This window comes from Eutrigla gurnardus (genome assembly GCF_963514095.1).
Source record: "Eutrigla gurnardus genome assembly, chromosome: 3".
In the NCBI taxonomy this organism is placed as follows: Eukaryota; Metazoa; Chordata; class Actinopteri; order Perciformes; family Triglidae; genus Eutrigla; species Eutrigla gurnardus.
The window spans coordinates 353,038-497,216 of record NC_139917.1 but is presented as its reverse complement, the minus strand read 5'-3'; the positions used below and the strand labels follow the sequence as shown (position 1 = coordinate 497,216).

Below are 144,179 nucleotides of genomic sequence, written 5' to 3'. Positions count from 1 at the left end.
GGAATAATGGTCCTGGCTAGAAAACCCAGAAAGAGGCCCCCTGGGCAACGTGTTTCAACGGTCGGTAAAAAACGCAGACGCGTGGGGAAAAAAAAATCAGTCGGCAGAAGGCTTACTAAGAGAAGCACCGTCGTCGAGACCTCGGTGATATATTTTAAAAGATGGCTCTTTTACATCAAAATTCGGCCGAATGCACGATGGTTGAGCTGGATTTATTTTCAGCTCCTATGACTCAAATGTCTATCGAAGATAAAACGTACACAGAAGTCCTGCCACTGTCCGCCATCACCGACGGGGGTCCTCTATAGACTCTATAGTATCCGTGAACGGGCCCAACAGAGGACTTAACGCCAGAGCCGCTTACACAGCCGAATCTAAAGAGGTTCACCTACTGGGACCACTCCACGCCGACATTCTTTTTAGCGAGAGACTCCTTCTTAACTCGGTGGATGTGAGAATCAAACTCACGCGCGCCAGCGACGCCTTCTGTCTCATGGGGGCTGCGGACGGCACTTTTCGTCTGAAAGTGCTGGGTGCCTCTCTATTCACAAAAAAAGTCGCCGTTTCTCCGGCTGTGCGGTTGGGGCACGCCTCGGCCTTACTCAAAGGAAATGCGCTCTACCCTTTGTCACGGGTCAGCGTGAAAAAACGTACTCTCTCCCTGAAAATTCCAGAGTATGCATCCAAGAAAATCTGTTTTTGGGGACGATGCCTAAATACATTGTTTTGGGCATGGTGAATCACGAAGCTTTCACAGGAAGAAGAGATCTCTCCCCCTTTAATTTCCAGCATTTTGATGCAAAATACGTCACTCTCTGTCAAGCGGGAAAACAAATTCCCTCCAAAGCTTTCCAACCCAATCCAAATGATGTAGTAAAAAATTACCTTGAAGCATATACCTTGGTGAAAAAATGTCTACATTGTACTAGCTCTAATATGAATAATACTAGTTACGGTGTACAAGACGCCTGTTGTTTAGAAACTTTTTTGAACCAATGTTAAAAAAAATGAAATGAAAATGCTGTACACACTGCGTGTTTTTGTTTCAATTTTTTATTGAAACAAAAAGTTTTGTCATGTCATGTCATTCAAGGTTTAGCCAACGTGGGGACAATGTAACTTTTTTATCCCTTCTTCTTTTCCCCTCACTCCCCAACTCTTCCTCGGGACGAATCCAAAGCTTGGGGGTTAGAAATGTTTCTTTTTCCACCGTTCCACCTAGCCTGGGGGTAGAGACTGACTCACCCCGTTTCCCTTTTTCCTCTCCCTCCTCCTACTCCCATTCTGGTTCAAACTCCCCCTCTGCTTTTAGACGCGTGTATTGATCCTGTGCTCTGGGGTTATGAATGGTCGATGTGGGTACGTTTAGCTCTGTCAACGCGGATACAAATTTTCTCCATCCGTTGGGTGTGCGGTTCTGCGGTTTTTTGGTCCACTGCATCAGGTGTTTCAGTAAATCAACCATATGAGATCCTTGCACCGGTGCTCCATCATGAACAAACTCTCCTTTAGTGGTCCATCCCTTATCATTCTCGGATAATTTTTTCATAATGTACTCTGCATTTTTACGATCGCGTTGGGGGAGGTTTTTCATAACCTACATCATCGTGACATCCTCCGACTCCCTGCCAGAGACCCTGGCTGTCCCTGGGTCAATGTTCCCTGGGGTAATGTTCCCCGGCTCATCCCCCGGGTCGTTCTACGGGTCATCCCTCGAATCCTTGTGTAAAGTCACCGTCATCCTTTTCTCCTCCTTTTGCCCCTGCTTAACCAGGCTAAGATATCTCTGCAGCAGGGTATCGTATCTTTTGATTCTTTCATGAGGATTCAATCCGGGTTCGTTGAAGACGGCTCTCATTTTAGCGTCCAGATCATCCTCCGCCGAGTGTCTGATGGTTTGCTCCGACCGAGTCAGACGATTCAATTGTTGGGGGGATAGGAGAAACATTTTTTGAGCCTTTTTCATCTACAATCTTTTCTGACCAATCCTCCGATAAGATTCCCTATAAACGGTACAATCGTAGAGAGCAAGGGTAAAAGAAAACCACCCGACTGTTTCATCAGAGTCTGGCGTTTGCGTTTCAGTCCGGTCCTTTTATCAACCAGCAGTCTGATGATTTTCTTTTGTTTTTTAAGTTTATTGAATTGAGACTGAGATAAGGGCACATTACCCTTCAGAATGTTTAAAGCAATTTCACACAGCGTCTGGATAAAGTCTGGGGAGCCGTACCTCAGAATGTCTCTGCGTTTTTGAGGCGTGGCATGGTACAGAGCTTTTAACATAGGACCGTTCCTTTTTATCCGCTTTGACATTTTTTTTCATATTATGTTTTTGGCAGGTTCAAGACGGGCCACTGCTGCGGAAGCACACCCGACCTCAGTCTGTATTGTTCTGGACAGAAAGGCGTCAGGTCGAACTTTTTTGCGTGGGGAACATTTGCTGAGCTAATACATTAATCTGCAATCTGTCCCGTGGGTTCTTAAACAGGATAATATAATTGCAATTTAAGCTGATTGTGCGTGAAAATTGACCCTGATGAAAAACATTCTGGGTCAGCATCATAACGCTCATGTTTCTATGATGTCTATACTGCGTGAAAATTTTAACCACTTCGGGATGATTGGAGGCCTGAAAAATAACATCGTCCAGAATGACCAAATGAGTCTGATCGGATGGAAACAAGTTTTCATCTTCAAAAGAATCAGGCAGTCCTTCAACAAATTAAATTTTTTTATTCATCTTTTTTAGTTCAGCATACATGGGTTTAAACGATATATAAATCCATACAATGTTGTCGGGTACAGAATTCATGACGTGTTCACAATTTTCCAATATACATTTTACAAAAAAAGTCTTTCCACACCCGCTAGGCCCTACAATCAGGCATGAAAAAGGTGTATAAAATCTAGGATCAAAGTCTACTTTTTCCATTTTTTTTCTCTCTCTCTCTCTCTCTCTCTCTCTCTCTCTAATACCCAAAAGGTAAAGTTTTGCAGAAGAAGAGTTTTTTAAAAGGAAGCCCCTTTTATCATGAACAATTTTGTGATGAGGTGTGTATATCTCCATCGTTTTCTCTCCCTCCAGATATCCCTCCACCAAATCTTTAACGCTGTCAAAATTGACCCTCTCACAACACTCGCGAGTTTGAGTGATTCCCTTGGCACGCAGCACAGTTTTTTTACCCTAACGGGTTTGGTAGGCGTTACTCTTTGGACCGGCGGAGGCAAATTCATGAATGCTGTCTCCCCCCCAACTCATCCGTCAACTCGCCTAGATAGGACCCTGTCTCCAGAGGAGCTTCTCCCTCGCTCACCGTGTAGATTAAACTATCGGTGTCTGTGTAAAGAACTCTCTCTTGCAGCCTCTCTAGGTAGCCGTACATTTTCAAGCGTGCGTAAGTGGTGGTAAAAGCGGCGATAAATACATTATTTGTGCTACCGGGAAGCACCACACTGCTTTTGCCGTATTTCCACTGTACCATAGCAATTTGCTCGCTGAGAAAGGAGAAATATTCAACCTGGTATTTTCCTGATAATACAAAGTCAAACAATTCTTCACTTTTTCTCACCAAGGTGGTCTGAGTTCTATTGTGCTTCTCTACAATCTTTCCCCAAAGGCTGTTTAAACAGAGTTTTGACATTTGTCTCTTGGCTGGGTTGACCTCAATTTTTGCAGCATCCAGCTGTATTCCCTGATTTTCACGATAGTCACGAATGTACTTTTCCCTGCTTTCTGCATCTACAGCTTCTTTAGGATACCTTGAAGCTTCTTGCTTCCCCTTTAGAAAAGTTTGAACGTAACCCGTAAAGATGGTACTGCTCTGCTTTTCAAAGTGCCACACCTCCGTAATCTCGCCGACTCTGTACCCCAGCTGCAGAGCTTTGTTGAATTCAACCGTAACCCAGACCCCCGTCAGTGCACTGGCTTCCTCATCATGCTCGCAAGGTCCCTGCTGGTTATTGTTTTCGGCGCATGTGCGACAAAGTGTAAACACTAGTTTACCCTTAGCTGTTCTGTAGGGTAGCGTGGGGAAGTAGAGACCTCGAGGAGGGTGAACGATGGCCCTGACCAGACCGAAATAGTTTTGAACGTCGTCAAAATCCGTGTGGATGATGACGGGGTGACCCAACGGATAAGGAAATGCGCTGTTGACATACGGGTAGAGAGATGTGACATCCTCATATAATACGCACTGCCCTTCCCCCGCCGTGTGCCTCAAGCTGAAGGTGCTCATCCTACCCCCAAAAAGAGCGTGTCGTGGGATAAGAGGTTCGGGAAAATTGCGAGTTTTGAGAAAGTCCATTACCCCAGGGTGTGATTTTCTCATCTCATTCCACTCATGCTCTCTTATGACGATCGTGTTGACTTTGTGATCGCGCTTTAACGGCTCTATTTTTTCCTCGGTAGCCCTGTGCAACTCCCCGTAAGGAGTTTTTGTCAAAGGACATATGGCGCTGGGTTCGAAACACGTTGGGCACCCGTGATAAAAACACCCCTGAAATTCCCAGACGTACGGTTTGTTGTCAATTAGACCAAATCCGTCTACAAAGTATGACCCCATCTGTTTTTCTCCTTTGTTTAAAGCGTGCTGAATGAAAATTCCACGATGACGCGACTCCCATTCTAACCATTGGATGCTGGCGTGGGAGTATTTTTTACACTGTAGTTATCCGGTGAAGGTATGGCTAGAGAGTGTGGCTCGAGGAACACCTTCATGCAGGCTAAACTCTGCTCTAAATTTGATACATCCTGTGCGGAGAATGTCGACGTCGTTTTTGCAGTAATGTACCGCTTGTTTTCGGAAATCAAAGACCCCTCGGCTCTCTTTATGATACCACGCCTCAAACTTGTCCCGCTCGACGGCTGTCATGCGTTCTACACAGAATTGTTGGTCGGGGGGTATTTTCCAACATAGTTTAAATGTTCCTCCGAACTAAATTTGTGAGGAAAATACCCCTTGGACCAATCGTTGAATCCCAGCGCTTTAGGCATCGCGCTGAGTGGCATGGTAAGGAAGGACAGTGAGTCAATGTATTTTAGCCTAAAATCAGGGTCTTCAAAACAGAGAACTTTACTCCCCTGCATGATGATGGAGGGTGCTATGCCCAACTGCACCATACCTCTCAGAATCAAGTAGCCGTCAAATCCTCTCGAATTGTGGGCTATAAATGTAGATTGCCGATAACGAGGTTTCCTAAAATGTGTGAGGAAAACTGTAACGCAGTCCGGACCAAAAGCACACCACTCTTCTCCTTGTATCGTCTTTGTACAGACTAGAAAGGGAATGTGTGTGTGTTTGTCATCAACAAACGTCTTGTTGTGGAAAAATGAATCTGCCCAATAAAGATCAACAACCAGGATCAGCTTTTTCTCCGAGGTTTATTCCACTAAGTATTCTCATCTGCAGAAGAAAGTACTGTTCACCCCTGCCTTCTGATGCAAAGGTTCAGAATCAGCAGGAACGACCCTGAGTCTAACAACAATCTCCCTTTTAAGGAGGAGGAACCATGGACAATGGACGGATCATGTCCTATCTTACAAAGACAAGATGTACAGGCAAGGTCAAGATTTACAGAACCCAGGCGTCATAGTCCTGAAATGATCTTATGTCAATGTGGCACTCATGTTCATATCATCTACAAACAGGCATTCATTTTCGTCATAGCATAACAGTCAGATAAGGAGATGCGGATCGACGTCTGGCCTGACAAATATTCTGATTATAAATTACAAACATCCAAAATTCCCATTACAGTCTCAAAATCATAGAATATGATTTTATCATCCTGCTCTACCTCGCGTGCAAGGGGTTGGATGTAGCAAAGATGCCCCGTTTCGGTTGCCTCTGTGGTGCAGGGTAACGCCTCTCTACATATTTGACATTTTAACGTAGGGCACTTGTGTTTATCGATACCTGTAGCCACAGGTATATTGTAAAATAGTTTGCATTTAAGGCATTTTTTCCGCCGATCGCAAATGCTGACGAGATTGCCCATTATTAATCGTTTTTCCCTATGTCTGAGGAGACATGTGGGAGACTGACACCACGTTTCAATCCTGGCAAAAGACCGTTTTTTTCGTTATTTTTACACAGTCAGGATTTGTACAGACCATGCAATGCCCGCTGCAGCTGTGTCTGACGGGTTTGTCGTACCCTCTGTAGCAGTAGTGGCAAACGTACGACTTCCTTTAACGTCGGTGATGCCGCTGTAATGATTCTGAGATAAATACAGATACAACGGATTGTCTGATTTGGGGGAATCTGTCTTGAACCGTGAGAAGGGACATGGCCCTCTTCTCTGTACAGGATGACAATTTTACGTTGGATATGACTGAAAGTGACGGAGGTCTGGTCGTCTAAGCCCGCTTTTTTCTGTATTTTTACGGCCTCCAGCACAGCCTGGCTATCTGTAAATTCAGGATGGGATCAGGTGGGCTAGGCTGATGGCGAAACAGAGTTGATTATTTGAGTTGTATGGTTTATACAGATAGCGAGCTTTCTTTCTGTGGAGTTCGTGTTCCAAAAGGCTTTCCACTTTTCTTCTGACACCCCCTCTAGGGTTATGTACCACTTGAACCACTACTGTCATCGTCCATAATTGCCGCATTTGATTGTACCAGTTGGTCTAGCACGGCTTGAAAAGCATTCATCACAGCCCCGGCATCGTTTTGAAAAGTAAAGGAAGTGTGTTGTCGTGCGCTGTCACCGATTAACTCTAATTGAACGATATCGTCGGGTCTAGCCTCTGCCGTTACCCTTTCTGACAGGTTTTCAAGGTTCCCCATGACTCGGCGGTAAAATGTGGCATAATCTGTTACACCATTGTTTTGAGGAAAAGTTAAAACACTTTTCATCTCTACATTGTTGAATGTATCACGCCTCAAGTCTTCAGCATTTGACCCCCCACCCCCCTGCTGCAGCTGTGTCTGTGTGTGTGACCGTTGGGTCTCATTTGAATTTGAATGGTTAAGAGCCGGCTGCTGCTGCTGCTGCTGCTGCTCCCCCTGTGTCTGCTGCTGCTGCTCCGTCTGTATCTGTATGTGCGAGTTTTGGGTCTCGTTTGAATTTAAATGATTAAGAGCATCTTGCAAAGGTTGGAAATAGTCTAATTCACAATCTGAGTGGTTATTTGAATCTAAATTATCAAGAGCATCTTGTAAAGGTTGGAAATAGTCGTTTTCATAATCTGCCTGGTTACTTGATTCTAAATTAAATACGTTTTCTGTGAATAAAACAGGTTTATTACAAACTCTGAGTAGTTTGTCCCATGCACCAGGTTGAGGGGGGCACGGCTGAGACTGTGTGAGGCTTCATACTAATTAGATATCCAACACTTACAAAGACCCCCCCTTTTTCTACATCCTCCTCCACACCTCCCTCTCCTCTTCCCCCTCCACAACCCCTCCCCATTTTCTCATGCTTTTAAGGAATATAAAGGTATACCTTCACCTATTGTACGTATGTGTGTCAGAAGACACAACGCACACCCCCTCTTCCCACGCAGAGACGATGACTCATTAAATATTCAAACCACGTTCTCAACCCGCCATCTTCCCACGCAGGGACGATGACGTCATACTCATTAAGTATTCAACCCATGTTCCCCCCATGTACCCCCTAGCCCCTCCCTTCATCCATCAAATATTGACATATGGTAGGGCTTTAATCTCTCTGGCGTCCGCAGGAGGCGGAAAAGGGAAAAGTAACTCGCGAAATAAAGGGAATCATAGTCGAGCTGAAGACTATGTCTTGGCGGATGAGCATGACTGTTCTGTGAATGGGTCAGATAAAAGCAGTTTGGCGGGGATGGATAATGAAGAAGGTAGAGAGGATGACTTTGAAGGGGGCGCGAGTGGATGGGGTAATATGATTTGATTTGATTTGAAAAGAAAGATAGGGATGAGAGGTCTGGCAGTGAGGAAGATGAACCTGAATGGGAAGAGAGGGAAAGATTTGAGAATCATATTGTCATCATAAGGTTTAATGAAAAGAAGCCTACTGGCAAATGGCCAGGAATTTAAGCATTTCATAAAAGAGATGAAAGAAAAACCAGATATAATATGTGTGCAGGAAACGTGGCTAAAGCCAGACCTAGAGTTTGTGGTGCAGGGATATATAATGATAAGGAGAGATAGAACCCAGGGGGGAGGAGGTGGTTGTGCCACATTGGTAAAGCAAAGCATACCATATAGGTTACTGGAAAGGGGTGTAGACCAGGAGTATGTAGTGGTGGAAATATGGGAAAAAGGAGAGGGGGTGGTGATAATAAACTTTTACAATCCATGTAAAAGGTTAGAGTTGGACAGCCTGCTAAGGATAAGGGGCCAAGACAGAAAGAAAGTAATTTGGTGTGCGGATTTCAATGTTCATAGCACGGTGTGGGGGGATCTCAAACAGACCTAAATGGACAGGTAATTGAATAGTTGATGGATGAAAGGGGACTAGTGTGTATGAACGATGGCAAAGGGACAAGTGTAAACTTAGCAGCAGTAACGGAATCAATACTGGACATAACATTGGTCTCTAACACTCTGGCAGGAATCAGTAACTGGAAGGTATGGGCAGCATCAACAGCAGGCAGCGATCATTACCCAGTTCTGTGCACGGTGGGTCAAAGAGTAGAAGTGAGAGCAAGTGGAGGGGTAGCAAAGTGGGTGTTTGGGAAAGCAGATTGGGATAAGTTCCAGAGGCTGAATGAGGAAAAGGTGAATGAGATAGACATGGGTGAAGGCATTGAGGAAATAAACAAACAGGTCACGTCAGCAATCATTATGGCAGCAGAAGGAGCAATCAAGAACAAGAAGAACAGTAGGCTAGTACCATGGTGGACGGAGGAGTGTAGACAGGCTGTAAAAAACAGAAATAGAGCATTTAGAGAAGTGAAAAGAACTCATAATTTACACAGTTTGATGCAGTACAAAAGGGCACAGGCGGAGGTCAAAAGAACAGTGCGACAGGCAAAGAGGGCGAGCTGGAGGAATTTCTGCAACCAGATAGGAAGAACAACACCGGTTGGGGAGGGGAATGATTAGGATGGGAGGAGACAGAAGGGAGTGGGACTACCCAGTCATAACATCGGAAGATGAGGTAGCAGTGACTGAGCTCATGGCTAAATCCTTTGCAAAGATCCACAGCTCAGAAAATTTGTCTGAAGAAGAGAATAAAAGAAGGGAAAGAACAATGAGCCAGCACCCAGGTGTGCTAGGTAGGAGGGAGGGTACAGGTGAAATCATAGATGAGCCATTTACGTTAGCAGAGATGATAAGAGCAATAAGGAGATCACAACCAACGTCTCTGGGGAAAGATCAGGTGAGTTGAAGCAGGTAGGGAAAGGAGCGTTATTGAAAATACTGGATCTGTACAACAGAGTGTGGGAGGAGGGAAGACTGCCAGGTGCCTGGAAAGAAGCAGTGGTGATCCCCATTAGGAAACCTGGTAAAGATCCGTCTAAACCCACAAGTTATAGACCAATAGCGTTGACATCAAATTTGTGCAAAATAATGGAAAGAATGGTATCAGAAAGATTATTGTATCAACTTGAGAAGAAGGGGTTGCTGGCAAATTACCAGAGTGGTTTAAGAAGGGGCAGGAACACCATGGACCCAGTGATAAGGTTAGAAACGGAAATAAGAAAGGCCCAGGCAAATAAAGAAGCAGTAATTGCAGTGTTTTTTGATATTGAAAAAGCCTATGACATGATGTGGAAAGAGGGGTTGCTAATTAAATTACATAAGATGGGTATAGGTGGCAGAGTTTTTAACTGGGTAAAGGATTTTCTATTTGGGAGTAACGCGTTACAAAAGTAATGCATTACTGTAATGCATTACTTTAAAAAACTGGTAATATTTTACTCGGTACAAATCTCAGTAACGCGCGTTACAATGCATTTTAAACCCGAAATCAATTGACTCTACATTCGCGATCGCGAGATGGGCATACGCTCCACTTTTGGAAAAGTGTGAAAGCCGGTCCGTGTGACTCTCCACTATGTTAATTAAGCGCTGTTGTTAGCAGGCTCCATGAGCTGGACACCGACTCACGGAGCGGCTCCCGGTCGGTCAGAGCGCAGCCGACCCGGCACACCGAGGATTGTGGAGAAAAATGTAAATACATAAGCTAATCACACATGTTTTAAATTACTACACACACATACACACCCACAGGCACAGGCGAGAGAGCAGCGGGGGTAGGGGCCAAACAATATACATAGGACACATTCCTTAGCGGAATCCGCACAGGGGGGGAGTATATGATATATGTGCATCTCGACAACATACATACACATACATAGAAGACAGCACCCGGAGGGATGGACCGTATGAGCCAGTGTGGGTGGAGATACCCAGCGCTCCAACCAGGCCGCGGCATGCTAAAATTACGCTCCGCCTGCATCTATAGAATGAGCCAATCAGACTCATGCGGAGTCTCAATGAAATAAGCTGCGCATTCTGTTGTAAGCGCCTTTTGAGTGAATTCAACCCTATGTTGAGTTGACTACTAGGTCCGTGCACGTATAACTGCCGGAATATGTTTTCCTGATATTTGTGCTAATAAAGCGCTGTTATTGATACAACCCATAGACTCTCCTCCTATATTCAAGCTTACTATTTTTTTCACAACAAATCTGGTAGCAGAGGATGGTTGGGAGAAAAGCTTGAGGAGGAAAGAATTTTAACGACTACCTCCTGTCTTGCAGAAGGAGGGGGGCTTCCTGAAAGAAAGTGGAGGCCAGAAGGATTCATCCACTCTCGGGAAAGTTGATCACATGAGCGCTCAACCGAAAAGGTAAGCAGAAACCTATTTAATTGAATTCTGTATATTGAAAAATATAAATTAGGTGATCAACAACTACCGAGTGTGAGTATGAATACTTTAGACAAAATTTAACTAAAGGATAAAATGTTAAAAAATAGAAGGAAAACATATTCTGCAAAAGTGATAAAATAAACCTGCCATAGTGTGTACACATGTGTGACTGAACCTAACAGAAAACACGAGATGAAGGACGAATAGAAGGGCTTTTATGTGTACAGTATCATGAAGTAGCGGACCCACCACACCCCGTGAAACATGAGAATTCTTGCACATAATTAAGTCACTCTATTAACGAACATAGCGTGTTTTGGGTTAACCAACAGACTGCATAAATAGTACTTTGTAATTTGGAAACGATACAACTCCTCCGGGACCTCGCTGTCGAGCAGAGAAGCGTAGGCAGTGGTTGTAATACAGGAAAACTTATAGTAATTTGGAAACGATACAACTCCTCCGGGACCTCGCTGTCGAGCAGAGAAGCGTAGGCAGTGGTTGTAATACAGGAAAACTTATAGTAATTTGGAAACGATACAATTTCTCCGGAACCGCGCTGTCGAGCAGAGAAGCGTAGGCAGTGGTTGTAATACAAGAAAATTTAGACATGGCATGGAGTTTTATGACATAGACATAGAAGAGTTCAGAGAGATAGATAACAAAGAAGAAGAGGAAGCAGCCGACACCCTGTTGCACGCTCTAGGAAGTGACACTCTCCACTCAGCAGCAACAGCAGAGATACACATACCAACGATAACGGTAGTGAGTAGACAGATACTAGAACTTGAAAAACTTATTAAGACGAGTCTGTTAAATAAACCTAGTGGGATTGGGGCTGGTCTGGGTAACGTTAGGAGCGATTCTTTTGATTATATTGAGGGATTGAACGAGGGGGAAATGGAAGACTTCGTAGAGACCTTGAAGGCTAGAGTTATGACTGAGGATAGAAGTAAAAAGGGAGATGGGAAGATAGTTAAATCAGTAGCGAAAAGGTGGGAGATAAAGGGATGGATCACCAAGGACGGGCTGCCATCAAGAGAAGCTATGAATATAATGGTGAATGATGTTAAACAAAGATTAGAGAGAGCTCGACAGAACATGGAGGCTGAAAAGGACAAGCGATCATTTTTCAAACCACTCAAAAAGATCTTTGAAGAACAAGAAGAAGAGACAAGAGTAACAAATCTAATGCTAAAAGACCTGTTTCAGCAGAGAAGAATGGAGAGGGGAGACAAACATGAAGAGACACAGGGAGGGGGAGGGGGCATATATCCAGTCCTGCCAGAGAAGTTAACAACTGGGCCTCCAGAAACGATACCTCCCCCAACAGCCCCACCTCCCTACACCCACCAAAGATTTATGCCTGCACAGACCACAGACACAGCAGTACAAGCACCAGTACTAACATTGGCCGGCATGGAAGTCCTAGTACAAGACCAAGACAGAGAGGAAATGAAGAGAGAAGTGGAAAGACTGCAACAGCGAATAACGGCACTGGAGCCCCCTGGAGGATCAAGGAGTCAAGGCGGCTCAGAAAAAACCTGGTCAGAAAGTGAACCAGAAGGACCCCTCACAAAAAATCCCTCGAAGCCACCTAGTGGCAGGAACCATACCGACCCAAGGAAGAAGGGGTCAACCAGAGCAAAGTCACCTGCCGCTGCCAAGACAACATGGACTCCCATGTACGGACCACCCAGGAGCCGCAGCGGTTTTGAATGCGGTGAACTCACGATTTTGGACTATAACCCCCCATGACGTAGGAGCCCTGGAAACACAACCAGTTATTGTCACCCTGAAAGACCCAGATGCACCTCCTATTTATCGACGGCAGTATCCTCTAACCCAAGATCAAATGAAGGGAATTGCCCCCACGATACAGGGCCTTCTGGACGTCGGGGTAATATACGAGTGCCACTCCCCATGGAATACTCCCATATTACCGGTACAGAAAGCAGGGGGAAAGGGCTGGAGAATGGTACAAGATTTCCGCCCTATAAATGATGCAACGACTCCAGATGATCATCCAGTACCAGACCCACACGTAGCACTCACGAGTTTAAGCCCAGCATTTCGATACTTCACTGTCATAGATTTGGCAAACGCTTTCTTCAGTGTTCCACTGGCACAAACATCACAAGCCATGTTTGCTTTCACGTTTGGGGGCAAACAGTACACCTACAATCGGTTGCCACAGGGGTTCAGGGACTCGCCAGGTCTCTTTAATCAGGTACTAAAAGCACACCTACTAGAACTCCAATGGCCACCAGGGGTTGTGCTCATCCAATATGTAGATGATCTTCTCTTGGCAGCAGAAACATCTACCCTCTGCCTGGAGGCCACTGCCCTACTGTTCTCAGTTCTGCACAAAAAGGGCTACAAAGTCAAGAGAGAAAAAGTGCAGCTATGCAGAGAAGAAGTCCTATTCCTAGGCCGACAAATCTCGGCATCAGGATTGGGAGTATCTACGGCCCACAGGGAATCAATCCTACACCATCCAAAGCCCACCACGGTGGCAGACATGCTGTCATTTCTGGGACTAACGGGCTACAGCCGATCCCACATACCTGATTACTCCAATCGGACACAACCTTTGCGGACAATGATCAACGAGGTAGGGGCTCGAAACCTCACAGAAAGACTACCCTGGACTTCTGAAGCTGAACAAGCATTCACTGACATGAAACAAGTACTCTCCCAAGCTGCTGCACTCACCTCACCGGACTACACAGAAGTGTTCCATTTGGATGTTTCTGAACAAAATGCATTTTTAAATGCTGTTTTGTATCAGAAAAAAGGGGGAGAGAGGAATGTGTTGATATACTACTCTTCAAAACTCGACGCAGTGGAAACCGGACAGTCAATGTGCGCCAGATATGTTGCAGCGGTAGCAAAAGCTCTCCAAAAAACAGCACATGTAGTGATGTGTCACCCATTACAGGTCCACACTGAACATGGAGTTGCAGCGTTTTTGGCAAGTAAGGAGTTTACTTTCAGCATGGCCAGAAAAACCAAGATTCAAAGAGAATGCACCAGGCCACATATAACCTTTATCGCAGCCGAAAGGAACATGGCCGGAAACTTTGGGAAAGGAACCCCACATTCATGTGAAGAACTTGCGGTCAAGGAAAGTAAGCTCAGACAAGACCTGAAAAATGACATAGATCCCAAAGCAGAACTCTGGTTCTACACTGACGGATGCTGCTATCGAGGAGAAAACGGACTGAACCAGGCATCATATGCAGTGGTTCAGCAACACTCCAATGGAAGACATGAGACGCTCAAAGCAGAAGTAATACCACAACCCGCTTCAGCGCAAATGGCAGAAGTCAAGGCGCTCACCGAAGCCTTGAAACTGGCCAAAGGAAAGACGGTGAACATCTTTACAGATTCGTAACATCCAGCAACGCCCCAATCAAACACCAAAGAGAAATACAAGAGCTGGTGGAAGCAATCACCCTACCAAGAGGAGTATCCATAATGAAGTGCAAAGGACATGAGAAAACAGGCACCAGGATCAGTCAAGGAAACGAGGCTGCAGATCAGGCCGCCAAAAAGGCAGGAGGATATCAGCCAAAGCAAATGGTACTCAGGCTGACGCCCCCCCAACCTAAACTCACCGAAGAAGACCTAAAAAAGATACAAGAACAAGCAGGCCCGTACGAATGGTCGACATGGACACAAAAGGGGGCCACAAAGAAAGAAGGTCTCTGGAGATCACATGATGGAAGGATAGTGGCACCAGCAAAATTAGTAGCGACCCTACTAAAAGAAGCCCATGGACCAACCCATGAAGGACAAAGACAAACACTGTTGAACATTTCAGCACTCTGGTGGCACCCACACCTAGACAGCATGGCAAAACTATACTGCGAAGAATGCGTCGTCTGTGGAAACCACAACCCAAGAAAACCATTCAAAACGCCCATGGGATCCTACCCCGTACCTCTCGCACCATTCCAAGATATTAGTATAGATTATACAGATATGGGACAGGAGAACGTAGTACAGGGAAAGAGGTACATCTTGGTAATGGTAGACAGATTTTCAAGATGGGTAGAAGCAATCCCCACAAATAGAGAAGACGGGAAGACAGTAATAAAGTGGTTGCAAACAGAGCTAATACCCAGATATGGGGTACCGAAACGTATCAGATCAGACAACGGGACACATTTTAATAATCAGATGCTGAGTGTAGTGGAGGCATTCCTGGGGATTGCACACAGTTTTGGTTCGGTCTACCATCCACAGTCCCAGGGACTGGTGGAACGCGCGAATCAAACGTTGAAGGCTAAAATAGCCAAGGTATGTGCGGGCAGTAAGATGACATGGTTGGAGGCCCTCCCTTTGGCTCTCATGGCCATGAGAACCTCAAAAGGGGGAGGCACGCACCTGTCGCCCCATGAGTTGTTGACGGGAAGGCCAATGCCTGGCCCGCCACGTGATGGAGGACATATACCTCCTTTAGATGTGTGTCAGATAGAGAAATCCGACTACATGAGAGAACTAATATCTCTTGTCTCAGCCCTCTCAATACAGGTGCAGAAGGCACAGGAGAAGGATCCCGAAGAGCAGGGGACGATAGTCAAAGTAGGAGACTGGGTCAGGGTCAAGGTTCACAAAAGAAAGTGGACAGACCCCAGGTGGACTGGTCCGTACGAAGTGAAGGAGGTTACTTCACACTCGGTCCAGGTCAAGGGAAAAGCAGGAGCTCCCTGGCACCACCTGACACATTGTGCCCCAGCATCACCACCTACTCGCTCACTCCAGGAAGTGAGAACAGATTTGGCCCAAAATGACGACTCCGAGGAGTTTTAGGAGACTCTCCGGAGATCCGTCTGTTGCACCGGAGGAAAGACAGAGGTGGAGATATGCAGACTATCTCCCATGGGGGAAAACGATGTGCACCGTGATCATGGGTGTAACCGGGGTGGCGGTAATACTCCTTCTACTAGGACTCGAACTAATAAACAAAGAGCGAGACAATTCCACCAACATTTACCTAACCCGTCCCAAAAGGGAACAAACGAAAACTTTCCAGATCCCCGAAGTCGTGTGCGGTGCTAAAATAGTTTTAAATTATACTGCCGGGGATACCACAATGTTCACATTCGACCTGTGCTCCGTGATAGACTGCGGGGAATCCCAAGCAAGTTGGCGGGGCTACGATGTCTATCTGTGTCATAGTCCACAAATAGTGGAGAGCTGCGAGGCCACTGGGAATGCTTACCAACGTGGGTTTGGGTTCTCGGTGGATTCACAGCCATTTTGTCCCGAGTGGTATCTAGTAACAAAGTTCACTGGGACTTGGTCCGGTTTTACCCGATTCCCACACAGCGAGTTTTGGGACCACATTTCGTTCCAAAGAGATTTCAGTCCAACCGGCAATCCGCTCACTCTCTCTATCAATAACATTAAGGCAAGCTACACGGGAGAAAATCGCATATGGATCGCATTAGGAGTAGACGTCACCGGAAAAGACCAGATACGAGGAATACAAGTAAACATATACCCGCCCAAATACGCCCCCACTAGTAAAGGTAGTGCAACGAATACGACCACAGCTAATTCCACTGCCCTAAAGCCGCCCACTACCAGTCCGATAGTGATGACCCAGGATTACACAGAATTAACTCCTTTAGACGTCGTAAAAATGGCTACAGGCTTCGGAGAAAGTAACATTTGGTTAAGGTGGATTACGGATAATGCTAAGCGCCAGAACATGACGGGATGTGTAGCATGCGCGGCTGCGCGTCCTGCCATGTTCGTCGAACCTGCCCCCTTATATCCAGACAAAGACAAAGTAGGTTATGAATGTATGATGAACTTAACCAGAAAAGCCACACCCTCAGGATGCCAATCCCTGGCATCAGTCTTCCCACCCATTGATAATAAAACTAGGGCCGGCTATTTTACCGCCATAAAAGGAAAAGATCCCAGGTATCAGTGTTTCAACTTCGCCAGCAGCAAACCAAAAGTCAATGTAGGAAACATACCCTCAGATTGGTGTACTAGGACAACATCTGGGGATGTGATAGGACCATGGGCCCGAGCGGGACTGTTTTACTATTGTGGAGGGTTGCGTCTCTATTCTCGAGTAGAGGCCGACACCACCATAGGCACCTGCGCCATGGTCAGACTAGGGATGCCCCTTACGTTAATAGGCAGTCGAGTGATAAAAAACCCCTCAGGACCTAACGCCCTCGTCCGGCGAAGAAGAAGACATATACTTGCTAAAAGGGACACAAGCTTGCAAGACCCATTTGGAGGGACCACATACGTGGACGCCATAGGTATCCCTCGAGGCGTGCCAGACGAGTATAAATTGGCCAATCAAGTAGGGGCAGGGTTCGAATCGATCTTTCTCTGGATACTCCCCAATAAAAACGTAGACCGCATTAACTATATCCACTATAATATTTTGCGCCTCGCTAATGCCACTAGGGATGCAGTGGAAGGGCTGGCGGAGCAGCTCGCACCCACATCGATCATCGCTATGCAAAATAGAATGGCGCTAGACATGCTCCTAGCTGAAAAAGGGGGTGTCTGTGCCATGTTCGGAAAACTTTGCTGTACCATAATCCCCAATAACACGGCCCCAGATGGCTCAGTCACTCGAGCATTAGAAAACCTAAGAGCACTCTCCAAAGAAATGCACGAAGCATCAGGGGTCGATGACTCGTTCACCAAATGGATGGAACTAGTGTTTGGAAAATGGAAAGCGGTAATAATATCTTTAGCAGCCTCAATAGCCATCTTCCTGGCCATACTAGTCACCTGTGGGTGCTGCTGCATTCCATGTCTGAGAACCATGGTTTCCAGGATAGTGCAAACTGCACTGACTAAAGAAAAAGACCCACCAAAATATATGATGCCCCTACTAGCTAATGAGGAACTTGAGGATGGGAGCCTGGACATGGAAGACGAGGAAGGAGAAGAGTACCTTTAAACAAAATGTTCACACCTAGTTGGTGTGAAAAGGGGGATTTGTGGAGAAAAATGTAAATACATAAGCTAATCACACATGTTTTAAATTACTACACACACATACACACCCACAGGCACAGGCGAGAGAGCAGCGGGGGTAGGGGCCAAACAATATACATAGGACACATTCCTTAGCGGAATCCGCACAGGGGGGGAGTATATGATATATGTGCATCTCGACAACATACATACACATACATAGAAGACAGCACCCGGAGGGATGGACCGTATGAGCCAGTGTGGGTGGAGATACCCAGCGCCCCAACCAGGCCGCGGCATGCTAAAATTACGCTCCGCCTGCATCTATAGAATGAGCCAATCAGACTCATGCGGAGTCTCAATGAAATAAGCTGCGCATTCTGTTGTAAGCGCCTTTTGAGTGAATTCAACCCTATGTTGAGTTGACTACTAGGTCCGTGCACGTATAACTGCCGGAATATGTTTTCCTGATATTTGTGCTAATAAAGCGCTGTTATTGATACAACCCATAGACTCTCCTCCTATATTCAAGCTTACTATTTTTTTCACAACAGGATCAACAGCTGAGGGGCGGCGAAAAGGCAGAGGCTCCGATTCTCCCCGTCGGTTTTGAACCGCTTTTATGTCCGCGTCATAACGCTTTTGGTGCGAGTTTAAATCAGTAGGTTTATTTCAAAACGCGATCGTCAGACGCTGTCAGAGCGTTTATGAACAGTGTTTTAGAGCTCCCCTAAATGTCTCAGGTAGGCTTTCAGGTAATTTCGCAGCATAACACAGCGCCTTCAAGGTCATTAAAAAATACGAACGGCAAATCTGGAATGAAAAATGGCCCTGTTATTTCATCCCCGAATCCCATTCATGAACACAATATCTAATATCAGTTAACGAGTCGTTTTCCGTTTCTCGTTTTCCGTTTTTTAAACGAATAACGGGATACGAGTCATTTTCCGTTTTTCGTTCTTTTATTTTGAAGCGAAAAACATCACATCCTGCTGTGTAATGAGCTGCATTGAACACAAGAAGATCTAATGACAACACAGAATCCATATTTCCTTTTATTTTGTCGAAAAGTAATGCAAAAGTAATGTAAAGGTAGTGTAATGCCTTACAATTCAAAGACAGTAATATTGTAATGTAACTAATTACTTTGAAATGACAGTAACAAGTAATAAATAATGCATTACACATTTGAAGTAACTTGCCCAACACTGTTGAGTCCGAATGGTCTTGCCAGTGTATAGTAGGAAACGGTACACCCCAAGGGAGCGTGATAAGTCCGCTACTCTAGCATCATGATAAATGATGTATTTTCAAACGTGTCAGGAGATATAGGCAGATCGCTTTTTGCGGATGATGGGGCATTATGGAAAAGAGGAAGGAACATGGAGCACGCAATCAGGAAAGTTCAAGGGGCTATTGATGAGGTAGTGGAGTGGGAATATGATTGGGGATGCAGGTTCTCAGTGGACAAAACACAGTCTATATTTTTTACAAGGAAAATAATTCAGGAAGGGATGAAGCTGAGTATGTACGGGAAAGAATTAAAACGAGTGAGTACATTTAAGTTTTTTGGGGTGATATTTGATACTCGGTTAACATGGGCAGAGCATATCAAAAGAGTGGAAGGAAAATGTAAAAAAGTGCTAAATGTGATGAGGTGTTTGACCGGTAGGGAATGGGGGGCAAGCTGGTCTGCGTTGAAGAGGCTATACGTAGCTCTGGTAAGGTCGGTGATGGACTATGGCAGTATAGCGTATGGGTCAGCAGCGAAATCCCTTTTAAAGAAGCTGGATGTGGTTCAGGCTCAGGCTTTGAGAGTGTGTAGTGGAGCTATGAGAACATCGCCAGTATCTGCCCTACAGGTAGAGCTGGGAGAAATGCCCCTGGATCTAAGAAGGAAGCAGCTGATGACAAATTACTGGGCTAACCTGCAGGGGCACAGCAACTCTCACCCTACAAGAGGGGTGCTGCAGGAGTGTTGGGAGAATGGGAGGAGACAGAGGAACAACTTTGCGCAAAGGGGGAATGAGGTTGCACAAGTGTTTGGTCTGATGGTAAGCCCAACAGTAGTGCTGTCAGCGATGGCACCATGGACGCTTGTGTGGCCTGATGTCGACTGGTACTTGTTGGAAGTTAAAAGAAAGGAAAATGGGAGAGTAGATTTAGTAAGTGCGTTTAGGTATCGGGTAATGAGCGAATATGGTAACCTAATACAGATATTCACAGATGGTGCTAAGCAACCGGAGACGGGAGTGACAGGTTTTGGGGTGTCAGTGCCAGAGAAAGGAATAGGAATAAATAGAAGAACATCTGATAAGTTAGGAGTATACACAGTGGAAATGGTGGCAGTGCTGGTGGCGTTAAGGTGGGTGGAAGAAACAAGGCAGAGCAAGGTATTAATCTGTTCAGATTCTTCGTCAGTATTAGCAAGCCTGAGGTCGTTCTACTCGAATAGTCGTCAGGATGTTTTATGTGAGGTGTTACAGACAGTCACGAACAGTAGCGGTCCTAGGTTTCATGACATGACGGGCGAACCTCACCTCCAGCGCCCCCCCCACATACACACAAATGGACCCCCCCCCCCCCCCTGTTCAGACCAGACAGTAATTCTCTGCGACGGTCGACAAGCGCTTCTGCTCAGAGAGAGAGAGAGAGAGAGAGAGAGAGAGAAAGACACACACACAGACAGAGAGAGTGTGTATGGTAGTAGACAGTGTAGATATACAGGTGAAATACACATATTTGTTTATCACATCACATTTATTAAATGTATTTTCTCTTCCTGTTTCCCAGTGCGAGTTTAGATACACAAATATCGCATTCGTCAATTGGGGTATTTTATTTTGAAAATTGCTTTAATTTTGAAAATTGACCGGATTGTCTCGTGTTTCTTTGTGTGAATTCCTGCCAGAATTTACACGATCGCTCGCGGCATGCGCAAAAAATAGAGCAAACGCCGAAACGATTGCAGTTTGGCAGTTTGGTGGATCGCCTGCGCCAAGATGGGTGTGGCGGCGCAGCAGGGGGAGGCGTCACAGATTCAGCTTGGCGTAGCGGAAGTTTCGTGGCAAAAAGCCTCGCCGAGACTGCGCTGAAAGCTCGCCAGCTCCTACCTGGTCTACTTTCGGCGCAAGGCGTAAATAAAGTCCATTCATTCAAGGCGAATCACAGCTGGCGGAGTGGAAGTTTGGCTGACGGCGCGCAGTGCGCACACGTCACCGAGACCTCACAGGCAGGTTTCCACAGTTCCAGGCACATTTAAATGCAATAAATAATCACAACAAACACTATTTCATTCAACTAATTGAATCAACACGTGAATTTATATCTATATAGATTGTCCCGTCACATCTGACGTCAGATCAAAGGCGGCTGGCACGCGTAACGGAAACTCAGCCTCTCGGACCAAAACATCTCCCTCTCTCTCTCCTGTTTTTTATAATATGGGCATTGTTATTATTATGATACGCACGCACAGCGCATGATGAGCGTGGTGGGAGCGGCGGCGCTGCTTCTGTCATCGGCTTGTCAAGTGACGGAACTTGCACTGAACCTCCCCTAACGCATTAAAGGAGAGGAGAGGAGCTCATTTGATTGGTGAAGATCTGAATCGGCTGTATTAATCCCAGTCCACGCCTCGTCTCCTCCTCGTCTCCCACTCACGCCTTCTTCTCCTCCCTCTTACCCACTTGCGCCGGTGGGCGAGACGGGAGGTGTGCCTGCGCGAGCTGCGCGAGCCTGCGCGAGCCTGCGCGAGCCTGCGCGGTGCACGAAACTTGCAACGTCCAGGCGGACACACCCCGTCGGCGCGGCGCAGGTGCGCTGAAAGCTGACTGCGCCTGGTCTACGAAACTAGGGCCCTGAAAGTAATGGGAAAACACCAAACAGGTTTATGTGAAGGGTGTCAGGAGGAGGAGTCAGTGGAACACGTGGTACTGAGGTGTAGAAGGTATGGGAGGCAGAGGGAGGAGATGAGGAGCAGGAAGAGGGAGTTAGGGGTGCAGGAAATCACACTAAAGGGGATACTGAATGAGAAAGCACAGATCAGAGTTTTGCTAGGTTATCTGAAGGAAACAGGGGTGTTCTATAGCATTTGATGGATAGGCAGGATTAGAAGGTAGGATATTGAAGACAGAAATAGGGAGTGCGGGGTGAGGGAATCACTATAGGGTTTTTTTTGTTTTGTTTTGTTTTGTTTGGTTGTTTTTTTTGCTGTTGTTCGGTTTTGTACTGTTTTTCTTTTCTTTTGTTTGCGGTTTTGTTTATTTGTCTCCTTTTGGAGGAAGTACCCATAGGTAGGTAGGATATGGGGTAGACTGTAGCTGTGTCCCAATTCAGGGTCTGCAGCCTTCGGAGGCTGCATTCGAAGGCCGATTACGTCACAGAGCTGCGCGAAGACTGTCCCAATTAGTCCAAATTCAAAGGCTCCTCCAAATGCAGCCAACAAATGTGTCCTCCTTTTCCCTGTATTCGGAGGATGCACCGCTACTATCCTTCGCGGCCTCCCATATCCCAAGATGCTTTGCGCGCCGCTGTTCAACCAACTATGGCGGCCAACAACGGCAGCAGCACCGGCACCAGCAGCAGTGCCGAGTACCATATTTAAATGTAAGTAACGGGTTTTTGCTTATAGCCGGACGTTCAAGGGGCGTTAAAACATATTTGACTGTTAAAATGCGTGAAGTTAATAATGCTAATACGTGTAGCCACCGGAATGTAGGGCCAGCTACGTGATGTAGCTTAAGGCTGTTGATACGAGGAGCTCAGTTAACGTTAGCCTTTAAACGTAACGTAAGCCTAAAACCCTTCACTTTTAAATGTTACAAGCTCCGATGGTAACTTATATCTTATTGTAACCGTGGAGATGTTGGGCCCTAGTTTCGTAGACTAGGCGTAGTCAGCGCGCAGCGCACCTGCACCACGCCCACCCCCACCCGCGCAAGTGGGAAAGAGGGAGGAGAAGAAGGCGTGAGTGGGAGACGAGGAGGAGACGAGGTGTGGACTGGGATTAATACAGCCGATTCAGATCTTCACCAATCAAATTAGCTCCTCTCCTCACCTTTAATGCGTTAGGGGAGGTTCAGTGCAAGTTCCGTCACTTGACAACCCGATGACAGAAGCAGCGCCGCCGCTCCCACCACGCGCATCACGTGCGCGTGGTGGGTGCGTATCATAAGACCAAAACAAAAAAACGATGACCTGCTGTGGCACGAAGTCTTCCTCGTATGAGTGAGCGTCTCGCTGCCTGTGAGGCGGCCTCGGGGCTCGATAATAAATATGATTTCTTATCTCCTGCGTGACCAGTCCTCGTATGGCTTTCAGTCTCGTTGCCAGTTCGCTCTGTGAAGAGTTTCCGTTACGCGTGCCATCCGCCTTTGATCTGACGTCAGATGTCAGGACAATCTATATAGATATAAATTCACGTGCTGATTCAATTAGTTGCATTAAATAGTGTTTGTTGTGATTATTTATTGCATTTAAATGTGCCTGGAACTGTGGAAACCTGCCTGTGAGGTCTCGTGACGTGTGCGCACTGCGCACCGGTCAGCCAAACTTCCACTCCGCCAGCAGTGATTCGCCTTGAATGAATGGACTTTATTTGCGCCTTGCGCCGAGAGTAGACCAGGTTGGAGCTGGCGGGCTTTCAGCGCAGTCTCGGCGAGGCTTTTTGCCACGAAACTTCCGCTACGCCAAGCTGAATCTGTGACGCCTCCCACTGCTGCGCCGCCACACCCATCTTGGCGCAGGCGATCCACCAAACTGCCAAACTGACCTTGCGCAAGGCTGCGCGGGTCAAAACTTGCTTTAAGCCGGCTCCGCCACCCTGCGCAGCCCTGCGCTGCGCCACGAAACTAGGGCCCGTTAAGTTAATTTGTTCTCGTTGTAAGTTGTGTAGGCTACAGTTCGCTCCTCTCGCAGCTGAATATATAACGTTAATCGATGGGTTGTGAGCCCCGCTGTATTTCTAGGCTGTTTGGATTGAATACAGAGCTAACCTTAGGAGCATTATTACTGTTAATATCGTTATTATATTGTACAATCATTTTGCATGTTGACATAACAGGAAATGTGCTTTACATGTCGTTTTGTTATAGAGAGCAAGGAGCAGACTGAGGATTTGATCAAACTCCGGGACCGGGATGAGAACGACCACCTGTTGAGGCGAAGAACACAGGCCCACCGACAGCAGCAAGAAAGAGGAAAACAGATGAATTGCTGGATTTGATCAGGGAGGACATGAAGTTACAGAGGGAGAGCGAGGAAACGAGAGAAAGAGAGAGCAGAGAGAGCAGAGAGAGGATGGAGAGACTTTTTAGTTTATTGGAGAGAATGGTTGAGGGGCGTTGATTTTTTTGGGGGTGGTAGATGTTTTTTTTTCTGTTCGATTAAGTTCTGTGTTGATTTGTATTGTTCCATTTTCTTTTCCAAATATTGTATATAGTCAAATTAAAATCCACAATAAGGACCCTGGACTTTTCTGGCTCTGAGTGGGACATCATCTGGGAGGTGGGGGGTGTGGGATGCATGTCTCCACTGTCCACCACATTGTCCATCATCGGGGTTTGCAGGGCTGATGCAATCGACGGATGCCATGTCACTAAAATGTTTAAAAGAGGCAAGAATAAAATATTGAATTACTTACTTGAGAGGGAAATCCAAATTCCATGTGCATGTGAATAATGTAGCTAGCTCCTCCGACGGGCAGATTGCCTCCGTCGTCTCCGCGGTGAAGGTTGCTGGTGTTCCGTGGTCAGAGGAATAATACGATCTATGAACGGACGAATAATGATCGATAAAAGCTGCTTAATAGTCGCGATCGATGGCGAGTGAAGCAGCTACTCAGGTAAAAGGAAGAAAGAGGGAAAGCGTGGGAGCGCGCATATATAATAAACTGTAGAAAACATTTGACAATTGTAATTTGACTTAAAACATATTTAGAAATATTTAATTAACTGTAATAATAATCATGCTTTATATTTTGATAAGTACTTTCCATTAAATCGATTCGGTTACGTGAGAGAAGATGAGGACGAGATGTCAATAAAGTTAAAAAAAACAAAAAAATGTAGTATGAGATGTGTATACTTCGGTGTGAACAGTCTTGAGGGTAACAGCATACTCAAACGTTCATTTAGTAGGGAGTATGCAGTACATACACGTTGAGTATGTAGTAGGCAGTACGTTAGTATGGCATTTAATACCACGGTCGATCCTTTCTTCCGGGGGGAGAAACAGAAAAAAGGACGGGCTTCTCAGCAAAGTCTGCATTCATGCACAATCACGTTCCCAGTTACGGAAAGAAAGGGGCCCGACAATAAACAACTTTATTGACAAGAGTATACACAGGATTGAATACAGTTAGATGAGATAAGTTTATACAACATTAATGTCCCCTCGTTTACTCTGTTGTCCATTCCCGTTGTATTAGCGTCACAATGGCGTAATATCATGTGTTCCGACTACACACCATGCAAAGTTTATCAATGGTTCTCCAGGCTGTATCAACAGGTGGCTCCGTGGCGCAATGGATAGCGCATTGGACTTCTAGTGTTAACTTGAGCAGTAATTCAAAGGTTGTGGGTTCGAGTCCCACCGGAGTCGCACTTTTTAATCTGTCTGCACTGCAGACATTTGCGGTCTTTGTTATAAACATATGTATTTCGTGAATTTCTTGATTTAATTTATACACAAATAAAATAAATACATATTTATTCACGCTTAATTCATGGATTTGCGTTCATGTAATTGTTGCTGAGTAAGTCGTTTTTGGTTCTCCTGAATAGATGTAGGCTAATTCATATGTGTATTATTAAACGGACTAGATTATTGTATTAAATAAAATAAAGGGTATTACGAACATTTTATTATAATTTTTAGTGACCATAGATCTGGAATCTTATTTATGTTCATGTGTATCCTGCCTTAGCTTGGTAAATACTGCCACCCTGCGGTCAAATTGTGGTACTGGCGCCAGTGTAAACAACTGCAAGTTTACTTCCTGATTCACTCGACAAAGAAAGACCACGTTTGAACTTTGGAAATGATTTGTCTGTAGCTTAAGTAAATGTCATATGATTTCTTAGTCTTTGTTAAGATTGACAAGAATTACGTCAAATACGCACAGAGCCGATTCAGACCTCCATGGGGCCCTAGGCAAAATTCTGCTAAGAGGCCCTCCTAACTGAACTCCAAAAATGTTCAACAGTAGCACCTGACACCCATGGCTTCCACTCATCCCCCCTTTAAACATATTGCACTGTCGCCACCTGTTGGTCTAACTGAGAATAAATTCAGACCAAATCGGAACAAATCAAATCAAACTAAATGTGTAAACAAACAATCATACAGTCTTAAATGTTGGGCATGTAAACATGTTAATGTTTGAAATAACTCACCATTAAAAAGTGTCCCTTTCTGCACTTTATGGATGCAAAATCATCAATAATGTCGTCATATGATATTTGCTTCCCCACATCATGGTCGATGCTCATGAGAACACTACAACTACAATTATAGAAGCCAGCAAGACGCACACGTCAGTGGTGGATCTAGAAAATTCTACATGGGGTGGCAAACGGTGGCAAGAGGTCTTGGCAAGGTGGCATGGGAGGACGGAACGCAAGAATCCCCAAATGTAAATGGATTTAACAAAACAAACACAAAAATACTTGTAGTATAGTAATAGTAAATCTTTTTAATATCTAACCCTATAACATATGCTACAGAAAATAGCCACTAACTGAAAACATGTTATTTTACTGCAATTTATATGGAAGGAGAATAAAAACATACCTTGTGGTCCAGGTGGAATTGCTGTAGGCCTAGGACCTTCCCTGTCATCTTCATCTGCCTGGTGGTCACTCCCTGCCTCTTTCCCACTTTCTGAATCTACAGCAGCCTCCTCTTCATCTCTCACATCCTCTTCTCCTTCACTTATTTCTTCATCTCCTTCTGTGGCCATATCCTGCTCTGACCCTCCTGGTCTCTCCAGTTCTCTACCTTCTCCTTCATCTTTCCAAAAAACCTGTCAATATCCCCACTTTTGCTTTCCTTTTCATCATTCTGCTCTCTCCAGCTACTCTTACCTGCAATAGTCAAGATGGGAAAAGCTCTGGTTATCCTTATATTATGTTACACTGTAGGGCCATGTAGCTAATAAGTATAACAAATACACCTCTCAAATCTGGACTGTAGGGTTAGGGCTAACCCTAACCCTAACCCTACAGTCCAGATTTGAGAGGTGTAGGCACAGTGGTTTTGGATCTGGACCTGGTCTAATGTGGTCTACATGCTGGACAAACAGTATAATGTGCCTTTATTGCATTTTCACAAATAGAATAAAGGTTTCACAAATCAGAGACTGTGTTTTTATGAATCTTCAGGGTCTGTATATTAATCCAGTCCAGATATGAGAGGTCTAGGCACACTGGTTTTGGATCTGGACCTGGTCTAATGAGGTCTTGGTATAAAACAAAAACGGCAAAATCTCCCCTTTAGCATTTTCACAAATAAAATAAAAGTTGTACAGATACAATAGAAGGGGTAAGGCAAAGCTGATGTCTTACCTAAAATGTCTAAAAAGTTTTCACATCAAGAAGTGTCACAAAAAACAGTCAATCAGTGGACAAACAGTCGCACTGCACAATGAGTTAATTTCCCCTTAACTTTCCCCTTAAGTGCCGAATCGGAGGCTGGCGAATCGGAAGCCAACTTCAGCGTCGTCTGTGTGAGACGGACTGTGAACGCCGCTCAGCACGTTTGATGCAGGGCCGTAGCCAAGTGGGGCAGGGGCCTAAGATTATATTTACAATTATTCACTTTTGGCCAATAAATTCTTTGTTTCAATGCTTTGAAAAGCTTGTGGACATAGTGGCGGTTTGTTTTTACAAGTACAGTTTTAAGAACCCAAAATTTAGGGGGGCAGCTGGGGGGCAGTCTCTCCCACTCTCCCACCCGGAGAGGAGAGTTACTTGACTTCTGTTCCCGCAGTTCATTGTCATGCTATTTCTTCCTCCTTTTACCATTCCCCGATGGATAACTCCGCTTCATTGTGGTTGTCTTGGCGTATGCTCAACGGCGTGTGCTAAACGCTGTCTTGCTAGGCTGAAGCGCCGGGAATCTGGGAGACGTGATGTGAGGTCACGTCGTCACGTTTTGTTTTTCAGGGGGCCTTTATTAGTTTGCGTATTTTGTGAACCGGTACTGAATACAATGCTAGCTCTCGTGATTCCGTGTGTAAGCAATGAACAAAACATGTAAACACACGTACGTTTTTATTTCTGTATTTGTTACAGTATTACAACAAAACTTAAGAGGAAAAGAACCTTCAGTAAAGAAACAAGAAAAGAAACCCTTGTCTATTGGATTCCACTTCTTTTTAAAGTTGTTAGCTAGCCGTCTAGTTTTTTAAGACTGGAACTCACTTTGAGGGCAGCACAACATTAACAAAAACACAACGACATTAACAAAAACACAACGACATTAAAGCTATGGTCTATGATTTGAAAAGCATCCCCCCCACACACACCCCTCCCCTCTGTGCTCCTCCGAGCTCATATCGTACTCCCCTCGCAGCCTCCCACCTTCCCTTTTATTTTACGAAAATATTTCACTGAAATGTGTTTCTGAAGACATTTTATGCAAGAAATAAGCTATGCAGTTGCTGAATCTGTCTTTATTTTAGATCGACTGCCATTTAACTGTGTGCCCAAGGTGGCACTGTGGGAGGGCCTATAGCCACCGGAACTTATTTAAGTGTGCCAATAGCGAGGCCAGGTGCGCACACTGAGGTATATTGTTTTTGACCGTGAGACTGGAGAGATGGTTTTTATTTGGTTTTGAGAAAAGTTCTTTGTTTCTTTTTGAATTAATGGATTGGAATATCCAACATGAGTTACTGCCGTTTTGTTGCATTATTTTCAATAAGACGGAGGAACAAAGACAAGATGGAAGCAAGCCATCTAGCCGCACTCATGCGTGCATTAACGCCTAAACAGAAAAGGTGCGTCAATATCGACAATGGTTTATTATGGCCATGAATGATGAAACATTATCGGTGTAAATGCAGCGGGTGCGGGTCGGATTTCTCTCTCACTGCAGTTCGTCCCTGATCCCAAACTGCTCGGTGATCACTCGCCACAATCCCGAGGCCCCCCCCCCAAGCCAACATCTCATCGTCTTGTCCGCTCGTAGTTTCAAATGTGGAAGTGGGTCAGGACGAGACGTGAGCAGGAGAAGGAGAGTTAGCAAGGATCGGAAAATTTAGCCAATATTGGCTCAATTTTGGCTCAATTGACAAATCTTTCAAATCGTAGACCACAGCTTTAACAAAAACACAACGACAAAAAGAAAAACACAACATTAACAAAAACACAATGACATTACAGTTTTTTCCAATTGCTAACACACTAAAATGACATGCAGAGCACAAATATTTAAACTGACACACAGAGAGCAAAACCTCTTCTCAAGTCTCCAAAACTTTAAACACATTTTCTGCTTTACACACATTTTGCAATTCAAAATGCACTGGACATGGTTCTCTGCACAAGACACAACAATCTGACTTATAGTTTTTTTCAATTGCTTAGCCTGATTTTGAATAGAGGGCCCGGTTTTTCAAAACACTACACACAATTAGCACAACCATACACACAATTACCAGAACACCTCACATCCTTTGCAAAATGAAACACTCTTGTAAAAACTATACACTACTTTATAAAAATGATATTTTTTTACCATATGAAAACACACACGTTTCATATGACTTAATTCTGTCTGAACCAGTTACACACTGCTGCGCTTAACCTAAAACACTTTTAGCAATTCTACTCCTCAGTTATTTGAGTAATGTAAGTGAAGTACACAGAGAAAGTGCAAATATACAATACTAAAAATTCACCAAATACAACACAAGACCAATGCTGAAGAGTGATGAAAATATAATTTATTTATCTAAATCAGTCAAAATTTCAGCAAAAGATGTCCATGCTACAACAGTACTGTCCATAACACCAAAAAAAAAAAAAAAATACACAAAAAGAAAAGAAAAAAAGAAAGATACTATAAAAAAAATATGGGGGGGAAAAGAAAAGAAAATCCAGCAGGGAAAATATTAGGGATTATCTCTTCGCCAAGCTGGATCAGGCCAGAGAATTTCATCGACATCACAGGCGATATCTTACAGTTTTTGCCTAATGCTTAAACACTAAAAGTGGTTGCTATGCCCAAATCATCACAACCTCTAGCTTTGGTGACCATGCCCTAAACAAAAGCACCAAACCTGCAAACACAATATATGCTTTGCACTGTGTTTGATATTCTCCAACACACTTCTTGCAAAATACTACACACTGTTTTTTTTACATAAGACACATTGTTCAAAAAGGAAGACTCGTGCAATCATTGGGAAAACACATCGATTTAAAATACAAAACACAACTAAAATTGGAAAAGCACACTGACTCACACACATGAAAACATTTAACATCTAATTGTAGACCAATCAGTCTAAGCCATAGCACTACAAATACACCTGATGTGAGCTCAGCTCCTTTGTGCCAACTTTGGAAACAGGAAGAGGGAGAGGAAGAGCAGCAGCAAGACGAGGAAGAGGACAAAGAAGGGGAGCAGGCAACAGAAGACAAATATCCGATGACATGAGGGCCACTTTGGTGGACCATGTTATAAATCATGGCCTTACAATGAGGGAGGCTGGGCAGAGAGTCCATCCAAACCTGAGTCGCTATACTCAGTAGCCTCAATTATTAGAACGTTCAGACTGGAAAACAGGTATGTTTTAAAGTTTCCGCACTAAAATGTACCAAAGAAATTACAGTATTGCACATTGTTCAAATGCACAGTACAATACATTGCTGTATTACTGTAGGTCTATGGGTTTAAAGTATGATGTTTCATTTTCTACAGAACTGCCAGACGACCTGCACAGGGTGGAAGGCAGGCTATGCTCAGTGATGAACAGGAGGTGGCCATCGTCAATATTGTTTTGGCAAATAATGAAATCCGGCTTCGTGATTTGAGAGAGCAGATCCTTGCAGATCAAATAACCTTCACTGGCATCAACACTGTCAGCATATCTACACTCTCCCGCATCCTCAAAAAGCACAACATCTCACTGAAGCAGCTATATCGAGTTCCATTCGAGAGGAACAGTGCGAGAGTCAAAGACCTCCGTCATGACTATGTGCAAGTAAGCCACACACACACACACACACACACAGTATTGTGTGTAAATGTATATGTGATAGTCCTGTGTTTTCAATCACACTATATTCAGTGTACATTATCTACATTTTTCTGTTTTAGAGATTCCTGGAACTTGATGCAGCTCCACAGCAGCATGAGTTTATTTTTGTAGATGAGGCTGGGTTCAACCTGGCGAAAACCAGACGTCGGGGCCGAAACATTATTGGGCAAAGGGCCATAGTGCATGTCCCTGGTCAGCGCGGGGGAAATATCACCTTGTGTGCCGCCATCAGTGTACAGGGAGTCCTGCATCACCACTCCATCCTCGGTCCCTACAACACAGCCCTCATTATTCGCTTTCTGGACACACTTCATGAAACAGTAGTCCAGGACGGGCCAGAGCAGCCCCAGTTTGTTGTCGTCTGGGATAATGTCAGTTTCCATCGGGTGGCTCTGGTTCACCAACCATAATAGATTCATTACACTCAACTTGCCACTGTACAGCCCATTTCTGAATCCAATTGAGGAGTTCTTTTCAGCATGGCGCTGGAAGGTTTATGACCGTCAACCACATGCCCGCATGCCTCTTCTACAAGCCATGGAAGAGGCATGCGGCGACATTGAGGTGAGGTCCATACAGGGTTGGATTCGGCATGCAAGGAGATATTTCCCCCGTTGCTTGGCAAGGGAGGACATTGCCTGTGATGTGGATGAGGTGATGTGGCCAAATGCCAACAGGAGACGGGATCCATAGCCTAAATGTCTTCCAATCGTTTTCTTACAACTCTGTTTTGTAGAACATTTTAGTTACCATGTCTTTGTGTTTTGTTTTTTTTTACTTTTGCAAAAACCTGAAAAAAAATAAAAATACATTCTGAAGCGTTTCCATTTTGTTTTCATGTGTCTAGATCAACTGTAGTGGAGCAATCTTTCACAAAAAAAATCTATATGAGACTTTTAAAGTCAAAAACCATCCAAAGTACTAAATACAGCTGTGTTTTGCATAAAGCACATCTGTGTGTTGTTGCTGCTAGGAAAGAGCGCAAACAAAGGTGAATGTGTTTAATGTTTTGATGCTAAAAACTGTTTTGAAATGGGATTGTTAGGTTTTGTTTCAAGAGTTTAATTTTGCCGTATAAGTTAAGACTTTATCTCCATGTGCTGTGTCTTACTCGACCTGTGTGTTAAGTTATGACACAGTGAGCCAAAGTCTGCAACATGTGTGTAAGCATTCGACAAAAACTGTAATTCGCAAGACAACGAGGGAAGAACCGCCGTGCATGTCGAATCCATCCTTGAATGGCTATGGCATCAATTTGGTCACAGGCCTCCTCCATGGCCTCAATGAGGGGCACTTGAGCCTGGGGTTGCAGATCATACACCTTCCACCGCCACGTTGAGAAGAACTCCTCGATTGGATTGAGAAATGGAGAGTATAGGTATAGCACAGAAAATTGAGGATTGTGCTGAAACCAGTTGTGGACCTGTGCAGAGCGGTGGAATCATACATTGTCCGAGATGACAATGTATTGCATCTGTTGTATTTGGTTCACTGTAGTGATGTTATGGTTTGCGTCGAGGCTTCGAGGCATGTGTCGAGAATTTCGGCTCCTCCCCCAACAAAGCTCCGTGTCGAGATCTGATTCACCTCGGCAAAATGACGTAGCATATGACGAGCGAGGCTTCGTTTCGGGATACTTTTTCGCGATACAGGTACCGCGGTGATACAGGTTTACAATTGGCGGGACATTATGACTATAAAAATGCCTCATACACGAATACTAACTCGTGGGCATATCAGTATTCTTATTAATTATTCTTATATATTCTTATACATCATTATTATAAAAATGGGCACATTATCAAAGCATTGTAGGTTCAAATCCAAGGTGGAATTGCAGTGTAGGCCTACCACTTTGACTAATATATCACTTTATCATTATTATTATTATTATTATTATTATTATTATTATACATCATTATTGTAATTATTACTACTGCTGGCCATATTACAAAGAGGCAGTGGTGTAGTGGTTAAGAAGTTGGACTTGTTGTCAAAGAGTTGCAGGTTCGAATCTAGGATAGAGCTGCAACGATCCACCCCCATGCATCTATTACAAATTATTATCATTATAAGAATTACTCCTATCTCATGTTTCGGGTGGTGTAGTGTCTAAGGACTGAGACACATTATCAAAGTGTTGTAGGTTCAAATCCAAGTCTGTGGTTTACCAAATGACTTATTTTCTATCTTGAGTTCAGAACTATTTATGAAAGGCACACTCACACACATGTATCACCAAGGAAAGATGACTTTAATTCTCAAATGATTTGATGTTGGATCGGCACATATAGCAAACATCTTATGTTAGGTTGACTGGAAACTCTTTTACTTTCTTCATAATTTCATTCACCACTAGGTGTCCCTAGCGTACATATTTGAAGCTTTGGGGTCGAACCACTTTGGTGGTTCATCTGGCTGAGAGGCTTTGATGTTTCATGAGTCTTCATCTCACCATCACTACCCACCACTAACAGAATGCCTAAACCCAAATCTACAATTAGTTTCTGACTTACCAACAAGAGACAAAGCAGCTTCCTTCCTTTCTCCAGACAAAATGTGGCTTGAAGGAGTTTCACTGGCAGTCCTTTATGTTCTGACTGGGGCCCCTCCCTCCAATCAAGTCTATTGACTACAGCTGAGCTGGCTGAAACTAGCTAATTGCCCACTCAGTATAGACAGCTTCACAAGAATTTCAACAACAAGCTATCAACACAAGACTAAATGTTACAACTAGCTTTACTCACAGAATGCCTGAACCCAAATCTACAATTCGTTTCTGACTTACCAACAAGAGACAAAGCAGCTTCCTTCCTTTCTCCAGACTTTGGGTGCAGTCGAATAGTCTATTTTGCTTAGGAAGATTCCTAACTGAAGAAGTGACTCGGAAGTAAACAAGTGGCTGCCATGATAAGAGCCATTCGAATTCTCTAAATGCAAAGGAAAGGAGCTCCAATGCTTCCTTTCAGAGCTCCTTTAGCATAGGATGCAACGGACCTTCCTATGCGAAAGGAAAGGAGATTACGCCGCCCCACAATTCTTTGCGAGAGCAACATTTAAAGTGCCGCACACCTCGGCCGTTCCAGAAAACAAACGATATGCCTATTTGCATATTTAACAATTACTTTCATGCAGACATATAGTAATTGGAATAGTGATTATAAATGTGTGTGGACAGTGATAATAATTTAATGATATTTTTGTTTCATATTCATGTTACAAATGTTTGACAAAAACGAAACTAAAACCACAAATGAAATGTAAATAGCAAACGGTCATACAGGAAGGAGGAGCTGCTGGACCTGAAGCCGGTCAGTGTACCAGCTGTTGATAAAACCAACATGGGGAGAAGTGGACGACGCGTTTTTTTGTAGTCCATTATTGTAGTTTATCCAGCGCAGACCCACGTCAATCGCCGGTACCGATCATCAGCTGTTAATCATCAGCCACTGCAGCCAAAATGTGGTTTCCATTTTGTTTCCATTTTGTTTTCATGTGTCTAGATCAACTGTAGTGGATCAGTCTTTCAGGAAAAAAAATCTGTATGAGTCCTTTAAAGGTCCCATATTATACAAATTTTCATCAATAGCTTGGTTTCAGTCACGTGATTGTGATGACACATTAAGTAAAAATGCCGACTACGTCTATGGAGGAAACCGTTCCAGAGAGTCTGTATTGTAGTGATTTAGAGCCAGTTTCTAGAATATGATACAAACAATTAGTAAATATGTTGGGCGTGACTAGGGTTGCCAACTGTCCCGTATTAGCCGGGACGTCCCATATATTTGGCCTAATTTATTTGTCCCGTACGTGATCTCTTTTGTCCCGCTTATTGACTGCTACGCTGATCTGACCACTGACTGATACAACTGCAGCAGCGCTGATCACGACACTTGAGGATCATCAACGACACCTGTCATCATCCAATCACAGCCCCACCTCCCGTATCAGTATACGTTCAGTAAATGCACCAATTCCTCAAAAAAAAAACAAGAGAAAATCACAGCAATGTGTGACGTTGCTGAGTCGACTGTGAATACGGATTGAACTACAATGGATAAACCTGCAAAAAAGAAAAGACTGTGCAGCTACAACAAACTATGGGAAGTTACAAAGACGTGAGTTGAGCCTGTCAGCGGGGACTCAACGAAAGCCTTCTGTACTTTATGTCGCCGGGAATTTTCAGTTGGCCATGGAGGTGAGAATGACTTGACCCAACATGCTTCCACAGAAATGCACAAGAAGGCCACACTCGCTAAAGGTGCAAGCAATATCGGTGCATTCTTCGGGGCGGCTACTGTGGAAACGGACAAAATAGCGGCAAGTGAAGCCTCGTACGTCTATCACACTGTCAAACATGGACTTAGCTACAACAGCGCCGACTGCCTTGTTAAGCTAAACGGAGCGTTGTTTCATGACTCAAATGTTGTGAAGAAGATGCACTTGGAAAGAACGAAAGCTGAGATGATCACAATGAATGATGTATTAGGACCAAAGACTGTACAGGATATCCTGAATGATCTATCCCCGACTGAAGGTGAGCCTGTGTTTTACTCGGTTGCCTCCGATGCCTCAAACAAGGGAAATAGAAAAATGTTTCCAGTGTGTGTGAGATATTTTTCTGTGTCTGATGGAGTGCGGTGCAAGCTACTTGACTTTTATGAAGATAGTGATGAAACAGCAAATGGTATTCATCAAGCTCTGATGAACTGCCTGAAAAAGTATGAACTGGATATAAAACACATCACGGCCTATGCGGCAGATAATGCCAATGTAAACTTCGGAAAACACCACTCCGTTTACCAGTTATTGAGCAGTGACAACAGTCGCATTTTGAAAGCTAACTGCCCGGCTCACATAGCTCATAACACCTGCAAGCACGCCTGTGATCAGCTGTCAGTGGATATTGAGTCACTGGTTTTAAAGATCTGCAGCCACTTCTCAGTATCTGCTTCCAGAAGAGAGGAACTGCGTGCATTTTTTGTTTTTGTTGACATTGAGTGGCGTGAAATTCTGCGTCATGTTTGCACGCGATGGCTGTCTTTCCATCCAGCTGTTGATCGTCTCCTGCAGAGCTGGCCAGCTCTCACCTCATACTTCAGGTCCCTTGGGGAGACCTGTCCTGTGTTTCTGAGGAGGATTTTTGAGGATGAAGAAAAAACTGCAGCTGCTGAGATTTATCTGTGCTTTTTCCACAACGTGGGGTGTGTTTTTGACACACTCGTTAAAAAGCTGGAGGAAACAAAGCTCTGCATCACAGAAGTGTACGGGGAGGTGGGAAAATTCAAAGCGAAGATGCTTCAGCGGAAAGAAGACAGCTTTTTTGGATACCAGACCAAGCAGCTGATGGACAAACAACTGCCAGCACAGAGATCACAGCAGCAGAAGGACTTTCTGAAGTTCTATGACTCTGTCATTGCATACATTGACAAATGGTTTGATTTCTCATCAGAAAATGTGATGATGAAACTGAAACCGATCGGCCTACAGGAGGAGCTCTCCTTCACTGACCTGGAGCAGGTGGTCGATGCCCTCAAAATGACAGAGACAGTGAGTATGGACCAACTCTATGAAGAGTTTTGTGCTAGCAGGGAGGAAATAAAGAAAGCCACACAGGATACCACAAAATCTACCAGTGAGAAGTGGGTTGCAGTTTTCCAAAACCTAGGGAAAGCCAACTTGATCAACATGTTCAGGATTGTCTCATTTGTCCTCAGCGTGCCAGGCTCAAATGCCTTTGTAGAGAGGATTTTCTCTCTGATGACCATTAAATGGTCAGACTCAAGAAACAGATTCAGCACAGAGCTGATCAAAAATGAACTTCAAATATCTGTGAACTGTGACTTGTCATGTAAGGACTTTTCTCTGGCTGCACAAAAGGACAAAAGACTTCTTGAATCCGTCAAGAGCAGCCAAAAATATCCATGGAAAAAGTAGAGTTGGTGAGCAGAGGTAAGAGGTAAGAATGTTAAGCATTTATTCCCCACCACTGTTTGTGTACACAGAGGGTGTACGTTCTGAGTGTCTGCTATTTTATTCCTCTGCAAAACTGCTATTATTATAACAAATGCCTTAAAACAATACTCTGTATATTCACACAAAACCATACTCGCATTCCTACTGCAGGCCACGTTTTGTCCCTTATTTCATAGTGACAAAGCTGGCAACCCTAGGCGTGACCCATACCTCATGAAGATGAGTGAGTTTTCTGGAGCGAGGGACGTGGCTCCCGGTGGGGGGAGGCTCACGGACTGAGGCATCGGGTACATCGAGGCAGAGGAGGAGGGTCCGCCGACGCGACGCCCATAGAACTGCCATGTGAAAAAGTCAAGATGCCCATGTTTTGTGTACCAAAGGTTATCGTCCATAAAGGTGAGAAATGTAAAAAGCTCACAGAACAACGCTTAAAACGCGGATTTTAAACCTTCGTCTGCGGGTCTGAGGGTCGCTTTGCCATCAATCGGGAACGCTCGCGTTCTCCGCTGCTGGGGCAGTCGCAGGCACCATGTTGCCTTCGTCCCACTAAGTTCAGACTTCGGGATGCCCGGTGCGGTGCGTGGGCCCGTCTCGGGCTTGCCTGCCTCTCCGTTCGGCGCGCTTCCCCCTCCTTCCCTCCGCCGCCCGCATGAGTTGGGCGCGGCTGCCGGTGGACTACCCGTCTCCGTGCTGACCGTGTTACGCGTACGCAAGTCCGACGGTGCCGCTCTAGCAGGGGAAACTAGGGCAGCGACGACGGTTGTATAATATAACATTTTATAATACTTTCTACTGCTCCTCCACTACATCTCAGAGGGAAAGTACTTTTACTGCACTTGATTTATCTGACATTTAGCCTACTTTACAGATTCATATTATTGAAACAAATATTATCAATCAACAGTAGTAAATTATATATTATAATTATATAGATTAAACTACCAGCAGTAAATAAAGCAGTTAGAATGAGCTCCACTTTTCCTGATAGCAGTATCACTGCTGAACCCCCTGCCTTGCTATTTTGAGTGCATTTCCTTGTCGACCTTAGAGGATACCATACCGCACATGAAATCCTCTGCATGGCCCTTAGATATCGTCCCTACTAGGTTTCTAAAAGAAATACTTGAGAAAGTCGGACCTGACATTCTAGCTATTGTCAAAAGCTCACTGTCTAAAGGCTCGTTTTACCTCCAGCCTTAAGCAAGCAATTGTTCAACCTTTACTTAAGAAACCTAATCTAGATCCTCTTGTTTTACATTATTTTAGACCAATTTATAAATTAACATTTTTATCAATTTTTTTTTAGAAAAGAGCATTTCCTCACAACTAATCTCACATTTTTGAGGAATTCCAATCAGGTTTTCGTGCTCTACACAGTACCGAAACAGCTCTTGTCAAGGTTGTAAATGATCTACTGCTTGCTGATGATTCTGGTAACTATTCGATTTGAATCATCCTTGATTTAAATTCTGCATTTGACACGGTTCATCATACCACTTTACTAAAACGTCTTGAAAAATGGGTTGGCATCAGGGGCTCGGCTCTTGGACTGGATTCATTCCTATCTTACAGATAGAAGTTTTTCTGTTGCTATAGGTAAAGCCTCTTCCTCTCGGCCCATCTCCCTTGTGGTGTTCCTCAGGGGTCGATCTTAGGTCCCTTGCTCTTTTCAATTTATTTGCTTCCTTTGGGGGATATCATTCGTAAACACAATGTCCAGTTCCAATGTTATGCGGACGACACCCAGCTCTATGTCCCTCTTAAACCTGATGAGACAGGTAATTTGACCCGTGTCATGTCATGCCTCGCTGACATAAAGTACTGGATGTCTCAGAACTTTCTCCATCTTAATGAAGCCAAATCCGAGATCCTGCTATTTGGCCCCCCTAATGCTATCAGCTCCATGCAGTCTAATCTGTCCACCAATGTTAAATCTGATGCCCGTAATCTGGGGAGGATTTTTTACCCTAATCTCTCTTTTAATGGCCAAATAACGAGTGTTGTTCAATCATGTTTTTTTTCCAGTTGAGTAACATCACTAAAATCAGGTCCTTCATATTTTGGCCTCTGGGCGGAGTCAGAAAGCCACATCCCGCCTCCAGCTGGTACAAAATGCTGCTGCTAGGCTTTTAACTAATTCTAGGAGGTGAGACCATATTACTCCCGTCCTTGCCTCTCTTCACTGGTTGCCTGTAGTTTTTAGAGTTGACTTTAAGATTTTAATGATAACTCTTAAAGCTCTGCATGGTCTGGCTCCAAGTTATATCTCAGACATGTTAGTCCCCTATGAGCCAGAGCGTAGCCTGAGATCCTTGGGTAGGGGTATCCTGGTCATTCCCACATCACGCCTTGTCACCAAAGGTGACTGGGCTTTTGCTGTAGGGGCACCTCAGTTGTGGAACTCCCTGCCTGAGAATCTCAGACAAGCTAAATCAGTTTCATCGTTTAAGTCTCTTCTCAAAACTAATTTTATGTAAAAGCTTTCTTATAGTGATTTTATTATTTTTAACACATTGTTCTCTTCCGTTTGCTCTATTTTATGGTGTTTTGGTTCGTACTTATTGTACTGTCTTCAATGTTTTTTGTCTGTAATTCTTTAATTATGTTTTATTCTGTTCTGAGAAGCAATTTGTCCTCCTGTTTCGAAAAGTGCTATATTATTATAATTTTTTTATTATTACTAGCTGCTACTTTAAAGTGGCATTACAGACGGTGCAAAAGTGAGATTCTGACATGCTCACTGCTGTGTCATTAAATCAGTGAAACTACAGTGAAATGACTGGAGCAGTGTGGCTGTCGGTTCAGTATGAGGACTTGGTCTATCGACTCCAACCACTAGATGGAGGCTGTTTTACAGAGCAGTCGAATAAACTCCAGCCACACCGAGTGGTGGTGAGAGAGAGGAGCAGAGACCATCAAACAGGACAGAGGACGGAGCAGCTCCGTGAGACAGAACGACAAAGTGAGACCAGAGAGTGAGGCTCTTTGATTCAGTCACCAATCAGATCAGTGATTGTGAGAATGATGGGGATATCGGGGGCCTTTCTTCTTCTTTTTCTTCTTCACATGGCTGCTTCACAGGGGGTAAGAAGCTCTTTTTCAGTTTATCCTACTATATTATTCTTATATGGTCATTCAGTATGCAACGTCCTTCCTGTCCTTGTGACCCTGGAGAATCCACTAGCCCTCACTATATAAAATTTTTTACTATTTGTTTGCTACATTTGTGGATCCAATGCAAAATGCTCATGGTGGTGTATGTGGATTATTCAAAGTACCATTGTTTCTGGAAACATTGGCCTCTGTTCATGTTTTTCAGGTAATTGTTTTTAACATTAAAACAATAGCTGAAGAGGTAGTCAGTACTTGACGTTGGTTTTGGATTCAGGGTGATCATTCATGTCTGCTCTCGATGGTTTGGCTGCTTGTATTGATGATTACAGTTGAAAACATTTTGGGGAATTGAATATTAAAAAACTGTATCTTCTGAGGCCAACTTAACTCAGCCTGCCTTTGTGCCCTTTTACCTGTTTGGTTTGTGCTTGTTTGACTGCAGAGATAATAGATTTTTTCTCTCAATTCTCATATTTTTGTTCATCACTTAACTGTCAAGAACTTATTTTCTCTGACAATAAATTCTTTGAATAAGGGTTGTTCACTGGTTGGGACTGTAACCCTAGATGTACCTGTATGGGATCTGGTCTTTCTTTTTCTGTCCAGGTCGTTGTGCCATGTGAGGTGAAGGTGGTCCATCTGGAAGCTGAGATCCAGGGCCTGATGAAGGTGATTGATGACCAACATCGCTACATCCAGGAGCTCCACAAAAGCAAGGCCCAGCAGCTGGAGCACCTCCCCAAATCCCACCTGGGCCCTAGGAACCACTATAGAGGTATGGTTTACCTGCCTTCACTTCAACACTTCAACACTACATTCTGTCCATCTGTCTGTTGGCTGTCTACCTGCCCTGCTGCCTTCACACCATACTAGCTACGCACCTAAATATATCGAAAAATATCATTCAAATCAATGCAGCAGCATAGAGGCTTTTATGTGTACTTACACCATTTTCTATTGGACGTCACGTTTACGTCACTGCAGTTCTATCTGCGATGTGACATTTACTTAAGAGTATGATTATAACTAAACTTAGTCAAGCTTTTGGACACAATATTATTGGTGTAACAATGTGATGACTGAGGACGTCGTCAGGACATCGGGCCGTAATACTAAAATCGGAAAGTTTCCCAGGTTCTACAGAGGCCATCAGCTCCTTTTAGCTCATTGTTTTGGTTTTCTGTCCTGCAAACTCTGCACCAAACAACTAGCTAGACCAGACTAGGGACTAGTTAGACCAGACTAGGAACTAGCTAGACCAGACTATGGACTAGTTAGAACAGACTAGGGACTAGTTTGACCAGACTGGAAACTAGCTAAACCAGACTAGGGACTAGTTAGACCAGACTAGGAACTAGCTAGACCAGACTAGGGACTAGTTAGACCAGACTAGGGACTAGTTAGAACAGACTAGGAACTAGCTAGCAAACATAGTGAAGCATTTTGCAGCTAAATTTGACAAAGAAACAAGCAAAGCTCAAGAGAGTTAATATTGAAGACTGTTGACCTAAAACAGCACTCTGAATGAATGCTTATCTTACTTTTATTAAGCAACCAATCAGCAACTAGCATTTTTAAGTCAATCGTACCATGCCTGTCATGACCCTGCTGCAGGAAACAAAATGTAGGTATGTCTGTTTGGATTTATTGTAGACAAACAAATTCTTTATCTAATTGCTTGGAATATTTGATCGTGTGCATCTTTGTGTGTTCAGACTGCACGGAGGTGTTTGCCGATGGTAACGTGGCCAACGGGCTGTATGTGATTCGTCCAGACGGCTCTCCCACTGCACTGAGCGTCTACTGTGACATGAGCAACGGAGGAGGATGGACCGTCTTCCAGAGGAGGAGAGACGGCACAGAGAACTTTGACAGGTGTGTGTGTGTGTGTGTGTCTTTGACATGAAATTTGACATCACATACAGGCGGCAACCTACAGTTCTGTAAAGTGAAGCCGAAGCAGTTTTTCTTAAATTTGCATTCTCTCTGCTGGCCATCAGGGGGCGACTCCTCTGGTTGCAAAGAGAAGTCTGGTTGTACCTATAGAAGTCTATGACAAAATGTCTCAGTAAACATTGTAAACGTGAGTTTATGGTCTCAATCTCTGGTTTCAAGTCTTCTTCAATCCAGCATGATGTTCATTTAGTACATTAGGGTCCATTTAGAGTCCAACAGACCAGAAAGCAGGGGATGCTTTAGGGCGGGGCTTACCTGCTGATTGACAGGTCACTATGTCCACTTCTTATATATTCAGTCTATGATTGCAAGTGAATGCATGTTTATAAAGTACAATCAGTATAATATATAAGGTAAAATCAGTATGTGCCCTGCGTGTGCAGAGCGTGGGTGGAGTACAAGCATGGATTTGGAGACCTCTACTCCCCTGAGGGAGAATTCTGGCTGGGCAATGAACCTCTGCACGATCTCACTTCACAAGGTGAGTGCATGTATGTGTGTGCGTTCACACCATTTGTTGGATTTACAGGAGCGTCGCTCTGTTTAACTCAGTGTCTTCCAGGAAACTACGACCTGCTGATCAACATGGAGGACTTTGAGGGTAATCAGCGCTATGCACAGTACAAGAACTTCAAAGTGGATGAGGAAAAGGTAAAACAGAGACACTGCAAAAAATAAACAACAAAAAACCCACCCATCCATCGTCTACCACTTGGGGGGTGGGCTAGAGCCGATCCCAGCTGTCATTGGGCGAAGGCAGGGTTCACCCTGGACAGGTCGCCAGTCTATCACAGGGCTAACTATAGAGACAGACAACCATTCACACTCATCAATGAACAGTCATCAATGAACCTATCCCCATCCTGCTAACACGGGGAGAACATGCAAACTCCACACAGAAGGAACCCAAATCCAAACCCAACCCGGGAATCGAAACCAGGATTCCCGGGGTTGGCATTGTGAGGCGACAGTGCTACCCACTACACCACCGTGTAGCCCAACAAAAAAAACCAACATAATAATATAAACTGTATATATAGATAGATTGGATTAAATCTATGAATATGATCTCATTTCTCTGGTGTAAAAACAGCTCCTTCTGTTTTTTTGCATTCTGTCTTTAACCTCGCACTCTTCATTTCCCATAACAGCTTGGGGTCTTATTTAGACTATGTGTGGAAACAACAGTCTGGCTCCTGCCAGGTGTTCTCCATCTCCTCCCCTTCATTCCTCCTCCTGTCTCACCCCTCATACTTTCTCTCCTTACTGCTCCCCACCCTTTCTCCTGTTCTCACCCTGTTTGACTCCCTCCATGTATCCCGTTGGCCCCTTTTCTCTTCTCTCCAGGATTTCATTTACAATCACGTAGCTCTATTCAGAAAAGGGACAGGACCCTTTTATCGCAGATCGCGATAAAACATACACAATAAGTTGATTGTGGTGAATCTCCATTATTGGGATAATTGGAGATATAGTCATGAGTGATTTAAAAAAGCTGTCTAGATGCTATCATGATAGAGGAGTGACAAATATAGCCAGACTTTAAAATACAGGAAACAAGAATACATTTCAATTGTTTGACCTTATGACTTATGACGATCATTTCTGATCATCTTATTTAAGATCATTTGATTGTTTTTAATTAAAAAGGATGTTCACAGTTTCATATCTGTGACGCAATAAAATCTGTTTGTTAACCAAATTTAAAGTGATACCAGTATACTTAAGTACCTTTTTAAGAGTTTGGCATATTTTGATGGTTATTGGCACAATTATTTTGGCGCTGATCATTGTGACATGACATTTTCATATCGTGCTTAATTCAGAACAAAATCAGCTCCACCACAGATCAATAAATAAAAATAATATGCAACATTTCTCGCAGTTGATGTTTTCTGTTTGTAAATGAATTGCATCGATGCAAGAATAACCAACTACTTTCTGACTATAATAGAATAACTCTTTTCTCTGTCCCTGCTGTTCACTTAAAGGACCTGTACCAGTTACATGTGGGAGATTACACTGGGAATGCAGGGGACGCCCTGGCTGATGCTCGCGGCCCCCCTTCTGCTGGGCAGAAATGGACCGGTCCAGGCATGGGGCCAAGTGGGGTCAAGTTCAGCACCTACGATCAGCTGAATGATGGCGACGGGGCCAACGAGGCCACGTGTATCAGACACACCAGGTCGGGCTGGTGGTTCAGCAGGTAACACACGGACACTTTAGGCTCTGCTGTGAAGAAAGTGTGCTAAATGAGTGGCAAACCTAACAACCTCTCGTCCTCATCACAGGTGTGATTCGGGCAACTTGAACGGTCACTACTACAACGGGCCATACAAAGCCATGACCGACGATGGGGTGGTGTGGTACACGTGGCACGGTTGGTGGTACTCCATCAAATCCGTGGTCATGATGGTGCGAGCCGCCGACCTTGGGCATCCGCCGCCGATCATGGCGCCGTTACCGAGGCAACACGACCCCAACAAAGTGGCGTTCATGGAAGGTCCTCGTGGCCGATAGGCTGGAAGAAAGTGTGTAAGCAACATATATCTCCTTACTAGAGCTGAACACATATCTCACTTAATTCACATCCATGACGGAGCAGAAGGTGAAATAAGTGCCGCCTCACTCAAAGCTTTCCTGTACTCTCCTCTTTCATATCAAATACGTAATACTGCATGTATTTTAATATTGAAAATAAAACAACACTGCTTTAATCTCATAATGTATTTATTCCGTCTCCAAAATAATACAGAACATGGATGAACTGAGGGAAAATGGAGGTTTTTCAGGACAAAACCCAGATAGACAAGGTGATGCAGTAAAGTCAGTTATCGCCCAGAATAGGAGTTTTCTCTGTGGGAATGATCACAGGTGGGGTTTCCTGGGTTGTTTGCTTTTGTTCATGAGAAACAGCACACTTCTTCATATTTGGCTCTGAGATAGTGTTTGTGTCTCTGAACTGGCCTGCTCAGATTAACATCCGAAGGTGATTACATTCCACATAGTTGATTAAGGTAGAGGTTGTGAGGAGCTTACATGGAGGAACAGAAACCCATCGGAACAAAAGATCGAAGGACATCAAGTTCATCCACTTCTTCCGAAGCAGATAAGTGATTGAGCGTCGCTGTTTGGGGAAAAAAAACTGTCATCTTGAAAAAGACGGGAAACGGCGATATAATCCGTGCGAATCCACCGAGAAGTACCCGTCATTTCAGGAAATCCAAACAACACCGAGTCTGTTCCCACAAACCTATACGTGCCAACCGATCCAAGGTTTTTCTTACCCACCTCTCTCTAGGAAGAGCGGCATACAAAAAAACAGGTCAGACAGTCATAACAAGAGAACTATGTGCAGACCCTGAGGTGTGCCTGTTATTTATATTTTTCTTCAGAAAAGGTAGAAAGGTTTCGTTGGAGGAACAGGCGTTTTGGTAGAGAGCAAGGCCAGTCTCCCTCTCAGCCATAAGTGCATCGGTGCCACTGCAATGTCGCTTTCCAGAGAAGCGTCTCTAATATGCGATTCATTCCAAATGTACACGTTCATCATTAATATCGACAACACTGCTGTGACCGAAGCCGTTCTCTGTGCGAGGCTTGAAGGAGATGCAGGAGGTCGGACGGGAGGATGGGTTAGTTCTTGGGGTTATCTGGGCGATAAGGGTGCAGTTGTGGGGAAGGAGGCGGAGTTTCGGGGCGAACCGAAGGGCGAGGTGGGTGAGAGGCGGCGGGGACTTGCCAGCAGGTCACCGTTGTGCAACTTCCACAGCAGCTCCTCGTTCTCCATGGACAGACGCTTGTTGACCTTGGACTCTTTCTGCAGCGTCTGCTGGAGTTTGGCCTGTTCACTGGACAGCTGCCTGCAGGGGGAGACAGACAGACTTAATGTGGACTGAAGGGAGACACACTGAGTCCAGGTTCATTGGGACAAACCAATCAGCTCTCATCAGTCCTTAAAACAGATCATGCATCATTGTAGGGGATTTTAAATATTCATGTGGGCGTTGATCATAATAGACTAAACCCACTCGTTGTTTTAACCCACCCCCAACCATGTTGGAACATTTAATAGTCTTCCCACAGAATCCTCTTTTAATCGGACCAATATTTCATTTCTTTTGAATGAACTAAGCAAGAGTTTCTACACTAGATGTCTGTATGAGAGTGCTGCAACCTTCGTCCCCTCAAACACTCAATCCCATGGCCCCTCTGAAAAACAGAGGCAGTGAAACAAAGGAAGTTGGCTCGTGGTATAACCCTAAAACCCACAAATTAAAGCAAACATCAGGAAAACTTCAAACGACATGGCGTTCCACTAACCTAGAAGAAAGCAAACTAAAGTCAAAATGTGTTTGAAGCAGAGATGGGGGACTCGAGTCTAGTGACTTGACTCGAGTCAGACTTTAGTCGCCAGATTGAGGACTTGTGACTTGCTTGATCAACAGTGAGAAAAGACTTGACTTGACTTGGACTTGCTATCCATGATTTGAGACTTGACTTAGGCTTGCATGAAATGACTCGACAAGTCATTGCTGTCTTGGTTATTTGGTGAATAATAATTAAAAAAATATTTTAGATTTGATGTTTCCTGTTGCATGTGGGCGAACCTGGCAACCGGTAATCTATCTACTATGTGATGCACCCGCCCATCTAACAGCAGAGCGCCGGGGTTTGAAGGATGGAAGGAGGCGGTGCTACCAGTTCTGCTGCTGTCACAGCAGGCGCGCCGGAAGCACCGGTGCCGCTTTTCACAGGAATCCGGCCCGCGAAGGAATATTTACTGGCCCTTTCAGTGGAGAAAACATTAAAACATGCTGGCCTGATAGTGGCCGATATGAGTTCCCCTTTTCATCTCCGCGCCGAAGTGTAGACTTGCTCCGCAAGACGTGAGGCCACAACAATCCTCACCGCGCGCCTATACGTTCTTCTTTGTGTACTTTACTTGATGTTGTTCTGATGACCGTTCCGCCTCCTTGAACCACCACAATGTCGCTTTCTACTTTGAAACGTTTACACTGTATTTTGATAAGCTGTTGCTCTCGTCAGACTCGTGGTGTGAGCGGAACCGGAACGGTACCGGATCGGTAAAATGCGGCTGTGTGTCTCCGTCCAAAATCCGCTGCGCTCGTGCTCACATGCGCTGATGCAGGTCGAGTGTTTACTTGCAGAGACGGCGCTCCTTCAAAACAACATCAAATAAGGATTGTTTCTGATAAGTTGTGGAACTCTGAGTTAACCTATTTCTACCTGAATTTCTATGAACTGTTGAGTAAACCTTTAACTTATATTTTATTTGATCAAATAAGACAATATATGCACTCATATGTCGTAGTGTTTTACAGTATCTGTAGCAATTAATGTGATGCTCATCATTTTCCAGCCATATTTTTCATTTTCATCAACCGGCCCTCATTCAAAACTAATTGAATAGCCCTGCTATAGGCCATCTTATCTTATCTAGTTAGGCTATCAGGTGTGAGGGTTTTTTTTTTTTGCACCCCCACTTTTAAACTCGTTCCGGTGCCACTGTGTCACAGCCAGTGTTCCCAAAATTATAAAATTTCGATTTAAAGATATTCAACTCGTCAAAAGAAACGATTTGCCGTGTGCAGCGTAAAAATATCCGACACATCCAGCACCACGTCAAATTTCGGACTACACAAATAAAATTAAGAAATGTCTCTAGCTAACTTCACCATTCTTTTTAATCTAACTCTCTGCTCGTCACCAACATCAGAGTAGCCACCGTGTTTCCGTCCTCAGTAGTAGTGACCTCAGAGCTTCTTTAATGAGAACTATTCCAGACAAGTTAATCACCTCATGTCCTATCCTGAGACAACCTTAGAAAGAGCTGAACCACAGATACATATTTAGACTGCATTTCTGCCATCAACTCTCAAACAAACTAAATATACTCCCTCTATCAACACATGTTCATGTTTCCACAATATTCACATAATACAGATGCTGATTCACATGCTTGTGATTCGAAGTGTTTTTTTTTAATCATCTGACCTAAAAACCAACCGATAAAGTGACTTCTGGAGCTTGCACTGCTGTTTACTTACATCAGAGAAGAGTGAGCTGTATTTTTCAGTTAGATGATTTTTATCTTCCTGGTTTTTCCAAGGTTACAAACCCAACCAAGCTTTTAGATTATTGTTAGCATTAACTCCTTCTGTGGACGATGTTGAGATGAGCAAATTACCTATTTTACAGATAATGAGTTCAAAGAAAGGCCAATGTGAGACCAAACCCGAGGACCTTTTGTTCAGTCTGTCCAGCGTCAGTGAGTTGAACTCCACATACATACAGATATGAGGCAATTACTTCACACGGGTGTGTCTGTTAAAGGTTTAGTGAGTAAACACTTCCAAGGCAGGTTAAATGGACTGTTACTGGTCTAATGGAGTGACGAAGCGGAAGTATCTGGAGGAAGGTCAGGAGGCAGAGAGACTGAAAATGCTGCTGTAAGAGCAGAAGGTAAAAGTGATGAGTCCCCATGTGGCTGACATTCACAGAGGCCCTGGAGTACGTACTTGGAGAGAGCCGCGTGTTTGTCCATCCTGGCCTTGTAGTCCTCATTCTCCTGTTGCACCTTGTTCAGACACTCCTCCAGTTTCACGTTCGTCTCCAACTGTGGCACACACAGCCAAACAATCAATCAGTCGCTCTCCTAAAAATGACCTTCCCACACAAAGAAAACTGCATTGTTGACTACATTTCGAGGGAAACTACAACTCCCATGGAACTGAGAGTTTAGCTGTACGGGAGTGTACTTTTGTAGGAGATGGGGTCGGCATTAAAAGGCCTCTGAAACAGCATTTAGACCAAAGCGGGGCAACCGACTCTCCGAGCAGATAATATCAGACAGATGCCTACCAGTTTGCCCATCTCCATGAGCTTCTTCTCCTTCTGGTGCAGCTGGTTGTTCTTGATGTCCAGCACCACCTTCAGACTCTCCAGCTCCTGCTCCAGGTACACTGTGTGGGAGTCCTTCTGCACAGACAAACAGGCCACATGAAGCTTTAATGCCCTCAGTGAGGAAAGGCACAGACAAAGACAGTCTGTTTACGAGTCCCCATGTTTTGGGAACTAATGGTTGGAGAGAAGTCAGTTCATGGGTGACTGTTCTGAACCAGCAGGGGGAAGCAGAGAAACAGACGTAGTCTCTAGCAGCCTCCACCGTCCAAAGAGGCGAGTCACAAGGACCGGAAGTCATCATCACAGATGTAACAACTTTACCAGGTTCTTTTCTGTGAGTATCAGCTTCCTCCTCTCCTCCTCTGCTTTCAGCTTGTCATTCAGAGCCCCGTTGTCGGCCGACAGCTCACATATCTTCTCCTGGTGAGAGGTTGAGAGGAGACAGAAGATGGATGGACACTGAGCTTTAGTTCTTTCACAGTTGGAGGAAACTTCAGAGTGAACTTTTGCTGTTTTGTCACTGTGAACCTGAGAGGGACACTCCTGCCAACATGAAGAATTCAAAGCCTGATGTCACACATTAGAACTTTTATTACTTTCCTGCAGAAATCTGCCCTCTACATTTACTTGTATTCATACATGTTTGCAACTCAAACCTGGAATTTTACTAACTATTAAAGGGGCCATATTATGAAAAACAGGTTTTCTCTGGTCTCGACACCTATAAACTGGTCCTCCCTGAGCCTGCCAACTCCCAGGATGAGGAAAACAAGCAATTCCTGCATGGTCTCTGCAGCCCACCCTCTGGTAAAACTGTGGTCCTACAGGCTGTTCAGATTCAGCTCCTTTCGTTACGTAACAAAATGAGTCATTTGCATAAGCCTTAACTCCTCTGCACGATGATAGGAGATCCTAAAGGGGGACGTTTCGCAACGCAGCGCTGAGAGCCGACAGCGCGGACGGAGAAAGCGGACAGACAGCGCCAACCAGAGAGACCCACGGAGAGCGCTGACGGAGAGTAGGGACAGACCGACAGCAGGACTGACAGCATGCACGGACGACCTACAGCACACAGACCCACAGCAACACGGACCCACAGCGCACACGGAGAATGTGGACGCACGGACAGACGCACGGACAGACAGTGAGAGGGAGCGCGACCGACAGACCCATAGCGTGCACTGAGAGCACGCACGGAGAGCGCGCACGGAGAGCACGGGCAGACAGCGCGCACGGACCCACAGCTTGCATGGAGAGTGCAGCCCAATTTACCGGTCATGGCGCTGGGTGATCTGGCTGGTGCTCCGTGAATAAATCCCTGTGCAGGTGAAGCTGGAGACAATCCTCCCTCTGTCTCACGTGCTCTGGTGCATCTTCTGCTGCCTCCGGTCGGACGGAGCCCGGGGGCGTGTGTCCGACAGAGCGCCGTGCACGGCGGTCCGGGTCTGGTCTCTTGCGTTTCATTTTTATGGCTACGGTCCGTGTTATGCCCAAGTTATGCTTCCACGTTGGTACAACGCAAGGGGGCTTACGTCCTTGCGGACCCCCCTTACGTCCACCGCAAGGGCCTGACATGCACCTCTCAAAAATCCTAGACGTGCGTCGAGGCGACGCAGCACCAACGCAGCCGCAATAGGCGCGTTTCGAATAATGAATGCGCATGCATTTGCCTCGCAAAACCAGGCATTCTGGGAAAAAAACGTCACAAATGCTGGTGATAACTTCCCTTTGCGACATGTCACATGACTTTAAAAACTTGCGGTATCTCCAGGGTACCTCCCTCCGCATGATTTTCTGTGCAGATGGTCTCAAATAAGTGCGGACATAAGACATTCCCCTCAACGTTGCCCTAGTTGGTTAGAATTACCACGTGAGAAAATTCCTCAGCCTCCGTCAACAAGGTGAGTTCAAATGCCTCGGCTCGAATTCGTCAGCGACGAAGAAAGCCAGCGCCACTGGGCAGGCCATATTCTTTGTGCAAAGTCTGTGAAATTTCCCCTGGCTCTACAGTTTTTGTTATGTATATCATTGTTAATAAAGTTAAAAAAAAAAAAAAAAAGTCCGTGAAGTGCACCTGTGTCCGACTTGACTTGGTGGGAACTTGACGTGTTTATGACTAGTTCCGGCGGATCCTCTCAAGTCTCGTGCATGCAGGCGCAAATGCATGCGATCCGAAACGCAGCCATTGGCTGTGATTGGTCCGCTAACTACATCCGCTGAAGACCGCTTTTCCGGTTTCCACTCATAAACACCACCATTTTTAAAAGTCTTAGAGTCAGTTTGAGTTGGTTGGTTGAGTGAGAGTTTTGAGAGTTTTGAGAATGAACATGATCATCGTTCACTGTGACTAGGAGAAAGCCGGAAGGTAAACAAAAAGGGAATAATGAGGCTATATACGTCACAAGAGTCTCAGTCGGTCAGTCAGTCTTTACAAAAAAAACATAGCGCCCTCTACCGGTGTGGCATTGAATTGCATTTCGACACGTAAACCCCACGCAGAACCATCACGGTCTCACGACTGCGTCCAAGCAACTGTGTGGCCATTGCGTGATCACTACGCGGAAGCATAACCAAGGCTTTAGCTTGTATGTGTGTGCTAACCACTTCACATCGGGCTGCTTCAGTAACGAGGGTCAGTACTGTAATGGGAATTTTGGATGTTTGTACTTTATAATCAGAATATTTGTCAGGCCAGACGTCGATCCGCATCTCCTCATCTGACTGTTATGCTATGACGAAAATGAATGCCTGTTTGTAGATGATATGAACATGAGTGCCACATTGACATAAGATAATTTCAGGACTATGACGCCTGTGTTCTGTAAATCTTGACCTTGCCTGTACATCTTGTCTTTGTAAGATAGGACATGATCCGTCCTTTGGTTCCTCCTCCTTAAAAGGGAGATTGTTGTTGGACTCGTCGTTGAATTCTGAACCTTTGCATCAGAAGGCAGGGGTGATCAGTACTTTCTTCTGCAGATGAGAATACTTAGTGGAATAAACCTCGGAGAAAAAGCTGATCCTGGTTGTTGATCTTTATTGGGCAGATTCATTTTTCCACAACAGTACAAAGCTGGCTTTGCCTCGACACTGACCCTCGTAAAAGGATCTGTTCCCACAATACGGGCCCCAGCAACTTCACCTGAGCCACATAGGCGAGCCATAGCAATACATCCACGTAAACATTGCCGCATGCTGCCGCGTAGTGCAAGCCGTCCTGTCTCTCTCCGAGTAGGCGATGACAGACGGAGCTCATTAGCATTTAAAGGTACAGACACAGAAGCAGCATGTTCTCAGTAGAGCTCATTTGAGCAACTTTTAGACAGCTGAAATTCAGGACTGAAGATGGGTTTGGGGCAATGCATATCGAAAACAGTGTTGTTGGACCTCTGACAGCTGTGTGGAATTGATGAAAACAGTATAATATGGGAACTTTAAACTGAAGTGAGTGTGGCAGGCAGCAAAAAATACTAATACATGAATGTCTTACAGAGAGCGAAGTTTCAGTCTCCTTCAGGGTTTGATTCAGGTTCTCCAGGTCTGTCTGCTGCATCAGCTTCAGCTCTGAAACGCACAATCAAATGTTAGCATGAAGTGATGGAGCTGTGAGCGGCATAGTCGGTATTTGTCCTGCACACACCTTGTACGGACGTCTCGTACTGCAGTTTGAGAGACTCCATGTTCTGGCTGTGACTCACTTCCTGGATCTTCCTCTCTGCTTCCTGTCGGCTCCTCAGCTCCTCCACCTGAAGAAAGCAGGCACAAATCTGGGCGGTGTGCAAATGAACCGTGGGATCCAATCCTTCACTTTTACTGCTGCTTCATTTGAGCTTCTGTCCTTCTCAGTATGTGGTTATTATATTTATATATATTAGATAAGTATATAAGTATTGGATGACATCTTTATATTAGACAGAAACTTGAAAGTGTCTGTGGGGCATATTCAATTTAAATATTCAACGGACTCAATCAGTCGGCTCCCGTCTCCCTGACACGGTCAGAAAGGTGCCTCGCACACAAAACGACTACTGACTTGAGCGTACGTTCTGCGCTTGCGTATGACGTAATGTCTCAATAACAGCAGGCGGCGCTAATCTGTACTGTCGCCCCCCAAAAAAAGAAAACCGGAAATGACGGAACATCTCTAGACCAAAACACAGAGCATGCATGCGCATGTGTTGCCAACGTCTGCGCTTTATCTGGTTTGTTTACTGTAGTATCCTGAGACTTTAGTAGTAGCTAGAGGGAGCTCTAGGCTCCAGGTGTGGTTACCTGGCAGGTAGTCTACATATAGAAGAAGCATGTCAAGTGATTCTCTCTCTGTGTGTGCTGCATACCATGTGCCAGTTAAAAGCCAAGCAACCTATTTGTTGGTGTCCTGTGTCCTCTTTGAGTTTTTTGGAGTCACAATGTTATATTTACCATCGTCACATCCGGTCCTCTCGTTCACTGATTCGCTAGTCAAGGCTAGAACTCCACCAATCAGATCAATCAGACTGAACGACTTAGTCGTGGTCGACTCATGTGGCTGAAAAGAATGGTGACGGCTTTGACGACGGCCGATGGCACAGAACACACAGAACGCTGAACGGCCGATGATGGTGTTGGTGTGTCAGCGCCTCAGAGGGTCACAGTGAGGCCCTGGACGGGGAGAATGACCTGGCCTACAGGGCATCATATTGGACTGGCGGGACGGGGAGGGGGATTTCTAAAGCTTGGAACACCAGTAGCTGCCTGTCAGGCTCATAAAATGTTCTTCAGAGTTGATCATGATGGTGACATCACTCACACGATGCAACATGACGTATAGTTTGATGTGTGATCATCTATCTAGAATGTTATTCTCTGAAACATCATCCCACCATCCTCAGACTGCCACAGTCACAAAGCACACCACACAACTGCTCATAAAACAATAAGTCTCTGCCAGAGATTTATGACCGTCGCCATGGTAACATCTCTGATACAGTTTTTTTTGGCAGCTATCGGTAAACATACTGCACTGAGGCTCAAATTACTTCATGGTCAGCAGAATGGTACACAAATTGATCAGAGAGGAGCCTTTAAAAAATGTATGAGAGAAGTGACTGTCACAACGTTTGACTCTCTCTCTCTCTCTCTCTCTCTCTCTCTCTCTCTCTCTCTCTCTCTGTGTGTGTGTGTGCGTGTGTGTGTGTGTGTTGCATGCTCTGACCTGCTGTTCCATCAACATGCGGCATTTGTCAGCCTCCTCCTGGTACGTCTGGTGGACTTTGTCCCACTCTGTTTGGTAAAAACTCCTCAATCTGACACACACACACACACACACACACACACACACACACACACACACACACACACACACACACACACACACACACACAGGACTATGTGATTAGGGACCCAACCATTTTTAGTCTGGTGGGGGGTGGGGGGATTGCAGGGTTATGCATAAAGTACGAAAATCCCTGTGGTGGGTCTTAAAGTAAATAGACCCTTGGAGGAAAAATTGCCATTGACAGTAGCATCAGTGCAGGATTTTGTTTCCGATTCAACACTGAGCAGCCCAAAAATGACGAGACACACTTTTCAAGGGTAATGTATATTGTTGTGCATTCCTTTTGCTCTTGACGTATCACAAATGAGTTTAACCGCAGATGTTGGGAGGAGGTCTGGTTGGTGGACTTCCACTAGGAGACTGCTGTTAGTGGATGAACTGTTGTTGCATTTGTGTTCTGTTTCAGTTTCATAGCCATTTTAAGCCAAACCATGATGGTTTTTACCAAAGCTAACCTAGTATGGTTGCCAGTAGAGTTTGTATGGGAAGGTCATTTTTCAGGAGACAGGGTTGCACTGAGGAGTCCCATGTACTGTGTGTGAGGCTGAGTGTCCTCCTGTGAGCACATCAGCAGAGGGGAATGCCACACCTGTCCTCCAGCTGCACTAGCTCCTCCTTGTGCTGCTCCTCCAGCCTGTTCAAGGCCTCCTCTAAGCTGACGCGCACCTCCTCCTTCCCCTTCTGCAGACGCTCACAGTACTGCGACGAAACGACTGGAAGGAGACAAGAAGAACAGGAGGACACGTTACGTTTGGGCTCCTGACTGGTTGTTTGTGGATCAATGTGCATAAAAGGATAAACTAAACTAGAATTAAACATTTTGCAAAACAATATCCACAAGACAAAAGTATCAAAAAGACAAAGCGTTAAGAAACAAAAACAAAACAGAATAATGGTACTAGAGTACAGGGCTATACAAAGCAAACCTCTCTTTTTAAATAGTTATGTGATTCAATGACATGAGAAAATGTTATGGGGCCGTTATTGTAGCAAAACTATTAGCAAATGCGTCTGTTTTGTGTCTGCTGTGTGTGCATAATCAGATCTGTAAAGGTGTAAAAGAATCTCTGCAATGCGTACTGAGATTTGGGATTGTGCACAGGAATCTGCAATTGTGTATTCACAATCTTTGTATGTATAATCAGATCTGAAAATGTGTAAACAAATCCACAAATATGTATTCAGGTGTATTGAGATCTGTAAATGCATCACAAATCTGTAAATGGCTGCATAGATATTAATAGCTGAAAATGTGTATTGTTGCTCCAAAAGCTAAAAAATAGAGACAAAGCATCAGTTACAACCAGAGCTTGTGACATCACCCATTGGTTTGTGCACTAGGGTTCAGAATCAAGACTTGTTTTGTCCAACTCCTCTAAAAATGTGGGGTTGAGCCTGCTGGCTGGATAACAAAGCTGTTTATTCCACAGAAATCCTTTTTAAGTGGAGATGTGAGGGGAGTGGAGGACACACGTGGACTCAGCCATCATTGAGCTCCCAGTTTGACATTAACCACGTATCATATCGTCACCTCACACTCAGTCAGTGTGCTGAGCCGGGACATGCCTGGAGCAGCCAGCGTCTCAACAGGTCATGTATAACAGTTTTCTGTGTGCGTTTATTCCTCAGCATTCCCTGACAACCACATTCCAGTTTAATGACTCTGACAGCAGACAACCCTGAAACATCTGCAAGTCAGCTCAGAAGTATGCAGCAGGACTCATTCCTCCCTCACGCACACGCACGCTCCCCGTCTTTACCTCAACGTTGTCACACGCCATCGTGACTCCAGTCTGTTTCCAATCTGAAACATTCGGATACATATCTGCAGAAATAATAGAGCCAAAGATATCATGCCATCATTTTCTGGGCACTCACACAGTTGACAGCATGTGGATGCAACGACTTGAACGGTACGTTTGATCAAAAAACAAGACATAAATGTATGCTAACAACTGGCTGCAGCCGGGACAGTTGTTTCCCTCTGAATGTCGCCCCTATAGTGCAAGTCGTCACCATGGTGATGGAGAGTCTCCATTGGAGACAAAAAGCCAGCGACAGCTGAGATACAAGCGTGCTCTCTATCGCAGAGTGGACAACACAAACTGTGTGTGTAACAGCAGGTGGTTGGCAGGTGGTGTAATATTATGACATCAGTTCAGACCAGACCCGTTTTCTTCTCCCAGTCAAACTGACTTTCATATTTATTATCTCACGACCAGTTTATGGTCCCAATCGCTGGTTTCAAGTCTTTGACTCTTCTTCCTGAGCATAAAGCTCTCTGAGCTTCTAAATCATTTACTGACTCTGACGACACTGTTTGTCATTTCAGGATGAGTGAGAGCTAGGTGTTACAGAGGAGACAGGAATGTGGCTCCAACCGGATCCTAAACAGTTATGTAGTCCACACACACACACACACCGTTCTGGTGTTGGACGGGGAATCCGGTGCAGCTGTGGAGCGCGGATGATGAAGACGATGGTGATGATGAAGATGACGAATGGCCCGGCGGCTCGTGCAGGCACCGGGTTCTCACCACCATTATGTCTACTGCTGTGCAATACGCACAGCGCGTGATGCGCGTGGTGCTAGCGGCGGCGCTGCACACACACACACATACACACACACACACACCTTGCGTTTCTTCTTGTTCACACACTGATGTTGGAGGGAAGGCCTGGCTCTCAGTCTCCACTCTAAATTCGTCCCAAAGGTGTTCTATCTGGTTGAGGTCAGGACTCTGTGCAGGCCAGTCAAGTTCATCCACACCAAACTCTCTCATCCATGTCTTTATGGACCTTGCTTTGTCCCTCCGAGTTCCTCCTCCCTCCCCACGAGCATTTTCACAATCACAATTTTCAGTGGATATATAGGGAATTGCACTTCTGTTTATTGAATCCGAGTTCTGCTTTGAAAACTGGCGAATCTTGGAGGTGGTTGAATCACTTGCAAGTGCCTGCATTCTCAACACAACACATTGGGCCCCAGTACACCTGCACTTCCTGCAGCGCTCCGATAACGCCACATTGTAAAAGTTCACAGGCAAACTATTAAAACCACCTCACATGAACCAATGAGACAGGGAAAGGTTGTTCCCATTCAGTGTGACACTGTGTGTGTGTGTGTGTGTGTGTGTGTGCGTGTCTGTGTGTTTTGGGGGGGGACAACAGAGGTCTATACATGGCTGATATTCCTCAGCTCCGTGTGTAAAGAGATGAGCCACAGGTCAAACACACACTGAGAGTGATGGTGAAAGGCTTCCAGGATGTGCTTCTCTGGCTGTGTATGAAATCACTCACTACTCACTATATGCTTATTACCTCCACATCGACAATGGCAGCTCTGGCTCTGTTCTTACCTTTCACAATAAAAGCCCTACACCTATATGCATCACTGCTTACCAGATGAACTCAAATTCAATCACAGCATTCCTTAGGTAAGAGGCAGCTCAACATAATTGCTCACAATATGTATTTATTGCAAAAAAAATCTGTTTTATGAAACATCAGTGACCTAATTAACAGAGCAGAGAAAATGACCCAAGTAGTACCCAACGTGTTTTTCATATTGCAGACGAGTTCACTAGTCCTCTCCATAGTCCTGTACATAGTCCTCTCCATAGTCCTGTATCTAGTCCTCTACATAGTCCTGTATCTAGTCCTCTCCATAGTCCTGTACATGGTCCTCTACATAGTCCTGTATCTAGTCATCTCCATAGTCCTGTACATAGTCCTCTCCATAGTCCTGTACATAGTTCTGTACATAGTCCTCTACATAGTCCTGTATCTAGTCCTCTCCATAGTCCTGTACATAGTCCTCTCCATAGTCCTGTACATAGTCCTCTACATAGTCCTTTATCTAGTCCTCTCCATAGTCCTGTACATAGTCGTCTCCATAGTCCTGTACATAGTCCTCTACATAGAACTCACTGGATAGTGAGTAGGTAGGAGTGAATGAGATTTTGGACACAACCAGTATGTGTATGTGTGTGTGTGTGTGTGTGTGTGTGTGTGTGTGTGTGTGTACATAGTCTTCTACATAGTCCTGTACATGGTCCTCTACATAGTCCTGTATCTAGTCCTCTCCATAGTCCTGTAAATAGTCTTTTATCTTGCCCTCTACATAGTCCTGTATCTGCTCCTCTCCATAGTCCTGTACATATTCCTCTCCATAGTCCTGTACATAGTCCTCTCCATAGTCTTGTACATAGTCCTCTCTGTAGTCCTGTAAATACTCCTCTACATAGGACTCGCTGGATATAGTGAGTAGGTAGGACTGAATGAGATTTTGGACACAACCAGTATGTGTGTGTGTGGTGCCTGGCATGTGCAGCAGTGTGAGAGTGTATATATGGAAGGTAAATTTAACATGGCATTCAAAGCAAATGTGTGTGCTCTCAAATACTTAAACTTAACTTCAAGTCATGGTTATTTTTAATATTGTGATGTGTGTGTGTGTGTGTGTGTGTGTGTGTGTGTGTGTGTGTGTGTGTGTGTGTGTCCATGTTTCGTGCAGAATACATGCCTTCACATTGCACTGCATGTGTGTCACTGTGGTGTGCTAGCTTTACTGTAGGTGTGTGTGATCTTTTTAATCCTGTTGTATCAGCCAAACAGGCAGCGCTGCTATTGACATGATACACACTCCTAGCTATATGAGTACATACATAGTATACATAGTATTTAGCACACAAAGCGGAATTATTCCCAGGGAATGCAAGTTAATATGTTCAGATTATTAGATCACTATTAAATATTTTCACTTGTACTTGCTCTATCTCCCCTGCCGGCTTCACCTTCTTCTCTCTGTAAACACATTATTTGGAACCGTCACGGTTGAATTAATGTATCGTCTCGATGACAGACTGCCAAACTACTGAGTAACACGCACACACACACACGCACACACACAGACACACACACACTACTGATACTACGTCCACTACTTGTAATAGTACTATTACTACTACTAGCCTACTACTGATACTACCTCCACTACTTGTAGTAGTAGTACTACTACTACTTCTTCTACTACTGATACTACGTCCACTACTTGAATTTGTACTAGTACTATTACTCCTTTGCTACTAGCCTACTACTGATACCATGTCCACTACTTGTACTTGTACTAGTACTAGTACTACTAGTACTTCTACTTCTACTACTACTAATACTACAAATACTTGTACTAATATTACTAGTACTACTGCTAATACTGCTACTACTAATACTACTTCTACTAATACTACTAGTACTACTGCTACTACTACTACTACTGCTACTACTTCTATTAGTACCCTACTAATACTACAAACAAAAAGAACATTCAAATATTAAAATGTTCAGCTCTTTAAGGACATTTCAACTTGTCTTCAAAATGTTTTGCCTTTCATATTATTTTCAAATATTCAGGTTTTTCATATTTGTTCAGCTATTTAGCTTATTTCATACGTTTGCAGATATTAAGCTTTCTTAATATTATTTTCAAATATTTAGCTTTTTTCATAATTTTGCACATATTCAGCTTTTTCATACTTTTCACATATTCATCTTTTTGAATATTCTCTTCAGCTATTCAGCTTTTTCATACTTTTCACATATTCAGCTTTTTGAATATTCTCTTCAGGTATTCAGCTTTTTCCATACTTTTGCATATATTCAGCTTTTTGAATATTCTCTTCAGCTATTCAGCTTTTTCATTATTTTGCACATATTCAGGTTTTTCAATATTCTCTTCAAATATTCAGCTTTTTCATACTTTTGCACATATTCAGCTTTTTTATATTCTCTTTTTTAATATTTTCTTCAAATATTCTGCTTTTTTGATATTTTCTTGATATATTTCAGTGTTGCTTCAGCATTAAAGCATTTCCACGCATTTTCCGCGGGAAATGCATTTTCTAGTTCATCAAAATAACGTAAATCCTTCTGAAAGAGGTTACTGCCGTTCAAAAGTCAGTAACCTCCTGCCACAAAGCTTGATTGCATCCAATCAGACTACTCTTCTATCTTTCATGCTTTTAGGTTGTAGAAAGTCTTCTTTACCATTAGATATAGACAAATCCTGTACAATGGTTCAGTCCAACAAGCCACGGTCCTCTGTAGCTCTGTATCACGGAACATTTTGAGTCTTCCCACTTTTCAAAGGTTCAAGGATTTGAATGAAATCTATCTTGTCACTGTACACCAGTGGGGGGTTTAGCTCAGGAGGTAGAGCATTTGGCTGGCAACCGCAAGATTGCCAGTTCGATCCCTGGCTCCTCCTAGCTGAGTGCCTGGTGTCCCTGAGCAAGACACCTCACCCCAATTCAGTCCCGGCGGCATGGGCGGGAATTGGCGCGCCGTGCCCGCCCACAGAGTCAGCCGTGCCCGCCCTGGTCTGGAAGATGTTTATTTTATTTGGGTTTTGTTTTTTACCTTGGATTGGCCAACTCTCTATTATTCCTATCTCGGTTTGTCGATCATACAATTCAACCAATCCAATCAACGAACAAACGCAACGTGCTGGCCAATTACAGGTGTTGGGGGGGGGCGGGTCAATGAGTGATCAGTGTCTTCAGCAAAGTCTTGTGGCGCTAACGGTGCGAAAATTTTGGCGATAGGAGTTTGGATGTGAGTGTGGGAAGCTTTTGTTCGGACTCTATGCCAAGCTGAAATGGAGAGATAAAGACAGGCTTTAGACAGTCACACACACGCGCAGAGGGCCGTCGCTATGGTGACGGCACTCTGTGGCTTTGATTTTGAGAAGTGACAGCAGGTGTGCTCTGATTGGCTAGGACTACTACTACTTTTTTATATTCAGCTTTCGGAATATTCTCTTCAGCTATTCAGCTTTTTCCAATTTTTTGCATATTCAGCTTTTTGAATATTCTCTTCAGCTATTCAGCTTTTTCATTCTTTTGCACATATTCAGGTTTTTCAATATTCTCTTCAGGTATTCAGCTTTTTCCATACTTTTGCATATATTCAGCTTTTTGAATATTCTCTTCAGCTATTCAGCTTTTTCATTGTTTTGCACATATTCAGGTTTTTCAATATTCTCTTCAAATATTCAGCTTTTTCATACTTTTGCACATATTCAGCTTTTTTATATTCTCTTCAAATATTCAGCTTTTTTAATATTTTCTTCAAATATTCTGCTTTTTTGATATTTTCTTGATATATTTCAGTGTTGCTTCAGCATTAAAGCATTTCCACGCATTTTCCGCGGGAAATGCATTTTCTAGTTCATCAAAATAATAACGTAAATCCTTCTGAAAGAGGTTACTGCCGTTCAAAAGTCAGTAACCTCCTGCCACAAAGCTTGATTGCATCCAATCAGACTACTCTTCTATCTTTCATGCTTTTAGGTTGTAGAAAGTCTTCTTTACAATTAGATATAGACAAATCCTGTACAATGGTTCAGTCCAACAAGCCACGGTCCTCTGTAGCTCTGTATCACGGAACATTTTGAGAATATAAAAAAGTATATAAAAAAGCTGAATATAAAAAGTGAGTCAGACTCATGAGAGGGACGCTGTTAGTACTTGACGTCCACGGTCGCAGTTGCTCATAGAGTCACTAGTTAGCTGTGGTGTTCGGTATGGATATCCATATTTTTTTCCGCAAAAATCCGCGGACAAGAAGTGACGACGAGAACGGGAGCGAGCAGGAAGCAGCGATATTCACTTCTACTGGAAACGTCAGCACTGAAGTCAACAGTAACACTGGAGTAAACATTCATGCTAGGAGAAGTAGCTCCCTAGCTGCTGTAGCTACCTCTCCCAGTTTGAATGTTAACTTCAGTGTTCAGGTTGACATCAGTGCTTCTGTTTCAAGTAGAAGTGAAGCTGTATGGTGCTATCTGCATGCCACAAACCTTATTGCTGGTCTTCTTGAATAAATGCTTTAGTTGAATAAATGGACACAGCACTACACTATTTTGTTTGTTTGTTTGTTTGTTTGTTTTTTAGATTTTGGGATGAACTGACCCTTTTTAGTAAGAGGAAAATGATTTCTCCGCACTGTAGGAGTTGAAAAAGTTTGCCCCCCTGAAAAAATGTAATGCCCCCCCTTAATTTTTTTTCTGCAGCCGGGTCTTCCCCAATTGCTCCTGACGAGCTGGCTGTCGCCCTGCATGGTTGACTCCGCCGTCGTGTGTGAATGTGTGAGTGAATGGGTGAATGTCAGTCATTCCTGTAAAGCGCTTTGGAGAAAAGCGCTATATAAATGAGGCCATTTACCATTTACACCACTATAATATTCTGTTTCACTGATGAATAATCACAGTAGACAAGATAAAGATACTCCACCTTTTGTTACACGGGGAATTTAAACCCTCTTCAGTCTAACAACAGAGTAGACTGTAAGAAAAACGTTCCTCTTTGGACTGGAAAACAAATTCAAAATCCAAGTTTCAATAGTAGGGACTAAATAAAGTTTGAATAATTGAATTCATCTTTATCAGTCAAATTAAAGTGGTTTACCAACCCAGTGGCACCGTCAAATGACATGCAGAGACAAATACAGGCTGTCAGATTGTTTTACCCGTTTACAGTAATCTAATATCCTAACAGGTCAGTGATGTCAATAAATACTGTACACTCCTCATGTGCACATAAATGGATAATGAAAGCTGCACCTCATCATTGCAACAGAAATAACACCAGCTTTAAAATGGCAGTTGACTCGTCCTTGTTAAACTTTGTATGCAAATCGTATGCAAATACAGACAGAGAGCATGAAGTAGTGTGGATCATTGCTTACCCAGCTCTTCTCGGAGATTTGCCAGCTCCAGCGACAATCCCTTCTTCTGCTTCAAGACCTCCTCGCGCTGCACACAAGACAAGATGAAGACCTTCAGTAGAAACCTTGATGTCCACGGTCATTCACTATTCACTACCCTGTAAGAGGCCAAGTCATGTGCCTTCCAGTGTTCCGCAATGGGAAAGCACTTCAGAAAAAATATGTACAGTAGTCTACTGCGAGAGAAAAAAATTATGCAGACATGATACTTCCAACTGGAATACGTGTGATCAAGTTGTGCTGAACGACACGGAAACATGGAAAATGGGTAGATTTCATTGTTTTCACACACTGCTATGAGACTGGGTTGTACAAGCACACATACTGTAAGGCTGCATACACCAGACCATCACACACACACACACACACACACACACACACACACACACACACACACACACACACACACACACACACACACACACACACACACACACACACAATGACAACAGCTTCACAACAGGAGAGGAGGAGTGGAATTTACAACCCAAACGTTTGTGCTCTCGCCTTCTTTCTTTCTTTCAAACACACACACACACACACACACACACACACACACACACACACACACACGCACACACGCACACACTCAGCCACAAAGTCCATCTGTTGTCTGAGGGAAAGTGAAGGAGCAGACAGACGGAGGTAGCAAAGAAAGGGAACAGAGAGAGAACGTTTTTAACTGTAATTGTCAGACTGTGTGGAGATTATTGGATTATTATTATTATTATTATTATTATTATTAACAAGACGGTGACAGTAATAAAGAGGCTAAGTCTTACCCCTTTGTGGGCCACCATGGGACCTTATTTTGGAAAAACTATGCACGGCACTCAACAGCAAGAGACAAATAATGTATTAATCCTGTTTGAATTCCAATAAGTATTGAAGTATAAGACGACACACCCAACAGTCTGTAAGTGGCGTCTGTCTCTGAGTGTGTGATGCCTGTGTGTTCCAGGATGTAACGTTACTCCCACTAACAACAGGTCTTGCTTGTTCTTTCTCTTCCCGGCTGACAAAAAGAGTCGCTGGATAAAACCCATCAGGTAAAATAACATTACATTAGTGATTACTGGAACATAGCTAAGTTAGCTAGCTAGCTAGCTAGCTCGTAAACCAAGCTAACGGTTGTGTTGGTGATATACATTGAGTGAGATGAGAGATCAAACAAACTGAGACTTTCTTGACTGCAAAAATTATCTTTTAAATTGACAAACATCCTATGTGTCATTCATGGTAGAGTTCAAATGGGATTTTTTTCTCTTGCTGTCGACTACCGTACATCTTTTTCCAAAATAAGGTCCCATGGGGCACCAAGGCATGTGACTTCGCCTCTATATGGAGAGTTCGGGCCGCGTTGTGGTCATATTTCAGAACATATGCATGACGTTCATGATCCAAATGACACGGTGTCATATTTCTTTTTTTTGGACTGAAAACCCGACAGCTAAAAAACCCAACATCTCCAGAGTGTTGATCAGACCTCGGACTGAAACAGACAGAAGTGAAGAGAAAGAGAAAAGAGCGGCAGCAGCAGATGAATGTAAAGCCTACAACATCAACCTACAACAAGTGAACACACACGCACGCACACACACCTTGCTTTTCTTCTTGCTGCAATGGGGGGGCTTTGCATGGGCTTTGCTGGCCTTGGCGCCCATGTCTCGGTGAACGAGGACACACACCCTTCAATATGTCTTCAGTCCTCTCTCTACCACACACACTGATTCTCTATCCCTCGAAAACACACTCCTATCTCTTGTCTCCTACTGAATGAGACTCTCTCTCTCTCTCTCTCTCTCTCTCTCTCTCTCTCTCTCTCTCTCTCTCTCTCTCTCTCTCGGTTACTGACTTACACTCCTCCCACTCTCTACCTGTTCACCACCCCGTTGGCCCTCCCCCTTCCATCTGTTTCTCCTCCCCCTGTCTGGATACTGTATGATGGAGGAATGCGAGCTATTTCTGCCACCACCTCCCTTTCTTATCTTTACTCTTATCTCCCTTTCTCTGGCTCCCTATCAGTCGTTGATACACAAATCTGGTGTGTCTGCATTTAACATGTGCCTCGCTCCTCTTTACTCACTAATATATTCAATGTTTGCATTTAAAGAATGTTCACCTGTTAAATAAATGGGATGTGAAATAAAGTTTACATGAGCAATTTCTTTCCAGCTAGCACTGAAGACAAGAATAAAAGATGTATACATGTCTACATGTTTAAATTCAGAGTACTTTCAAATTGCAACACAATTGCGCATGTAGTTTAACTAATTATGTATTTTCACAATCTTATACTTTATATTACAACATGCAACTTTCTTGACGTGATAAATATTTTGAACAGAATATTTTTAATTCAGGGTACAATTCAAATGGGACAACAATGATCTGTCCCATGGGAAACACCAGGAGAAGCGGGACACTGCCTCTCCATTGAAGGTCACTAACATACCAAACACTGCACAAAATAGATGGAGAGGTTGTACTGTGAATGTTAGACCAGTGTGGGTTTTCAGACAGGAGTACAGGCCTAAAGCCTCCCTCCTTCCAGCTCCCCCCTATCACGTCAGACCTCCCTCCTCTCAGCTCCATGCTTATAGCTGCCAGCTCCCACAGTCATTGTTCTCCTGCTGCCCACAGTCCAGCCCCAGTGGAAAGTGTGCAGTTTATATTCAGCAGTCACCTTTCAAGTGTGCATGACAGATTAGATAGCATTGGCATTCGTGCTTTAGATAAACACACACAATCTCAGACATGCATATCAAAGAGCTTCAGGGCTTGAACTGCAGCTGCTGCATTCCTCCACTCCTCCCACCCTGCTATCCGTCACTCCCCCTTCACCTCCACGTTCCACCAGGCCATCCATCTCATCTGTAACCCAGTCAGGAGGGCTGCACAAAACCATTGTAATCGTGCCCCGATTCAAAAATCTGATGCTGAGAGTTATGTAACAGTTGATCACATACTCACTGAATGTGACGGGTCGTTACTGCTGATAATGTTATCTGTTATTGAACAGATAATGAGCTGCTTTCCCAGGTACGCCATATCTATCCTGTACTTTTCACACCGCACTGAATATAACTGTGTGTGTGAGTGTGTGTGTGTGTGTGTGTGCACGCGCGCTACAGGTTTATGTGCATTTCTGTTATCTTCAAAGCAAAAAATAAAATAAATAAGGTCACTTCTTAGTAGGCATGGGACGATATGAAAATGTCATGTCACAATTATCCTGACCAAAATAATTGCGATTCACTTAACATTTTGTTAATTCATTCATTTTGAAAATTCACCACAATCAACTTATTGTGAGTGTTTTTTTTTTTTATCCCGGTCTGCAACAACAACACAACCGGATTTTCAATCCTGTCCCAAAGTGTTTTTGTGAAGTGACAAGTTTGTGACAGTTTTCCTAAACATAACTAAGAGGTTTTGTTTCCTCAACCTGATGTCCATTTTGTTGCCTAAATCTATCTGTACTGTAGTGATTTTAAAGATCCCATATTATACTGTTTTCATCAATTTCACACAGCTGTCAGACAAGGCTGGACTGGCCATCGGGCATATCGGGCATTTGCCCGAAGTGCCGATGGCGATTTTGGGCCGAGCCTTTTTTTTTTTTTTTCCTAATGGTACTAGTTTCAGTAATGGTTTTAGTCATGATACCTATTCAGTGTTTCCCACACATTGAATGGACTTAACTAGCGGCTCTAATGATAGGCCTAAACAGGAGGACAGCAGCGCTTATTATAAGGGGAAATCCTCACGGCTGGTTTGGTTCATCAATGTTCTGTTTTCCCCAATCGCCATGGCAAGGCGCCCCCCACGCCGACCCCCCTTAGCTGTGCGAGTTTGACAGTGCGTGCGCGTATGTCAAAACCAAAACACTAAGGAAGGCTGAGGAATAGTCACCCACTTATATTAATAATAATAATAGTCATAATAAACTAATAGTATAAAGCAGCCATCCCCAATTAGCGGCCCGCGGGCCAAATCCGGCCCGCAAGAGCAAAGTGTCCGGCCCGTGCGGACCCAGTGACACTATGCAATAACCTGCCATAAGGTGAAATAAAGAGTTCTGTAAAGTTGGAAATATATTCACAGATTCGGGATCAATAAATCTGAAGTGAAACGTTTTCAAACACAAATGATGCCTCTTTCCCACCATAATATCATAGACTACGAGCTACAAGGACCAAAACCCAGATTTTTTACATAAATAAGCCGTCCGGTCTGGACGGAGAACATTGATCTCTATGTGCAGCCGGCAGCCGGGCGAGTGCGCAGGGACCGTCTGCAAATTACAAGACAAAAGCAAGACGCTGCAAACAAAAATCATTAACTCCACTGTTATACAATATTTTTTTCCTCTTGTGCACCACTTGCTGTAGTGCTGTTGTTATTTTGTTGTTGATTCTCCAGGGGCATTCAAATGAATAAATCGTTGATATTGGACTTATTTTCTTTCAAGTGTAAATTTTTTATCTGTCCCTCAACACAGGCTATGACTACTACTACTACTATCTGCTACTACAACCAACTACCACTGGTAATCATCACAATAATAATACTTCAAATAATAGCAGCAACAATAATAATAATAAAAAAAAAGGTTTGTTTTCATTCATAGGCTTCATTATCTTTCCATCGATACCTGGTGGGCCGGTCTCGGCTGAAAATGCCCAGGCCGATTTTTGGTCCCAGTCCAGCCCTGCTGTCAGAGGTCCAACAACACTGGATTTGATATGCATTGCCCCAAACCCATCCATGGTCCTGAATTTCAGCTGTCTAAAAGTTGCTCAAAGGAGCTCTGCAGAGAACAGGCTGCTTCTGTGTCTGCACCTTTAAATGCTAATGAGCTCCGTCTGTCATCACCTACTCGGAGAGAGACAGGACGCTTGCGCTAGCGCCAGCATGCGCCAATGTTTACATGGAAGTATCGCTATGGCTCGCCTATGTGGCTCAGGTGAAGTTGCTGGTCCTGTATTGTGGGGACAGATCCTTTTACGAGGGTCAGTGTTGAGGCAAAGCCAGCTTTGTACTGACCCTCGTTACTGAAGCAGTCCCATGTGAAGTGGTTAGCACACACATAGAAGCTAACACGGACCTTAGCCATAAAAATGAAGTGCAAGAGACCTGGGGCCTCATGTACTAAGAATTGCGTGGATTTCCTACTGAAACATTGCGTACGCTAGAATCCAGAAACTGTCCTACGCACAAAAAAAATCAGATGTATCAAAGTGTGCGTACACATGGATCCAAGCACTTTTCCTTTGTACATCCCAATCAACGTGGAATTAAGCGCACATGTGGAAGTGCTAAACTCCTCCCTGTCCACGCCTCCATTTAAATATGCAAATACATTTAAATAGGGCCTGCACCGGGGATTCCCCTCTCTGCACCATCAGATCTACAAAATGAGTAAAGGGAAGAAGCGCAACTTCACCGAGTCTGAGCTCGAAACGCTCTTAAACGAAGTCGAGACTCGAAGACCAGTATTATTTGGTAGCCTCTCATCAGGCATAAACACAAAAAAAAAGAAATGTGAGTGGGAGCGTGTGTGTGAGGCAGTGAACACTGTGGGGTCGGAGCAGCGCACACTCCCTGAAATAAAAAAGAAATGGTCCGACGTGAAAGTGGAGGTGAAGCGGAGGATTTCGGCCCACCGCCGAAGCGTGACCGCAACGGGCGGGGGGACAGGAGGATATTAATATATTATATATTATATTATCATATATATTAATGACTGCAGAAGTGCGCCGTGGCTACTGCAGTGTGACATTTCCAACTTTACGCACGCGTTTATCGACACAAATACTGAACACAAGGAGACAATAAAGGGCTTGTTAGATAGCTCTGCCGCTCTATTTTCACCAGGGAAAAACAAATGCACATATTTGAATGCACGTGCCCAAATGGGCATCGTGCTGGTTTACATTCAATTAAACGGATACATTTACTCACCGAGAACTGCCACCCATCGCGCACCGTGCCAGCCTCCAGCCTGTTACCAACCATGCTATTAGTAAGAATGAACGAGTCATGCGTTGAACCAGGCCACCTTGCCACGATGTTGGTGGGCTGCATTTGTGCATCACATATTATTTGAACATTTATGGAATGAAAATGTTTCCTGTTGACGAAAACAAATTCATCCTGTGATGGCGCTTACAGCAACATGTGTGCAGTCAATAGCTCCGATTACATTAGGGAAACCGGCTCTTGCTGCAAATTGCGCTTTAATGTTGGCCTGTTCAACAGCATCCATCCATCCATCCATTTTCTTCCGCTTATCCGGTACCGGGTCGCGGGGGCAGCTGCCTGAGCAGGGACGCCCAGACTTCCCTCTCCCCGGACACTTCCCCTAGCTCCTCCGGGAGGACCCCAAGGCGTTCCCAGGCCAGCCGGGTGACATAGTCACTCCAGCGTGTCCTGGGTCTTCCTCGGGGTCTCCTCCCGGTGGGGCATGCCTGGAACACCTCCCGAGGGAGGCGTCCAGGGGGCATCCGATGCAGATGCCCGAGCCACCTCAACTGGCTCCTCTCGATGTGGAGGAGCAGCGGCTCTACTCCGAGCTCCCCCCGTGTGACGGAGCTCCTCACCCTATCTCTAAGGGAGCGCCCCGCCACCCTGCGGAGGAAGCTCATTTCGGCCGCTTGTATCCGGGATCTTATTCTTTCGGTCATGACCCAAAGTTCATGACCATAGGTGAGGGTAGGAACGTAGATTGACCGGTAAACCGAGAGCTTCGCCTTTCGGCTTAGCTCTCTCTTTACCACGACGGACCGATACAGCGACCGCATTACTGCAGCCGCTGCACCGATCCGCCTGTCAATCTCGCGTTCCATCCTTCCCTCACTCGTGAACAAGACCCCAAGATACTTAAAATCCTCCACTTGAGGCAGGAACTCCCCCCCGACCTGGAGGGAGCAAGCCACCTTTTTCCGGTCGAGAACCATGGCCTCAGATCTGTTCAACAGCATTGTATGGGAATTTGATGTACCTGGATGACATTCTTATGATCCCGTCCCACACCGCTGGCATGGCTCGGCTCAGAGTGGACTGGCACACTCCTGACCGATCGGCCAATTCCCTCTGGAAGGCTCCTGTTGCCAGAAACCCCAGAGTGGTCAGCACCTGTGTGGGCACGGACAACCCCTGGCTCCTGGCTGTGTTTCTTTCTAGGGCCGGCCGCAGCTCTGCGCACAGCTCCAGTAACACTGGCCTCGGCAACCTAAAACGACTCATGAGCCAGTTGTCGTCATTTGCTAACATATCCTCCCGTTTTATAAACACCCTCTCACGTCTGATGTTACCGTTTGCGATGTCTTCTAACAAGGCCATGCTGCCATTGTTAATGCCATTTTTTCATCACTTTGCGCATGCTTTTATATCCATCCATATGATTGCAAACACGTGTGTGTTAATTGTCCATTAATGTGTCTCTGATGTGCACATTACTCTGAGGACTAATTGTTTTCACATAATTAACAGTTTCCCAGCATCACCTCAGAGTGTCGCCAAAGGAACAATAGCTGTAGAAACGTGCGTACGCCAGCCATGAAGCTGCCGTGGGACACCGCACATTTCCACGCTCATTTCACTTTTGATACATCTGAACGTTGGTGTGGAAAATTACGTACGCCATGTTTTTGTGCATACGCAACATTGATACATGAGGCCCCAGACCCGGACCGCCGTGCACGGTGCTCTGTCGGACACGCGCCCCTGGGCTCTGTCCGACCAGAGAAGGCCGTGAAGTGATTGTCTCCAGCTTCACTTGCACTGGGATTTATTCACGGAGCACAAGCCGGATCACCCAGCGCCACAACCGGTAAGTTGGGCTGCACTCTCCGTGCGCGCTGTGGGTCCGTGTGCGCTGTGGGTCCGTGCGCGCTGTCGGTCCATGCGCGCTGTCTGTCCGTGCATGCTGTCGGTCTGTGCCGGTCCGTGCCGCTGTCGGCCTGGGCTGTCGGTCCTGCTGTCGGTCTGTCCATGCTCTCCGTCAGTGCTCTCCATGGGTCTCTCCGGTTGGCGCTGTCTGTCCGCTTTCTCCGTCCACACTGTCGGCTCTCAGCGCTGTGTTGCGAAACACCCCCCTTTCGGATCTCCTATCATCGTGCAGAGGAGTTCGGCTTATGCAAATGACTCCTTTCGTTACATAACGAAAGGAGCTGAATCTGAACAGCCTGTAGGAGCACCATTTTACCGGAGGGTGGACTGCAGAGACCATGCAGGAATTGCTTGTTTTCCTCATCCTGGGAGTTGACAGGCTCAGGGAGGACCAGTTTATAGGTGTAGAGACCAGAGAAAACCTGTTTTTCATAATATGGCCCCTTTAAGCCCAACCAGGATGTTCCTAAATGAAAAAAAGTTTGTCCCAAATGACAGAGAAAAATGAATGATAATTCCCATTGAAATGAGTTACCGGTAGTTTTAAAGTTGTGCAGAGCAACACATAAAAATGGCACGAATCATTAGATATCAGGTCATGAACTGCCGTGTGACTGAGTTGGCATTCTACTTTGACAATACAGGTAAGTAAAGTCGTAAGTCTGGCTATGTTCCCTCAGCTTCTTCACCACAACCCCGCCAGGGAAGAACCAGGACCAGTCCAACCAGACAGTCATGAAGAGGAGAAAGAAAGAAGGGGGAGGGGAGTTCAACACATATATTCAAAGTACTGGATTTACATAGGCATTACTGTAGTTTTAATATTTAAAGATGGATAAGGTGAGCCCGGCTGAATGACAGCTATTGTGTTTGCATTGATTTTAATTTCACATGCCATTATGTTCTGCAAACGTACATTCATTATCAGTAATCAGACAGCAAATATTTACTCAGCAGCCTATCCAAGTCCGGGACTCTGAGTGACGCATCCTTGTGCCTGAATTGACCAATCAAAAGCCTTCAACTTGTGAGGAACCCGCCCACTACAGAATAAACTGACTTCAGTAATATTTAACCAGTAACAAAGCGGTATACAGTCTTATGCAGGAAACAAATATTCATCTTTTATTGAAATTATTTAATCATTTAATATTCATGACTAGTCCCCAATGGCGATGTCAGAAGTGTGAAGTGTGGTCAGAGTGGCGGCCATTTTTTTTACCAGAACAACCGCTGTATGGGGCCACTTCTGTATAAGTAAACAGACTAACGGCAAGTCGCAGACTTACTGATGTGAGGTTTTGCAGTAATTAGCCTATTAGCGGTAGCGTAGCAACGTTACGAAGCATAGACAGACAGACTAAATGAGTAAAATTTTACAAGGTAACGCTTCATCCACACATTCTTATCACACCGCAGGAAAGCACAATGCTATCCTCAGATGAGGTATCCTTTGTTCGGCTCATTTTCAGTTTGGCTAATTTTCTGTGCAACATTAAAGCAGTGACAATAACAAGCTGGCCAGCTAGCAGGCAGCTGGCTAGTTAGCTAGCTTGCTAATGCTTTAACGCTACACTTGTTATAGCCACTAAGGAGAAGGACAAGCTAACTAGCCACCTAGCTAACTAGCCAGACAACCGTCTCCAGAGCTGCAACTGCTCTCAATAACACTTTCCAGCCCCACTGACGTGTTGTTAACATAATACAAGAGACACTTCCCACTCCTATTTTATTTCTATGGTGTGTTGAAAACACCCAACAACAACGCTGAGCCTCACACACACGCAAGCGCGCACACACACACACACACACACACACACACACACACACACACACACTGTTGTTGTTGTTGTTAATGGCTGCTAGGTGTGAACCTCTCCTTGCTGCTTACTAAAAACAGTCATTTGTCCACTCCTCTACAAGCACCTAAACCAGCTCCCTTAAACCAACACACAACTGCTGTATGACCAGCTGTGAGTGATGCTGTAATTATAGGCTGAGGGTAGCCTACTTTGCTAAAGGGGAAGGATGGTGTGGAGACAAGTGATAGTTTCCCCTCATTTACCCCTGTGAAGCTGTGTTCGACCATAATGTATTTACATGTACTAACACATCCAACGTATCTTTAAACTGGGGTGACGCTACAGCAGAAGAAAGGGACCTATCCCGAGTAACACTATTATTATTATTTGTGGGAGAAACTCTCACTAACTGTCTGCATCAAACATAGTTTCATTAAACAACAGAGCAAGTTCAGTTCCATCAAAAGAAAAACGGATTTTAGTAGCCATTGAGGTCCATCACAAAATACAACAAAACTAAATAGTGAGGGACCATTCGGTATTTCTGGAATGGACTGCCGGAGGAAAATTAGGGGGGGGGGGTTATGTCTTAATATTCTGCTGAGGGCTGGTCACACAACAATTTTTAGTCTGAGGGGGGGTTCCTCCTCTTTTGTCATGAAAACAGCAACATTTGAAAGTGCTTTAACCTGCTCCGGAGCACGTTCACATGTTCCTGATAATAGATAAACGTGTGAAAAAAGCACCGCCTCTTGGAAAATGGCATCAGCATTTGTAAAAGATCCCGTGGAGCTTTGTGCATGGATAAAATAATAATAATAATAATAATAATAATAATAATAATAATAATAAACAAAAAAAGTGGATTGTGAGAGGGTCTCTTAGGAGAAATAGTGTTCAGAGACCAATGTTTTATATGCAGGTATTTAGTAAGAAATAAGTGAAGTACCTCAATGAAGAGATGTTGGATGACTATAGCCAGAGCCTCCACTCTTTTATTCCCCTGGATGAGCAGCTTCCTCAGCTGCTCGATGGCCTGGTTCTTCTTCTCTGCCTGCTCTTTGCTCCGGTTTGATTTAGCAGTCACCATCCGGTCCGGCACAACAGCCCCGGCAGGAACAGGTTTGGATGCATTCTGAAGCCTAAAACCTGTTTTGGGACTGGATCTTGTCCCGGTTTTTGCTTTGAATGCAGGACTAGAGGCTCCAGTGGTGCCTGAACCAGTGTTGGTGGTATCAGTGGTGGATGCTGGGAGAACTGCCGTCACTGGTGCATTACCATTCAGCACGTCTGGTACCTAGTAAGAAAAAATACCACAGAAAAGGTTTTAAAATGCTGAACCAGCACTGCCACTGTTCATCAACTAGCTAGCTTGCTAATTACAATGCTTCGAGCGCTGTGTACCAATTCAGCTGCCGCATCCTTCGGAGAACAAGGCCTTCGCTGTCCACTGGGTCCTTTGAAGACCGCAAATCACAAAACCGAAATGAGACGGAGTGGTCTACAGAGGATTTCCTGTTTGTGTTACCTTCTTCGGATAGGTTGGGATGATGAATAGAGATGGGATAACCAGGGGTGCGGGCGACAAAAGGTCCCTTTGTTTTTGTTTTTTTTGTCTGTCTGTCCTGTTATTTTTTTTTGGCCATTTTTGCCTTTTTATTGAGAGAGAGTTTGAGGGTGAAAGGGGAGAGAGATGGGGATGACATTGCAGAAAGGGCTGCCGGTCGGATTCAAACCCAGGGCGACTGCAGTGAGGACTCACCCTGGTTACGTGGGCTGCCAACTCTACCACTGAGCCATCCTGGCACCCCTGTCCTGTTGTTTTTAAATGTGCTGTAAAAATAAAGCTTAATTTGATTGACGAATTAAAATCACTTATCACTAAAACCTGGAATATTAAATAAAACCAGCCGCTCATCTCATCTGCCCACCAACAGTCCAGTTCTTACCTTCATAGCAGTTTAAAAGTCCCTTTGGTAAAACTCTACTACTTATGTATTACATAGTCATATTCACCGCTTCATTGATTGCTTTAAAATAGGGATGCAAACAATTAATCGATTATCGATTAATTGTCGATAAGAAATTACTTGATTAAAATAAATGAATTGCAATTAATTGTGTTTTGAACCCGTCAGTCCACGCGAGGGTGCGCTTGACGCCAGACGTACTTGACGCGCATGCGGGAACACAAGCGAAGCAGGGCTCTGATGACAACAAGACAAACGAGAAGTGGGGTGCAGTCGAATAGTCTATTTTGCTTAGGAAGGTTCCTAACAGACACAGTAATCTTTCTAAAAGATAAATCTTTAATTGGAAAAGCCTTGGATATAATATCAATCTTTTCTCGAGCTTCAGGACTATGTCTAAACTTGAAAAAATGTGAAATACTATCTCTTCATCCGTGTGCTGAGACAAATATAAGCTCCATTCCTGTCAAAACGGAATTAAAATACTTAGGTCTAATAATGTCTAAAGATAGAAATAATAGAGAACAACTAAACATTGAAGAGAAAATAGATAATATGAAAAAATCTCTCAACCATTGGCTTATGAGAGATCATTCTTAGCCGAATCTTATTAACAAAAGCAGAAGGTTTATCAAAATTAGTATATCTTTGTCAATCTCTTTATGTCCCCCCCCCAAATGATTAAAAAGGTTAATTCCATTATTTTTAATTTCATATGGAAAAATAAAACACACTACCTTAAAAAATCTGTGATGGTTAAAGACTATAAACATGGTGGGTTAAAAGCTGCTGATTTTGAATCCATGATAGGTGTATTAAAGTTGAACTTGATAAACGCGTATTTGGCACAACCTGATTCCATATGGTTCCACATACCAAAATATATTTTCCAAAACGTTGGAGGATTAGAATTTTTGTTAAGGTGTGACTTTGAAATAACTAAACTACCAATCAAATTGTCTGACTTCCATAAACAAATACTGCTTCACTGGAAAATGATGTTCACTCAGAACTTTACACCGCATAGCTCCACCTTGTGGAATAATAGAACCATATCAATTAACATGAAGACTTTATTAACAAGAATGGTTTGATAAAAAGGTTCTATACGTTACCGACTTAATGGATGTAAATGGCAATTTATTGCAATTTAATACATTTGTAGAAAAGTTTAATTTAAAATGCTCTCATAGAGAATTTAACCAAATCAGCAGAGCTATTCCACTTCCCTTAAAATACGACTAAAAATATTCTTACAAACTCAAATGTGACTGTTAAACTAACTGATTTAAAAATTGGTGAATTGAAATTACGTGAAAAAAAATGTAACAACAAAGTATTTGGAAGTGTGTTTAAAGAAAAGTTATTCCATGATGTCAAAAAATTAACAAAAATAAAGATAACAGATAATGAAGTGACATTAACGAAGACTTATTGTAGCTATCTTAAATGGCCAATTTCACCCAAGGTAAAAGAAATTCAGTTCAAATTAATAAACAATATTTATCCTGCTGCTGAAACTATAAGGAAAAGGTTTAATTTTGAAGTAAGTCCATGTGTTTTCTGTATGACAGAACACGAAACAATTGAACACCTGTTCTTCTCTTGTCCGGTCACAAAGATGTTCTGGAAAGATGTTTATCTATGGTTAAATATTAGGACTGACTATTCTTTTTCTTAACATATTTCAAGTAATGATTTATATGGATGGTCTGTCAAAAAAGGTATCCAAAATGAAACGTGAACATAATTCTCATAATGGGAAAATATAATATACACAAGAATAAATGGAATAACAGCAAACCCACCATAAACTGTTTTAAAAATGAAATTAAAAACTATATAACATCCCTGAAGGTTATCGGAAGAAAACCAGTCTATTAACGAATTATATGAAACAATGTCAAAGTCTCTTGCTCTTTAAGTTACAATCCTGTGTTATTTTTACACGCTTAAAGCACCTTTGTTGAAATGTCAACCCCTGTGATTATTTAATTTATTTTATCATGTTAAAGGTCACATATTATACTGTTTTCATCAATTTCACACAGCTATCAGAGGTCCAACAACACTGTATTCGATATGCATTGCCCCAAACCCATCTGTGGTCCTGAATTTCAGCTGTCTAAAAGTTGCTCAAATGAGCTCTACTGAGAACATGCTGCTTCTGTGTGTGCACCTTTATAGGAGGCGATAGGAGAGTCACAGCAGCTCGCCGTCTTTCAGTCGGCAAAAGTGGCTGGCCTTTTCATTGCGGGAGTATCACTCCTTTTTTCCGCATCGTCGTTAGTGTAAAAGGTACAGAGACAGAAAGGAGTGGTGCCTTCTCTGAGCAGCAATGAAGGTAGAACTAACGGAGGCGAAATGAGGCAAGACGACCTCACTGTGAATGGAGTTCAGTATAAATGGTGCGATTGCAGCATATTGAAGGCTGTTCTCTCTGTGATTATGGCAGAATCTCTGTGTAGAAACGCCTTGAGACTCGCCGTAAGTGGGTTTACTTTACATGGAAGTCTCCTGTTACAGCAGTCGCAATGGCAACGGTACACATTGGCCGCCACTCTGACCATCATGCTTCGTTGATTTTTTACTGAAATGCTCCTTCTACTCTTATTTTATTTCTATGACCTAGAAAAAACTGTCCAGGTTCACCACACGTGAAGACAAACATTGAAGGAATGAAGGAATATCTTGCGTATGACCACTTTAAATATTCCTACCATTGAACACTGGTGTTGTCATCAAACAGATCTTGCTCAGTAATGGTCTCTCGATGTCATGTCTCGCCCATGACTGAGCTGAATTTGCATCTTATAGCTAAACATTTTTTAAAAAAGAAGAGGATTTACCAGGTCAGGTGGCGGATGCTGCTTTCTCTGGCTGTTTGCTCCGACAGGTGCTGCTACCTGTGAGCTGCTGGTGTTTGTGGGTCTTGCTGATGCCTCCCGGGTCTTGTTTTTGTCCACTGCAAGAGAACGGGGACCTCTTAGTTTGTGTTTGGCAGGTACAACATTCAACATGGTGTCCACACACACACAATAACAAACATTCAGCCCATCAAAGAACGTGAAAGTCCACACCACAGCAGGCAGGGTCACAACATAAAACTACAAACACTCATTCATCCTGTGTGCAGAATAACAACCAAATGCAAGAAAACAAACAAAAATCCACACTCACACATACACACTCATCTTATACATTTGCTGAGAATACGCCCCACTGACTGTCCAGGGCTGAGGCGATGCATCATGGGATTGTATGGTAATAATAGCCATTATGTGTGTGCGTGTGTGTGTGTGTGTGTGAGAGAGAGATGAGCCCTGGGCTGCATTAAGGAGTGCATTACCAGAGACAAAGCTATTAGAGAGGGAACGACTCACACACACATCTTTTCTCCTCCGTTTGCACCTCCTCCACTTCCTTCCCTGTCCTCCATCAAATCTTTTTTTTTCTTTCTATCTTCAAAAGGCTTTACTTGTATTTAACATTTCCAAAAATACAATTCCAATTATGAAATACAATGAATGATATAAACAAAACAAAAAATAAAGTGAGGAACAATTTTATATAACATAATAAAAAAGATAATATAATGGGTAAATATCTCAATAGTAATAGTAGTAGTAAAATAATGTGACACTGGCAGTCAATCCACTTCCCCTTCCAAGCATTGGTGGTTCAGTGGTAAGGCCTGGGTTTGATTCCCAGCCAATGCAGGAGTCTTTTATGTATGTCGAGCTAAGATGGCGGAGCACATGGACGCAGTGCCACTGTTTCTCCTTGAAGTTACTGTGTTTACTAGTGTTATTGCCGTAATTATCTTACGGACCTGACTGAAAACCCCCTGGACCTGACTTGTTAGAGCCCTATTTTTTGAAAATAGCAGCTGATTTTGTAGCACAGCCTCTAACAATCCTTTTTAATCTCTCAATAGAAAACAAAGAAATTCCATCCATCTGGAAGTCAGCTTTTGTTACCCCCTTATTTACATGAGGTGACCCAGCAGCTTTAACTAATTACAGGCCAATATCAAATTTATGTGTCTTGTCAAAAACCCTTGAATCTCTTGTGTGTGATCAACTAAAAGAGTTTCTAAACTCAAATGATCTTCTCTCGAAGCTGCAATCAGGCTTCAGGAAAAAGGACGGCACCATCACTGCGGCTACAAAAGTGATCAATGATATAGTTGTTGCTCTTGATATAAAGCAGTACTGTGCTTCACTTTTTATTGACCTGTCAAAAGCTTTTGACACTGTGGACCATGGTGTTTTAAAGCATAGGCTTCTTTGCTTGGGTTTGTCAGATCATTTAGTTTCCTGGTTTACAAATGATCTTAGTGACAGGACTCAGTGTATTCAATATGATGGTCTGTGTTCTGAATTTGTGAATGTCCATAAGGGTGTGCCACAGGGTTCGATATTAGGACCCCTCCTGTTCATTATGTACATTAATGATTTGGGAAAAAACGTGTTAGATGCTAACATGCATTTTTATGCCGATGACACAATTATTTACTGTCTTGGATCAACTCCTGCTAAAGCTGTTATTTCTTTGCAGAAAGCATTTAATGTGGTCCAGCACACACTCCTGCAGCTAAAACTAGTCCTCAACACTGACAAGACTAAGTTAATGTTGTTTTCCAACACTAAGATAGTACCTCAAACTGTCCCCACAGTGTCCACTCTTGAGGGAAATGTCATAGAGGTGGTTCATACATACAAATACCTCGGTGTCTTGCTTGATGACTCCCTCGCCTTCAAGCCCCATATTGACAATCTTGTGAAGAAACTCAAACTTAAATTGGGTTTTTTCTACCAAAATAAATGTTGTTTCTCTTTTGAGGTGAAAAAGCGGCTTGTCACTGCAACCTTTTTATCCATTTTAGATTAGGGAGACCTGATATATATGAATGCCTCAGCTCAATATTTAAGTAAGATTGACGCTGTTTATCATGCTTCTCTGAGGTTTATAACTAACTGTAGAGCCCTTACTCATTACTGTGAGTTGTATTCTCGAGTGGGATGGCCTTCTTTGTCCACCAGGAGGCTGGGTCACTGGTGCGCTTTTATCTACAAGGCCATGCTTGGGCTACTGCCATCCTACATCTGTAATTTATCACACGGAGAAGTGTTGATTCTTATGGTTTGCGTTCAAACGATCAGTTGTTGTCTGTTCCATTTGCCCGCACAGAACTGGGGAAAAAAGGCTTTTGTCTATTCTGCTCCTTCTATCTGGAACACGCTGCAAAAAGATTGGAAATTAACTGAATTGATATCTTTGAATGCTTTTAAATCCAGGCTGAGAGCACTCGAGACGACCTCCTTTACTTGTAACTGTTTTTTATAATTTTATTTGTTGTCTCTATATTGTAACTTTGTAACTTTTGCTGCCTCTTGGCCAGGACTCTTTTGAAAAAGAGGTTTTTAATCTCAATGGGACTTTCCTGGTAAAATAAAGGTTAAAAAAAAAAATTAATTGTCTCAATGTTTTATGCCTCTGGGCGTGCCCCTCTTCGTCATATTGTTGTCTGAGCCTCAATACAGTGGCAATAATACTAACTTAATAATATAGCGCTGGTTTCTGTCATCACATCATGTCTGTCTACTGTCCTTTTACTATAGTGAGGCCAAGCCTCGCCCCTTCCGGTGGACCTTACCTTATTTCAGGGTACTAAATGGTGAGAGACAAATATTGAATTGGTCCAGTTATGTGAAAAAACTCTCTCTGTAGCTACAATGTCTCTGTGTTGGGAAACCAGGATGTAACGTTACTATAACAACAGGTCTCTCTGTGTGTTGGGTACCAGGATGTAACGTTTCTATATCAACAGGTCTCTCTGTGTGTTGGGTACCAGGATGTAACGTTACTATAACAACAGAGGCCTGTACTATGAAGCAGGATTTGTGCTTAGCGAGGTAACTTAAGCGTTAACTCTGGGTTTTCCGTCCTACGACGCTGGTTCACTTCTTACCGGGGTAGATCGCCATGGTAACTTACGCTGTGGAGCTAACCTGCTCCGGAGCAGGTTATGTTCCTGATAAGAGATCAACGTGGAGAAACACACCGCCGACTGACCAATCAGCTGTCTTGGTGCGCCGACATAAAAAAAAAGAAGCTCGTGGATCGTGAGAGGGTGTCATAGGAGAACTATAGAGTGTACAGAGACCGGCAAAACCCTATTTCTGTCCCTGACGATGTTTTTTATGAGAGATACAGATTCTCATTGGAGGGAAAGACTTTTCTTTGTCAGCGTACAGCCTACTTACCACTATGAATTATGTTTTTATATTTATTTGATTTGCTCCCAAGTCCGTTTTACACCGCCGGGATTGCAGCTGAAAGAATGAGGCTGATATTGTCATAAACCACGTTATAAGAATACATCCAAGCAACAAATTCATTATTTTAAAGTTATGTGTTCGGCCTTTTATTGCTGAAGGGCATCATAAGAGTTAAAGGGACTAAAGAAAGAGTGACGACATGATTTAAAAGAGGACCGCAGGGCGGATTCGAACCCAGGTCCACTGCATGAAGCCTCGGTACATGGGGCGTGAACACTACCACTAAGCTATCAGCGAAGTTACTATTGTCATCAAATCAGTCAGATCTACTAGTGTCCTTATGATGGGGCAGTCATATTATACTACTACTAATACTATTAATACGACTTCCGCATTCACACAGTCGGCGAGTTTTTGCCAGCTGTCCTTCCTGCATGTTACAGATGAAACTGTTGCCTTTTGCCTGTATTATATGTTTAACATCTTCGTATTTCTGTAAGATTATGGTTCGCTCCTCGTACGTGAAATACGCCGCTCCGCTGCTGTAGACTGATCCATGTTTGTGATTGGTCAAATGCTGCAAACGCCGCCTCTTTCATGTGCACGCGCTCATAGCTGGACAGGTAAACCCTGGGTTGAGTTAACGAGTTGATAACCAGCTTCGTGTGACCGCTTATCTCCGATTGCCTTTGGTAGGGTTACTTAAGCTGGATCTCTGAAAGATACCCTGGGTATGTTGAACCTTCGTACAGGCCCCTGGGGTCCGTTTCACAAAGCAGGTTTAGTGAAAACCTTGAGTTAGTTAACCCTGAGATGAGGGAAACTCTGGTTTTTCAGTTTCACAAAGCCAGTTCAGCATAAATCTGAGTCAGTTACCCGGGTAACATACTCCGTGAACCTAACCTGCTCGCTAGCAGGTTTGCTTCAACAAACCCTGAGTTTCTCCCTACATGTCTCTGCCTTTTTTCCGGAATCTGAACCAACTCTAAAAAAAATGTGCCGTCCTTTCATCGTCAACCTAATTGATATGGAAATAAAAGGGATTCTAGCAGCTTTGCGTCGGGAGAGGATTTTGATTACCTTTCCTTTCAATCACATTAGATATTATCTAAACAATATTCTCCGACATTTTCAACATTTCATATTGCGGACATAATCCGCAACCAGATTCTTTGCGGAGCTAGCTTTTTTGCGAATGGGAGATTTATTAAATGTTTAAGTTCATTCCTGTGTTGAAATATCTGCTTATATTTACTGTTTAATATGTGAAATATGATTAAAATCATATGCCTTAGTCAACGTATTTGCGCAATATTCTTATGCTTAATTTTCAACTGACGCCACTTTCTTTCTGTGCCTGGGGGGATTACACCCAATGAAAATGATAATTTGTTCATTGGCTACTTTGTGAACTACAGGAGTTGAACCCCTGTCGCCTGCGCCGTGGGCGGTGTTGCTAACCATTACACCACAGTGTCACTGTGCAAAGCCAAAAATAAAGACTTATTACCTTTAGATCAATCGATTGTTTCATTCAGTTATACACATTAGATCGGGCAGTAATTGTCTGCCACGCCAACTATCGCTACTTTGCTGCAGTTACGTTGCTCCGCTTTCTAAGGATGAGCTTGTTTTCTACATAAACACTCAGTAATATCTAATGACGCTCTCCCGGTTGCCATGGTGAATCGTAGTATCGGAGCTCCATTGATGATGGCTTTATAGAGTCGGCAGGCACCAAGTAACTCAGAGTTTACATACTCAGAGTTGAATGAACTAATTCAAAACCGCTGTTCTGAAACTGAAAACTCAGAGTTGCCCATCTCAGAGTTGGTCAACTCAGAGTTCAGGGTTAGGTTCAGAGTTTGTTGAACCTGCTTTGTGAAACGGGCCCCAGGTCTCTCTGTGTGTTGGGTATGGATTTATGGATTTTATTTGGATCCCCATTAGCTGATGCAGAAAACATCAGCTACTCTTCCTGGGGTCCACACACAACATATTACAAGACAAGAATTCAACATACAAGACAACAGATTAAAAACAACAACAACAAAAAAGACAGGAAAAGAATGGATGACTAAACCATCAGCACACAAAACAAACAACGACATACAAAACAAACAACGACATACAAAACAAACAAAAACAAATAAACAAAAAAGAAAATGACAAAAAAAGGGAAAAAAAGAATAGATAAATAAATGAAAGTAACATTTAGTAATAAATACTAGGATTCAGTGGAAACAGCCATGAGGTGTTGCTTCACTTGTTTTTTTAAGCTAGCTTTGCTCTGTATTTTTGAAATATGATCTGGAAGGGAGTTCCATTCAACCATAGCTCTACATAATACTGTGCGTTGTTTTGAGTTTGTTTTGATTGTTGGTATTGTGTAGTTACCACTGGTGGCATGTCTGGTGGGTTATGTGTGCACATAGAGCTAAGTGTGAGCTGGCTAAACAAACAGTCTGGGATTTTTTATGTATTAATGTTTTTTATGAAAGAGAGAAGTGTTGCTCTCAGCCTCACATCAACTTTACCAGTACCAGGATGTAATGTTACTCACGTGTGGGACATCCTTTTCTTGACTTTCTAATTTGGTTGGGTCTACTCATCTGAGAGCTCTGAGGCTGGCTGGGTTTGTGAAAGGTGAAAGGTCAGGACCAGTTGGATGAGGGGACTACATTTTATGTTCGACTCTTGGCAGGCTAGGGCTTTACAATGGTAACAGGCAGGGTCGTTCTTTTTAATATGGCACCAGCATTTGGCAGAACATGCAGAGTTTGGGGTTTTTCTTTGTACCCAGGGAATACTTTTGCAGGGTTTCAACTGGATTTATGTCCCATTTTGCCCAACCATTGAGTGATACCCATACCTCACTGCCATTCAATGTAATCATTTCTATAACGGCTTTAAATATTTTGAGCCATGTTTGAGTTCCTCTCTTTCTACCTTGCGTATTCATAGTTGTTGCAGTTCCACACTGACTGGAAATAAAATTCACTGTACTTCAGACTTGGAAAATGAACTTCAGCATCAGCAACACTATCACTGCTGTCAATAATCTTTTCCTAAAAAAAAAAAACTTTCCCATACAACTAAACTACAACTCCAATTAATGTTTCCAAGGTAACTTATTATTTTCCACCCCAATGGGCGAAGGCTTAATCAGTTTGAAAAAAAAGAGAGAAATATGCTACAAAACAACATAGTTAGGTTTAGGCAATACTACTACTTTGTTAGCTTTAGTAAAAAAAAACATCATGGTTTGGTTTAAAATCAATTCAAAATTGAAAGAAACCAAAAACACAATAAAACTACGTGTTAATGTTTAGTCAACAAAACATTTTGGTTCTATTGGGATGCTAACATCACTTAGTATTATCACGAGTTAAAGTCCTGTGATTTTTGACCCACCACCCAGACCTCCTCTCTACGAGGACTTCTGCAGACTCGTTTGAAACTATTTTGAGACACGTCAAGAGCAAACGTAATCAACGACAAAATACGCGTCCCTCGACATGTAATTCACAATGCAGTTTAGTTGTGCTAACGTCATTTTTAGAACACCGGGCTGATCGTAATATAAATCTCCAGAGACATCTGATGGACTCTAAACACGGCCGGGCTTCCTGACAAATCACACTCGCTGCCAAGATGTCCTATGAATAATTCATTATAAGCCAGCAGACTTTGGTACAGCGTCACAAGTTTTTCTGCAGTCCTCGGCCCGTAATGTAGTGTTACCTGCAGGACTGTGAGTGCTGGTGCTGGTGTTGAAATGAAATGTTTCGAAGACCAAGATCATCAAGAGCCAAATGGAATCAGAATTAGTGCAAACTGTCACCTCCATCACATTCCACGTTTCCTAATTGAGTGAACAATAATTCTGCTTTTAAAATCTAATCGTAATGCTACTGAACCGAAACACATCTGTCAGTCAGTGCTGGTGTTCAGGCCTGGCCCTGAAGCTCGATACTGCCACCTACTGGCAGCACAACCTGCTGGACTGTATTAGTCTTTTGGATCAACCAGAGCTAGACTGGCGTCCTGTCCAGGGTGTACCCTGCCTTCGCCAAATGACAGCTGGGATCGGCTCCAGCCCCCCCGCGACCCTGAATACAGGATAAGCGGTAGACAATGGATGGATGGATCAACCAGAGCTGTGATCAGAGGATGTGGTGAAGAAAGGTCAGAGATAATTGAAATGATTGGATGTCCAACACTTCAGTTTGAGAGAAAACCACACAACGCCTCGCTTTAAATCAATCATCATCTTCAGCAACATTGTTTGACTTTTTACTCATCGTTGATCAGTTCAGTTTCATCACTCACAGCTTGACGGATCACACAGCTGCAGATTCATCTCAAAAACCATGAGATGGTCAATGACAATATCATCAAGTGCAGCAGGACAGCTGGATAGAAACACATTTCATATATGCTGTAAATGCAGAATCAGAATCAGGTTTATTGCCAAAGTAAGTTTTCACTTGCAAGGAATTTGTCTTGGTTGTGTATGGTGCATACAATAAACATGTAATAAAAAAGAGAAAAAGTACTGGAATAGAAATTTACACTAAAAAATATATAAGAGACACTATAAAATATAGTATGTACAATATAACTGTTTTGAGGCAGTGCAGTTTGTGCAGGGAGTGCAAAAAATAACAAAACTGTTATCTCCTGCACTAATAGGAACACTGCTATGTAAATGGTCCTCATTTATATAGCACTTTCATCCAAAGCGCTTTACAGGAATGACTGACATTCACCCATTCAGGCACACCGACGGCGGAGTCAACCACGCAGGGCGGCATGGAGCAATTAGGGTGAGGTGTCTTGCTCAGGGACCCCAGGCATTCAGCTAGGAGGAGCCGGGGATCGAACCGGCAATCTTGCGGTTGCCAGCCAACCCCCTCTATCTCCTGAGCTAATCACCCCCATCAGAATCAGAATCAGCTTTATTGGCCAAGTATGCACACATACAAGGAATTTGACTCCGGTAGAGTGGACACTCTCTCAGACAGTAGACAATAGACGTACATACAAACATACATATACATACACACAACAATAATATGTGCTGGATATATGCAGGAGAAAGACACAGAGGACAAAGTCCAGTGGGAACATGGAGATTAGACTGTTGTGTGTTGTTGACAATGCAAAGGAGGCAGTTGACAACAAACTCATATTGTAGGGACTCACTGCTTTTTAAAAAAAATGTTTAGACCAAATGGGGACAATTGCACATCCACATTACATTTCAGGGTGAAGACTTGGTTTAAGGTTAGAGGAAGGTTAGGTTTAAGTTATGTTAGTGTAAGGGTCAGGATGTAATGTCCCCAAACGTGTCATGAAAACACAACTGTGTGTGTGTGTGTGTGTGTGTGTGTCGGTGGTGATGTGTACCTGGGGTCTGCCAGGCAGTCATGCAGAGCTGCTGAGCCCAGACTGAGAGAGAGACAACACGTTAGCATGCACATCACGCTACAGAACAGCATAGTGGACACATAGGACAATCCCCGCAGTGGCATGAGAATCTCCCTCAGTACACAGTAAAATGACCTCCATAACACATGATAGTCCAAATTATGTGAATTATATGAGCAACACTATGGTTTAATACTATCAAAAATATACAGCTGTTCTATGAATCAATATGATAAGTATTGCTATCATGTGAGTCATCTTATTTGTTCCAGTCTCATGATCACTCAGTAGGACTGTCTGCTATGTATTTGATGAGTTGAGGGGAGACCGGTGAGGGACTTGTGAGTGGAGGAGTAAAAGGTGGAGGAGGAGTGGAGGCTTTGTGTGGAATTGTTGTCTTCTCTCTAAAGACTTGTATATCGTGTTCAACTGTCCGCCATCATCCATGTGGTGTACGACGTACAACAGGATGAAATCAGATCAAAGTGGAATTATGAACATAAATTAACATAAAAGCAGGATTAGATGAGATATGCTGCCTCATTAACAAACGGCCAGTGTTTACATGATTCTGGACAAATTAAACACCACAAACTCAGACAGATTAGAGCTGGATGTGTGTTTGCAGGACAAAAAAAGTGTGCCAGCAAAGCAGGAAAACACGTACACTACAGGTAGTTGTAGCAACCCTAACCTCCTTAATCGGCTGTTTTGAGGTGGCTCAGATGGAAACGAATATAACCTAGTCCCTCTTTATGAAGGGGGAGATTCAAACAGAAGCTTGATTAGGATGGGGGATTTGAATTTAATTCTGATCCATGCTTTGACTTCGTTGGATTGGATTTTTCACAGAATTTAAAGTGGCATCCTATAATAACCCGTAACCAATTTATTGGAGAATGTCTGACTACAGTTGTCGTCTCCACTTAACTCATTGATTTGATGACATCAACAGAAATTCATTTCACAGAAAGTGCAATTGCATGCAATCATAAAAAGATCCTCTGAATAAATCATGGAATCAATAAGGACTATAAGGGGGACTACATAGAGGACTATAGGGGATTATGTAGAGGACTATAAGGGGGACTACATAGAGGACTATAGGGGATTATGTAGAGGACTATAAAGGGGACCACATAGAGGACTATGTAGGGGATTATCTAGAGGACTAAGGGGGGACTACATAGAGGACTATATAGGGGATTATGTGGAGGACTATGAGGGGGACTACACAGAGCACTTTGTAGAGGATTATGTAGAGGACTATAAGGGGGGCTACATAGAGGACTATAGGGGATTATGTAGAGGACTATAAGGGGGTCTACATAGAGGACTATGTAGGGGATTAAGTAGAGGACTATAAGGGGGACTACATAGAGGACTATGTAGGGGATTTTGTAGAGGAATATAAGGGAGACTACATAGAGGACTACACAGAGGACTATGTAGGGGATTATGTAGAGGACTATAAGGGGGACTGCATAGAGGACTACGTAAGGGATTATGTAGAGAAATATAAGGGGGACTACATAGAGGACTACACAGAGGACTATGTAGGGGATTATGTAGAGGACTAAGGGGGACTACATAGAGGACTATGTAGAGGATTATGTAGAGGACTATAAAGGGGACTACATAGGGGACTATGTAGGGGATTATGTAGAGGACTATGAGGGGGACTACATAGAGGACTATGTAGAGGACTATAAGGGGGACTACATAGAGGACTATGTAGGGGATTATCTAGAGGACTAAGGGGGACTACATAGAGGACTATGTAGGGGATTATGTAGAGGACTATGAGGGGGACTACATAGAGGACTATGTAGGGGATTATGTAGAGGACTATAAGGGGGACTACATAGGACTACACAGAGGATTATGTGGAGGACTATAAGGGGGACTACATAGAGGACTATGTAGGGGATTATGTAGAGGACTATAAGGGGGACTACATAGAGGACTACACAGTAGGGATGTCCCGATCCAGCTTTTTGCACTTCCGATCCGATACCGATATTGTAGCTTTTAGTATCGGCCGATACCGATACCGGCCGATCCAAGCATGTATTAAAGATTAAAGATATTTAATTTTACATTCAACATTTTTGTTCAACCAGAGTGTATCACAAGGAGAGAGTGACTTATTAAGGTGCCGGTTGATGGTAATGATCCAAAATTAGGGACCGGAAAAATATGGCTGGAAAATGATGAGCATCACATTAATAGCTACAGATACTGTAAAACACTATAACGACATATGAGTGCATTTATTGTCTTATTTTATCAAGTAAAATATAAGTTATGGGTTTACTCAACAGCCTAATAGTTCATAGAAATTCAGGTAGAAATAGGTTAACTCAGAGTTCCACAGCTTATCAAAAACAATCCTCCCCCACAGACGTCATCACGTCCTAATACTACACACACAATATGGCTTGATGCTGTTTTGAAGGAGTGCATATATTTATCGACAACACTTGACCTGCATCAGCGCATGTGCGCACGAGCGGATCTGTGCGAGCAGGCAGCGCGGAAGCCGGTCCGGTTCCGGTACCGGTCCGGTTCCGCTCACACCACGAGTCTGAAGAGTGCAACAGCTTATCAAAATACAGTGTCAACTCCGTGTTTCAAAGTAGAAAGCGACATCGTGGTGGTTAAACGAGGCGGAAGGTGTGCGCTAGGTGTGCTGGAAAACGCGGACCGGACTTTAGGGAAAACCGGAAAAAAACTGGAATGGATTACTACATCGGTGTGCTGGAAAACACGGACCGGAATTTTGAAAAAAAGACTGGATCGGGAGTCCGGATCGGGATTTTCCTGTGCAGGCCGATCCGATATCGATATGCATTTTTTGCTAATATCGGCAGCCGATCCGATCCAAATATCGGATCGGGACATCCCTACTACACAGAGGACTATGTAGAGGACTATAAGCGGGCTACATAGAGGACTATGTAGGGGATTATCTAGAGGACTAAGGGGGACTACATAGAGGACTATGTAGGGGATTATGTAGAGGACTATGAGGGGGACTACACAGAGGACTTTGTAGAGGACTATAAGGGGGACTACATAGAGGACTATGAAGGGGATTATGTAGAGGACTATGAGGGGGACTACATAGGACTACACAGAGGACTATGATGTTCGCTGATGATCACCTGCAAGAATTCATCTTGTGTGTACAGTGGAGACCATGGAAACAAGCATGCAGAGCACAAGTGTCAATTTTTCAACATGTTTACATGCAAACTAGACCGCCTGGTCACCTAGCAACAAACTGCGAGTCATTTTTGTACGTCTTTCTTATAATGATCATTGAGCAGGAGGACAGGATGACAGACGAGTCTTGGTCCACAAAAGACAGCAGAAACAGGAAACCACGGACAAACAGATGAGAATATAACTGTGGAACAATGGTTTCCAAGTATCATCATGCACTGAAGAGCCAATTTGGATATAGTTTTATCAGGATAATACAAATGATTCAGTTATTTGTCTATTGTCACTAATGGTAGAATAAGCAATGCTATTAATAATAAAGACTTAAAAATGCAGATTTGGATTGTTCTCAGGTTTAAAATGGTTAAACATCTGTTTGTGTCTACCGCAGTTTAAAACCCGTCCAAAATCACATTCCCACATAACTCTGTTACGTATCCAGGGAAATGTTTTTTTTTTTTTCTGTAGTAACAAAGAAAATAACAAAACAAAAAAACCTACAAAACTATATATTTAGGTTTCGCCAACAAAACTATTTGGTAAGGTTTTCATAAAACCCTCCATCATGGTTTTGGTTAAAATAACTATGAAAAACAAAAACACAGCAACACTTCTTGGTTAGGTTTTGCCAACAAAAGGACTTGATTCAAACAGGACACGTGCATTCATGGGTGTCGGAAGTAAAAACATGTTGGTGTGAAAATTTAACAGCCTCTGGGGAAAATGTTTACAGGGCAGATGTTATTTCCAGTATTCTGATGCATTATAACATGGTTTTATCTGGTTATAGCATGAGAAAGAAATATGGGTACATTTTATAAAGTGGTTGGCTCCTGTCAGATCACATATAGAAAATATAAAATAAAAGTAAATGTGCATAAATGGATTCAGTGACTGATTCAGAGGATCTATTTATGCTCACATGCAATTGCGATTTCTGTCCAACAAATTTCTGTTGATGTTATCAAATCAAGGAGTTAAGTGGAGATGACAACTGTCGTCCAAGAAAAAAAGCCTTAGTTTCATTGTATTTATAGTTTCCCCTCACAAATATGTCTGTTGGGCAAGTCCCTGTGAAGACTTCCACGCACTCATTTTAACTAGTTTGTGTTGTTGTGTTGCACAAACACAATCCACGAAAAAATACAGTTGAAACATAATTCATAATGCAGTTGTATTGTGTGGGGATTAGGGTTGCACATCTCTCTGTGATAAACGGTTCGATATGCATCTAGATACACAGGTTACGATTCGATTCAAAAACGATATCCTTTTATTACAGACCGATTCGATTCGAATCAATTCCATACAGTGTAAGAACGATACGATTCAATTCTACGGTTAATATTTGTTGTAGATATTTTTTTAAATAAAGAAGCCAATTCTATGAAAGTGACAGTACAATAGTTTCTTTTCAAATATGTAAAATACCACATATCCCCAAACATTATGGCTGTATGGCACTGGCAAAAAAAAAAAAAACAGAACAACAAAATCACATGTCAATGTATTTATTTTTAGACATGGACCAAAAAAAAGTCTGGCTGAATCGTTGGATGGCGGTCCAGGACAGTGTCGTGGACGCTACCCGTACTGCGGCCGCCTCTTGTGGCGCAAGTTGAGACACAAGCGATTGACATTCAAAGCCATCCGCGTCTCACGTGCGGTCGTGGAGTGCCTGCGGTCCCACGGCAGCGTCGCATCCGCCTACCTGTGCTGCGCCCGCCTCTCCACCTCCACCCCCTCCATGTTCCGTGTTGTCCCTTGTTTATAACTCATATAAGCTAGCCAGCTACGGCGTTTCGCGGCAGCTTCAGCTCTTGCGTTGTTTTAGAGACGCTGGTGTAATGCTGCCAACCGCTTCAAAGTCTTGCGATACCCGATCCATGACTCTATAACCGATTCATCTAGGAATTCATTGATAATTCGTATTGATTGAGGAGGCTGCTACCGATGCAGCCGTATCTCTCACTTGTTGAACCGAATATCCGGTCGCATCGGTTTATCGTTCACAACCCTAGTGGGGCTGTCATCTTTCAGTAATCAGGCAATTTCAAGCAGCATGGACCTGCTTCGATGCTGCCATATTTGAGTGTTTAAAAAGCATACATTTTGACTGGCATCACTGCTGTGGAGAGTATCGAACCAGTCAGTCTGGGATTACAGCTTGACGTACAACTACTACACAGAGGATTATCGTCATATAGGTGAGCCAAACCACGTTATTGGCAAGTCATCTGAGGCGTGGCTAGCTTGTGACAGATCGCTTTGCTTTGCTAGACCGGCCTTGCTATCAAAGATGGATCCAAATCCAAAATGGCAACGGCCAAAATGCCGAACTTTAGACTTCAAAACCATGGGTGACATCATGATAACTACGTCCACTTCAGTCTAGGAGAACCAATTACATTTGCTGGGTTTTTGTTTTATTTGGTTTCAATTTCATAGTAATTTTAATCCAAACCATGATGTTTTTTTAAGTAAACAAGTAGTTTGTTGCCTAAAGCTCACTGTGGTTTTGTAGCCTGTTTTGTTGTATGTGAATGTATTTTTAGAGACTAGGTTGAACTGAGACAAACTGAAGGGTAACAAAAACAAAAAACAGATGTTGAATAAAAAATGTCCAAAAATAGAAATGCTCAGAAATGCATAGAAATGCAGTCTCAAAATAATACTCTGCTCCTCGTTAATGAAGAGGTTAAGCAACGGCTGTGACATGAATGCACAAAAGTGGAGTGCACTTAACCAGTAAACCACTGGCTGTTTGTGAGTGTAATAGAAAGTGTTTTTTGGCTTCAGAGGCAGACACTGTGTAAAGAACATGAGGTTTCTAGATGCAGCTCAAGATAAAAAGATAAACTGCACACGATCGTCCTTGATCTCTACAGGGAACATCTATAGCTATTTTACTTTTTTATTTTACTGCCAATCTAGTGTACAGTACATCTCTGCTGTGCCTGGGGGCAATATTCCAAACTACCATCCTCATCTGCCACCACATTGGGGGAAAAACCTCCACATGAGATTAAAGCTGGCATGAGTGGTCAGCCTCAGAGTGCCTGTCTGTGTGCGGACATGCACATGTGGTGACTAAAGCCGGCCCTAACCTACATTTCAGGGTGATGGCAGGCAGCAGCAGGGATGTGGGTCTGTGGAGCACACTGGGCAAGGAAACACTTCAGCCAAACACGTGCGCGCTGGGCTCAAGTGGCCCGGCAGGAACAGACGCAGTGCAACTGACGAGAGCAACAAGCCGACGGCAGCAGGCTGAGCTGAGTATTTACCAGAGAACGAGGACGAGCATGTTTTCATGGGTAAAAAAACAAATGCAGACCATGAGCTGATTTGATGATAACTTGCTGCTGAGCATGAAAGAAAAACTCGTAAAAAGATACGATGATTTGTCAAAGATGATAATGGAACTGGGGAGTCATTTAGCCAAGACACATGAGAGAATAAATGTTTCAGAGTAAGCCCACTGGCCTAATGATACTGGCAAACCTACCATGTTGAAGTCTAACTGGGAAGATGTTGGTGTGTCTTTGGTGGATTATCTCAGCTCTTATCTTTCACAGCTGGCCCAGTTCTAATATCTATCTTTATATGCACATCCCAATATTTTATTTTCTGTAAGCTCGCTTAACACAAATCTGATCATCTAAGACGGCCTGGGAGTGAGTTATTTTTCTTCAAACACTATCAGTTTTATTGATGTGTTCAAACGTTCACTCATTCACGGTGTTCAGCGGAGACTGAAGAGAGAATGCAACATTTAGCCTGAAGCTTCACTCTATGCTTACATAATGCTAACCTTTGGGCTGAGCCCAAAGAGTCATTTACAAAGACATCCTCCACATAGTAGGCTACTTTAAAATGGACAAGGCTTGTAATGGGAATTTTGGATGTTTGTAATTTATAATCGGAGTCTTTGTCAGGTCAGACGTTGATCCACATCTCCTCTTGTCAACTATTATGCTATGACTAAAATGAATGCCTGTTTGTAGGTGATATGAGCATGGGTGCCACATGACATTAGATCATTTCAGAGGACATTATGACATCTGTGTTCTGTACATCTTGTCTTTGTCTGTACATCTTGTCTTTGTAAGAAAGGACATGAACCATCTTTTGTCTACAGATTCCTCCTCCTTAAAAGGGAGATTGCTGTTAGACTCAGGGTCGTTCCTGCTGTCTCTGAACCTTTACACAGGAAGGCAGGCGCAAACTATTTTGGTCTGCAGATGAAAATACTTTGTCGAATAAACCTTGGAGAAAAAGCTGATCCTGATTGTTGATTTTTATTGGACAGATTAATCTTTTCCACAACAGGCTCTAATGCTACAGAAACAAGAGAGCGGCTATGTCGAGCTCCTTCTGGTGGACCATCATTGGACCTTATTTTGGAAAAAAATAGCCTACGTACGTGGTCAGTGGCGAGAGACAAATAATTGATTGATCCAAATTGTACCATGAATTTCACTTAGCCTATGATGTTTGTGAATTTAAAACATTATTTTACAAGTCAAAATAAAGGTACATTCACACCAAACGCGAAAAACACCTACATATTCGCCGGGGCGGCATCGGGCGACCATTGTAGCCAGCCAATTTGTTAATGAGAAGAGAGAATGAAAGTACCGTAAATCCTCTAAAATAGGCCTGTATTCTATTACCGGCCGGACTCTAACATTGGCCAGTCTCGCTGTCGGCGGAGGTAAATAACGACCCCCCCCCCGTTATGAGACGGCCGGTCTCTAATGGAGACCCCCCCCCCCCCCCAGCTCGCTAGTTTGACGGCGCATATAGCCCCGTTCAAATACGTTGCTACTCGCTCATCACTCGCTTTCTCGCTGAATTCTACTTGCTGGCAAAAAAATTCACTGCCACCGACGGCTAGTTCAAGCGGCAACTCTCTGTGGAACTCTCTGTTGACGTCAACTGTCAATCATCTATATTCTACATTCCGATTGGTACTCGCTTCACTTGCATCGCAGAAAGTTAAACTGATTTCCTCTCTGTACCCGCCCACATCGCATCGCCTTTCCTGGCCACATTCCCATTCCCATTCATTGACAGTTGTCGCTCAGAGATGGGCGAGTGGCGACATATGTGAACGAGGCTTGAGTCAAAACCAAAACACCAAGGAAGGCTGAGGAATAGTCATCCACTTATATTAATAATAATAATAGTCATAATAAACTAATAGTATAAAGGCTCAGCACTGTGTTTTAGTCATTTTTGTTTTCATCTTTTCTTGAATGCTTAAACTCCTCAACCCCATTTAGTATGTCAACATTTGTAATAGCACCAGCAGTTTGTAAGAAATTGGTCATATTTAAAATTCACCAAATTGATGCATTAAAATAAAATTATTCAAAATATGGTTTGCATTTTTCTTTATATCATAAGGAAGATAGCATTTTATGTTACGTATACAGTAGATGGAACCTATTCGGAGGGAAATTCAGCTTCTCAGAAGAATTGCCGCTTATCAATTAATCAATCATCGATCGATCGATTAATGAATTACTCGATAATTTGCATCCCTAGTTCAAATAGACACAAAATCTTGTTTTTATTCATTCTACTGGTAGTGTGTTTTGCTAAAATAGAAACAGAGGCCTGTCTCAAATTCTGGCCTCCTTCCAATAAAGGCCTAGTCCGCGATGCGCTTGAGTAAATAAAGGATAGGCCTATATTAGAGGATTTACGGTAAGCGAACTCACCAATTTAGCAGTAAAGACGATCAGTGGAGTAACAACGTCATGAAGCATTGAGAGACTAAATGAGTAAAACTGAACAACTTACAAGGTTACAAACCTTTTAAATACAGAAAGCACGATTTTAAATAAGTAAAAACCAAATTTGTCTGGTTTGTGTATGTGAATCACGTGGTTCTCACAGCTAAAAGGAGCCGGCAGCTCTTCCTCACTCCACTGCTCAAGCAATCCAGCAGAAAGCTTCCACACACACACACACACATACACGTGCTGACTTGTCTACGTTAGACAAGTATTGTAACCCTGTACGTCATCGGTGGCATCTCACAATGCTAAACGCCCCACAGCTGTGGAGAGATGGAGGCAACAATGGCTGCCGACTCCATGCAGCAAAACAGGAGGAGCTAGAGGAGAAGGTGATGTGAGAGGGTGAAGTGGCCTGTGAGGCTGGTCTGGCGTCAGACTTGCCATCCCATGACTAAAAATTAAGTGAAAAAAAAAAGGTCCAGAAAGGTGATTATTGTATTATGGCAAATAGATACACAAGGCACAGCCTGGTGCAGCCCACCTAAACCTCACCCGGCCATGTGCCTCTAATAATTGGTCATCTGAGAACACACGGTAAAGAGCAGTACGATGGGAACAGCAGAACATCACAGCTTTCTCCAGGATTTCTAAAAGCAGCTATGGAGGATGGGATGGGGTCACAGATGGTTTGGAGGTTGGCGCTACAAAGATCAACCTGTTGGCATTAATAGATGGGTGGATGATGGGTGGATGATGGGAGGACATGGAGGACAGCGACATATATCCAGACCTGCGTGGAAGACCACAGTGTTCTTCCTGCATCCCGACAGCAGCTGAAGGTTTCGGAAAAGTCCTTTGGCCGTCAGCTTCACGTGGAAGTTGGACAGCGAAAGTCTGGGAGACCATAGCATTGTCTCCGCTTGTCTTCCAACGCTCTACGATGGATGTTTCTAGTCTGGATCGTCTTTGTGTGAGAAGTTTGAGCACTTTCTCGTTCAGACTCTCAAACAGTCCTGGGCTGCAGGAAATATTGACCCAGTTTTATTGTTGTGGTCTAGATTTCCAGCGTTGCCCGTCTGACCGACTTACCGTTGTCAAATATTTCAGGAAATGATTCACTTGTGATTTGAATGCTCTTAAAGCATAACATTTGAAAATGCGCCTGAAGTCTTAACTCTCCAGATAACTACACAACAAACATTTCCCCCTTTTTGTCTTTAATTGGAGAAGTAAGTGAAAATAATTCCACGTCGAGAAGAAAGAAAATACTTTTTGCAGCTGGAATTTGCGCCTCGCATCTCTGTGACAGCCACGTGGAGGTATTTGAATTTAAAAGGGAAAATGTTGACTTGCTACAGAAGCATTAAAAAAGAAAAAAGGAAGAAAAGGGGAGTCTGCTGCCCTTCATCCATTCAAAGCCACGAAGAGAACTGGTTCCTGTAGCACGGATGGTAGAAGAAGAGAAAATGGTGCCAAAAATAGCGTTGTGGTTTCACGGCCGCCCAGGTGGTAGTGAATCATCCGACAATCAAGACGGAGAGAAGAGGCCACGCTTGTGTGCTTGTGTGTGTGAGGGAGGAGAGAAAATCCTCATTGCAGTGACGATTTGTAGTCCATCTCTGCTGAAAAACACAGCGATCCGTCCCACTGAAGTGTGTGTGTCTGCTGCTCTAACACACACACACACGCCTGTTGGTTGGACAAAGACGAGCATCAATACACTCCCTCTATTTTACGGCTGTTTCCAAAGCTCTGTGAAGCCAGAACAAACACATGAACACACACACACACACACACACACACACACACACACACACACACAGAGAGAAGGAGGAAGGGATGCTGATGGCGAGGAGGGGGAGGGGGAGTGGGTGGGATTTGAATAATCTCTCTGCTGCTCCCTCCCTCCCTCCTTTCCTCCCTCCTTCATTATTTCCCGGGTCTCTCGTCTTCTCTCGACCTTCATGAGAATGCGAGTGTCAGAGATGAATCCCACAAATCGCGGGAACGCAAAGTGAATTTTGGGGGTTTGACTGCATGTAGACACCAACAAGGTTTCATCCATCATGGCTGAAATTATTACTGTTGCCGGGAAACCGAACGCCATCCTGACTGAGTTGATAACATCACCCAGTGGTCCTCGGTGAATTTCACTGAGCTGTATTCTCTGTATCTAGCAAGACACATTAGTACAGCTGGATGAACCCAAAATAAACCATCTAGCTGGGATTTATTTCCAATAAATGGATAAAAAGGATGCTGAAATAACTATTTAATGATGACGATTTGAAAAAAGTCTCAAGTCATGCTTAGTTAGATCTGTCCGCAAGACGACGAGCAATACATTTTCAACATTTTTACACTACCAACTCAAGTCTCATATGTGTGTGTATACACATACACACACACACACACACACACACACACACACACATATATACTGTATATATATATATATATATATATATATATATATATACAGTATATATACACACTCACCGGCCACTTTATTAGGTACACCTGTCCAACTGCTTGTTAACGCAAATTTCTAATCAACCAATGACATGGCAGCAACTCAATGCATTTAGGCATGTAGACAATGGTCAAGACGATCTGCTGCAGTTCAAACCGAGCATCAGAATGGGGAAGAAAGGTGATTTAAGTGACTTTGAATGTGGCATCGTTGTTGGTGCCAGACGGGCTGGTCTGAGTATTTCAGAAACTGCTGATCTACTGGGATTTTCACGCACAACCATCTCGGGTTTACAGAGAATGGTCCGAAAAAGAGAAAATATCCAGTGAGCGACAGTTCTGTGGGCGCAAATGCCTTGTTGATGCCAGAGGTCAGAGGAGAATGGCCAGACTGGTTCGAGCTGATAGAAAGGCAACAGTAACTCAAATACCCACTCGTTACAACCGAGGTATGCAGAAGAGCATCTCTGAACGCACAACACATCGAGCCTTGAGGCGGATGGGCTACAGCACAGAAGACCACACCGGGTGCCACTCCTGTCAGCTAAGAACAGGAAACTGAGGCTACAATTCGCACAGGCTCACCAAAATTAGAAATGGGCTACTGGAACGAAACACAGATGGACAAGGGCAGAAAATACGGAGTTGTTGGAATGCTACTATACAAGCAATCCCAGAGAGAGGGGTTATATGCAGCGAATGTGGGACCATTGGATACTTCAAAACCCACAATCAGGGCTAACAAGAAACAGCTGTTAGCCCAGTGTTCCAACATCCGTAACCGAAATCTACTATCACGACTAGAGATTAATGAAATACAACAACGATGCTGCCGCAAGGGGGAGCCAGGACAACAGGTCAGCAGGGGGATGTCATCATCATCCCCCCAACCAGCGATTGGGTACCAATCCCCAACAAATACCAACAGCCTCAACACAAGAGCTGCTGACCTGAGAAGGAAGATCGTGACCCAACTAGAAACCTGGAGCCCCCAACGAATACCGAAGCTGAGTTGCCAAGTACCTTCAGAAGATCTACTAGTGGATGTGAACGCTGCTCTGAAGACAATCCCCACAGGAACCATCACTGAGACCAACAAGCTGATACACAATACAGCAACAGTAATCATGGAGATGCTTGGGTACAAGGTGGGCTCGGGACATAACAAACAGTGCCCACCATGGACGGTTAGAGGCCAAGATAAAGGCAACACGGAGAGAAGTTAGCCAGCTCGCTGAACTGCAGAAAGGAAACATGGTGAATAAAGGGGCACCCAGGAAGTACAACTCACTCTCCATACCAGAGGCACTTGAAACTGCCAAACAACGACTAACAGCTCTGGCCACCCGGTTGAAGAGATACACCAAGGAGGGAGAGGCCAGGAGAATAAACAAGCTGTTCTCCACTGAACCAGCCAAGGTGTACTCTCAGTGGCAGGGAAACAACAACCAGTCAGACCCACCAAGAGCTGAGGTGGAAAAACACTGGAAAGACATATGGGAAAAAGGCATCCCACAGGCTAATGGAAACTATGAAGAGGCCACAAGGAAATCAATCTCAGCCAAATACCTCCAGAGAGTAAGGCAGGTCCTGAAAAGTCAGCTGAATGGTAAGAACAAGGTCCGAGCCATCAACACAGCACTACCAGTCATCAAATACCCCGCTGGTATCATAAGCTGGCCAAAGGAGGAGATAGAAGCCACAGATATCAGGACTAGAAAGCTCCTCACCATGCACGGAGGGTTCCACCCCTAGTCCAGCACCCTGAGGCTATACACTAAGCGGAAAGAGGGAGGCATGAAACATCGAAAATTCGAGATTACATCGAAAAAATGGCCCCGAAGGATGAGCTGCTAAGTGAATGTCTCAGGCAGCAGAACCCTGATGAGAGTGCAGAGGAGGAGGAGCAGACAACCTGGAGGGACAAGCCCCTACATGGCATGTACTACCGTCAGATAGAGGAAGTGGCAGATATCAAGAAATCCTACCAGTGGCTGGAAAATGCAGAACTGACAGACAGCACAGAGGCACTAATCATGGCAGCACAAGAACAGGCCGTAAGCACAAGAGCCATAGAGGCCAGGATCTACCAGAGCAGATCAGACCCAAGGTGCAGACTGTGCAAAGAAGCCCCTGAGACAGTCCAGCACATAGTAGCAGGGTGTAAGATGCTAGCTGGATCAGCGTACATGGAGAGGCACAACCAAGTGGCTGGGATAGTACACAGGAACATCTGCAACCAGTATGGAATAGAAGTACCCAAATCCCAATGGGCCATACCACAGAAGGTGACTGAGAACAACAGGGCCAAGGTTCTGTGGGACTTCAGCTTCCAGACTGACAAACAGCTCCTGGCTAACCAACCGGACATAGTGGTGGTGGACAAAGAGCAGAAGACAGTGGTGGTGATAGATGTGGCGATCCCAGCTGACGCCAACATCAGGAAGAAGGAACACGAGAAAATTGAGAAGTACCAAGGGTTGAAAGAGCAGCTGGAACAGATGTGGAAGGTCAAGGCTGGCGTGGTCCCCGTGGTAGTGGGGGCACTCGGGGCAGTAACCCCCAAACTGGGAGAGTGGCTCCAACAGATCCCAGGAACAACATCTGAAGCCTCAGTCCAGAAGAGTGCAGTCCTAGGTACAGCCTAGATACTGCGCAGAACCCTCAAACTCCCAGGCCTCTGGTAGAGGACCCGAGCTTGAGGATGACACAGATACCACCCCACCAGGGGTGAGAAGGAGATTTTTATATATATATTCATATATATATATATATATATATATATATATACACTCAACAAAAATATAATCGCAACACTTTTGTTTTTGCTCCCATTTTTCATGAGATGGACTTAAAGATCTAAAATTCATTCCAGATACACAATATTACCATTTCTCTAAAACATTGTTCACAAATCTGTCTAAATGTGTGATAGTGAGCACTTCTGCTTTGCTGAGATAATCCATCCCACCTCACAGGTGTGCCACATCAAGATGCTGATCTGACATCCTGATTAGTGCACAGGTGTACCTTATACTGCCCACAATAAAAGGCCACTCTGAAATGTGCAGTTTTGTCTCACAGCAAAATGCCACAGATGCCACAAGCATTGAGGGAGCGTCCAATTGGCATGCTGACAGCAGGAATGTCAACCAGATCTGTTGCTCGTGCATTGAATGTTCATTTCTCCACCATAAGCCGTCTCCAAAGGCGTTTCAGAGAATATGGCAGTACATCCAACCGGCCTCACAACCGCAGACCACGTGTAACCACACCAGCCCAGGACCTCCACATCCAGCAGGTTCACCTCCAAGATCGTCTGAGACCAGCCACTCAGACAGCTGCTGAAACAATTGGTTTGCATAACCAAACAATTTCTGCACAAACTGTCAGAAACCGTCTCAGGGAAGCTCAACTGCATGCTCGTCGTCCTCATCGGGGTCTTGACCTGACTCCAGCTCGTCGCCGTAACAGACTTGAGTGGGCAAATGCTCACATTCGATGGCGTCTGGCACGTTGGAGAGGTGTTCTCTTCACGGATGAATCTCGGTTTACATTGTTCAGGGCAGATGGCAGACAGCGTGTGTGGCGTCGTGTGGGTGAGCGCTTTGCTGATGTCAATGTTGTAGATCGAGTGGCCCATGGTGGTGGTGGGGTTATGGTATGGGCAGGCATCTGTTATGGACGAAGAACACAGGTGCATTTTATTGATGGCATTTTGAATGCACAGAGATACCGTGATGAGATCCTGAGGCCCATTGTTGTGCCATACATCCATGAACATCACCTCATGTTTCAGCAAGATAATGCACGGCCCCATGTTGCAAGGATCTGTACACAATTCTTGGAAGCTGAAAATGTCCCAGTTCTTGCATGGCCAGCATACTCACCGGACATGTCACCCATTGAGCATGTTTGGGATGTGCTTGACCGGCGTATACGACAGCGTGTACCAGTTCCCACTAATATCCAGCAACTTCGCACAGCCATTGAAGAGGAGTGGACCACCATTCCACAGGCCACAATTGACAATCTGATAAACTCTATGCGAAGAAGATGTGTTGCACTGCATGAGGCAAATGGTGGTCACACCAGATACTGACTGGTTCTGAGTCCCCAGACCCCCAATAAAGCAAAAAAATGCACATTTCAGGGTGGCCTTTTATTGTGGACAGTCTAAGGCACACCTGTGCACTAATCATGATGTCAGATCAGCATCTTGATGTGGCACACCTGTGAGGTGGGATGGATTATCTCAGCAAAGCAGAAGTGCTCACTATCACACATTTAGACTGATTTGTGAACAATGTTTGAGAGAAATGGTAATATTGTGTATCTGGAATGAATTTTAGATCTTTAAGTCCATCTCATGAAAAATGGGAGCAAAAACAAAAGTGTTGCGTTTATATTTTTGTTGAGTGTATATATATATATATATATATACATACACAGTATATCAATAAAAGTGTATTTCCAATAGTGACAAAAAGAGCAAAGAAAGCCACAGGATGCTTAAACGCCCACACTGCTCACCACTGTCGCTTGAGCACTGCTGCGGTGTGTGAATGATTGAGAGAGAGGTGAATGAATCAAATGTGTAGGGCATAGGTAGTGTGTGTGTGTGTGTGTGTGTGTGTGTGTGTGTCTGTGTGTGTGTGTGTGGTAACAAAGCCATGGCAAGGGTGGGTGACTGCATGTCTGTGAGTAGTGGCTCCCCACAGGCCCCAGAGACTTCCAGGCCCCGGCCACAGAGGGGAGGCAGCCAGGTGCCCAGTTCCAGACCAGAATCACCACATTGAGGGGGAAGCCCTGATTCACAGAGCCCGCGTGGAGGAAACCATAAGTACTTCACAAAGAAGACAGGCTTCAGGAAATAGGACCAGTGTTTTTGAAAGCTTCATAACGAGTGTACATGGATCTGCTCACTTGCATCACGAGGTCAAATACTGTCTTGATACCAAAATAATTTCTAAAGTTGCTTTCACATGATATTTGAAGCGTAAAAGGTCAGACTTGGTAAACAAATTAGTGTTTACTGGTTGAAAACTGTTTCACCAAGTTTGCACGAACAGATTAAATCATGCTGAGATGCAAATATGATTCTACGGTAAATTCAAAGAACATAATGTTTGTGTTTGTGTGCATACAAGTGCAAGTCATGAGCAGTAGAGTAATTACAGAGAGACTGCAGAGGGATGATCATTATTTTCACATAAGCTTCCAGAGACGTAGCTGGTTGGCCCTAATGTGTGTGTGTGTGTGTGTGTGTGTGTGTGTGTGCAGCTGTAAACATCCAGCGGAGGAGCGGAGGGTCTGATATCACTTTAAAACGTTGTACCAAACATACAAACTATGGCTACTGGAAGTTTTCACATTGTTTCTAACCAATCACACTTGACGTGTCCTGCTCACAGTCAACACTGAAAACTGCTCTCTATCACCCAGGAGCTTGTCAGTGTCTAAAACTGGGACCATCAAATTCCTCCTGATTGTTTCATGTGCTTTTTTTGTTGTTTTTTTTCATGTGAGGTCCAGGACTGATAGAAGTTAAATACCTGTCAGTGCCCTCCATGGTACCTTATTTCTGTACGCTAGACAACAGCGCAGAAAAAAGAAAACATTTTTGGATTTGGTTTGAATTGTAGCACGAATTACAAGAAAGTTAAGAAGGAAAGTTTGAAGAAAGTCTCAGTTTGTCGTTGTATAATTTAGTTTAGTGTGAAACCGCTCAGTGAACTACATCTCTCGTCTCACACAACGTAGGTCAACAACACGGCCGTGAGGTGGTCTTGCTATCTAACTAGCTAATTTAGCTACGTTCCATCACTAATTAAATCTTGGTGTTATTTAGCGTTCGTTTGTAGAAAGCCAAACCCTCTTGTGTGCAATGCAAAACTTTAGATGTCAAAACATCAATCCACAAACCAACAGGTGACGTCACACACACACACACACACACACACACACACACACACACACACACACACACACACACACACACACACACACAGTTACCTGTGCTGTTTTGGTGACTGAGCCTTGCTGAGCCACTTCTTTGTAAGGGGTACTGGGATGCCTGCTTTGTCAGGCCCTGACTGGCAGCCGGAGTCTTTGCTGCTATTTGATGGACGGCTGCCGTCTTGGCGGGGTTGTGGTTGGCGACTGTTGGAGCCTTCAGACCTGTGAAGAGGATGCAGAAGAAGTCAAAAGAGGGCTTTGTGTCACCCGCTGGCCTGATGTTGATGCTCAAATTTTCCTGTTGCAGATAAGTTAGCTGCCATCGTGAAAACAAAAAAGACCCTGATCTCTCCTGAGAGTGGCTGGTGACCATGCCCTAAACAAAAGCACCAAACCTGCAAACACAATATATGCTTTGCACTGTGTTTGAAATTCTCCAACACACTTCTTGCAAAACACTAGACACTGTTTTTTAACATAAGACACATTGTTCAAAAAGGAAGACTTGTGCAATCATTGGGAAAACACATCGATTTAAAATACAAAACACAACTAAAATTGGAAAAGCACACTGACTCACACACATGAAAACATTTAACATCTAATTGTAGACCTATCAGTTTAAGCCATAGCACTACAAATACACCTGATGTGAGCTCAGCTCCTTTGTGCCAACTTTGGAAACATGGAGGCAGGAAGAGGGAGAGGAAGAGCAGCAGCAAGACGAGGAAGAGGACAAAGAAGGGGAGCAGGCAACAGAAGACAAATATCCGATGACATGAGGGCCACTTTGGTGGACCATGTTATAAATCATGGCCTTACAATGAGGGAGGCTGGGCAGAGAGTCCATCCAAACCTGAGTCGCTACTCAGTATCCTCAATTATTAGAACGTTCAGACTGGAAAACAGGTATGTTTTGAAGTTTCCACACTAAAATGTACCAAAGAAATTACAGTATTGCACATTGTTCAAATGCACAGTACAATACATGCTGTATTACTGTAGGTCTATGGGTTTAAAGTATGATGTTTCATTTTCTACAGAACTGCCAGACGACCTGCACAGGGTGGAAGGCAGGCTATGTTCAGTGATGAACAGGAGGTGGCCATCGTCAATATTGTTTTGGCAAATAATGAAAACCGGCTTCGTGATTTGAGAGAGCAGATCCTTGCAGATCAAATAACCTTCACTGGCATCAACACTGTCAGCATATCTACACTCTCCCGCATCCTCAAAAAGCACAACATCTCACTGAAGCAGCTATATCGAGTTCCATTCGAGAGGAACAGTGCGAGAGTCAAAGACCTCCGTCATGACTATGTGCAAGTAAGCCACACACACAGTATTGTGTGTAAATGTATATGTGATAGTCCTGTGTTTTCAATCACACTATATTCACTGTACATTATCTACATTTTTCTGTTTTAGAGATTCCTGGAACTTGATGCAGCTCCACAGCAGCATGAGTTTATAATTTGAATCGGTGTCCGTGTGCGTATGTGTGCGTGTGTATGTGTGTTTGGTAATAAGACGCAGCCAGGATGTCTAAAAAAAGAAAAGTGGACATAAGAGACTTCTACACCCATCCTGCAACACCTTCACTGGCTCCCAATACTGGCATATCCACTTCAAGATCCTCCTCATCATTTACAAAGCTCTCAATAATCTGATCAATAAAATGTATTATTATTATTGTTGTTATTATTACTATTGGATTAGAATTGGTTGATAATGTTTTGCTACATGCTTTTCCAAAAGATATGTGTTATTTTTATCAATCCACTATAAGCATAGTAATTATAATATCTCCATATATAATATATAATATTTATTTTACATGTATTTCAAGTTCCGTCAAAGAGGGATGGAGATGGGGTCCAAATTATTTGACACATCAGTATTTAAAAATTATTTGAAAGTAACGCAATAGTTACTTTCCAAAGTAACTAGTTACTTTTAGAATTTGTAACTCAGTAACTACTTTAGTTACTTTCTGGGATAAGTAACTAGTACTTTAACTAGTTACTTTTTTAGAGTAACTTGCCCAACACTGGTGCTCACATCAGGTAATATCAACCACTTTCACCCAACATTGATGACCTCCATCCATCAATCAATCAAACTTTTAACAGGACAGGGTGAGAGAATTTGCGAGCTAATCTTTTCAACTGTCTGTGTACACATCTTAGTGCATGTACTCTTTGATTCTCCACTTCTTTTTAAGTGTAATATGCATTCAAACAACAATGTGGCACTCTGAATATTTTAATCGAATAGAATCAAATTTAATAGAAAATTGCAGTGGTTGCCCTGTATAATCTGGTTTTGGATTGGAAGCGAACTGCAGTATCACCGATCCTGAACAGTGACAGAAAATCAAATATGTAAATCATTTTCAATCTTATCATTAATTGAAAGCAGTCTCACAGACACACACACACCCATAGACACACACACCCACACACCAATACACACTCACACAGAAACACACACCCACACACCCACAGGCACACACACCAATACACACCCACAGACACACACACACACACACACACACACACACACACACACACACACACACACACACACACACACACACACACCTGTAGCAGTGGTCCTCCCCTGCAGAGACAGAGCTCTATTCCTCACTGCAGGAGGTTTTGGAGCAGCAGTGAGACCGGTAACAGCGTCACTGGGAGTATTCAAGGACTTTGCTGTGCTCGGGCTGCCCACAGGAAGTGTGCTTCTGCTGGGCTGCTCATCTGGCTTGCTCCCTGTTGGTGCTGGAGCTTGCGAAGACACTGAAAGAAAGAGGATATTAATATACTAAGAATGTTTCATATAGATGGATAGCAGAACTTTTCAAAGTATCAGTTTTTTTTAAAATGTCAATGTTGGGAATCTTATAATTAATAACACATGCAAACAAAGAAAAAGGAAAAACAAGATCAAGAAACTGGAGATTGAGACCATAAACTCATGTTTACAATGTTTACTGAGATAATACATCAAGAGAGAAGTAGGACCATTTTCTTTTCTTTTTTCAACCAGAGTCGTCGCCCCCTGATGGCACTTTGACATTGGCTTTTTCAGAAACGGAGGGTGCTGCCTGGTTAAAACAGAAACTAAAGCTTGTTTTTTAGCTGATGAACACTGAACACAAGTAATAGTAAGTTCTGTTTCCGTTCGAATCTTTCCCTGCAATTAAAAACGGATTCAGACTTGAAGAAAAACAACAATGTGTTCATGTGGCACTGCATGTCACAGAGCAGTAGATGACCAGGCACCAGGGCAGATGCATGGAAAGGATAATATGCACACTATGTCCTTTGCAAATTGGACCCTTTCCATACCAAACAATAAAGTAGGTATTTAGACACAAATGACACTAACCGTACACTGTAACAAATTTCACTGTAAAATAACAGTAAATTACTGGCAGCAGGGACACCAGTAATTTATAATTGTACAATAATTTAGTTATTTCTACAATGCAACTACTGTTATTTATTTAACAGTATATTACCGTATATTGGATTAGAGTACATGACAGTAGGATAACTCTGGGTTGTGGTTATCTTACAGTATATGCCAGTGTGTTATAAAATCTGCTATTTTTGCACCAATTTAAAAACAAAGCAGGGCTTCTCAAATACCTAGCCCCCACATTCATCCCGACAGCCAGTCAACATCCAAAAGTCCTACAGTAAACACACAGCTTTACTTTTCTTGTATTTTACTAATGTCTTTTCTTCTAGTGCTTAGAGCGGATCAGAAACACATTCAACAACAACATGCAATTATCACTGTTCATTTGTGTGTGCTAAGTAGCAGGATAAACTATGGACACGGACCTCTCACTTGAATAAAAATCAGATGCAGACTTTAAGTAATAAGTTCGGGAACCCTGGTATAGAACACAAGAGAATATATACATTCCATAACATTGTTTATTAGTTATATCTTCACAAAATTGCCGATAAACTTTAACCTGATATTATGTCAGCGACCCTCAGCGACCCGCATGCGGGCCGTTTTGCACTAGTTTCGCTTCATTCCGTTTAATCGCATATCATTTTGAATGCGTCTGCATCATATTATAAATCATTTGAAAGCTGCAAGTCTCGTGAATCGAACAAAGCAAGCCGTTTTAGGCTCACGGAGACACATCAAAAGCAAACACAGCGTGTGTGCAAGGAAAAAAACACGCCTGAAGGACAACACTCAAACACGTTTCATACTACATTTCCGTAAGTTTACGTCAGAGACAACTGACCAGTAAGACTCGGTTGAGTTAAAGTTTAACCTCCGTATGGGGCAGTCCCAGCCCAAGAAGATAAAATGTATCCAGCACCCGGAAACGGGGTTCGTTCCGACCGAGATCTTGCGGGAGCCCTGCCATTCCGAGCCCAGGCCCGCCATACTTTACTGTGACCTGAACAAAGTCTATATTCATGAACTGAAGATTCTCCGGTTTATCCTTGGGCTTCCAGAAAAAGAACTGGGGGCTAATAGTACCATCAAATAACACAGCCCAAAGAAAACAAAGAGCAGCAGCAAAAGCAGAGACAGAGATCCTCTGCCAGATCAAACAACTCCGGAGTTTCCGCTGTTGGGGTAGTAGCAGGAGCAGACTGGGTTATCAACAGTTAATTATTAATGTCAATATGATTATCGATATTAATAATTATATTTAATATATTATCATGATATAATCATGAATAAACGGGGCACCACCCTGGGATCAGGGAAAAGATGGTTTTATACTCACATGCCAATCATCGTGATCATTGGCATAGAAGTACAAAACCAATCGAACAATTAAAAAGGCGTGAAATTAGAGCACTAGCCTTCACAACCTGCTGTTACCCAGTGACATATACACAAAATGGTAAATGGCCTCATTTATATAGCGCTTTTCTCCAAAGAGAAGAGCCGGGGATTGAACCGGCAATCTTGCAGTTAATAATAATAATAATAATACATTTTATTTGTATAGCGCTTTTCAAGGGATCTCAAAGACACTTTACATATACAGTTAAAAATCAATACATTTAAACAAGTACTATTAAACACAGGGAGGCTACAAGTGAGTGCATTAAAACAAGCAGGTTATTCTTAAGTAGATAAGTTAAAAAGATGTGCTGTGAAGTTATAAAACGGTTAAAAACAAGTAATATAAAGTTATAAACGGTTGAAGAGCAGGCACATTTAAGAACAAGTTAGTGATGCAGTACAGATGAGGTAGTGGATTATTGGGGGTTGAAGGCGATTCTGAAGAGGTGGGTTTTGATGAGTGATTTGAAGGTGGTCTGATCCGTGCAGGCTCGGATGTGTGGGGGTAGTGAGTTCCAGAGGGAGGGGGCAGCAATTGAGAAGGCTCTGTCGCCCCAGGTACGGTGTTTGGTCCTGACAGGTGGGGAGAGGAGGTTTGTGTCGGAGGAGCGAAGGTTACGGGGGGGAGAGTGGTGGTGGAGCAGGTCGGTGAGGTAGGAAGGGGCCTGGTTGTGGAGGGCTTTGTGGGTGAGGAGGAGTACTTTGTATTCAATGCGTTGGGGAACAGGGAGCCAGTGGAGATTTTGCAGAACAGGGGTGATGTGGTCACAGGAGCGGGTGTGGGTGAGGAGGCGGGCAGCAGAGTTTTGTATGTATTGCAGTTTGTCGAGGATTTTGGCAGGTGAACCGTAGAGGATGCTATTGCAGTAGTCTATTCTGGATGTGATGAATGCATGAATCAAAGTTTTGGCAGCAGAGAAGGTGAGTGATGGGCGGAGACGGGCAATGTTCTTGAGGTGAAAAAAGGCAGTCCTGGTGGTGTGATTGATGTGTTGTTGAAATGTGAGGTTGCTGTCGAAAATGACTCCAAGGTTGCGCATGTGTAGGGACGGGGACAGAGTGGAGTTGTCGACGGAGAGAGTGAAGTTGTGGGTGTTTTTGATGAGGGATTTGGGGCCGATGATCATCATGTCTGTTTTGTCACAGTTGAGTTGAAGGAAGTTGTTTTGCATCCAGGTTTTTAATTCAGTGAGGCAGGTGGTCAGAGTGGAGCAGGTGGCTGTGGTGATGGATTTGGTGGAGATGTAGATCTGGAGGTCGTCAGCGTAGCAGTGGAAGTGGAGACCATGTTTTCGAATAATGTTGCCAAGGGGGAGGATGTAGAGGATGAAGAGAAGAGGACCAAGCACCGAACCTTGGGGGACGCCTTGGGACAGGGGAACAGTGGAGGAAGTGCAGTTATTAATGCTGATGAATTGCTGTCTGTTGGTGAGGTAGGAGCGGAGCCAGGAGAGTGCAGTGCCAGTGATGTTGTAGTAGTTTTCCAGACGGGACAGGAGAATGGAGTGGTTGATGGTGTCGAAGGCTGCAGTGAGGTCAAGCATGATGAGGATGGTGAGGCGGCCGGAGTCAGAGGAGAGGAGGAGGTCGTTGGTGACTTTTAGGAGGGCTGTTTCGGTGCTGTGTTGTGGGCGGAATCCAGATTGAAATGGTTCATACAGGTGATTAGAGGAGAGGTGGGTTTTGAGTTGAGCAGCGACGACACGTTCCAGGATTTTTGACAGAAAGGGAAGATTGGAGATGGGCCGGAAGTTGGACATGATGTCGGGGCTGAGACCTGGTTTCTTGAGGATGGGGGTGACAGCAGCAAGTTTGAGTGGAGTGGGGACAGAACCAGAGATGAGGGAGGAATTTATGATTTTGACGAGGAGTGGGGTGACGGATGGAAGACAGGTTTTGATGAGAGCTGATGGGATGGGATCTAGGGTGCAGGTGGAGGTTTTCATGCCGTTGGTGAGTTGAGGTAGGTCCATGGGAGACAGCAGGGAGAACTGTGACAGGCACTGAGAGAGTGAAGGGGTGGGATCCAGTGGTGGGGTTGATGGAGCCGGGGAGGTGGTCAGGTTGCTGTAGATGTTGTTGATTTTATTTTGGAAAAATGACAGAAAGGAGTTACATGTTTCCACTGTGAAAGCTGTAGAGATGTTATCGGGGGGGTTGAGAAGTTTGTTGATTGTGGAAAAAAGAGTCTTGGGGTTGTTGGAGCCAGAGTGTATGAGGTGTGAGTGGTAAGTGGACCGGGCTGTGTTGAGAGCAGTTTTGTATATATGGAGAAAGTCTGTGTAAGCGTGGAGGTGAACTGTTAGGCCGGTTTTATTGTAGAGTCTTTCCAGTTGTCGTTTGCGGGATTTCATTTGATGGAGTTCAGGCGTGTACCAGGGAGCTGAGTGGGTGAAGGTGACTGTTTTGGTTTTAGTGGGAGCCAGTAGATTGAGACAGGAGGAAAGAGTGTTGTTGTAGTAGTCCACAAGGTTGTTGGGATCATCAGACAGGGGGGGAGGAGAGATGGATAATGCACCGGTGAGAGAGGCTGAGAGGGCTGAGGGGTTGATGGACTTGATATTTCTGAATGAGATTTTGCGTTTATCTTTTGGGATAGGGATGGGGATGTTGAGGTCGATGATGATGGCGAGATGGTCGGAGATGTGGAGGTTGATGCTGGAGAGATGGTTTAGTGTGAGTCCAGTGGAGCAGACCAGATCGAGGATGTGACCATGGGAGTGGGTGCGGAAGTTGATATGCTGTGCGAAGTTGAAGCAGTGTAACAGTTCCAGGAATTCAGTGGCAGGTTTGCAGTTGGCGTCGTTGATGTGAAGATTAAAATCTCCGAGGAGGAGGACAGAGGGTGAGATGGCGCAGAGCTGGGTGAGAAAAACCGTGAAGTCTGAGAGAAAGGTGGGATTTGGTTTGGGAGGGCGGTAAATGATGGCAATGACAAGTGGAGTAGGACCAGGGAGTTTGAGGGCAAGATGTTCAAAGGATGGGGCGGCTGGGGTGGAGATGGTGGTGATTTTGATGTCTTTTCTCTGGATGGCAGCAATACCGCCACCCCGTCCTTCAAGGCGGGGTTTGTCCGTGTATGTGAATCCTGTGGGTGTGATCTGGTTAAGTGAAAAAGTTTATTGTCAGTGATGAATTCATTCAGAATGAGAGTTTTATTGCTGAGTGAACGTGTGTTGAGCAGAGCCATTTTCAGGTGTCGTTGTTTTTGGGTTGGTTGGGAGGACTGAGGGAGAGGACGGAGGTTGGAGAGATTCACGTGTGGTTTGTTGTGATGACGTTGTGAGGGAATACTGATGGAGGCTCTGTGGGTGATTATGGTTTGTATGGGTTGGATTTCTGGAGAGAGGGTTAGTGACGGGTGTGGCCTGCAGGGGGAGTCAGCGGGGGGAATAGTGCTGGGGGTTGGTGGAGCTGTCGGCGGATGTTCCGGGGAGGGGGCGTGTTGGGTAGACAGTCATGCAGGTGTGTGTGATTGGACCTGAACGGAGTGCTGTATGTTAGCAGTTAGCAGGTGACTGCCTAGCAAGTTGGGGTGAATACCGTCCGGTTGGAAGAGGGAAGGACGGTCCCAGAACAGATTAAAATTGTCATAAAACCAAAGTTGAAAGCTGTGGAGGTGAGCTGGAGCCAGGTGTGAAGACTGAGGATTCTGCTAAAATGTCCTATCCCCTTTCCCAGTGAAGGGATTGGACCGGAGATAAAAACAGACAATCCACAGGAACTTAAAAAATTAAAAAGAACGTTAAAATCCATTTTGGTCAGTTCTGACTGCTGGCGGGCTGTTTCGCACATCCCGACGTGGACTATAATTCGCCGAACAGAGGACGGAAGTGAGCGTAGCAGCCCCGGGAGTTTGTTCAGAAGGACTTGGACTGTAGCTCCCGGTAGGCAGTGAGTGATGGCGTTGAAGAAACGTATTTTCCGTGTTATGGAGTCTCCAACTATTACTGTAGTTGGAGAGAAGAGTGGTGTGGGGGACGACAGCCGTTGGTTTTCACGGCCGGAGAGAGCGCGGCCAGAGTCCGCACCGCGGGGCCGGACGGCCGAGCGAGGACGCCGTGACACGCCGTCGGCCCCGGGTTTGGGAGAGGAGCTCAGTGGTTCAGGGCGAGGAAGACCTCCGGAGCGTCTGAGTACGGCCTCATGAAGGATCCTGCGGCGGGAGGCGGTGGTAGTCCGGGATGGAGAGCGCTCAGCTGGTCCCACAGTGGAGCAGCGGGTCCCCCCGCCACTGCTAGCCACCGGTGCCTGGTGAGCAACGGTGACTGCAGGCGCCGATCTCGGAGATGGATCCGGATCGGGGCGAGCTGGAACCGGGGGATCGGCAACTGGTGGAGCGGGAGTGTCGGCCGACGGAGCCGCGTGGTGGTTCGACAGGCGAGGCGGCGAGGCAGTCCCGTCTGAGTTCTTCCTTCGTCCTCGGACCACCACTTCCGACCACGAGGAAGAGCGGTTTGGAGTTGAGCAGGAAGACGGCCGAGGGCAGGTGGACGGGTCCCAAACAGCGGTGTCGTGGATGGCTGCGCTCAGGGAGGCAAGTTGCTGGGCCTGATCAGCGGCTAGATCCATGAAACTGGACAACATTGTCTCTTTGCTGCGCAGTTCATCGGAGAGCCTTTTGATGTGATTCTTCAGGTCGGTGATTTTTTTATTTGCTGTTGTGAGATCATCTCCTTGACTGGGCATAGTTTGTGGGGCCTGGGCCGGGTGGCGGCTGGCTGCCGGTAGGGCCTGGAGGTGGCTCGCTTCCGGTAGGGCCTGGTGGTGGCTGGCTGCCGGTAGAGCCGGGGCCAGGTGGAGGCTGGCTGCCGGTGGGGCCAGGTGGAGGCTGGCTGCCGGTGGGGCCAGGTGGAGGCTGGCTGCCAGTTTGGGCCTGGGCCGGGTGGAGGCTGGCTGCCGGTGGTGCCGCTAAACTCCGTGCTAGCTGTGGTGCGGAGCTAGCTGTGGTGCGGAGCTAGCTGTGGTGCAGTTGCCAGCCGAACGCTCTACCTCCTGAGCTAAACCCCCCACACAACAATCACAAGAGACCGCTAGTTATAATATAATAAGATTTATTAAAATCAGTAATAATGATCACAATCAATAACACTGCAATTAACAAAGCCTTATTACCTAACTACCTAACACACAAAACTAAGCTAAACAGAAGGAGAGACACACGTGGAGTGTGTGTGTGTGTGTGTGTGCGTGCGTGTGCGTGTGTGCGTGTGTGTAGAGAGAGAGAGCGAGAGAGAGAGGGAGAGATGGCCGGGTGCAGCCACCAGATGAAGCTATTCCTCACAGCGTTCAGGGGCGGAGCCACTGACGTCCGATAGGATTGCGAGAGAGAGAGAGAGAGCGAGAGGTGTGCGTGTGTGTGTTAGCGGGACACAAACAAAGAGAGGGGGAGAATGCGCGCGCAATATTCTAAGGCTCAGGAGGCGTGTTACTATCACACGGGGCTCGTGAATGAACTGGCGGCCATTCAGCGGGACCGGTCTCTTAACTGATAGTAGACGCTTACTGGGCTCGCGAATATGGCTGAGGTTTAGTCAAAAACACCGTTACAGAAATCAACCCAGCGGCGTGGGTACACAATCAGCATTCAAATACAACACGGAAAGCAAAGGACTCGGCAGTCCGTGATCAAAACTTAAAACACGTTAACAAGAATTACAAGCATATCCTACACTATCAAACTTATGTCTCTGCCCAGACTGATAGCCTCTTACTGGTGTCGTTGCGTAGGTTGCGAGTCTGTCCTGGCGATGACGGCGTTGCTTAACGCGGCGGTAGTTCGTGGGCCCCGGTGTCAGCGGGGGACGTGATGAGTCGGTTTAGTCCAGACGAGAGCGGAGCGTGTTTCTTCTCGTTGATCAAACTCGAATAAAGAAACAGTTCGTGTTTCTTTCTTCCGCGGGCGGCAATATAATCGCGGCTTGGCGATTTAGTCAGCTTACTTCAGACAGTGTCTGGTAGCTGGAATGCAGGAACTGGTTTTGTTCCTCTTCTGCTGGAGAACACAGAGATAATCGCGCGGCCGTGGTGATCTCTCAGGATCAGGAAAACGGGGAGAAGACTGTGGCCTAGGACAAAGGACACGCTGCAGACGTTATAAGTTGGTCTCCTGTTGCAGCGGTCTGCTGCGGAACGGGAGACCACCTCCTGTTGGTGGAGAGAGCTGGAAGCAGGAAGCGTTCTTAAGATGGCGCTGGTTTATATAGTTCACAGCTGCTGCCGGGGACCCCCTGGGGTACCTGCGATTGTCAGCCAATAGGGCACCAGTTGTGTGACGTTGCACTTCGCACCTAGGTGAGAAGTGAAACTAAAATGGCGGTGTAGTTTTTAATCCCCTTTGTCCCTTTGTTCTGACCGCATGTGTAGGCTTTTGTAGGCCGCATTGTGTAGTCCTACTGGTGAGGTCCCAACACCGCCACCACTTCTCGTCATCTCTACACTCCAGAGGGAGCACCCAGACGGATTCCAGGACCCTCCAACTTCCATCAGGATTATCATCATCAGCAAAAGCAACCTACAACCCCAAGGGCAAACGCCACAGCGCCCACCGCCATCCAGTTCCAGCCGTCACCGCAGCTAACCTTTGAGGGGCTCCTGGCACCGGGATGCCAGCACTCACCCTGCCCTGCCGCGTCTTCCAACAACCACAGCAACTCGTTTTAGCCGGGGCTCCTGGCACCGGGACGCCAGCGCTCACCCTGCCCTGCCGCGTCTTCCAACAACCACAGCAACTCGTTTCAGCCAGGGCTCCTGGCACCGGGTCGCCAGGGCCCCACGCCGCTTTTCCCAACAACCACAATAACTCGCCCCCACTCTAAAGTGAGAGCACCCACACATTCCAGAGAGCTTACTCCTACAGAGTTCGCTTGCGCCTTCTCCCTTTACAGAGACGTTCTCAGTTCCAAATTCCCCAACGCAATGAACTGGACGATTACTTATCCACCATTCTTAATCTGGCCCTCCGCTTTGGCAGCATGGTTTCTATCAATACCACACACACTTCTCCTCCGAAGCTGCAGCCCGCCTCTCACAGTTTAACGAGGCCACCTTCTGGGGCGAGATTTACTGCCGCATCTTCGCTGCCCGTGCAGCCCTCACATGCTCCCTTAGCGGTGCCCCATCTCACCCAGCCTCTTCTCACTAAAGAAGTTAGGGAAGGCTCCATGTCGTCCATCCTCCATTTCCTTACTTCCGCATCAGCCCCCTCAGTATTGCAACCAGGAAATACTCCAGCAAGAAACGCACCATTATCGATCTTTCAGCACCCCATGGCAGTACCATTCCCAGCACCAAAAATAGCTTGAACCCGAGTGAAGAATTCTCCCTCCACTATGCCACCATCAACCATGCCATCGCCCTTATTAAACTCACCGGTAAAGGGTCGCGGCTCTCAAAAAACAACAACATCACCAGCGCGTTCAAAGTCCCCCTATCTACCCCGACTTCTGGCGTTCTTTTGTGTCCGCTGACGTGGTGCATATTACTTTGCCATCAGGCTCACCTTTGGCTGCAAAAGCAACCCCAAACTCTTCGACCACTTATCTGAAGCCCTCTGTTGGATCCTGTCCAACAACCACGGGATTCCATACGTCGTCCATCCCTTGGAAGATCTTCCATTATTCCCCCCCGTCATCACCACCCGCCTCTGGCCTGGCCACCATGACTTCAGTCTTCTCCAACCTCGGAGTTCCATCATCCGCAGAGAAAACAGAGGGCCCCTCCTCGCCGAACTCCGTCTGTGGCTCAACCTTCTCACTAATCGGAACGGAATCACTTTCTTCTACGATGACCAACTGACTCACTCACATGACATCCAGCTGTACACTGACTCTTCTCCTTCAGTCGTTTTTGGGGGTTCTACAACGGAAGATGGTTCGAAGCAGTACGGCCCCCAGAGCTTGCAAACGAATGCCAGGTCGCTTCCCCGTGCTCTTCGAGATCTACCCTATACTAGTTGCCGCCATCTTGTGGGGACACGAACGGTCCTGCAAGTCCATCCCCATATACTCAAATAACCTTGCAGTCGTAGACATAATTAACAAAGGATGCTCCAACTCCCCATCCATCATGCCATTCACACGGAGCCTCATCTGGCACTCCGTTACACATCAATATGTTCTCCATGCAGCTCAAGTTCCCGGTCACGCTAACAGCATCGCTGACTCTCTTTCCTGCTTCCCATTTCAGAAGTTCTGAAGCTCGGCACCTTACGCCGATACCTTCCCAAAGCCAGCTCGGAAAAGCTTCCACCACTTCCACGACCAATACAACACAACCTTTCCGTCGTTCGATCTTATCACCTTGACTCTTTCATCACTTACCACCATTCCATCAGGGCAATCAAAACACACACCATCAAAGCTTACCTTAGCGGTACCAGCTTCTTCTCCAAGCTAATAACTGACAGTTCGGGCCTGGCCACCAGCCATCCCCAGATAACTACCATCATTAAAGGACTCCCACGCCAAGAGCCAGCCACAAACCCTCGTCATCTTCCTCTTACTGTCGACTTGCCGTCCACCTGCCTCCACGCGATCCGTTCCAGGTACGGCACTCCTCAAGTCGCCCAAACCTCGGAAGCCATGTTCTTGCTCGCCTTGTTGGGTTCCTCAGATGCTCCGCATTCAACTGCTCAACCATTCACTTCGACTCAAGCCGTCATGCTGGCATTTTCGACTTGTCTCGCTTTTCAGACGACATCATGCTGTTCCACTTAAAGCTAACCAAAACCAATCAATTCGGTCTGCCCACACCTGTCTTCAACCTCGCAAACTCTCGCAATTCCGCAAATCTCAGAGCACAACAGGACAGATCCCTTCTTCATTTCTGAATCCGGCCAAGTGGCTACACGATTCTAGTCCCACCATCACTTTCGCCTCGTGCTCTCATTGTCCGGTATTTTGCCCGACAATTACTCCGGGCACTCGTTCAGAATCGGAGCGGCCACTTCAGCCTCCCGTAGTGGCATCCCAGAACACTTCATATGTCCCATGGGCCGCCGGTCCTCCCAAACGTACGACCGATACATCCATTCAGATCTCAAAGATCTCAGATCCGCTCAATCTCTTCATAATTAATTGGAAGTTTTTGGGGGTCCATCGCTGCCCAGCAGTGGCGGCGGATTGTCTACAAGAATCCCCACAACGCACTCAAGAACCAAGATCTTCGACAATTCATTATCTTTTGTCAATAATAATAAATCCTTAAACGTATCTCGTTGACGGTGTGGTCCTTGCTAGTGAAATCGTAGTATCGGAGCTCCATTGATGATGGCTTTGTAGAGTCAGCAGGCACACGCATAACTCAGAGTTTACATACTCAGAGTTGATTGAACTAATTCAAAACCGCTGTTCTGGAACCGAAAACTCAGAGTTGCCCATCTCAGAGTTCAGGGTTAGGTTCAGAGTTGGTTGAGCCTACTTTCTGGAACGGGCTGGGCTGCCTTCATGCAGCTGGTCTTTCAAGTGTGGGTGTAGAGTGAAATGACAAAGTTTACTGTAGTTTCAAACAGGACGCGAACAGCAGTCCCATGAGTGAAAGTCCTGTTTGTTCGACCCATGCATGACCCCAACCCCTCCCCTTGCGTGCTCATCTCAGTCTTGCGCGCGCGCGCACACACACACACACGCACACACAGACACACACACATACACACACATTCCGAGTCCTCACCAGATGTGCTGCTTGACCTCCTTAGACACATTCCCAGATGTGAGTGGTGGTGATGACTGTGTATAACAGTGACTATGTTTACATGCACACACATATTCCACTATTATTCCCAATATGAACATGTTCTGATGTTGATATGTATCATGTAACCATCATATTTTGATTGGATATTCTGAATTAGGCATTATTCTAATGGAGCATTTTCAGACTACAGTTTTTTTCAGTCGCTAACAAGCGTTTGTCCAACCAGTTGTCACATTTTCAAAACTCTAAACACAATTGGCCTGGCATCGGTCTTTTGTGGCCATACCATTCACTAGGGGTGTGACGATACACTCCGCTCACGAGACGAGACGAGACACGATACTGGGTTCACGAGAACGAGACGAGACGAGATTTTAAGAAAACTACAATGACAAAATATATGACTGGACTAACAGACTTTAATTTAACAGAGTTGCACATGCATTTTGAAATATTTTATTATAACTCTTTACATGCATGATGTAAGCATGATCTTTTAATAAACTTCTTCTTTCACACATTTAAACTTAAACTAAAATTTATAAAAGTTAAAATAAAATAAATAAAATAAAATATTTATTTTTCCCAAGTGTAAATATGTGCAAAACCAAATCAAAGTTCTACTCTGTCAATACAGAAAGCAAATAGTGCAAACGGAGCCTGACCAAGTATGTCATGAACAACATTCTGCAACTACAGCATCTTCAGCATCTCTGACATCGCAGCTGTCAAGTGTATCAATGCTTCGGGAGTTTTGTCTTATCTCTGGGCTGGTGAGAGCTGCTGCTATGGCAGCTTGCTGCTCAAGGTAACGAGCCAGCATATCCAACGTGCCCGTCATTAACTTGTGTGATGGCAATTGTAGCCGTTTCTGCTTGGACATTTTCACCGCGGTAGCCGCTGAACTATGATGAAAAAAAGCAGTCACACGTCTCACCCGCCCGAGTAAACGAAGCCAGCTTGGGTTGCAAGATTTATAGTGTGCGCAAAACAGATGTGCGACTTCAATCCCGCGTCGCGCACGGCCACGTCCATATTACGTGCATTGTCGGTAACAATAAGCGATAAGCGAGGTTGGGTTTTTTAAGCTCCCAGTCAGTAACAGCTGTCTGTAAAACCTCAGCTATGTATAGCTCACAAATCTCGCGAGACGGATTTTTAACGTGACGAGAAATATCGTGGTACGAGATCTCGTCACACCCCTACCATTCACACATTTCATGTCGTTTTCACACAATATGCACTCAGTGAACACTTTTCTACAATGTTTACATTTTCTTAACAGACGAGCTATACCTCCCAACAAAATTATGGATTGTTTTGTATTATTTACGAATGTTAACACACAACATCCCACAATAGCAAAAACAATATTCCAAACCTTAGATACAGTATAAAAACCGTTGCTTCTGCAATGATATCAGTTCAAAAACAATATATCTCAGCTGATAATAAACAAAAAATTGAATAAATGACACACAGCGGATTTATGTTGGCTAAATTGGGCCAACCACAGCTGATTCCAGTCTGGCTTAGACTCAGTGGCAGGGGTTATGTTTTTCTATTACACTGACACTTATACAGTAAAAGGAGGACTTTGAGGAGTGATGTTTTTGGAAACAGAAAGATAAAAAGACAAACTTTTTATCTGGGCTTTTTGCTGTTGATTTTTTGTTCAGAATGTTCTTGTGTGTTGCATGGATATTTAGTTGTAAGCAATACTGTAAAACTTTTTTCTGTTCTATCATACTGTAAACAGTATTTCTACTGTACCTCCTGTAGTAAACAGTAAAGGAAAAAAAACGGATTTGCTTTTTACTGGAATGCTTTGAATGTGAACATTATTATGTGGCTTACAGTTCCTAACCAAGAAACCCGTCAAACACAGCAGAGAGCGGCAGTGACGTTAGATTCACTGGCCCAGTGATGAGGACGTGGTGGCAAGCTCCTCGAGTGGACCAGATGAGGGTGGTAAGAAGTGTATATAAGAAGTTGACTTTACAGCTAAGATTGAATGTAATCTGAGTAGCTAATTGCATTGATAGCCTGATAGCGAGGCCACGGCGTCGTAGAAGACTTGAAACTAGAGACTGATTCTAACAGCCTTTTCATGAAGGCTCTCAGCAGCTGTGTGTGTGTGTGTGTGTGTGTGTGTGTGTGTGTGTGTGTGTGTGTGTGTGTTTGTTGTTGTTGTTGTTGTTGTTAGTTCAGTTCTGTGTGAGTGAGAGAAAGGAGGAGAGTACCACCTCACCTTTGCTTGTGGCTCCAGTGATCTCAGTACTTCCCAGTGATGAGGTACTGAGGCTTGTGGGTAATCCCTTCACAGGAAGTTTTGATGCCGCGGGTGCAGCAGATCGTCTCACTGACCCCAGTGCCAGCTGCTGATTGGCTGTTGGCTTAGAGGGACCCGGGGAAGCCGAAACGGACGCTCGCTCCGTGGTGGCTCGAGGTTTGGGGATACCTGGCAGAGAGAGAGAAATATTCATCATTACAGAAACTAAACAGAAATGGACTTTGGAAATAATATTTGGTCTAAAACAGTCGGATGAACTTTGATACAAACTGGGATACATACACACAGCTGTTTCTGTGAGCTGACCCTGAATCAGTTTGTGGACTACAGTATCGAAGCCTCATGCTCAGTATGTTGGCTTTTGCCTTCTTGGAATTTTGCAACCAGTTAGGAAAGTGACCTTTTTCAGACTTTGAACGAGGGGCGGGTATATCTGACCAACACATGCAACAGAGCGGAATTCAAAAAGATACAATCTTTATTGTGTCAAAACACAGATGTTAAATTGACTGAGATCATCCTGAACTCTGAACTCTGCATGCAGCTCATTTCATATCAGCTTTCTCCTGTTACAGTTTTTTTCAATTGCTAACAAGCGCTTACCCATATGTAGCCAGTAGCATATGTAGCCAGTAGCATGCTGGTTCTGTTTGACCCTCCCTGCTTCCCTTACACTCTGATCCCCGTTAACGAGGGGGAGGGGCAGGCACGTAACTTGTCCGTTCATTCATTCAGATTCCAGGTTATACTAGGGTATAAGTAGCCCAGTGGGTAGGACTATCCCCCCTTTCGCCTTCTGCATCTGGGTTTCACGCAGGAGGCTATCGCCAGGTATGCTGCGATTCCACTCTATTGTTCAGGTTAATTTATGCCTAGCCTTAATACTCCTTTTCCACCTGTAGCTCTGCTCCCCCCTAACTCTGCCAGTGCCGTAGGGAATCTAACCTCACCGTATTACTATTTCTCTCCCTCGAGGTATGCGGTTTTAATGCTTAATCTCCCCTTATTCGTTGCACGGAGTTTTAATTGTCATCTTTACTTATGTATATCTGCAGCTGATCGTGATTACGGCCTGGCTCCTGTTTAGCGTCCCCTAATCAGCGACTACGAGCGTCGGCCCTGTTGGCATGTATGAAACCCGACTGTAGTCGTTGCCATGATCCCTCCTGTATAGCTAAATGTTTGCTATCTACGTTGCAGGTAGCATGGCTTAGTCCAGCTCGCCTGTCTAGTGTGGTCAGGCTGCTGTCTTGTCCATAGTTGTAACGTTCCATTCTGGCTCACTCCCAATTGTTTTATTTTAGCTTAGCCTACCGCTGCCCGTCTGCGTCGCGGTGGGTGTTTGTTTGTTTGTTTTGTTTGCCCGCCTGCTGTTGGCTTTTCTTTGCGCATGTGCTTTGTCCGGTTTATTTGCGTGCAGCGCTTGCCCCGCTTATCCGAATGCATGCGGCTAGTTTGCTGTATGTAGTGCAGTGTTATCTCTTATTTGTTTGTGGTGCTTTTGACTGCATGTTTGTCGCATGATCTCGCCGCTAGTGCCGCTGTTTAACTAGCCGTCATATTTGTATGTGCTATAGATCATCCGTTCTCAACTGGTGGGTCCCGACCCAAAAGTGGGTCGCACACCCGTTCTGGATGGGTCGCGGACAGCTGGTCAAAAAAAGTAAATAATATTTAATGCGCATCTGATGTTTGACATGTCTTTTATTTTGAAAAAATATTTATTTTGAAAGGCACGCATCAGACACGTGCAGCCGCCTAGGCCGAGTTAAGCGTTGCGATGGCGAAGCGTAAATATGACCCGGTGTATTTAAAATGCGGATTTTCGTTCATTGAGGATAATAAGGGACAGAAACCCCAGTGTGTTATATGTAGTGAAGTGCTTGCAAATGAGAGCATGAAACCATCAAAACTGAAGCGCCATTTGGATACTAAACATCCTGCATGTAAAGACAAGCCGGTGGAGTTTTTTCAAAGACAACTCCAGAAGCTGAGGACTTCACAGAAGTGTCTGACAGCGTCTTGCTCCAAACAAGAGGAAGCTCTCCGTGCCTCTTACCACGTAGCTCACCGTATTGCGAAGGCGAAGAAACCCCACACAATAGCCGAAGAGCTTATTTTACCTGCAGCCATGGATATGGTGAGAGAGGTGCTGGGTCAATCAGCGGCAGACCGGCTGAAAACCATACCGCTATCCAATGATACTGTAGCGCGACGTATTCAGGACATGTCTGGTAATATTAAAGAACAGACCACAGCCCGCGTCCAAGCAAGCCCCTACTATGCCCTGCAGATGGACGAATCCACCGATATAGCTAACCATGCTACTTTGTTGGTTTATGTGAGGCACGTATGGGACAGTGATGTGCAGGAACAGTTTCTCTGCAGCAGAGATCTCCCTACCACTACAAAGGCAGAGGACATTTTCAACACTGTGGACTTGTATTTGAGCTCAGTGGGCCTGAGCTGGGAATACACAATCACAACTGATGGCGCTGCTGCCATGACCGGGAAACATTCCGGTGTGGTGAAGCAAATTCTGGAGAGAGCACCTAATGCGACGTGGAACCACTGCTTTTTGCACCGTGAAGCACTGGCGGCCAAGGATATGGTGCCGGTGCTCGACGAGGCCATGAAAGATGTAATCAAAGTGGTGAACCACATAAAACGGAGTGCAAAAAACAGCCGCTGCTTCTCAAAGCTGTGTAAAGATTTGGGCTCCGAGCACATGCAAGTGTTGTATCACTCAGAAGTCCCCTGGCTATCGCGGGGTAAGGTGTTGTCACGTTTTTATGAACTTAAAACAGAAATCGCCACCTTCCTCTCAGAGAATAACTCCCCATATGCTGAACTGTTTGACAAAGAAATCTGGCTGGCACGAGTTGCATATCTTGCTGATGTGTTTGAGCACCTCGACGCATTAAACGTGTCTATGCAAGGAAGAAGACACAATATTTTTGAACAGTCCGACAAAATCGCTGCGTTCAAGAAAAAAATCACACTGTGGGTATATCATTTATCCAAAGACAGACTGGACATGTTTCCCAATGCTTGCCATGAAGTACAGCAGCTGGACACCGCAGCCAAAAGTGACTTGAAAAAAACCCTCAGTGCGCATCTTACTAAACTTCAAGCTCGGTTTGACCACTACTTCCCTGAGAAACACAGAGATAATGATGCTTGGATACGCGACCCCTTCCGCATCGTCATGGAAAGCATCACGTTGCCGAGCAACGAAGAGCATCAGCTGGTGGAGCTGTCATCTGACCAGACGATGAAAAAGTGATTTGGCGAGGTAACCCTTTCCCACTTCTGGTGCAGTGATGTGATGAGTGAGTCAAGTCAAATATCTAATTTTGTTGGTCTCCATTGTGTTACTTCATGTTTGATACTTATTTCATTCACTTCTGTATGCAGTTGTCATGGTTCTCTGGTGCTCAGAAATGCACTTTGCTCAATAAAAATGAGTATATTTATGTTAAAGAGTTGAGTTTTCAAATCCTTTAAAAAAAATACATTTGCTTGGTTTGAAGGACTATAAAAGTGGGTCGCGAGTTAATGACCATGGGAAAATGTGGGTCCCAGAGTGAAACCAGTTGAGAACCCCTGCTATAGATGACCTATGTTGGTGTGGCTACTGTGTGTTTTTGATTGTTTTATGCTTTGGCAGGCCTGTGGTTTCCCTTCGGCGGGGGGTAGCTAGTCACTTGGTTGTGGGATTGTAAACGTCACCTTGGAGTGTTTAGGGAGAGCGCTGGAGGTGGTTTTCTGTGACGGGGTGACACCTTTCTGCAGTGAGCGTGCACGTGTGGACACCTCTTCCAGATAGTCTGCTTCCCCCCTCCAGGTAAGCCCCGCCTGCCGGTTTCTTCCTTTCCCTTGACTATTGTATATTCCAGCTGATGCGTATTATAATTATTTAATCATGTGGTATAGGAAAAGATTGTAATAAAACATATTTTTATATTTTTCTAACTCACGCCAGTTTTCTTTCAGCGAAGTTTCCCCATTATCTCTTAAACCAGTTCCTTCGATAAACTTACATTTGTTTTTACTGGAATTCACGTCTCCGCCTGTTGTATTCGACCCTGTGCAAATTGGTATCTAATATCAGTACAATCTAGTGTATTGTTCTTGTGTCCCGGGGTATTAGTCCCAGGGTGGCGTTGTTGCTGACAAATAATTCTACTCAACGTGGTCCGGTCACACATACTTCATATACTTTTTTCTAAACTCTTAACACAGACTCATACCTACAAAACACAATTGGCCAAATGGATCATTTTCTTCTCAAAAACACATTGTGTTAAATATATACTAACTCTTCATTTCAAAGTAGAAAACATCTTTCTCTGCACACAGTAACTTTACCTAAACACTTAAAATCTGACTCAAAATTATTCTGTCAAAGAATAACACTTGTTTTCACTTCACAAGGTACATGCAGTCAGTCAAAGTACACCAGGTTTCAAAATAGTGGCTATTGTTGACATTACAAAGACTGCATAGACTTTTATGTTATGTACAGTATGATAGAACAGAAAAAAGTTTTACAGTATTGCTTACAACAAAATATCCAACACACAAGAACATTCTGAACAAAAAATCAACAGCAAAAAGCCCAGATAAAAAGTTTGTCTTTTTCTGTTTCTGTTTCCAAAAACATCACTCCTCAAAGTCCTCCTTTTACTGTATAAGTGTCAGTGTAATAGAAAAACATAACCCTGCTACTGAGTCTAAGCCAGACTGGAATCATCTGTGGTTGGCCCAATTTAGCCAACATAAATCAGCTGTGTGTCAATTATTCAATTGTTTGTTTATTAAGCTGAGATATATTGTTTTTTAACTGATATCATTGCAGAAGCAGAGGTTTTTATACTGTATCTAAGGTTTGGAATATTGTTTTTGCTATTGTGGGATGTTGTGTGTTAACTAGTGTTGCTTTCGTTAACGAAAATTATGACGAAATATCGTCGTCAACGAACCTTTATCGACGAGACGCAACGAAAATGCTGGTCATGTGACGATAACGATAATTCAATTTATAATGCAATATTGTAGACGAATAAAAACGAGACTAAATGTGTGTAGCGGCATGGATGTGTTTTTTGCCTGTCACTAGAGGCAATCTGTGTGTGTCTGGAGGTATGTCTATGTGTGGGCGGAGTTTGTGTGGGTGTGTGTGTGTGTGTATGTCACTGGGGCTGATTGCCTGATGAAGGCCACCTGAGTCCAAGTGGGAATTGTTTACCTTATGTAGAGAGAGGAGAAGCAGGGTGGATATATTTCTGTTGACCACTAAATCAACGCTAAACACTGCAAATGTATGTACAAAGCCAGTGTCAGTGAAAGGATAAAATAAACACCTTTAACTGCAGTAAGATAAAGCGCGTCGGACAGAACCCCGTATTCCCCTCTCAGTGATTACTTTGGTCTGGATAATCACACTACAAAGTCAACAGAAATATTGGCTACAGATCCGCTTCGCTGGATTAATGCACGTAAAACAATGGACCACTCAGCCACTTTTGATGGTGACCGTGAGTAAAATGTGAATGAAGCGACGGAGCGCAACACAAGCTACGGTATGATGAACTCGGCTTATATTATACTGCAAAGTTTATGCCTCGCCTGGACGCAGTTCATGCTGGTTTTACTGCATATTGGATGTACACGTATGCCGTGGCTGCAGTTTGATGTCATTCTTGCCCTGTTGCTCAAGATTGAATAACCTGTGGAAGAAGTGGATCGCTTGTTTTGTGGACATTTAAGGAGCCAAGTTGGATGTAGATAAGTGTGGACTTCAAGACAATATTGGATTGTTTTTGTGCCAAAACCAAGTTGGATGTGGATTGATGACACTGATGTGGATTATGACGTTTGTTCTTTAAATGTCTTATGCTGCATACCGTGCTGGATGTCAATATGAGTGGCTCAAAGGGTGGTTCACATGTGAGTGGATCAAAGTTCGGTTCAAATGCAAATGAAACTGATAACAATGAAATTGTCAAAAGGAAAATCATTCTCACTGAAAAGGCTTTGGCGTGTAAAATTGAGATGTTTCAAAAGGAACGAAAAGCAAGAATGAATAAAATTAAAGGTGTCATCATTGTTTTAAAGGAACTAATGGAGAATGATGACAATGTTTCACAAGTGCAAACTCAACTGGAGATGCTGATGCATTTGCATGATGAGGCAACTTCCCTGCATGCCTCACTGATGGAAATAATACCTGAGGTTGAAAAAGGAAAACAAACAGTCTGGTTTGCAAGCATCAATAAATACAACAAAGGATTTGTCGAGGATGTGAAATCCTGGCTCTCTGAAACGAAGAGTCCAACCTCAAGACATGCAACAAATGACAATGTGGAGAGACATCCAAACGACAAAGAATGTGAAAATCCTCCTATCTTGCCACTGCATAAGCCACATCTGGACAGTAAAATATCCCCAGACATGGGACAGGAGGAGATGGCTGGAAAAGGTCATGATATCGACCAGGATGACATTCAGCCAAACGACAGTATCTCAAATGTTGCAAGTAGAAAATATGGATTAAAAACTGGGACTTCAAGAACTTCAAGTTCCTCTGTTACTTCTTCTCGCATTAAAGCAGAGGCTGAAATGGCTGCTCTTCTCACTCGTCAGAAGTTACTCAAACAAAAACAAGAGCTCGACCAGCAAGAAGAGGAAATAAAGAAAAGAAAAGAGAGATTTGAGCTTGAAGTGGAGATAGCAGCTGCCCAGGCGAGGGTGGATGTCCTAAAAGTCTCAGGAAGCAGTGTTAGAGGCAGAAGATGTAAAGAATCGGATGGCATGGAATCCTACATGGCCAGAGGGGCTTATGCTCTTGATGCTGAGGCTGATTCATTTGTGCCTGGTGACACTCAGATCTCATCTAAGCCTTATCAGACAAAAGAAAATGAAGGGAAAATTACCTTTGGTGCTGGATCTCAAATAGTTCAGCAGAGGCTGCCTGGGTTCCTGATGGCTCCTAACGTGAACAATGGAGTTTCAGCTTCTCAATTTGCAGTCAGGCCGCATGCTCAGGTGCCAGTCGTTGACAACAATTTGCTATCTATTATGGCCAAGCAAACTGAAATTTCTGCTCAGCTGGCACAACAACATAATGTATCTCATTTGCCGAAAAGAGAGATCCAGGTGTTTGATGGAGATCCTCTTCATTATCACGCCTTTATAAGAGCCTTCGTGCGCAACATAGAAGAAAGGACAGGTGATGCTGGAGACTGTCTGCACTTTCTAGCACAGTATACAAGAGGAGAACCGCGAGAGCTTGTGCGAAGCTGTCAACAAATGCCTGCAAACAGAGGATATAGAAAGGCAAAGGCTTTGTTGGAAGAGCACTTTGGGAATGAACAAAGGATTGCTTCAGCTTATTTGGACAAAGCACTCTCATGGCCTGTGGTTAAAGCAGAGGATGCTAAATCTCTCCAATCGTATGGACTTTTCTTAAGAGGATGTTGTAATGCGATGGATGATATACAGTATATGTCAGAACTTAACATGCCTGCAAACATGCTTACTGTGATCAGGAAGTTGCCGTACAAGCTGAGAGATAAATGGAGATCAGCAGCTTGGGGTATTCAAGAGACCCACCATCGAAGAGCTACTTTCCCTGACATTGTGAGTTTCATTGAGCATTGGGTAAAAATCGCAGCAGACCCTGTATTTGGCAATATACAGGACACTCCAAAGACAGTACAAATTAAAAATGGCAGCAAAAGTAATTATCAGCGTCGCACACACAATCGAGGAAGTAGTTTTGCTACTACAGTAACATCAGTTGATGGAAAGTCCCATATGAAAAAGGAAGGAGTCCCACTGGACAAAAGGACCTGCTTATACTGCAAGGGTGAGCATGCGTTGGAGTTGTGTTCTCTTTTGGGAAAGAGGGCGCATACAGAGAAGATCACTTTTATGAAAGAGCATGGAGTCTGCTTCGGCTGTCTGTGCATAGGGCACATGAGTAAGGACTGCAGGAGGCGACTGTCATGTAAAACATGTGGAGCTAGACACCCTAGCATACTTCATATTCACCCAAAGAACAAGGACCATGATAAAAATCAAGAAGGCGTGGCAGATACTAACACAGCAGTGGGCAGCTCTCTGGTGGCGGTGCAAAGTAGTGGTCATGGGGCTGGTGACCATGACTGTAAGCTCTCCATCGTGCCAGTCAAGGTCAAGTCTAAGAAAGGTCACAAAATTGTCGAAACATATGCCTTCTTGGACCAAGGCAGCTCTGGCTCATTTTGTACATCAAGTCTAATGAATAAACTGAATGTCTCAGGAAGAGGGACTAAAATTCTCTTACACACTATGGGCCAAGAAAAGCTTGTGGGAAGTTGCATTGTATCGGATCTGGAAGTGGCTGGCTTGGAAAGCGACCTTTACTGTGACTTGCCAGATGTCTTTACACAGAAAAAAATGCCTGTGTGTAGGAGCAATATACCACGGGAGCAGGATCTGGTGAGATGGCCATACTTGCGAGGGGTATACTTACCTGAAATTGATGCAGACATTGATCTTCTGATCGGCTTGAATGCACCGAGAGCCCTGGAACCAATAAGGGTGATTCCAAGTGAAGGAGGAGGGCCATATGCTGTCCAGACGTTGTTGGGATGGACTGTTAATGGGCCAATGTCTGGTGAAGCAGATTTGGAGCCTGCCAGCATTACTGCTAATCGCATCTCTGTGGTAAAATTGGATGAACTGTGGAAGCAGCAGTTTCAACTAGACTTCCCTGAATGCAGCCATGAAGAGCAGCTGGGTCCATCAAGAGAAGATCGCCAGTTTATGGAAATGGTGAAAGGCACTGTTCAGGTGGTGGATGGTCACTACACCATTGGTTTGCCTCTAAAGAATAGAGATGTGTGCATGCCTGATAATCGCAAGCTGGCAGAGCAACGTGCCTTGAGTCTGAAAAGAAGGTTCCAGAAAGATGCCAAATTTTATGCAGATTACACCACCTTCATGCACAACATCATGTCCTGTGGTTATGCTGAAAAGGTTCCTGCTGATGAGCTGGCATGTAGCAGTGGCAAAACATGGTATATTCCACACCATGGTGTATACCATCCAAAAAAGAAGAAGATCAGAGTGGTGTTTGATTGCGCTGCATCATTCCAAGGGATGTCACTGAACACACAGTTGCTGCAGGGACCCGATCTCACCAGCTCACTAATCGGAGTAATAACCAGATTTAGGAAAGAACCCATTGTTTTGATGGCAGATATCGAGGCCATGTATCACCAGGTGTGTGTACCAGCTGAAGATTGTAACCTGCTAAGGTTTCTCTGGTGGCCTAGTGGGGATTTCTCTCAAACTTTGGAGGAGTACAGGATGTGTGTCCATCTCTTCGGGGCAACGTCATCACCGAGCTGTGCAAACTTTGCTCTGCGAAGGTGTGCGGAGGATAACAGCAGCTCCTTCAGTCAGCAGGTGGTGGATACCATTATACACAACTTCTACGTGGATGATTGTCTTGTTTCAGTGCCCTCTGAGTCTGAGGCTATTGCCCTCTACCATGACCTTCGAGCCATTTGCACCAGAGGCGGCTTTCAGCTAAAGAAGTGGATAAGCAACAGTCGAAATGTGTTGGCTGTAATTCCTGAAGAGGAGAGGGCAGTGGATGTAAAAGAACTGGATCTGGACCAAGGCACACTCCCTGTTGAGAGAGTGCTTGGTGTGCAATGGTGTGTACAGTCGGACGCATTCGAGTTCAAGATTTCGATCCAAGAGCGACCGTTGACCCGTAGAGGGATCTTGTCTGTGGTTAGTTCCATTTACGATCCACTCGGAGTGCTTGTGCCAGTGGTGTTAAAAGCCAAACTCATTTTGCAGGATCTCTGTCGGAAAGGCCTTGGGTGGGATGATGTCATACCCACACCCATTGCACTGGACTGGACAAATTGGATACAGGAGCTCCACCTACTCGAAGATTTCAAGATCAGCCGATGTTTTAAGCCTGTGAACTTTGGCACCGTATCTTCTGCCCAATTACATCATTTTTCAGATGCAAGTGAGGTGGGTTATGGAACAGCTACCTACCTACTACTGCGGAACACTGATGGAAAGCCGTGCAGCATCCTTGTCATGGGAAAAGCTAGGGTGGCTCCCTTGAAACCAGTCACCATTCCCAGGCTGGAGCTAACAGCAGCAGTAGTAGCAGCACGTATGGACAGGTTGTGGAGAAAGGAGCTCCAGATGACATTGCTTGACTCCGTCTTTTGGACTGACAGCACCTCAGTGCTCAAGTACGTCAAAAATGAAACCTCCAGATTTACAACATTTGTGGCCAACAGGGTCACGGAGATCCTTAAAGCATCTCATGCAACTCAGTGGAGATATGTGAACACCTTGTCAAATCCTGCAGATATCGCTTCCAGGGGACTTGGAGTGAAACCATTCCTCAAAGAAGAACAATGGATGTGTGGACCACAATTTCTGATATCAGAGGAGCAATGGCCTACAAACCCAGACAGCTCAGAAGAATTATCGGAGCAGAATGACCCTGAGTGTAGAATAAGCATTTTGGCTAATGCTGTTTCAGCCGAAGAAGAAGTGAGCGAGAGCTGAAAAGATCTTTGGAACAATGGAACCAGTCTCAGATCCACGATGAACTCTTACAGAAAGGGATTAAGTGGAAGTTTAATCCTCCAAGTGGTTCCCATCATGGAGGAGCCTGGGAGAGATTAATTCGTTCAATCAGGAAAGTTCTCAACTCTACTTTAAGAGTACAAACTCTGGATGATGACGGTCTCCACACTGTGCTGTGTGAAATTGAAGCTATTCTCAACAGCAGACCAATAACTAAAGCATCCACAGAACCTGATGACCTTGAGGCTTTGACTCCCAACCATCTTCTCCTCCTCAAAGGTCAGCCATCTTTTCCCCCTGGTGTTTTTCAAAAGGAGGACTTGTATTCTGTACGTAGATGGAGACAAATACAGTACATGTCCAACTTGTTTTGGAAGAGATGGACAAAGGAATACTTACCACAGCTTCAGGAGCGCCAAAAATGGAACAAAATCAAGCGCAATTTCATTCCTGGAGACATTGTGGTCATTGTGGATGACTCTGCGCCACGCAACTCTTGGATCATGGGGAGAGTTGTCAAAACTGTACAAGATAAAGGAGGACTTGTTCGACAAGTCAAGATCAAGACCAGGACAAGCTATCTGGACAGACCTGTCACCAAGATTTGTCTGCTTCAGGAAGCCGAGGACACCTGATGGATTTCTTGTTGACGTGATTTATTTTGACATGACGTGACTTTGAACACAAGACTTGTGGCACTCGTCACACTCTATCTAGGCTCCGTAAGTTCTGGAACCTCTGGCCTACAGACACTTGGAAGATTCAAACCCACTCGTTTAAGGACATTGAAAATGGATTATTCTGATATTTGTTAAAAAAAAAAAAAAAAAAAAAAAAGGGAAGACGGATATTGAATTGTTTATCTTGTTTGCATGTATTTTCCATTTATTGCATGCTGCTATTATCGTTCAGTAATTGTTATATAATTATAATAGTTATAATAATTAGGGGCTGGAATGTAGCGGCATGGATGTGTTTTTTGCCTGTCACTAGAGGTAATCTGTGTGTGTCTGGAGGTATGTCTATGTGTGGGCGGAGTTTGTGTGGGTGTGTATGTCACTGGGGCTGATTGCCTGATGAAGGCCACCTGAGTCCAAGTGGGAATTGTTTGCCTTATGTAGAGAGAGGAGAAGCAGGGTGGATATATTTCTGTTGACCACTAAATCAACGCTAAACACTGCTAATCAAATCAATGTTAACAATTATTATACCACCAAGTCCAGTTCTGCAATTCCATCTGCACCAAATGTATGTACAAAGCCAGTGTCAGTGAAAGGATAAAATAAACACCTTCAACTGCAGTAATGGCTCCTTTTTGGATAAAGCGCGTCGGACAGAACCCCGTATTCCCCTCTCAGTGATTACTTTGGTCTGGATAATCACACTACAATGTGGTTTACAAAATAAAAATTATGCTAAAATGTGTCTTCATTTTCGTTGACCAAAACGAGGCGAGACGAAATGTTTGGATAGTTCGGAATTTTGGACATAAGACCTATTTTCCAAGTGAGCCGGTGTGTTCGAGACGTCTGGAGACGTTTTCAAGAAATTTCATTCAGTTCTTCTAGTTGCCGAGTTCGCTTATGCTATGGCTAGCGCAAGTCAATGGCTCTAGCTAGACAGGCATTAAAAACAGTCTTGCCCACTCCACAGTGCACCCGAGGCAAATCCATTGTAACGGCAGACTATCGAATGGTGTATTCTTGAGTCTATAAGGTAACAATAATAAGATAACCTTGTTTGAATTGTGAAATGGGTTTGGCTAAATACAATCTTTGACTAAAACTAGACTAGAATGTCATCCGTTTTCGTCGACTAAAACTAGACTAAAATAGTCATGGACAATTCTGACTAAAATAAGACTAAAATGCTCAGATTTTTAGTCGACTGAAACTTGACTAGACTAAAAATAGGATGAACATGACTAAAACTGATAAAAACTAAAATGATAGCTTGAGACAAAGACTAGACTAAACCTAAAAGTAAAACAGGCCGCCAAAAACAACACTAGTGTTAACATTCGTAAATAATACAAAAAAAATCCATAATTTTGTTGGGAGGTATAGCTTGTCTGTTAAGAAAATGTAAGCATTGTAGAAATGTGTTCACTGAGTGCATATTGTGTGAAAACAACATGAAATGTGTGAATGGTATGGCCACAAAAGGCCGATGCCAGGCCAGTTGTGTTTAGAGTTTTGAAAATGTGACAACTGGTTGGACAAACGCTTGTTAAGGCGAGTCCACACCGGACCGAAAATCGGCGTCTTTGAGAGAGTCGGCGTCTGTGACATGAGTCTACTTGGTGTGGTCGCTCGAATCGGCCACGTCGGCGTTCATTTCAGCCGACTCAAATGTATAATCCGCCATTCGAGTCGGTCATTCTTTTACCATTCTGATTGGTGGAGGCTAGCAGCTTGACTAGCGAATCAGTGAAGCCTGGAAGTGACGGGAGTTCTCTTTCTTTTTCGCTTACGACTGTCTTCTTCCATAAGAATAAGTGCGAGAGCTGACAAGGCCAGTGTCTCCGTATCGACATCATCCACTATCCACATCAACTTCACTGACTATCAAAAAACAGTGATCTGCTTGACTAAAGCCATGAGTTTGTCTCTCTCTTTACCTCGTTAACACAGGCTTAATTATTACATGTTACTAAATATACAGGTTCTCCCACTTCCTTCAGGGCAGGGGTTACTTCTCCTGAATGACCTTGTTAACGCAGGTTGTTCCTTTGTGCATCCTGCCTGTGGTGTAAGTTCTTTAAGTTAATACTGTTGGTTTTGTATGTTTACAACCCACAGTTTGCTCTGTTATTTGTACTGAAACAAGCATATTTATCTACAGACATCAGTGAAGCTTCAAGTGAAACTTCCACCAACTTTCTGCAAGTATGACTGAAGCCTGCAGAGAGACGGGGCAACAGAAAGCACAAAGAGAAAAGCCTTGTTCTAAAGAGAGGGAAAATAAGTGTGCATGTGTTCACCCCAATTACATTACCTCACATTAATGCCCAAACACACAGTCTCTGTTGGGGAAGGTAGAGCAGCAGTAAAACTTGTACTGCGACTGAAGCCAGCAGGAAACATCTGGCTTCACTTGGTTTCGTTTGGGATGAGAAGCCAGCCAGAGAGCAGCTGTAAGAGAAGCTGGCTCACTAGAGCTCCGCCTCGTGCTTACTGTTGATATACAAAAGCACACATGTACACACAAGTGTGTGACTACGCCAGTCCAGAAGCACAGAGTGTATATAAGAAGAAGGGTTAGTATGCAATTGGCTGCCGCCTGGTCTGAAAAGTGAAGCCAATGCTCAAGTGTCTTCAACTTGCATTCTCTCTGCTGGCCATCAGGGGGCGACTCCTCTCTGATTGTATAGAAGTCTATGAGAAAATGGTCCTACTTCTCTCTTGATGTATTATCTCAGTAAACATTGTAAACATAAGTTTATGTCTCAATCTCTAGTTTCAAGTCTTCTTCAATCCAGCATGATGTTTGAAACTGTAGTCCACAGACCAATGGGTGATGTTACCATGACTACGTCCACTTCCTATATGCAGTCCATGGCTCTGACCCTGAACTGACCCTTTGATAAAAGGTGGACTGTTCAGTTTGACCTCTTTTAGGTTCATCGTATCTTTGAAGCAGATTAAACAGCACAAAAACAGGAAACAAACACCGACCTGAAATTCCCTTCAGGAAGAAAGACAAACAAAGAAAAACAAACAAAAAGAGGATGACAGAGAAAAGAGAATGAACACTACAGAGATGAAGAAAAAGGTTCCCTGTGTGGTTTTTAACTTGTGAGAGAAAGTTAAAGTCCTTATGCAACACTGCAGCTGCACCAGCAGACACACAGTAACAGTACATGCCTGTCCGTCAGTGCTGTGTGTGACAGAGTGTGGAAATGACAAAACAGCATGTGCCAGGGCCTGAAAAACAGTGTGTGTGTGTGTGTGTGTGTGTGTGTGGTATGTGGAAGGCATTTTAACTCGCATGCAGTTTCAACTTGCTCATTTCCTGAGTCAGCTGCAGAGAACTGACAGAGTGGCGACGGCGTCCGGACAGCGAGCAGCCTGTTGGCCAGCAGACATAGAGCCATGTGCAGTGTGCAGCTGCGTGTTGACACTTCAGGTTTCAGAAAGTAAACGTGTCTGCACTGGAATAGCTGCTGTTTACATCCGTACAGATACCATGTCCACTCACCCGGGCTCTGACTGTGGCTCTGCCTCATTGGATATCCGGCGCTCTGGCCGCCCTCTCCCAATGTGGAGCCATCACTCTGGATCTGCCTAGGCCCAGGAATCCCCTGTCCTGGAGGTCCGGTCCCTGAGCCTGGAGGTGGAGCCGGGTCCTGATGGCCCCTTATCCACTCGGTTGCCTCTCCCCTGCTGGCGGGCATTGGGCCCCAGCTTGGAGGAGACCTTCTGTAGGAAGAGATGGCGTTTAGTGACAGCGTCCCAGCCCAGTGGCCCCAGCTCCGAGCTGCGCATTGAGACCATGGTGTTAGCCATTCCCGCTCACAGTCAGCAATGTGGACCGGGAGAAGCGAGGGAGGCGGTTGAGGAGCTGAGGGGAGGAGTGAGGGAGAGTGTGTGAAGACAGAGGGGGAGGAGGAAAGAGAGAAGCAGGAAAGAGAGGTAGGAGGGGAATTTGGGAGTGTGCTGCTAGGACAAGAAGTATTAAAAAAGTATTTTGTTGTACAATCCCGGCTTCTGACCAGGCCAACTTTTCTTCTCTCCCTCTGTCTTACCCCCCACCCCCACCCCTAACACTCAGCGTTCCTCCCCCCTCTGACTCTATAAACATAATCACACATGGAGCCAGTTTGCGGATGAGGACCTGGAATTTGTCTCAGATTTTTCAAAGCAAAAGACTCAGCGTATTGAGGCGGCTTTGCTTTGTATTTACCTATTTGCATGAAAAGAGCAGCCAACAACTTGTAAGTGAGGAAGAAGTGAGAGGTTGTTCATGTGTGCCAACTTAGGCATTTGCAGATAAAAATCCCTTCTTTTAACTTATAGTCTCCTCGACTTTTCAGCTGAGCCAAGAGGCTGAGCCCATTGATGAATGTAGCATACCAATACACACTAATGGTGTGTTGACATGTGAGCTGGCAGCTGGACTGATGCTGTTTGGTGGACGGATGGATGGTGAACGCTGCTGCACACACAGCGTTTCTCTAAATGTCGAGAAGATAAAAGTATCAGTTAAAAAGCCTTTGATAGAACTAATTGAATCATTTAGAATGTGAACTCATTCCACTATGAATCTCTTCACATCATAAACTGGGCATCAGTTACTGAGGAAGATGACTTCAGAACGGGACGATATGAATAATTTCATGTCACGATTATTGTCAGTTATTGAGCCCGACCAATGTGGGACGATGTGGATACAATGAAGAAAAAAATGCCAAAATATCACATTTTGATAGTCCCGATAGTCCCGATAATCATGAACCCAATGCACAATAGCACAACACATGCTAAAATCCCTTTAGCTTACATTTTGTTCAGTTTTATTGGATCACAGATGTAACAAATATAGACCTCTTTCAGTGGAAAACAAGCACAACAATCTCAAAGAAGGTAATCATAAATTAGAATTATTAAAACTTGTAAACCTTAAAAGTGAGACAGTTTTTCCCAAGTCGCTCATGATGATATTTACGATTATCCCGATAAAGGAAATGCACCACAACGTATTGTTATCATATAAAATCCTATTTCGTCCCACCACTACTTATGACCATAATCACAACCATTACAATATAAAGGCCAATGCACAGAAAGCAGCACTTCCATGTATGTGTATGTATTGTTTACTGTAAATGTGCGTTAACACACCCTGTGCTGGTGAGAAATCCCTTCAGGCTCCCTCTGAGAGAATACGCTGGGGCAGGTTTGAAACAGGTCCCTTTAAAAACACATACCAGAGGCAGAGCACACACTGTACATGTACCACTCCCTCACTGGAAGCACAGAGTGCACTTTAAACGCTCAGTAAACGATGCTCCAAAAACAACACCAACAACAACACACACTGGGGCATCAGATAACTGAACCTCACTCACACTTGTCTTTTGACAAAAGGTAGATTTGCATCAGTCTATCATTTAGTTAATTTTCCAGTCCTGAATTATACTTCACATAATTGTATCCTACCAGTGAGAAAAATGTTAACAACAAGGTAAACCCCAAAAGACGCTGCTTGACTACATGCCATGACTGCTATTTTCCACTTAGCTGCAAAGCCGGAACTTCGAAATAAAACTCTTTTAAATGTATCTCACGGTGCTGAAGACGTTTTTGTATGTTATTCTATGACTTTGCCCCAGACATTGAAGCAGCAGGTTATATCACACATTGTCATCAGGGTGGCTCAGAGGTTGAGCAGGTCATCCTGTAATGATGGGCAACATACCGTGTCGCTGGACTGTGAGTGACTGTGCATTCGTTTAGAAGCTGAAGGCCAAGTCCATCAATCATTTCATCTTTAAACAGATTCTGGATTCAGATATGAGATTTTGGTATTGGAAGCATTCTGGTTTGTAGTCTCAGTCGTACTAACCAATCATCTTCCAGCAGGCTTTGGTTGAACACAGGTAAATAGTACTGAGAGTAGGGTCATTCTCTCATAGACTACCATGCAATCAGACTTTGCAACCAGAAGAGCCCCCCCCCCCCAGGTTTAAGGCACTTCCGCTTTGACTTCACTTTTCAGCTCAGTTCTAACTAACATTACTCACCCTGAGAGGATTTCTTGGTTTCTCCACAGCAGCTTCTGTCTTTAAAGGTTTTCCAGTCGTTTCATGAGCATCTTCACCTGGATGTTCAGTCTCTATACCACCAGCTGTTTCATGTCTATCAGGCACTTCTTGCACAGTCCTCCTGGGAGAGTCCGGGGCTACGTCCTTAACCGGCTCGGATCCCAGAGAGCTCCTTGACGTAGAGAGTGTTCGACTGACGGACAAACTCTCCCTCTCTGGCTGAGCCGAGTCATCGGCTGGCGTCTTGTGGTTGGTTTCGAGGTTACTGCTCTTCCGTGGAATGGATCTCAGCACCACGGCCACTTTAACTGGACCTGCAGATCTTTGCTTATATCCCACATCCCCAGTCGGTCTTTCCTCATTCCTCGGAGCGGCTCTCTTTCCTTTGGCTGGAGCACATTTCTTCTGCTGAGTAGAAGAGAAATGACAAATGTTAGACAGAAGAAGCCTGTACAATAACTGATACATGTGAGCTTTTCAGTAATGCTGTGTTCACATCAAACGAAAAGCCAATCTTTCACACGGCGATTGCATATGAAGACGCAAGATTCTTCTCCTTTCATCACTGATGAATCAAAACTATATTACATTTACATTTAGGTCATTTAGCAGACGCTTTTGTCCAAAGCGACTTACAATAAGTACATTTGTCAAAAGAAGGAAACAAAGAAACCACAACATATCATTGCCGATAAAGTGCTAAAAATAGAACAAGTGTTAGGTCCTCATCTGAGTAACGTTAAGAGCAACAGTGCTATGATCAGAGTGCTGTAGGTAAGGGATTTTTTTTTAGGGGGGGGGGGGGTTGTGGGTCATGCTATGTAGAGTTGAGGTGAAGTCTGAACAGGTGAGTCTTGAGCCTTTTTCGGAAGATGGCAAATGACTCTGCTGTCCTGACATTAGTCGGGTGTTCGTTCCACCACATTTGTTTAACAATAAACAAATTCCTGTGTCTGGGGGTCCTACAGAGCTCTATGATAGGAGCTAATATTAGTCCAGAGACCAGACTCTGTTGAGAAACCTCAACTGACTGTCTATGGTCCAGACAACAAGGCTGCTGCTGTATTTATGTCTAGATGCATTACGGCGTGTGACTTGCTGGATACAGTAAATACAGATTGGTGAACTTGACGTTATGAACTCAGACGGGAAGGCGTTTGGTTTCCTTGTGTATCTGGGACTTCACAACGTATACAAAGCAGCAATAGCGGGTATCTCAACCATGAATGATGAAATATTGGTGTGTACATGGAGGTAAGCCCCGCCTCCTCTCCAGTGTGTCTAGCGTGAGTGACGCAAATAAACACTAATTATCCCGCGGTCAAACTTGCAGTACCCCGAGGTGAAAATTCACTTTGCGTTCGGTGTGAGCACGGCATAACACTACAGCACCTGATTGTGTGTTTTAGATGGAGGCAGGGTGGAGTGGGAGACAACTTTAGCCTCGACAGCTTTCAGGTCCAGCCTCGAAACTCTCTTGGCCACCAGACTGGAGGCTCTGATGGCCGTGGAAGCGGTTGGCTTGGTTTTTGCTGCTCTGGCTGGCTGACTGGTGTTTGGTGGGGACGGTTTGGGGTCCACTGCACAACCCTCAGGTTCCTCTGATGGAGAAGATGTGACCTCCTTAGCACCTGGATCTGGATTGGTAGGAGAGTGGGGTGAGGTCGAAATCTGGGTGTTTTGAAGCAGTTCCTCAGAAGTCCCCTCCGTCATCGCGGCAGAGTCACATGAGGTCATCAGGCTGTCGCTAGATTGGCTGGTTGAGCTGGTGAAGGTCCTGCTGCTTTTCTGCACACCCATGTCAGAGCTCACGGACAGAAACAAAGCCTCCTCTTCATCATCATCATCATAATCATCATCGTCAGCAGGGATCTCTGTTGTGTCCGAGTCTGGAGTTGAAGAGCCATGCTTTCTCCCGTTATGGCTGCCGCTGCTGAGGTCACCATTGTAGTCGCAGCTGTTTGACGTCAGGGACAGCGCCAGGGTCAGGTTGTCGTTCCAGGTGTCTTGGCGGTATTCACAGCTGTTTGCGTCGAGGTAAACGGACACCGAGTTGTCGTTGGATTCTGACAGCTGTGTCGCCGCTTGTATCTTCACCTCAGAAGCGTCGTCATCGTCGTCAGCTGGTTTACTTTCCTCCTCTGGCACCCAATTTGAAATGACGCCATCCGTCCTTGTGTCCGTTTTGGTCGTCACCATCGGCATCAGGGTGACCTCAAACATGTCGTAGTCCAGTGGGCTGACGGTCCAGTGCCCGCTGAGGCTGCTCCGACTACGCAGTGACTCGGGAGACGACTCCCCCGGACAGGAGGAGGAAGATGACGACGAGGAAGCAGAAACTGGGAACGAGTTCCCGTTGTGGTCTCCTGCAGCGTGAAGAGGAAGCCTCATGCTGGATCCACTTGTCCCCCTGACAGGGAAGTCCTCAGTGGGCTGAGAAACACTCATCTCCGAGCAAGGAAGGTACAATGTTGTAGCTGTCCTGTCATCTGTGACCTACGCCCTTTTACTTGAACATTTGCCTTCCGCTGCAGTAGTTGCCGGCTATTTCCACCTTTAATCCTGTGGCATTTGAATGTCCAATCCATTCTCTGAATGATTTAGACTTGAAGACACAAATGCTGCAGTATTTACAAAAGGGCTCCGAGATATTGTGTCCCTGTAAAGTGCAGAACTGTCAGAAAAGTATGTATTTATGAGCGCTGATCCTCACGTTTGAAGACAAATTCCAAATTTCAGGAATCTGCTGTTGAAAACATCTGAAAAAGAACACAGCAAAAAAAAAAAAATTAATGTTTATGTTGTTTAAAACAGCAGGCGGCATCAGTCAAATCATTTGAATTTATCTCAGGTTGGGATTATCCTCTTTCTGGCTTCGAAAGTAACCTTGGTGTTGTCTTCATAAAGATGTCGTACCTGAAAACAACCACACTTTTATGCACATCTTACTTTTTGCTAACCAACACTCTGTTTCCTGCTGAAACAATTGAGAAGAGGGTTGAGGAACACTGCCCTCTGCAGGCTAAAATCAAGAAGTGATAGGTATAGACATTTAGATATGATGATGACCAGACAATAGCTGGGATCGACTCCAGCCCCCAGCCCCCCGCGACCCTGAATACTGGATAAGCGGTAGATGATGGATGGATGACCAGGGTCCCAGGTTCGATTCCCGGGTCCGGTTCAGGTTCCTTCTGTGTGGAGTTTGCATGTTCTCCCCGTGTGAGTGTGGGTTCTCTCCGGGTTCTCTGGCTTCCTCCCACAGTCCTAAGACATCCCAGCTGATCCCAGCTGTCATTGGGCGAAGGCAGGGTTCACCTGGACAGGTAACCAGTCTATGACAGGGCTGACATGTACAGACAGACAGGCAACCAGTATATCACAGGGCTGACATGTAGAGACAGACAGGTAACCAGTCTATCACAGGGAGACATGTAGAGACAGACAGGTAACAAGTCTATCACATGGCTGACATGTAGAGACAGACAGGTATCACAGAGAGACATGTAGAGACAGACAGGCAACCAGTCTATCACAGGGAGACATGTAGAGACAGACAGGTAACCAGTTTATCACAGGGAGACATGTAGAGACAGTCAGGTAACTATTCCATCACAGGGCTGACATGTAGAGACAGACAGGTAACCAGTTTATCACAGGGAGACATGTAGAGACAGACAGGCAACCAGTCTATCACAGGGCTGACATGTAGAGACAGACAGGTAACCAGTCTATCACAGGGCTGACATGTAGAGACAGACAGGTAACCAGTCTTTCACAGGCTGACATGTAGAGACATACAGGCAACCAGTCTATCACAGGGCCGACATGTAGAGACAGAAAGGTAACCAGTCTATCACAGGGAGACATGTAGAGACAGACAGGTAACCAGTTTATCACAGGGAGACATGTAGAGACAGACAGGCAACCAGTCTATCACAGGGAGACATGTAGAGACAGACAGGCAACCAGTCTATCACAGGGCTGACATGTAGAGACAGACAGGCAACCAGTCTATCACAGGGCTGACATGTAGAGACAGACAGGTAACCAGTCTATCACAGGGCTGACATGTAGAGACAGACAGGTAACCAGTCTATCACAGGGCTGACATGTAGAGACAGACAGGTAACCAGTCTATCACAGGGAGACATGTAGAGACAGACAGGTAACCAGTTTATCACAGGGAGACATGTAGAGACAGACAGGCAACCAGTCTATCACAGGGCTGACATGTAGAGACAGACAGGCAACCAGTCTATCACAGGGCTGACATGTAGAGACAGACAGGTAACCAGTCTATCACAGGGCTGACATGTAGAGACAGACAGGTAACAAGTCTATCACAGGGAGACATGTAGAGACAGACAGGTAACCAGTCTATGACAGGGCTGACATGTAGAGACAGACAGGCAACCAGTCTATCACAGGGCTGACATGTAGAGACAGACAGGTAACCAGTCTATCACAGGGAGACATGTAGAGACAGACAGGTAACAAGTCTATCACATGGCTGACATGTAGAGACAGACAGGTATCACAGAGAGACATGTAGAGACAGACAGGTAACCAGTCTATCACAGGGAGACATGTAGAGACAGACAGGTAACCAGTTTATCACAGGGAGACATGTAGAGACAGTCAGGTAACTAGTCCATCACAGGGCTGACATGTAGAGACAGACAGGTAACCAGTCTATCACAGGGCTGACATGTAGAGACAGACAGGTAACCAGTCTTTCACAGGCTGACATGTAGAGACATACAGGCAACCAGTCTATCACAGGGCCGACATGTAGAGACAGAAAGGTAACCAGTCTATCACAGGGCTGACATGTAGAGAGAGACAGGTAACCAGTCTTTCACACGCTGACATGTAGAGACAGACAGGCAACCAGTCTATCACAGGGCCGACATGTAGAGACAGAAAGGTAACCAGTCTATCACAGGGCTGACATGTAGAGACAGACAGGTAACCAGTCTATCACAGGGCTGACATGTAGAGACAGACAGGTAACCAGTCTATCACAGGCCCGACATGTAGAGACGGACAGGTAACCAGTCTATCACAGGCTGACATGTAGAGACGGACAGGTAACCAGTCTATCACAGGGCTGACATGTAGAGACAGACAGGTAACCAGTCCATCACAGGCTGACATGTAGAGACAGACAGGTAACCAGTCCATCACAGGCTGACATGTAGAGACAGACAGGTAACCAGTCTATCACAGGGCTGACATGTAGAGACAGACAGGTAACCAGTCTATCACAGGGCTGACATGTAGAGACAGACAGGTAACAAGTCTATCACAGGGAGACATGTAGAGACAGACAGGTAACCAGTCTATGACAGGGCTGACATGTAGAGACAGACAGGCAACCAGTCTATCACAGGGCTGACATGTAGAGACAGACAGGTAACCAGTCTATCACAGGGCTGACATGTAGAGACAGACAGGTAACCAGTCTATCACAGGGCTGACATGTAGAGACAGACAGGCAACCAGTCTATCACAGGGCTGACATGTAGAGACAGACAGGCAACCAGTCTATCACAGGGCTGACATGTAGAGACAGACAGGTAACCAGTCTATCACAGGGAGACATGTAGAGACAGACAGGTAACCAGTTTATCACAGGGAGACATGTAGAGACAGACAGGTAACCAGTCCATCACAGGGCCGACATGTAGAGACAGAAAGGTAACCAGTCTATCACAGGGCTGACATGTAGAGACAGACAGGTAACCAGTCTTTCACAGGCTGACATGTAGAGACAGACAGGCAACCAGTCTATCACAGGGCCGACATGTAGAGACAGAAAGGTAACCAGTCTATCACAGGGCTGACATGTAGAGACAGACAGGTAACCAGTCTATCACAGGGCTGACATGTAGAGACAGACAGGTAACCAGTCTATCACAGGCCCGACATGTAGAGACGGACAGGTAACCAGTCCATCACAGGCTGACATGTAGAGACAGACAGGTAACCAGTCCATCACAGGCTGACATGTAGAGACAGACCGGTAACCAGTCTATCACAGGGCTGACATGTAGAGACAGA

General features: G+C 44.4%; 2 protein-coding genes across 2 annotated transcripts; one reads left to right on the top strand and one right to left on the bottom strand.

Moving 5' to 3' along the window:
* The first annotated feature begins 39,954 nt into the window (after positions 1-39,954).
* Positions 39,955-44,708, top strand: LOC311010477 (fibrinogen-like protein 1). Its single transcript, XM_084004987.1, has 7 exons — positions 39,955-40,104; positions 40,741-40,909; positions 41,850-42,009; positions 42,474-42,571; positions 42,653-42,741; positions 44,082-44,296; positions 44,382-44,708. Exons 1-7 carry the CDS (start codon positions 40,042-40,044, stop codon positions 44,608-44,610), a joined length of 1,023 nt encoding a protein of 340 aa, XP_083861113.1. The 5' UTR covers positions 39,955-40,041; the 3' UTR covers positions 44,611-44,708.
* Positions 44,709-44,886: 178 nt separating this feature from the next.
* Positions 44,887-135,758, bottom strand: mtus1b (microtubule associated tumor suppressor 1b). Its single transcript, XM_084004966.1, has 15 exons — positions 135,548-135,758; positions 120,689-120,898; positions 106,509-106,706; positions 103,963-104,127; positions 77,633-77,748; positions 73,763-74,110; positions 63,077-63,143; positions 54,921-55,044; positions 54,209-54,299; positions 52,655-52,760; positions 52,505-52,578; positions 49,336-49,434; positions 48,973-49,089; positions 48,630-48,727; positions 44,887-45,950 (listed from the first exon to the last, which is right to left on the bottom strand). The coding sequence occupies exons 1-15, from the start codon at positions 135,741-135,743 to the stop codon at positions 45,737-45,739; spliced, it is 2,223 nt and encodes a 740-aa protein (XP_083861092.1). The 5' UTR covers positions 135,744-135,758; the 3' UTR covers positions 44,887-45,736.
* Between the last annotated feature and the right edge of the window lie 8,421 nt (positions 135,759-144,179).

Excerpts from the sequence above, each read along its gene's own strand:
- mtus1b (XM_084004966.1), bottom strand. The coding sequence starts at position 135,743 with ATGCCCGCCAGCAGGGGAGAGGCAACCGAGTGGATAAGGGGCCATCAG. Across the intron at positions 52,579-52,654 it reads GTACGAGACGTCCGTACAAG|AGCTGAAGCTGATGCAGCAG; the intron begins GTGTGTGCAGGA and ends TGTGCGTTTCAG. Across the intron at positions 48,728-48,972 it reads TCATGGAGATGGGCAAACTG|TTGGAGACGAACGTGAAACT; the intron begins GTAGGCATCTGT and ends TGTGTGCCACAG.
- LOC311010477 (XM_084004987.1), top strand. The coding sequence starts at position 40,042 with ATGATGGGGATATCGGGGGCCTTTCTTCTTCTTTTTCTTCTTCACATG. Across the intron at positions 42,742-44,081 it reads TCAAAGTGGATGAGGAAAAG|GACCTGTACCAGTTACATGT; the intron begins GTAAAACAGAGA and ends GTTCACTTAAAG. Across the intron at positions 44,297-44,381 it reads TCGGGCTGGTGGTTCAGCAG|GTGTGATTCGGGCAACTTGA; the intron begins GTAACACACGGA and ends TCCTCATCACAG.